The sequence below is a fragment of the Plutella xylostella genome, chromosome 22 (assembly GCF_932276165.1).
Source record: "Plutella xylostella chromosome 22, ilPluXylo3.1, whole genome shotgun sequence".
NCBI classification, from domain to species: domain Eukaryota; kingdom Metazoa; phylum Arthropoda; class Insecta; order Lepidoptera; family Plutellidae; genus Plutella; species Plutella xylostella.
In genome coordinates this window covers 1,076,528-1,198,423 of record NC_064002.1, presented here as the reverse complement: position 1 = coordinate 1,198,423, position 121,896 = coordinate 1,076,528, and the positions used below count along the sequence as shown (strand labels likewise).

At 36.4% G+C, this 121,896-nt stretch overlaps 9 protein-coding genes across 10 annotated transcripts in view; 2 read left to right on the top strand and 7 right to left on the bottom strand.

The window, feature by feature from the left end:
• Nucleotides 1-235: 235 nt before the first annotated feature.
• Nucleotides 236-1,513, bottom strand: LOC105382106 (basic helix-loop-helix neural transcription factor TAP). The gene has a single exon (XM_038105598.2). The coding sequence runs from the start codon at nt 1,511-1,513 to the stop codon at nt 254-256; it is 1,260 nt and encodes a 419-aa protein (XP_037961526.2). The 3' UTR covers nt 236-253.
• An 8,611-nt stretch (nt 1,514-10,124) lies between these two features.
• LOC125490277 (uncharacterized protein K02A2.6-like) lies at nt 10,125-14,141 on the bottom strand. Its single transcript, XM_048629068.1, has one exon. It carries the CDS (start codon nt 14,139-14,141, stop codon nt 10,125-10,127), a length of 4,017 nt encoding a protein of 1,338 aa, XP_048485025.1.
• A 439-nt stretch (nt 14,142-14,580) lies between these two features.
• LOC105382107 (esterase FE4) lies at nt 14,581-18,673 on the top strand. 2 transcript variants are annotated; one of them, XM_011551935.3, is made up of 5 exons: nt 14,581-14,762; nt 15,668-15,763; nt 15,848-15,979; nt 16,200-17,494; nt 17,704-18,673. In XM_011551935.3, exons 1-5 carry the CDS (start codon nt 14,670-14,672, stop codon nt 17,885-17,887), a joined length of 1,800 nt encoding a protein of 599 aa, XP_011550237.3. In that variant the 5' UTR covers nt 14,581-14,669; the 3' UTR covers nt 17,888-18,673. The 2 variants fall into 2 exon arrangements, with proteins under 2 accessions (XP_011550237.3, XP_011550238.3); XM_011551936.3 differs by having other exon boundaries at nt 14,589-14,718.
• Nucleotides 18,674-18,888: 215 nt separating this feature from the next.
• LOC105382108 (cadherin-23) lies at nt 18,889-36,580 on the bottom strand. Its single transcript, XM_011551937.3, has 23 exons — nt 36,022-36,580; nt 31,443-31,653; nt 30,922-31,065; nt 30,418-30,566; nt 30,115-30,243; nt 29,731-29,949; nt 29,371-29,580; nt 26,834-27,658; nt 26,541-26,736; nt 26,143-26,446; nt 25,154-26,036; nt 24,887-25,072; nt 24,623-24,797; nt 24,427-24,546; nt 24,112-24,332; nt 23,903-24,029; nt 23,635-23,810; nt 23,423-23,543; nt 23,171-23,337; nt 22,713-23,081; nt 22,222-22,412; nt 21,802-22,052; nt 18,889-19,944 (listed from the first exon to the last, which is right to left on the bottom strand). The coding sequence occupies exons 2-23, from the start codon at nt 31,651-31,653 to the stop codon at nt 19,826-19,828; spliced, it is 5,493 nt and encodes a 1,830-aa protein (XP_011550239.3). The 5' UTR covers nt 36,022-36,580; the 3' UTR covers nt 18,889-19,825.
• A 956-nt stretch (nt 36,581-37,536) lies between these two features.
• On the bottom strand, nt 37,537-45,045 carry LOC125490349. Its single transcript, XM_048629324.1, has 2 exons — nt 44,721-45,045; nt 37,537-39,729 (listed from the first exon to the last, which is right to left on the bottom strand). Exons 1-2 carry the CDS (start codon nt 44,892-44,894, stop codon nt 37,669-37,671), a joined length of 2,235 nt encoding a protein of 744 aa, XP_048485281.1. The 5' UTR covers nt 44,895-45,045; the 3' UTR covers nt 37,537-37,668.
• Nucleotides 45,046-53,064: 8,019 nt separating this feature from the next.
• Nucleotides 53,065-79,575, bottom strand: LOC105382143 (extensin). The gene is made up of 2 exons (XM_011551981.3): nt 79,424-79,575; nt 53,065-55,961 (listed from the first exon to the last, which is right to left on the bottom strand). The coding sequence occupies exons 1-2, from the start codon at nt 79,424-79,426 to the stop codon at nt 53,481-53,483; spliced, it is 2,484 nt and encodes an 827-aa protein (XP_011550283.3). The 5' UTR covers nt 79,427-79,575; the 3' UTR covers nt 53,065-53,480.
• A 21,220-nt stretch (nt 79,576-100,795) lies between these two features.
• Nucleotides 100,796-102,584, bottom strand: LOC105382109 (shematrin-like protein 2). Its single transcript, XM_038105538.2, has 2 exons — nt 102,471-102,584; nt 100,796-101,386 (listed from the first exon to the last, which is right to left on the bottom strand). Exons 1-2 carry the CDS (start codon nt 102,480-102,482, stop codon nt 101,045-101,047), a joined length of 354 nt encoding a protein of 117 aa, XP_037961466.2. The 5' UTR covers nt 102,483-102,584; the 3' UTR covers nt 100,796-101,044.
• Nucleotides 102,585-110,881: 8,297 nt separating this feature from the next.
• Nucleotides 110,882-114,317, bottom strand: LOC105382110. Its single transcript, XM_011551939.3, has 3 exons — nt 114,187-114,317; nt 111,631-111,727; nt 110,882-111,220 (listed from the first exon to the last, which is right to left on the bottom strand). The coding sequence occupies exons 1-3, from the start codon at nt 114,202-114,204 to the stop codon at nt 111,069-111,071; spliced, it is 267 nt and encodes an 88-aa protein (XP_011550241.3). The 5' UTR covers nt 114,205-114,317; the 3' UTR covers nt 110,882-111,068.
• Nucleotides 114,318-120,761: 6,444 nt separating this feature from the next.
• The window catches only part of LOC105382144 (MATH and LRR domain-containing protein PFE0570w), a 5,956-nt gene continuing 4,821 nt past the window's right edge, over nt 120,762-121,896 (top strand). The window contains exon 1 of the mRNA XM_038105495.2: nt 120,762-121,896. This exon is cut by the window's right edge and continues 4,821 nt beyond it. Coding sequence (XP_037961423.2) covers nt 121,282-121,896 — 615 coding nt within the window. The 5' untranslated portion in view covers nt 120,762-121,281.

Genomic DNA, 121,896 nt, shown 5'->3' with positions numbered 1-121,896 from the left:
CCTACATGTGCAGCATGTTATATCTAAGCCCGAAACTGAAATCAAAATTTGGAAATTCGCGAAAAAAATTTTTTTTTCCATAGTAAAAGTCACGTGACCAACAAAGTTTCTATGAAAAATTAATTGAAAAAAATCGAGATTTTTCAAATTCTGATTTCAGTTTCGGGCTTAGATATAACATGCTGCACATGTAGGTTTCGGCTTAGTATACCCTTTTTGCAAAACCCTGTATAAAATAATTATCTAACATCACTCAAATTTGTGCATTAACTACAGTATTAGACCTATTATAGAAATTCCTGTAACATCTTGGATCATTATAATGATACTGACTTTGAGCATAATTATTACTACCATTCATATAAAATTGTCTTTGACTAGAATTGTAATCATGCATTGAATTATATTCCATACCATAGCTTTGTCCGAAATTTTCAGTCTTAGGATACTTATTATTATTCTTGGCAGTCTCAAAAGCAGACTTAAACAGTTCATAATTTTTGTGGTTAAAGTATTCACCTGTCTCATTCACACAGGTGCTATCATAGTACATGTTTTCTCCATAATTATACTTTTGTTCTTGGGGTCTTTGGTAATAAAAACTTTGTTGGCTTAAATCTTCTCCATAACTGGAAGGATGTGTAAAGAATCCACTGCCAGTTGTAGAAGTGATACAATTACCACCCTTATTGTTGACTGAGACCGTTACATTTCCAACGTTTATAAGAACTCCCTCTGATGTTTGAAGATAGTTTGATCCATTCGGGAAAGGTTTGCTGTATCCTTCAAAGTGTCTATATCCTCCTTCGCTATTGTAACCTTCAGTTTTGTTGGGTTGAAATATTTCACGGAATGCGTCCTTGGCAATTTTCTCACAGTTCAGGTTGAAATTTTCAGGTGGCACTTCTCCATTGTCAATGTTATCCAGAGAATCCAAAGTTTGACTCAAGGCGAAGATGTAATTATGAGCGAACCGAAGAGTTTCTATTTTAGTTAACTTGGTGTCCTCTGGAAACGTCGGCAGTACACATCTGAGCCTATCCAATGCTTCATTCAACATGTGCATCCTGTTTCTCTCTCTATCATTGGCCTTCATTCTTCTGTTCTTTTTGATTTTCATAATCTGTGTTGGACTCTTGGATCTAGTCACTCTGTTTTTCCCGTTCGCATATTTCCTTTTAGGTTTGTTAGGGTCTTTTGGTTTCCTCTCCTTTCCTTTAACTGGCGTCGAAGTGTTTGTGTTAGAAATATCGGTGTTGAAATTTTTAATATCTTCCACTGGATCTTGAAAGGGGAATTCGTATCCATCGTCGCTGAATAGTTTCCTTCTCACTGGTTCAGTCTTGATCGTCGTCAGAGAGATGCCGAGGTCTGAGACATCATGCTTCAAGGGGGTGCTGTGGGCTGAGCCCGGGGTCGCCAGGGAGTCGTTGTAGGTCCGGTCGATGCCCGAGTCATTGCTGCAGATACTGTCGTTGAAGTCACAGTAGTCCTCGAAACTGGTGCTGAACATTTTACCTGAAGGAAAAGAAACGCATGTTAGTATGTCGGTATTAAATGAATAAGGTATGTTTACATTGTGTGTAGGAACAAGAAAAATAAAATCAAATCGGACCATGACAGGTGAGCTACCCCTAGCAAACACGAGGTTTGCGTGTCGAGTATGTTACGGAAAGTCAATTGAACTTTATCACTTCCTACTTCCGGCGTGTGATTTCCGGTTTTTAGGGGTGGCCAATAGTTAACGGTAAAGTATATTATTAAATTATTGTTTTAACTTTATTTACTCCTAATAGGAAACATAACTACAAGTACTACCTACGCCGTGGAAAAGTCTGCCTACTTATTTTGTAATCCTATCCTGTATAAGATAGCACACCTCGGAAACATCCAGATTACTGGGCATTTGAAATACCTAATGAAATAAATTTTATTCGAGTCAATGATTGTTTAGAGCATAACTATAGGTACTATAGGTAGGTATGTATAAATGTATTGTATAAGTAAATGACTGACTCAGTCAACGACATTATTTTTCACTTCACCTGGCCTAGTTGCAGCCTTGTATATGTATATGACTATAATAGTAGGCAGCCTACTAAAACACAAGCGTGTCCACTGTCCACCGTCTAACCCTGCAGCGGCCGCGCGAGCCCGCAACGCCACCTGTGCGGCGGCTGCGGCGGTGGCGGCGGCGTGTGCGCGACACGCGACGCTAGCGCCCTCATTTGTTTGTCATAATGAAGTTTATACGGCGCGCGCCGGAGCGTGGCCGAGTCACCGAGTCAACAGTTGGGGTGGACGATTCAATTGTTTTCTAGTTTCGTTGTGCAGGTATGCCTTGGTTACGATTGGTTAATTAGGGATGTACGTGACTTATAAGTTTGTAATAAAATAGATTGCCTATGACGTATTTATTTTAAATTTAAGGACGAAGAATACTTAACTAGTTTTTTTTATACAAAATGAATTAATTTAAAGCAATTAAATTATTACTCATTATGAATTTAGATAATTATTATTGTTGGGTAGTAATTCTGTCAATTTCATTGTCAATATCAGATATACTCACTTTATGAATGCACAAAATACTGCACTGCAATTAACTGCTGAAACTCAAGCACCACACCGAAAAAATACAAAAAAATAAACACTTTTAATCACAACTAAACACTACGTAGTATTCTAAACCCCCATGACTAGAGTGGTCACAAGCCGACGCATGCGTCGACGCTGCATCGAGACTGTGGCCTGGCGGACCGCGCCACCCTATTTATTGCACAGACAGGTTCCAATGGGACTCCACTGCCTGTGATCAAGACACGCCCCCTATGCACTGGGTGACCGGAAAATTCGCTGTGGTATGTGCGTAATAGTAGTCAAATGTAGTAATGATAGGTCGTTTATTAAACGTTGCTTTTAGGTACCTAAAATCTCTATACTTAATTAATTGTACATAGTTATACATAATAATATGTTAACATTTTTCGTCCTGGAACTTCACGGATTTATTCTACTTTCTAAGAGTATTATAAACAGTCAGTTTAAAACGTTTTAGTTTAATCATAGGGTATAAAAACGTAAAATACAATCCGTTTCTCTATTCTTCTAGATTGACTTTAACTGAATGATTTGGCATATGGGTAACATAATCATAGTTGTTACGCTCCACACCTTACTTCCAAAACTTTTATTACATCTAATATCTTAATAGCGCGTAAAAACTGTACTATTTCTTTATTGCTTTAACCCTTTGTCGGTATTGACATGCCATAAATTACATCAATATTTGATCAGACATGGATGTTGGGGTAATGTTTTGAGTATTTAGCCAGCACAGAGTAGCTTGCAACAGTTGGGTACCGCTTCGCTAATGCAACTGCTTGTATATTACAAGACTCAGCATCTTTGTTAAGCTATTCCATGCTATCTATAAATGTATTTAGTTTTAATATCTTGAACCACTGACGATTTACTTACTTAAATGCCAACTGGTACAGTTTTCATAGAAGTTATAAAAATATTAATCTAAGTACTCACCCAACTATGTTTAAGCCGATGGCTAGGTATAATTATACCTAATACAACTGTTACGAAGATGTGAACAAAAAAAAATACCCTTTATAAGACAAGCATTAGACACACGTAATAATTTCTGCACGATCAGTCAACGCTGCGTCTAACAATGTGTTACATTTTTACGCTAAACGTTACACGATACGGTTCAATGGTGATTCTAGTAAAATATTGAAAAATCGCGTCACGCTGTTAGAAAGGGTTTGATAAAACGTTTGACAAAAATAAATAAGCAATTCCTAAAATAAAATAAGTAATTGATATCAGAAATTTTAAGAATAAAGGTAACTAAAGCTATTTACTTAAACATACATGTAGTTATTCAATTTATTTGGATCTCTTTCATTAGTGGAGTTTCAGGTTTCATTTCAGTAGTAGTAAAAATTTAAGATTTTACCTACCTAGAGTGTTACGAGTACATACCCAACGTAACAAACTAAAAACTAACAGGTGCATACAATACATCACACTAGAAACTGTCTCTTGACCCTCTTGTGCGCAAATCTGAAAATTATGACCCGGCAGTTTAAAATAATAATAAAAAAAAATGGGGCGAAGGGGTTGGTCTCCGTTTAGTTACTTTGCAGTCGCCGCGCTCGAGTGGCCATGAATGTATTAAATGTACTCGTAGGTTCGTGTACGCACCGAAGGGTTAATAAATAGGGTTGGTCTTGGGACAGAGAGACGTAAGTATCGATTATAGTTTCGACAAAGTTATTTCAAAATTAGTGTATTTTTTACAAAAAAATCTAGAATCTTCCCTGCAGGGAAGTGAAGAAGCTCGGTTATTCTGTAAAAAAAATATCGACGAGTTCGCGGCGACTGTCAATCATATCGATGTCAAATTATACTTAACTATTATAAAATTATATATTTTACTTAAGCCTTAAAACAAACAACTGTTAAATAGTCTCATTTCCCCATACCACCTTCCAGGACCTGGCTAAGACGGTGCAAAAGAAGACCCCACGTCGGCGCACAACAATACAAATATAAAATGTTGGGCATATTTTATTACGCACGTTAAAGTTTTCGATATAATATATTTCCCAGCACTATCGTGAACTACCCGCACGCGCGCCCCCCGGCTAGTCAACAGCGGCCGCCACCGAGCATAATTCTGCGGACCTCACACTGCAGTCAACGGGTTAAGACGCGATAATTAATCATGAACGTACTATCCAAACCACCATCATGTAGGTATAACGTTGTAGTTTTATATCGTATGAAAAAAAAGATTTTACGGGTACCTTCTTAGTTCGGTTGATATTCTATTTAATTTTTACTGTGAGTTAAGGATTATTTCCTTATATTTTATCTTCATTGGTATTTTTTGTAAGGTACTATACGTATCTGGTAAGTATTGCAAATTGGAGTTAAAAACAATACTTGTGTAGTTTTATCCGTAATAATATTGAAATACTACTTATGTTATTTTTTTAAAACCTTTTTATAAATTAACTCTCAATAACAACGCCATGCATGGAGTTACAGAGTATGACAGTAGACAGTACGTATACCTAAGAACTAAACCGTAGTCGTACCTAAATATTAATCCAGCTAAAATATTGAAGAGCTAATAAAGTATTCAAAACTTTTCGGCAAATAAAAACATCTCAGTAATACCTTGCTTATTTACAATGCCATGAACATGACGCTAATCTCTTAAACATTAAAACATTTATTCAGCCAAGTTTCTGAGCATAATCCCTGGCTGTTTGTAAAAAATCAATGCATCAACCCATTGTGGGATGGAGTTTTAAAATGTTAAAAAGTATTGTTGTTAAGGGTTTATCCGAAAAGGGGTATAAATAATGACGGTGCAAGTCTTTTTTAAAAACTAAACGGGCGCCCATTGAAGGGTTGAATGGGGAATTTGAGCTTCTAACGAGAGTTTTAAAAGTAGCGACGCACCTGACCTGTATTTTACATTAAATATTTTGGATTGCATATTTTTCAAAAATAAGTTTAATAAAATTTTAATGTAGGTACCTAGTTACCTACTAATGCTGGGCTTAATAATTTTTATTTTAGATACGATACGTTGGGAAATTGGTGAACTCAGCAACGTCGACGAATAAAATGCTTTGGCGTTTTTACGTGGCGCTTAATTCTCGCTAAATATACTTACTGCTCTTTCTTCTTTAACTCTGATAAATGTTTGTATACTTGGTAAATTCGAATTAATAATATTATATTTAATAAGTTTTACAATAAATAATGATAGCGAATTGTTCCCCACAGTTTTAACGCGCGTGTAGAACGCTGAACGGAAAGTTGTTGTTCAATTTTGAGCTCAAAAATCAACTAATACAAAAGCGAAATCTAGTCTACTTGCATTGTTATCTTGGCACCCACTTCACTCACCTTCAGTGCAAACAATGATTAGTCGGATTATCAATTTTATACTGTGGTCAGGTATGAGTTTTAGATCGGCATCAGGCGATATCTGCAAGTGCGAAATTGAACAATTGTGCAAATACTGCTAATGTTTTTTGGTTTTATTTATATTCAGATAATATATTTTAATATTTTCTGTTATTGTATTGCACGTGTGGTTTTGGCAGTGGTTAGTTTCGTAGCAAGGAAGCCGCTGCTACGCGGCGTCGTAGCCCGTAGCGAGGCGCTACGAAACTGCGTAGGCTGCTGTAAGCCGCTTCGCTGAAACGAGTTGTAAGACCTCTATCAAAATTTTCATTGGGAACGCAAAATTGGTGAATTCTGCAATGCAAGTTCACTATGTCAGAATCATATGCACCACATCAAGAGCGCTATCGAGAGGATGAAAATGCCGACAATAATAATTGCGGAAGCATGATTTTGAAAGTGTCTTTCTTACAGTTTCAGGACAAAACGTTCGTGGGCTAAAATATCTTGTGGGCTAACGGTTAAAAATCTATAAACCTTTTATGAACTGAATGAGACTCTTTAAATTTGAACCTCATCCGATGCCATCTTTTACTCTTATCTTCACTTTAGACAAGAGGAGAAATTTTGACTGAATTGTTAAAGTCTGTCGTTTCCAAGGCACGGAACTATGTTAGACGTTACAGACGGTTGTTTGCATATAATTTTTCAGCTACAGGGCATACCTAAACTATCCCTTTGCCTGCATACAGCTTACTGCATACAGAACTAATGACGCCAATAATATAGATCCGGATTCCGGATCTGTGTCTTTCTCTCTATTGGCCTATGTGTATTGTTATTGGACCTGCTACCAATGTTATTATATTACGAATGGGATTCTTCAGTGTGACTCCAAGGACTTCAAGACCATATATTATTGATTGTGACTCTCAGAACTTTTAAAGTATCTCAGTAATAAGCTAGCTTAAATTTTTAAGGAACACGGGACCAGATGATAGGGATAGGGTTAGTCATTGTATCTTTAACAATGAGTAGCCTAGACTTCGTATAATATTGAATAAATACTTTCCGATATTATCATCATTATCAGCTATAAAAGTAATTTAAATTATCTTTTCGGAAGCCGTTAGCTAAATGTATTTCTATTAAGCTGGTTATCTACCAAAATACAAACAAGAAATATGGAGAATATCACTAATAATAACCTAATATTTTGCCTTTCAGTGGCGCTTACGTAAATATAACAAATCAAAGTCCGTTTGCAAACATAATAAGTATTATATTAATCCTGCTATCTGATTCTGTTATTGCACAGGTGATATAATGCATTGTTTTCTCACGGTTTGGTTCAGGTGAATCCTAGAATCGCTAACGATTTCTGAACGGAATAATATACTTCATCATTCATCATCACTTCTTAACCTACCGCCTATCGAGCTTTCCTAGTAATCTAATTTGGGATGAGACATTTAATGAAGACAAACCAGTGTGGGGAGTCTGATGAACCCTATGTGGTAGCACCTCAGATACCTTCCCATTTAAGTAAAATGCCTCCTATAAATTTAAGTTCTCTACACCACGTCTTGTAGCAATGGCATAGCCCCGTGGGTAATGTTTCGAAGTTGTGATTATAAGGGAGCCTTCTAGCCTAACCTACTGAGATACACATACCGATTAAATAAAGGTTTATTACTTAAAAAGTAGGTGACGTAGCCATAGTTAACGACAAGTAGGAAAATTAAATAATAATTACCTACAATATAATTTTAATAAACCTGCCTGATGATTACATCTAGTAATCTAATAGTATTGTAATTTAAATTACAATACTATGTTATGGTTAGGTATATGATCTAGCACAATCTAGGTATAGGGCAATCTAGGACGATAGATGGTGAAGAGCCGCGGTGTGTACTTACTCATTCCAAAACGGCGATACTGTTCGCGACCTATCACGTGAGTGCAAAAGCACAGCGAAAAGTGGGAGACTCGCTTGCGAGTCACCTCTGATTACCCTTACGGAGATTACAGTCGTGAGCATATTTATGTAAGTATGTATATGTTATCTGTATGATTATTAAGTGCTATAAAAATATAAGCTCAAACCCTTTTTTTGCACTTGTACCCATTGCACTTAGGTATTGATTATTAATTAATTTCTAAAATAATAAAAGCACCTACTTACTTAAGTTGTAACTACATAGTAGCACTCTATTCCTGACGCATACACAGGAAGAAAAAGAGACCCTGACCAGCCAAGGGTTTGGAGAAGGAACGGGATCACGCGTCTTAACCATACACGAAGCACAGGGATTGACGTACGAATCCGTCATTATCATAAAAACAAAAGATAAAATAAAGTTGCACGATAGCATACCTCACGCAGTAGTGGCGCTGTCGAGGCACACCTCCGCCTGCACCTACTATGCGGATGACACCGAGGACGCTATCGGCAACCTCGCTAAAACGGCAATAACAGCACCGAAAAAACGGATCCTCGAGTACAACCTAAAGATGGCAATAAAAAATCGGGACAAAGAGGTCGTTGCCCAGCAATCAAGGCTTTTGGCAACGCAAAATGGAGCGGAATAGGAGAATTTTGATTTTAATTTTATATTGACGGCCAAACCGTATTGCATGTATTTTATAGTTTTGTTATGTATAGTATATAGCATGTATTGTATAGTTTTGATATGTAGGTATTGTATAGTATATCATGAATTAATATTATCTGTATAAGAACTAACCAATAAAATTAAGATAGTTTTAAGAACACTGTCACACATTAACACCAGGCAAAACAACAGCGATGACAAAAGGAGTGTGTGGCCACTGACAGGCGTCTGTTAAGTTCTCTGAAGACAGCTGACACTGGCCCTACCCTTCAAATGTTTGTTGCCATTATAATTGTAAGTGTGACTGTGTGAAACAAAGAAAAAAAAAAAAAAAAAAAAAAAAAAACAAGAAATGCACAACTGGGGGTTTTTAGTCGGTTAAAGGCCGACACTACCTGGGTCCCCCTTCCCAGGTGTCTGTGTAGATTTTCCTCCAGGAGTGCAAAAAAAAAAAAAAAATATTAATAATATATAGGTATATATATATAAAAGATAAAATATATATATTATAAGCTTCCACATTGAGTAGTGAGTAGTTAAAAGATGAAGACAAAAAACAACCAAACTCTCACAATATATTGATCTCTCAAAAAGGCACGGACATAAAGTCTGTGGAGTGATAATAAAATCTTAAAAAAAAAAAAAAAAAAAAAAAAAAAACTACATAGTAGCTGCAGTAGTCTATAGATACGAACTATTTTCATCAGGATACGTGCTAGGGATAGATATGTATTAGATTCTTCGGGATAGGTAGTTACTTACTTACTTACGGTCGAATGGCGTAGTGGTTGGCCCTGACTGCTATGCCGAAGGTCCCGGGTTCGATTCCCGGCTGGGGCAGATATTTGTTTAAAGACAGATATTTGTACTCGGGTCTTGGGTGTTGATATTTATAATTAATATCTATCTATCTATGTATTTGTGTTAATATATCAGCTGTCCGATACCCATAACACAGGCTCAGCCTAGCTTGGGGTCGGATGGCCGTGTGTGAGATGTCCCCACATATTATTATTATTATTATTACTTAAGTACGAAAAGTTGGTAGCACTAAGTTAAAGTTGCTGGAGGGATACCCACGCTAGGCTAAGCCTGTGACGTGGGTAGTGATATGTACGTGTCAATGAAACAACGGCTAAACGTGAACTGGTTTATTTACCTACCGCCGCTTAGCGGCCGGTGGTCAAAGATCTTACTATCATACACAATACTTTTCCCTTCCAAAATCAATGCATAGTGATCTATTTACTAACTAATCAAGCAAACACTAAAACTAATTAACCAAAGTCTAAAGTTGATGAACATATTGTTTCTTAATTAACTTTGCAATACATAACTCGGTATACGATATAGGTATACATTATAGTTAAGCATATACAACAAAGTGTAGGTAGGTAATTAACCACAGTACTTTAACATCACTAAACATGTTGTATTTTTCTTAAAGGGTAAGTACAAGTATTATTATTAAATTGTACATGAACAGTAATAGGTAGGCATTTTAGTATATACCTACATAAGTATATTATATACATCTAGTATTATTATTTGTAAGTAGGCATTCTAATATTTAACTTTTCTAAGTTTATCGCGGCATGTGATGGCAGCTTCCCTGTGCGGGCGAGTGTTGTCTACAGTCGCGGGACTGTCGGGGGACGGCGGCGCGGCTCGCGGCGAGGCGGGGTCCGAGCCCCCTTCCGCACTATCAAACGACTCGTCCTTGTCACACCCAAACGTGACATTAGGTGAAGTTACCTTCAAGTTCACGTCATCTGACTGACCAATCGTGACTTGGCTAAGCGAATGACGCGGCTTTCGCGCTAGTATTTGATCAATATGCCTTTTATGCATATGGCCGTCATTAGATTTGACCGAATAGGACACCGGCCCCAGACGCTCCGCGACGACTCCCTCCGCCCACTTGTCTCCGGTGGTGGAGTAGTCCCGCAGCAGCACGGGCTGGCCGCCCTGCACCACGCGCAGCGGCGCGGCGGCGCGCTGCTCCAGCTGCAGCTGGCGCCCCCGCACGCGCTCGGCCGCGTCGGGCCGCAGCAGGTCCAGGCGGCCCCGCAGGCGTCGCCCCAGCAGGGCCACCGCCGGCTCGCGCCCCGTGGTACTCTGCTCGGTATTCCGGTACATAAACAGAAACCTACTCAGCGCTTTATTCGAATCTTCATTTTCTAATTCAGCCTTTTTAAGAACGCGCTTAATCGTTCTCACGGCATTCTCCGCGGCTCCGTTACTCGACGGGTGATAAGGCGGCACCAAAGTGTGTTCTATTCCGTTGCTCTTCAAATATTCCGCAAAGGCAGCGGAAGAGAAGGGTGGTCCATTATCGCTCACCAGACGCTTTGGCAGCCCGAACCTCGCAAAATGACGCCTGAGACAATCACAAACAACAACAGCTGATGTCGTGTTTACTTTCTCTGCCTCTATCCGTTTTGAATGCGCGTCTATTAAAATAAGGTAGTATTGATTACTGAATGGACCGAGGAAGTCGAGGTGTAGCCGGCTCCAGGGCTCGGCGGGCCACGCCCAGGAGTGCAGTGGCGCGGCGGGCGGCGCGGGCCGCAGCTGCCGGCACGCAGCGCACTCGCGCGCCACCTCCTCTATGTCTTGGTCTATGTTGTCCCACCAAACGTAATTACGCGCGATTTGTTTCATCCTAACGATACCCGGGTGACCGTCGTGAATTTCTTTTAAAATCAAATTTCTCAATGAGCCCGGAACCACGATACGATATCCCCATACAATGCAACCCTGATCTATGTGCAAACTGTCCCTTCTACTATAATATTTTTTTTCTATGTCGTCGTAGTCTTTGTTTGTCGGCCAACCGTACATAATAAATCCATAAATTTTACTGAGTGTCGCATCCTTAGAAGTTTCTGTTTTAATGTCTTTAAAGCTTATCGGGAAACATTCTTGTGCAAAATTTAGATAACTGACATGTTGGTCTTCACCTCGTGGTTGCTGTTTAGTCAATTCCAGAGGGAGACGGGACAGAGCGTCAGCAAAACAATTTTTTGCAGATGTCACAAACTCTATATTGAAGTTATAAGCGGCCAATTTAACCGCATAACGCTGAAGTCGACTTGCAGCCGTCACCGGCAAACCTTTATTTTTACCAAAAATGTAACTTAAAGGGCGGTGATCACTACGTAACGTGAAGTTCCTGCCGTACAGGTACTGGTGGTGTTTACTGACCCCGAACACAATCGCAAGCGCCTCCTTGTCTATCTGCGAGTAATTGAGCTCAGCGGCGTTGAGCGTGCGGGACGCGCAGCACAGCGGCCGCTCGGAGCCGTCGCGCGCGCGCTGCGTGAGCACGGCGCCCAGCCCGTACGCGCTGCTGTCCACCGACAGTATCAACTCGAGGCTCGGGTCGTAGTGCGCCAGCACAGGGGAACTGCTTAACACCTTCTTAATTTTATTAAATGCCGTATCACAATCAGATGTCCACTTCCATTTAGAATTCTTTTTTAACAAGTCATACATTGGTTTAAGAATGTCGCTCATATTTACACAAAACTTTGAATAAAAGTTTACTAATCCCATAAAACTCTTCAGCTGAGTGACATTGGTTGGTGGTGGCGCTGCTACAATGGCCTCAATTTTTTTTGCATCCGTGTGTAAACCGAATTTATCTATTTTGTAACCTAAATAAGTAACACTGTCTTTTAAAAATTTACAATTTTTAAAATTTATACGCAATCCATTTTCTTTGAGTCGTTGTAGCACTGCCCTAAGGTTCGTTAAATGGGTTTCCCTGTCCTTTCCTGTGACACAAATATCATCAGCGAATACAGCAGTCGACGGTAACCCGTTTAACGTTTCCTCCATGATTTTCTGAAAATTTTCTGGTATACATTTTATACCAAAGGGAACTCGCTTATAAACGAAGGTACCTACGTGAGTGGTGATGGCCGTCATAGCCTGCGAGTCTTCGTGCAGTAAACATTGTTGAAATGCATTCGAGAGATCTAGTTTAGTGTACTGTTCACCGCCGCCCAGGGTGGCGAACAGGTCCTCGATGCGCGGCAGCGGGTAGTGGTAGTCCTTTAGAAGCGGATTTATCGTGACCTTGTAGTCACCACATATACGTATACTACCGTTGGACTTGATGACCGGCACGATCGGCGTCCCGTAGTCTGAGCGCTCCACTTTGTATATGACATCCTCCCGCTGCAGCCTATCGAGCTCCCTCTCCACTGGTTGGCGCAAGGCCAGAGGCATAGGGCGTGACTTAATAAAAACTGGTGACTCATCTTTAAGATAAAGTTTAAATTCCGACTTAAAAGTACCTAAACCTTCGGCAAATACATCCGGAAACTCATTACGTAACGAGACCGCCATCGAGTCATCTTCGGTTAAACTGTGGCATTCAACAATAGCTAACATTAATTGTTTGATCCAAGTGCGACCCATTAGTGGAGGTCCCCCGTTCTCAATGACAAATAGATTTAATTTGACCTGTTTATCGCCGTAGCAAACATTTACCACAATAAACCTAAGAGTATCGATGATGTCTCCAGTGTAAGACTTTAAACTCAGCTGACGTTTCTCAATCGGAATATTAGAAAAATTGCTATCGTAATATTTTTTTGATATGACAGAGAGTTTACTTCCGGTATCAATTTCGAATTTACATGCTTTATTTTCAACAGTGACCGTCGCATAATAAGGCCCATCACCTTCGCTATTTACTACTAAGTTATAAAAGTTACAACCTTCATCATCCGTGTCCGATCCATCTATAAAGAATTGATTCTTTGATGATTTTATTGCACTGTTATCACTTTTAGCACTTTTACACACTGACTTTATATGACCTCTTTCGCCACACCCATCACAGTTGTAATATTTGAACCGACACTTGCCATCCGTGTGGCCGGATTTGCCACAGCGCGCACATGGGCGCTGCGGGCGCGGCGCGTCGCGGGACGCCCCCCGGGAGCCCCCGCCGCCGGCAGCTCGCGCCCCCAGCCGGTGCAAGCCGTCGTCCTCGTGCGCCTCCCGGGGGTCCCGGGCCCGCCAGGCCGCGCCGGCGCCCGCGCCCGCAGCGCACGCCACGCCCGCGTGCCGCTCCGCCGCCTCCAGCGCCTGCGCCAGCTCCACGGCGCGCTTGTAGTCCACGTTTTTCTCCGCAAATATCCTAGATCTCATGTCTTCATTGTTTAGACCCGAAACAAATTGGTCTCTTAAATTCTCCTCCAATTTATCGACGAAATTGCACGTTTTGGCCAAATGTTTTAAAGATTGCAGGTATTCGCGAATACTTTCGCCCGGTCGCTGCGTTCTTTGGCGAAATATATGCCTTTCAGCAATTTCAGAGCGATCTGGTTCCAGGTGGTCCTTCACAAGAGTAACTAACGCATCAAACGTTTTAGATTCTGGAGTATCCGGCGAACACAAATCACACATTAATTCGTAACATTCCGCGCCTACTACCGTCACTAACGTAGCTACTTGCAACGTGTCGGCGATGTTATTTAACGTGATAAATTGTTTTACACGACGAATATAGGTGTCCCAGTTATTACTCCCGATGGTGTAAGGTTCGATGTGACCGATAGGCATTGTAATTAGATAACGAAGTGCACACGCGTGGTATTTTTTAGAACAGCCTGTCGCCAGTGATATGTACGTGTCAATGAAACAACGGCTAAACGTGAACTGGTTTATTTACCTACCGCCGCTTAGCGGCCGGTGGTCAAAGATCTTACTATAACAGGTAGCATATAGCCAGATTGTGTCAAAAGGTTAATCATAAATTAAGATATACTTACAGCATTATGTGCTCCTAATTAGGGTTGCCCGATCTGAATCGATCTTCTGGAAGATCGATTCAGATCAACAACAAACTAATAAAATAACATAACCAACCATCAAACCTACCAACTCTCAAAATAAAGTAAACTATATTTCCCTTTCTCTATGTATCTATCTGAACTTTTCCAGAACACGACACTAGCAGAAATTGACAAACCCAAAAACGACAGATGACAGACAGATAAAACTTCAAAACTTAATTTAAAAAGTTGAGCGGAGTAACCAAACAAAGTTTAAAAGTGCAATTAAATTACCAATTCTATTACTAGGGTAATTATGCGCGGATATTCACTAGTTCAAACAATAGTGCACATCAATCGACAAGGTATAGGTTCACTGTATTTAGCTGAATCACTTAATTTCATACGTGTAAGTTAATTGCTCACCATGTTATCTTTTTATTCTGCTCTTTATAACTTCATAATTCTTCGCCCAGTTAACTTGGTTTCCATTAGTTACTTACCTTGGTACACAGGTAGTAACAATCGAAAAGTAATTAGGTATTACTTACCCAATAAAATATTGAAAATACCGAGTTTGGTTCAAAGTCCAAATTAAAGTAAGCTCAGTAGTTTGTGCCTAGGTACTAGGGCATGCAATACCGGAACTATTTTCAATACCGGTATTGAGTTCCGGTATTGCAACTCAATACCGGGATCCCGGTATTAATACCGGTATTAGATTTCCTTGTAATAAATGGCATATATTGTGATTAAAGGTCGTATAGGTCAAAATAAAACGAGAAAAAGCAATAAAATTCAGTATTTTGTAATAGATTTTTACGACAATTGAGTATTAGAGTTTAAATTTTACAATAAATTAATATTTTTACATCCAGTGTCCGTTTACGCATGGACAACAGTAGATATCAAACGGCCGAAAACTACATCAAACAGTTGGAAACAAGTGCGCTTTCACAGTACATAGGAATACTATATCTTAATCGCTTCATTATAGCATAAAAAAGTCTGATTCCGGTATTACTTCAATACCGGTATTAACTTTCAATACCGGTATTGAAAAAAGCGTGAATTTTGTCCCTAATACCGGTATTACGAATACCGGTATTGCGGTATTGCATGCCCTACTAGGTACCTATCTGTGTAGGTACAAGAAGAAATAATTTTATCACATTAGTTTATCGCATGTGCAGTGTTATTATCATTAGTTTCAGATGGTTACTACTTTAATAATTGCTTAATCTTGCATTTAAATGTATGGTATGTTTCTGAGTTTATCCTTATTTATCTAACAAAAACTTTCATCCATTTCAGACTTTCAAGACTACATTGAAAAAACATCACTATACATCAAAAAAGATGATGTCTAGAAATATAGTTCCTATCAAAACACAAAGTGTTAATGCAAAGGTATACAAACCTTCACTCTAATCTACTTAACCTAATACAAAACTTACTGTTTTTTTAATATTTTCATTTTTTGTAAATTGACAGGAAAGTCCAGAAATTAGTGTAGCCCAAGGCCGTTTGAGAGGATCTGTAGAGCAGTTATACAATGGAACTCCATACTACAGTTTTAAAGGCATTCCTTACGCTGAGCCTCCAGTCGGGAAACTTAGATTCAAGGTTTATTTTTATAAATTATTAATAAAAAAATAACATAAATTTGATAGGTTAAACCTACTACAGTCAAATATAGTTAAACTACCCCATAGATTGTCTGTACATATTCAGGCAAATTATATTAAGTTTCAGAAATATTTAAATAAAGAAATGCCATAAGTATAACCACAAGAAAGTTTGCTAACAAACCAACTAACCATCTATTGTTTTATTAAATTTCTAGTCACCGCAGCCTCCAAAACCATGGACAGGAGTGCTGGAAGCTGTAGAACACGGCAAGGTTTGTCCTCAAGTGGAGATGTTCAGTGGACGGTTCCTGGAAGGAAGTGAAGACTGCCTCTTCCTCAACATCTACACCAGCTCACTACAAACAAAGAAACCCGTGATGGTATTCATACATGGAGGAGCATTCGTATCAGGATCCGGTGACAGTGAATTATTTGGACCCCACTATTTGCTAGAAAAGGATGTTGTATTAGTCACAATCAACTACAGGTTGGAAGTACTCGGTTTCTTGTGCTTGGATACAGAAGAGGTGCCCGGTAATGCTGGAATGAGAGATCAAGTGGCCGCCTTGAAGTGGGTGCAAGAGAATATATCCCAGTTTGGTGGTGACCCCAACAATGTGACATTGTTTGGAGAGAGTGCTGGGAGTGTTTCGGTTAACCATCATGTACTGTCACCGCTTTCCCGTGGCTTGTTTCATAAAGCAATTATGCAGAGTGGTGTAGCGTTAAATGACTGGGCTATTGGACAAGACGGCAAGGAAAGAGCTATTAGAGCAGCTAAAGTCCTAGGAAAGGACATAACAGATCCAAATGAACTGCTTAGCTTCTTTCAGACTGTACCAGCAAAAGACTTAGTGCTTATGACATTCAAAACAGTCACTATGGATGAAAAGCACCGCTGCCTGCCCATACATTTCTGTCCTGTTGTAGAAAAGACATTTGATAATGTAAAACCATTCTTGAATGATACACCATTAAACATAGTTTTACAAAACAAAGTTGCAAATGTTCCTATGATGATCGGCTACAATACTTCTGAGGGTATAATGTTTATCAGACTGTTTTTGAAGAAACTAGATTTCATACTTAAGAACTTTCAATATAAAGTTCCACGAGAATTAGCCCAAAAAGTTTCTGAATCCGTCCAAAAGGAGTTTGGTGAACGAATAAGGGAGTTCTACTTTGGCGACAAAGATATCAGTAAAGATACACAGGCTATTATATCGCTGGAGTCTGATTTCCACTTCGTGTATGGAGTGCACCGTTTAGCCCATTTTGTGTCTCAACATAACAACTCTACATACTTGTACACATTTAATACGCAAAGCGATTTGAACATTATGAAGAATGTGATTATGGGCGTGCCAGAAGTGGCAGGAGCGAGTCATGTGGATGAGCTGTTCTACTTGTTCAGTACAAATATGACCGCTGATACTTACAGGGGTCAAGAAGATGCGAGGCAGAAAGTGGATGTTATGACTAAGTTGTGGACGGATTTCGCTAAAACTGGGTAAGATATTATTTTTATGTTTGATTTATTATGTCTTCCATAGATAATAATCTAATAAATCAAACATAAAAATAAGTAGGTATATCAGTGCAATTACTGATAGTCTAGCTGAACCTTGAGTACCACATAAATGTTTATGTATAGATTGTATCGTGCCATATTCCATTAAGTAATATGTAATTAATGAATTACTCTACATTTGTTTACAGTAACCCAACTCCAGACGACAGTTTGGGTGTGAAATGGCGGCCCTACTCGCAAAGCGGCGGCGAATATTTGAGCATTGACGACAAGTTGACTGCGGGTAAGTTTGCCAACAGGGAAAGAGTCGAATTCTGGAACAAACTGTATGGAGAGGCTGGCTTGCCTTGTATCACGAAGAGTCATTTGTAACGATGATGATGATGATATCCTCTTCGTCGTATCCGACAACAGCGACTCTTGCTTGTTTTTTATCACAATTAGTTACCTACTGATGTGATGTGTGGGATACCGACATAATTATTTGTACCTACCTGAAGTCTTAGTCAAACTTTGTGCTCAAATATATTGTGCAATATTCATTAGTAAATTTATAATATACTTATAGTATATACCGTAGAAGAACATTGTTATATTATGATTTATTTTGTATACAATACATATTAAGATTTAATAACGTATGTCTAAAGTAAAGTAGACTCTAGAATTATAGTCCCAAGGTACAGTCATCAGCAGGGTAAAATAAAAATGGAAGAATACCTCTTTATAAAATAATATTTTCCCACATGACTTGCTATTGACTGTAAGTGCCTAGTTGTTCTTTCACATCATATAACGGGTAGAGTGGCAGCCATCATACTTAAAAAATATACATATAACTTTTGTCTTGTAACTTTTGACTACTTACATCAAATAATAATAATAGAATCACGATGTAAGGATGCAGATGCTACACTACCCCTTTGTGGAAGCTAGTTTGTAGTGTGTAGTTTTTATCGGTGGAGGAATCTATTGTACCCATTTTTTATAATAAATATATTAGAATAGAACAAGATAAATATACTTACTAAAATAGTATAAGATAATAATTATATTACAATATTGTATGTGTGTTGTCTTGTAGTAGTGGATAGTATTTGTTTTGCTGCGCAACTTAGGTATTTATAAATACACAATTCATTAAAAATACCTACTGATTACCTACCAATAATTTAGATAACAATAATTGTATTTATTTTTTAATAGAATTTATTTATGCGATTTTATTTCTAGTCTGTACATATAACACTTATAATTATCATGTATCCATCCTATATGAAAAGACTGTGACTATATGATAAATATTAGTTAAAGGGTTCTAATCTAAGTAAGTTTAACATTGAAGACTCCATATGGAAACCAAAACAAACGAATAAATATCTAAAATATTTAATACTCTTCTTATATTTACATAATTATGAATCTAATACATTTCACTTACGTACATTGGATTGGTAGTCATAACTTAAAACTATTCTACCTCTAACTCCTACCTAATGTCACTATTATTTAGTTAATTTGTGATGTGGTGATACCATGGAAATATTGAATAAGATAGTTTATGTTGAAGGAGACTATTGTAAAAGCAAAAATGTTATCTAATAATTATCTATTTACAAATAACCTAAATTAGATTACGTAGAATATATTAAATATGACTTAGCATTACAAAATAGATAATTGAAATAAACTTAAATATTTATTTCTTTCAAGCTTGTTTTTATTTGTACATTATTAATTTACTATTAAAATATATTGGACGGATGGCAAATCTAGGTACATATTTTATACACTACGCGACGAATCTAAAAGATTTTTTATTATTATAAATAACTTATGCTTATCTAGGTAATTTCAGATTATAATGTGGGCAAGTAGGTATCTGCCACATAATCATAGTTAGGTACTCATCATAATTTATTTGAAATTATAATTTACTAAAGCAAGTAGGTACTACAGTATTTTTTTGAACTTAGGTACCTAAGTATACATCATGATTACGAATTGGCTGCGCGTTCTATTCCATAAACCAAGCAGACACCATCTCCATTCGCGATAAAACCGGCGCGGTGTTGCTTTTACATTTTAACTTTTATAGTAAACAACTTAAACCCATCTTCTCTCAATAGTTACTCGGTACAATATTCTAAAAGTTTCCTATCATGTCACGTAGGGTACAGCGGCTTTGCGTGAAGTCTTTTGGGCGCTGATGAATTTACTCTTGCGTTTAAACTTTTCTAGTACCTAAACAATTTAAAACCCATACTCTCTCAACCAGTCAGTACATTATTCTAGAAGTTTCCGAGCATGTCACGTGGAGTACAGCGGCTCTGCATACAGTCTGGTCGGGGCTGAGATGTTGCTCGGCGCGACCCCTATCGGTGGCGGCTCGCGGTGGATTAATAGCGCTTGGCGCGCTCGCCTTTTCGCTGGAAATAAAAGTAAATTAGTTGATTTCTCTGTGGGGTTTACGGAAGGTGCCTCATCGAGAGACGCATCCCCTGTACCTTATACTCGTATACTACGGGCCATCAGGGCCACGGCGCACCTTGGGCAGACAGTGGCACAGGCTAATTTGAGTGGCCAATCCATTCACCACGAAAGCGAACCCCAGCCCGAGTTGTAGTTATAAATGTTTTTTTACACATTATCTAGACACGCGAACAGAACTGGCGAGCCGCACCGTGTGTAATATTACACGAACCATTTCGAGACACTTTTGAGGGGTCATAAATCAAAAACTATTTCATATAAACGTATGAAATTTGGCTCATATATTGGGTAGCAATAAAACGAGTGACTGTAAATTACAGTTCTAAGTGTCAAAATTAATTAATTTGGGTTATAGAATTACTAAGTGAGCGACTGACTGCGAGTGACGAGAAATCAACAGAACAGCAACTTACAAACATTAATTTGAGTTACTTAAAATACAAAATGAGCAGCTTCATAATATTTGAGCGACCTAATATTTGTTTGAGTGTCAACGTTACGTCCTGCATTTTTTTCAATATTTGGCAAATGTATTTTTTATACTGAGCGGCATTTTATCTTAAATGAAGTGTTTCGAATACAAAAACCACTTTGAAAAATACACTAATGAGCAGAGTATAAAAAACATACACTCACGCCTTGTACTAATGTACTCCCTTGCGGGGTAGGCAGAGGTGCATTGCTGCACCCACTTTTCACCAGAGCGTTATGTTAGTCCCAATGTAATAGGGGGCGGGCCTATTGCCATTTTACGGGCACATCCAAGACCCGAGAACAAATATCTGTATTTAAACAAATATCTGCCCCAGCCGGGCAATCGAACCCGGGACCATCGGCTCAGTAGTCAGGGTAAGATAAAAAAGATAAAAAATATTTATTCGGTGACCAGCACCACACACCAAAAATACACAAGGAAACAACAAATAAAACAAAAGAACTTATATGACTAAACTTATAGTATAGTTTAAATCTGTAGCATTTTCGTTGCAAAGCAAAGCCAAAAGAAGCGTATCAAAAAAAAAACATAAGCCCTCAAATAGAATATCAGTAACCAATAATCATTAATAAAGCAGCATACAAAACTTTGCTCAAAGTGAACTTTTTAGTAGTTCGCTAAGTATAACCTCACTTAGAAAAATCGAATCTATCTTACTATTGAAGTTGCCCTCTCTGTATTTCCAGTCGCTCACTTAGTAATTAAGTCGCTCGGATAAAATTTTAATATCTGAAATGGATTTATCATAATCCACTTTTTGTAAGCTCGTTTTGGATTTTATTATAAATCAATATTCGTCGTCAGTTTAGTTAATTTTTCGCTTACTAAAATTCATACCGCTCAAGTTATTAAAACAGTATGTCATCATCAGTCGCAAAGTTTTTTTTTGTTCGCTCGTTTTATAATTCCCCTCATATATTGACACTAGCGAGATACATATGTGTTCTAAATTTCATAAGCGTATCTCAAACGGTTATTTAGCCAAATCAGACTTTAGGCTACAATACATTATTTTATGTTATAAGAAGATATGATTATGTAATACTGTTACTTATAAATAAATTTCAGGACTGACCATTGAACTTGGCACCCATTTAGATCTCACTTCTTTTGTCCTTGAAGTCAACATTCGGCATTTAGGTAAGTATAATAATATTGAACTTGGCTCTCATTTCACATTTATGTTTTTGATTATACCTCTTTTGCAACTCATATACTCAGGGAGCCGATTGCCGTTGCACTTTTTTTCTGACATAAGGATTCTCATAAACTAAAAGTAATAAAAAACGTTGCTTACCACTAGAATGCATACAGCACAGCACAAGCGCCGCTATAAACGCAGCCAGCGGCAGTATGGCTGCCAATCCGAGCAACGCGTGTTGAACAGCTGAATGCCTCTGTCTAGATATGCCGCAACTGGACACGTTTCTGACTCCAGAACTTTCCAGAATCTCCTGGAATTCCGTGCCGAGAGAACGGATGGTCGCTTTCATGGCTTTCGGGTTTAGGGCTTCTCCTGAGTCGAGCTTTCGGAATTGGAAGCAGGCACTGTTGGATAAATTTATTATTAGGTACATGACCTGCTTTACAAAGGTAGATGTAAAAAAAAGTATAATAGTAAGATGACTCAGGAATTATAATTCTAGAGACTGTTGTGCTACTAGCTTTCAAAATCCGTGTTTTTTCCGCGGAAATCTATGGTTCTGTCCATTCTTACCCAGTTTTAGTGAAGTCCAAAGTTCTGTCCGATGCGGCCAATGGGGCAGCGTCATGGATTTGCAACTTTAGGCCCAAGGGTGTGAGAACTTTATCAAACTTCCCCATGAGCGCTGGCAGGTTGGAGCGGACGTTGGTTGCGCCGGTGTCCCAAATGAGTTTGAGGAGGTCTCTTTCTCGAACTACCACTACCTAAAAGCCAAAGAAAGGATTTAATGATTTCGGTTAATTTATAGTAAACAAGGTTGTATTCGCGGGTACTTAACATACCAACCAGGATGGCACAAGATAGAAAGGAATCTACAATATCCGCTGCATACAATTCCATCTATATTTATTTTTATAGGTAAGTTATTTCTACCATCAATAAGAACATGAGGCATTCTTCCATATACTTGCTGTTTTCCATACACTTGCTTGCTTGCTGGACTGATCTACCTGCTTTACCTATCTTTACCGCCCTGTGTATAGTATTAATTCTTAGCTGCTTACCTCAACTAAAACATCGCCATATCTATCAGGATCGTCAGAGTTATTTGCTCTAATTACAAGTCTAAATATTCCATCGGCATACTGCATCAAGTTCTTCATTATCCTCAGTTCACCTGTCATGTTATTCAAAACCACAACTTGACTTATATTTTTGTATTCCTTTTGAATTGGCGATACAAATGTTATGTTGACGATTTCATAGTTAATAGGTAGTGCTTCTGGGTCTCTATCTGTGGCTTTGACTTTACCTATAAGAGTGTCTATAGGAACATTCAGTTTTACCCCGATAGTTATGTTTGGACTTTCAAATTCTGGTAAGTGATCGTCGACGTCGTTGATTTTGATAAGGACTTGCATCTCCGAAGTATCCTGGAAATTGTATAGTTTAAATTTAAAGTATTACTGCTATCATATTAGAATACTTTCCAAAGACATGTCAGGATGTTTATAGTTCTTACCAGTCGATTATAAGATTTAGATAGTTTAGGTTTAGATCCGTATTTGTAGCATTTCACGGTAAGCACTTGTCGAGCGACCATTTCTCTGTCCACTGTTGCTGCAACTTTAATGACACCTTTGTTGTCATCTGTGCGCTCCAGTTTGAAGAGTCCCATGTCATTCCCAGCTGCAAAAGTTAATTTAGTTACGAAATAATAACCTTGCATAGTCTTCTTCTTACCTTTATCTATTATTATGATTTCGCAACATACCTTTAATGGCATAATCTATAGCCGCGTTTTCCCCAACGTCTTCGTCAATTGCTTCGAGTGTCCCAACCACCGTATCTATTGGAACTTCTTCTTTAACGTTCATTATGTAAGGGGAGTCATCCTGAAAGTGATTATATATTTCACGTTGTAAAAGTCTGAAGTCATATTTATGTTATAACTCTCAAATTAAGTATAAAGTAAAGTAAACTTACAATACTCCTGATAAATCTTGGTTTATGATCATCTACATCAGTAACATTTACAGTTGCTACTCTAGCGCTGTGCTGTGGAGGTTGTCCTCGGTCCCAAACTTCCAATACTAGTGTGTATGAAGATTTGTATTCTCTGTCTAGTGGTTGTCTTGTAGTTATGATTCCAGTTTGAGCATCTGTAATATAAAGTTGTAAGAGTTTTGTAAATTATATAATTCTAATTTCAAAGCCCTTATTCTTTCATAATAGGGTTTATTTTAACACATACCTATAGCAAAAACTTTAGAGTCAGCATTATTTTGTTGTATCGAATAATAGAGCTGCCCCGAAGGTTGCGTAGGGTCATCAGGGTCACTAGCCACCGCCTGGAATACTGGAGAGCCGATTGTTGCATTCTGTAAAAATTGATGAAGGATATATTTTTATAAATCTATAATTTATTGCTAATTATTAATCAATTGAAATTTCAACTCGTACCTCGCTGATTTGCAAAACCTCCTCCGCCGCAGGTCTTATAAACCTAGGTACCCCGTCGTTAGCACTAACGTCTCCTATGTACAGTTGTAGGGATGTATCACCGGTGTGACCACCACCATCAGTAGCTCCGACCAGCAGCCGGTATGGCTCTATTCGACCACGACCTGTGAGGTCTCGGTTGGTTCTTATTTCACCCGTCGTTTGGTCGATTGTAAAGAATCCTGAAAAATACAAAATTTCATAGTTTTATTGCTAGGTATCTTTTGAATACTGAACTACAATTAAATTACAAACTTTCAATATTGTATTCCTTACCATTAGCTTCACCTTCGTCTAAAAACTCGTACAATATTTCACCACCTATTCCTTCATCTGGATCTACAGCTGTAACTGTAGTAACACTTATTCCTATTGGCACGTTTTCAGGTACAACAGCTGAAAAATTATGGGTGACTTTAATTTATATTACTTTGTTTAGAAGAAATTACAAATGATTTTTAAGATTTCTTACCGGTATACACAGTCTTGTCGAATGCAGGAGTGTTGTCGTCTACATCAAGGACATCAATAAAGATAATTGAAGATGATTTTAAACGATCAGAACCACCTTTAGGAGTGTCCATAGCGATTAGTTCTAATCTCATCACGGATTGTCTTTCTCTATCTAGAGTTTTATTGGGCGCTATCTGTGAATTCAAAATGATTGTAAAGTTATTATTTATACTGTTAAGAGTGTACTATATTTTATAAAAGGTATTAAGCTTCAGTTTTTTACCTGAATTATTCCAGTGACATTATCGATTACAAATAATTCAGAATTTTCTCCTCTTATTGCGTAGCGAATATCAGAAAATCCCTTTTCATTATCAACATCTGTTAATACGGCATCTGCGTCAGTAGCTTTTACTACCAATATTTGTTCTGGATGTTTTATAGATTCCAATACGCTTACTTTGTATAGCTAAAAACAGAATAGTATTATAGATTTTTTTCATAAAAATATAGGTATTCATAACTTCTTTCTATAAAAATATCTATTTACCTCTTTGTCAAACATTGGAGGATTGTCGTTGATGTTCACTACCTCTACTATTATCTTGGCAATACTATGTTTACTTCCATCATTGCTTGCAGCCTTGACTGTTACAGTCAAGTTAGGATTCTTCAATTCTTCATAGTCTAAATGTTTTGTTAAAACAACCTGCCCACTTAATGGATCAACTTGCAATAATCCTGTTTCAGAGTTTATTACTTTAAAATTGGAAATTACATGTCCTGATATCGGGTCTTCTGCAGTTAAAACTAATACCGTGCTTCCAATTGGTTGTTCTTCTCTAACTTTTTGATAAATTATAGGGTTTGCACTTGACCAACCGGTATTAGTAAACTGTGGATTTTTGTCAGCATACGGTTGTATATATATTGTGTGCTCTATAACAGCGAATTGATTTTCCTTATCTACCTCTCCATGTATGTCCACAACCTTCACTGTTAATATTACTATAGAAGCTTGGCTATAGTCCAATGTTCCATTAACGAAAATTTCACCCGTATCTTCATCTATACGAAATAGAGATTTATAATCATAATTGGAATTAGATTGAAGTTGTACCCCGGCCTTTGATAATGCTTTGATAGGCTCTATTATACTATACTTCAACTTTGAATTTATATCGGTATCATAAGCTTGTAATTTAGTTACTGTATTTCCGATTTTTGATTTTTCACTTATATAAGTTGTTGATTCAGACACGTTAAACTTAGGTGGCTTGTTATTGACATCTACTATTGTAACAAAAATTGTCGTTGTTGCAGTTTCAGGGATTGGTACACCACTATCTACAGCTGATACTATGATTTCATATTTATCAGAGTTTATATCCCTATCCAGGTTTGCGTCATTGGAAACTGTTACCAATCCGGTCCTGAAACAATAAAGTGAATGTGTTAATAATACTTCGGTTTAGAAATGGTCTATTTTTGCTCTTTTTAGTACATTCATTACAGTACTCTAGCTTTCCAGTTACTTACTTTTCGTTAATGATAAAGTTGTCCTTCGATCCTGATACAATGTGGTATGTTAGCAAATCATCTAAGCCGTCAGGATCATTTGCTATAACCAGTGTTACATTTTCTCCAGGACCAGCGTCTTCTCTTATGCTTGCCTTGTAGTTCATTGGGTTCAATTCAAAAGTAAAATCTTCTGTGCTGTCGGGTACTCGTTGATGTGTGGTATATTTATAGTTGTGGAAGTTTCCTTTGAAAGTGGGTCTCTGATTGCCAGGGACGCCCACCCTTATGTAAACTCTGGTTTCATTATGGAGCGGTGGATGTCCTGTAAATAATAATATTATTTATGTACGTATGAATTCAAAAATACCTTAAATGATAATAACAGTAAATTAATATATTCATAAAATGTATATTACCATAATCAGTAGCTCTGACAACTAGTTCATATTGCCCACGGGGTGTATCCATTGACTCAGCTTTATTTACAACTTTTAATTCCCCGGTATCTTCATCAATGCTGAATACATTTCCATGATTAGCTATACTGTTGTCTGATTCAATAGAATATTTGATTCTTCCATCTCCCTGATCTATTCCATCAATATCTGCTGCCTGTAAATAAACATATAGCGTTCAGTTTATGGTTGCAATAATAAAAACTATATAATATATTATATATAAATTTACATGTTTTCTTATGAATACTTACTCTAATGATTAATTGCGGTTCAAAAGTCATTGCACCTTCCCTTATGGTCCGTGTATATTCAGCGAGCTCAAAAACTGGTGCATTATCATTAACGTCCAATACATCTACTAAGACACTTGTGGATGACACTTTTCCACCTCCGTCTTTTGCAAATAGTGTCAGACTAAAGCTTTTTTGATTTTCATAATCTAATGTATGTCCAACGTATATACCACCTTTAGATTTATCAGTTCTAAACAGATTAAAACCAAAACCATTTAAAGAATATTCTATCTCTCCGAATATGCCATAATCTTTATCCATGGCTGTGATATCTCCAACTTTCGATCCAATGGTAGCGTTTTCGTGTACACTAAACTTATAACTTGACATATCAAAAACAGGTGCGTTATCGTTGACATCCAGTAATTTAATGTTTACTCTAGCCGAAGATAAGTCCTCTCCATTGACTGATGCAATAATATCAAAGCTAAACAGTCGCATTTTTTCATCATCTACATCGTAATCTAATCTTGACGAATCTTTTACTTTAATGCTTATTGGCGTTCTTCCTTCTCCGTGATCAGTGCTGATATCAAATACTCCTTCTGAATTAAATACATCTTTCAGTCGCAAATCGTATTTACTGTTCTGACCTATATCATCGTCTTGAACATAAATAGAAAGACTAGGTATAGGACTACCATTTTCTATATTTTCAGGTATAGACACATCAAACACTTCTTTGTTGAACTCTGGTATATGATCATCTTCGTCTGTCACTATAATTGTAACTTGACTTACAGTAAAATCTGATGGAATTTCATGGTTAATTAATTCTGTCGCCTGAAATTAAAGTATTAAAATAATAGTTTAGTTTATGCTATTGAAAAATAATTGTTATATACATATGATGGTATTCGATAAATATGTGAATTACGATCGGGGTTTCTATGAAGAGTTGCATTGCATAACAAATATTCGTAAAACATGGTACCTACCTGCGTGTTTTGAAACTATACAAGGCCAGAACGCATCCATAGTGTACTAGCACTGTATAGTTTCAAGTGAAAAAAATAAATATTTTACTTGAAAATATACACGATTTGTGCGTTCTAATCGCGTATACTTTCAAGTTGGGATTTACTGAATCGTTCTTGAAAATATACATTGCTATTACGCACATTGCTTGATTGGCGTACTTGTCGCATATAATTTATACATACATGCTGATTCTGATTAATTTAACTATTTCGGTAAATGTAAATAACTAAACTTTACTTGTTCTGCCTGTCATACCTATAGCCTCCTGACCCCGAGAGGTATAAATGTATGCACTGTTATTAAATTAAAAAAATAAATAATTTACTACTGAACTGTTTTGTCACTTTGTCAAAGAACAAATTGTTTAAGGGATAGGTACTTTATAAAACTTTAAAGGAATAACAGGGATACTCCATAAAACTTTTAATATAGGTATTTTTAAAATATATATTATATTTTTTTTCAATGTCCTACTCATAGCACGCCAGGTGTCAGGAGGATAGAATGTTAATAAATAAAGGTGAACAAGCTCTTCATTGATAAATTGATATTTATAGCAATCATACGTGCAAGTAAGAATACTAATATCTTATTATTTATATGAATTAAGAGTAATACCTACTACACTCACGAGCAATGAAAAAGTTCCAGTGACGATAGCTCCTGAACGGAAAAGTCTAGCTTAATGACGCCTTCGGCAGCGGATCGAATTCAAAATGAAATGTTTTAAAGAATTGGGGTCATTTGGTGTTGACTTTTTGTTACTTGGACTTATTCATTGCTCGTGAGTGTAGTAGGTATTACCGTATAGACCTATTTCAGACCGTAATTGTCTTTTATGAATTGTACTACACCCTCTTCTGCGATAATTTTTACTAAGTATTTACAACAGTTCTACAGTTTAATTTAAATCAATTTACTTTTTAACTGTACGATGTAAACAAAAAACACGTTACGAAAACAATGCCAAGTGCGGAATGATGATGCAATGTTTAGAAACCAATAGACTTATTACTATTTCGCATGAAAGAAAGAGAGAGCAACAATTCAAAAGGGCTACCTGGTAACTAATAACGTATAGTTTCAAGTGCTCGCATTGCCGCTTGGCACTTGAAAATATACACGATTAGTACGCAGTGGTAACTGCTGCAGTATATTTTCAAGCCATAATTTTGGCCCAACTTACTTGAAAATATACGCGATTAGTGCGTTATGGCCTTGTATACTTTCAAGTAAATCATGGCACCATTTTAATTTGAAAATATACGCGAGCAGTCCCAACCTCTGCGTTCTGGCCTTGTATAGTTTCAAAACACGCTACCTACCTACCTACTCGAATAGGAAAAAGTAGGGAGGCGATCTCCGATAGTGTTAGTGTGAGGAAGGCCTATGATAAAGTGTCCTTTAGATATATTTTATGCCTAGCATTGCGCGATGGTGACTCAATTTCTTTAGCTTTATAAAATTAAAAAAAAAAAAAAAAAAAATATTAAATTATTTAATTTAATACTCACTTTTATGAAAAAAGTATATACACCACCGTTTTGCATGACCGTATCGCTTTCTCGGTCGATAGGGATGTCAGTTGTAATCAGCATAGGCTTTCCGTTCTCATCACTCTCTAACGCAAAGTAGTCTTCAGTGTCGCCCTCTAGAGTCAACAAAACTGGTCTGGGATTCACTGTGTCACCGTCTCTTGCTAGAATGTCCATTATAACTGTGCCCTGTCAAAGAATAAGTAGATTAGAAAACAGAAATGTTTAAAAAGTAATTTCAAATTAATAAGAGTTTGCTAATGACCTACACGTAGTTAAAATTCAAACCTGTCAATACCCACCCCTATCCTGGCCGATGACTCGTTAAATCATACATACCTCAGGTGTATTTTCTGGTACAGTAGCCGAGTATGGTCCATTGACAAACACCGGTGGTTGGTCTTGTACATCAGACACGGTCACGGCTACACTGGCCACGGCTCTCAGAGGGTTATCAGATATGTCCTTCGCTTCCAAACTGACAATGTACGCCGTCCGACTCTCGAAGTCTAGGGCGCGTTTAAGAACTAAGCGCACTTGGAATATGCCTGGTGATATCTGAAATTCAAATAAGTTTGTTGTTATTATATTAGCCAATATACTCGTACATCGAACGAGAATATTTCATAGACTTCAGTTCTAAAAGAACATTAAGTATTCGAAAATATTGGTGCCATTCGCCATGGCCGTCAAAACGCTATCGTATAAAAATTTGGTTCGTACCTTGTCAGTCATCACTTTGAATGTGGAGCATGCTTCTACATCGCTTCCTTTTTCGTTTGTGGTGCATTTTACTTGGATCTCCGCATTCACTCCTTCATCTTTATCAGTTACTATAATTGTTGGAGAGACCTGAAAACCAATTTACAGGCATGTAAATACTCGTAGTCGTCTCAGGCTACATTGTTTTCATAGATACTCTTAGCAATTATTTTATATTTAAGTGGTTTTTCTTTCTTATTATATTAGTGACCCCATTATCATTCCGATTAGTCAATTGTTTTTCATAATTGCTTTAGAAGTTACCTCAATATCCGAGCCTACTGGAGTAGCTTCACTAATGTTGACGATATAAGGTCGGTTAATGAATATCGGTGGATTGTCGTTGATATCTTTCACAGCTATAACTCGGCGTAATGATATTGTGTTCGGTTCAGTCTCAGCCACAGGTTCGTCTAGAAGCAAATTTCATAATTATTTTTAGATATCGTTTATTATATAAGCAATTAGTGATATATTAATTATTTCAATGTCTGACTCATTGCCTGCAGCAGTAGCAGTTAACCGGACTTAATATTCACTTATAAGTTAAAGTCATATAGTACTTCTTAGAGCATCACAGGAGGGTTACTCTATACTGACCGAGAGCTGTCGTGTAACCGGCACGTTTAATACAACGAGATAGAGTCTTGGCTCCGCAGCAGGGCTTTGTTTTTCGTCATATAAAGTGACCCCAAAAGGAAACGTTTCAATCCCCAACAGTGGAAGATCATACTACCTTCTTCTTCAAAGGATTTTGCTGTATCTTACCAGTGATGCTGATGATGATCTCGAGCGTGGCCTGCTTCTCCCGGTCGAGGGTCTTGGCGAGCGTCACCACGCCGGTCTGGGGGTCCACCGTGAAGTACTGCCCGGATATCGAGTACGTCAGCTGACCGTTTTCCGGGTCAATTCCTGATAGAATAATTCATGCATTCACATTAGACAAAGATTACTGTTTTTTTTGTTTTTGTTTTTAAGCGTTTTTTCGTTTGTTATTAGTCGATTGAGCGTAATTTAAAGATTGGACGCAAATTTATCATTGCTGTGATATACGCTGAGGCCACGTAACGGAGCAGATACGATACACGGAAACGGCTTACGAAATACCTGGACGTTATTAAAAGTACCGTATCTGGGATTCGATAAATACGTATTTGATTTCCCTTTAAATAAGTAGATACTCGTAACTTCCATCAAACAAATTCATAAAAATATCAATCAGAACGCAATTGCATCAAAAATCCGGCTAGACGACATTTTAAACCACCTCATTACCGATTCCACATTACCTTTAAGTTGATAAACAGGTGTCCCCACTGGAGTGTTCTCTAGTATGGAGAACTGGGACATGTCCCCCACTGCCGGTATGAAGTGTGGTGCTCGGTTGATCACTTGGCTGGCGCAATACTGGCATATTGACAGCAGTAGGAGTATCACCAGAGGGTTCGGATCGCTGAACACTGTCGCCGCTTTGCGCTTCTGGAATATTATCTCGGCCATCTGGAAATTAGGTGTTATAGGTGGGATATAGTGATGATACTTATAATAACAATAATACATCCCTTAAGCATAATTTCAATGTATAAATAAGGCGACAAAACTTCTCTATTTTTAAGTTTCATGATGTACCTACCTACCTACCTAGTTTGTATAAGGTTATTGTTACTATTTTAGTTTTGAGTCAGTGAATATTCATAATCAGAACTTTATTTGTATCATTAGCTATTTGATTGCATTGAACTTTATTATATGGCGTGTCGTATTTTAGAAGTCTTTCTTATCTATAGACCTATAATGTACTTTTAGTTAAAACGCTACTATGGTTGTTAAGATACCATTTTGATTCAATCGTGTCTTATCAATGATATAATATAAAACTGGATATCATTATTTATTACTCGATGTTTCTCAAGTCATTGACTAGGTACCTACTCTTATGAGAGTTATGACAAAAGTACGTGACTATTAAGAATAAATTTAATGCAGCCACAATCGTTAATTTTATCGCGTTTTATTTAAAGTATCTCATTGTGACATATGGTCATACTATGGGATTTTTTATAATATTACTTCTGCATTAATAAATTATGTTCCGCAAAAAAGTCTACCATCTCATGATTATTATAACTATGAGTTATTATATTACTAATATTCTCGCTTTTATAGTTATGCTCTCATTCGTCTTCATACCATGTCTTTGTTGTTAAATCGCAAAAAATTATTGATACTACCTATCTATATTATAAAATATCTCTTCTGTTCCATGCTGGCCCAAAATCAACATCCAAGATGATATTATGGATAGTAGAGCCGGTTATCTAAAGGACTTCTGTTATAGGCTACTTCATAATTTTAGTGGGCACATGATACAAGATACAACACAGACCTCCAGAGGTGTCAGAGTAGAACAATGACATTACGTCACAGTGTGGCACAGATCTTGCCGCTAGATCTCTGACGAAATTACAACAGCTCTCTTAAGCGACTTGAACAAAAATACGCATAGGTAGGTACTATTCTATGCCGGTTGTAACTAAACTGGTTTTGGTATTGTATGTGAATTGTTCTTTTTGAGAATGGACACTTTTAGCGTGTGAGCAAAGGTCACTAGACTTGATAATGTAACAACTCCTTGTTTAAATATTAAATTTGTCGGCTCCGCTGACGTAGCCTACATCGAATTACCCCAACCAGGAATCTAACACACGACCATACATATCTGAGCATAATTATCATATTTCAGATTTGATAATTCTAGATCATACTCTATACTGTATCTAATGGTCCCTAAATATCTAGGTACGTAATGTATATTTTAATAGTAGTTATAAGTTTTCCCCGGCATATTTTTGACATTGTTGTGTTGCTTTCTTTCAGCTACCGGCGATGAATAGGAAATATGCATTGTATACTTTTCTTACGCCACAAGAATAACTTTTCAACGCACGAATAGCTCGAGATGCAATAAAACAAGGTTTTAGAGTTCCTTTGGATAATATACCTAAGACCTGGTCTCAAATATAATTTTCCGTAATATCTCGTTGGAAGAAACTGTCTTCTTCTTAGCATTAAGGTGACAAACACTTAAAGTCCTCATTTCATGCAGAAATTACTTAAAAGAGAAGGAGGAATATGTAAATAATAATTAATTGCCTAACCAATAGTTTTTACCTACGGATTCCCCTTAGCCCGACTTATAATCGACCTTGTCTTTTCCCTAACAGCATAGCGGAACGTTGTCTCATAAAATACTGGTATTATTGGGCTTAATGGCGAGTAAATTATTGGCTGCTTGTTGATACTATAGCACGCAATACCTGAGGCGTGCTTTATTCACACTTCGTTGGTAATCGATAAAAGTGATTAAACACCGCAAACGCACTATCTCAGTAACAGTGATTGATAGAGAGAATGTGAATGATTGCTCAGCGTTTTTGTATTTAAGATATTAACTTTCCATGATCGGCAGAGCGGCTAAGTTTGTAAGAAGGTATGTGCCTCACTAAAGCGATAATGTACTTACTTGTCCTATAGTAAGTATTGTTTCATCACGTTTAATTGAAGGTCACTAGAATGCAATTCACTGGATTATAACGAGTAGAGACTAGAGAACCGGTAGATATTCAGCATATTTTGAACTACACATACATATCGGATAAATATACAGGGTGTCCCAAAAATCAACGTCATCCCTTAAAGGGCTGATAGGTCAGCTCATGAGAGCCCAGAATATCACGATATGACCTTAGTGAAAACTCGATAATTTTCGAGATATTGACACTTTTATAAATTTGATGAAAATCGACACCTTGGATCAGTTTTTTGCGTGCCGCCGGTACAAAAATCCATATTGTAAGAATTTGTTTAGTGTTGCATCACCCTGTATAGCCCTGCTATTGATCGCAGACAAAAAAAATATCGAGTAATGCTGTATCTTTAAAAAAAAAAACCGTTCAAAGTCATAAAAGGTAATCGTATTTTTTTATAAACAACTTTGACTCTACATGGTCATATTGTGATATTCTGGCCTCTCATGAGCTGACCTATCAGCCCTTTAAGGGATGAAGTTGACTTTTGGGACACCCTGTATATCCTACTGTCTTCTCAATGGAAATAGAAAATTCAAAAACAAAATTGACAGTAACCATTCCTTACCTTACATTTGTACTGTTGTATAATAAAGTCTTATAAGTATCTAAACCACAAACATTACTAATATTTGGCAGTGTCTTGTTTAGTAGAGAATATCGTAAGACGTATACATATAACGTTTACTATTTATGTATGTTTGCATGCATGTAGTATATGAGTACCTTCCTATTCATGGTGCATGGTTGTGGGCCGTGGGAACAGCTATTAGTGAACTGATAAATAACTGCTGATGTGTGTTCTCTTGAGTGGAAGCGGTAGTAATAAGTATAAATTACTCAGCGAAGGAAGGAACTTGGAAAGTAGAATTCTTGGTATCAAAGCACTATTACATGATTTACATGTATACATATTATGACTTTTCTGATTGATTATTGTTACGATAGCTATTGCATTAGGAAAACATGAGCCTAACATTTGATTCAGCTGAAAAATGCTGGCATACATATCTAAAATATTCCTCTAGATGCAAAGACAATGACTGTGGCGTAGGTATACATCACATTCTTATCTCAAATTTGGTATTTCCAATGTACCTATTGCATGTTTGTAAATTTTGTCATTGATTCGTCATCAATTCTAACGAAAGAATTTAGACCGCGTGGCAGAGCCTAAATGATAAGTAAACAATCGGTTTGGAAACTTGGGATTCTATTCTATTCTATTCTGAGAGGGGGCGAAGTTCCTGTACGTGGCTCTCTCTAGTGGAACCTTTGTACATATCCCCTTGATTTCAGCTCAGCCAGCCTAGCTCCCGAGTAAACTGGAGCAGCAAGCCTGGGTGTTGCAATAGGTGAGATAGGCGCTCTGTTGGTCCAAGAATAACTTGGGATAAAATAATGTAGAATGTAAAAATTTCCTGGATTCTTCAACTCCCGAATGCCGTCGTCGGGGCGTTGATGGTTGCGGATGCGGATAAGCACTCGGCCTCTTATTCGAGAGACTGGGTTAAAATCCTGGCATGTATCAATAAATTAATTACAAATAAGGAAGGCAACTGGAGCTTGGTAGGTATCACCTATCAGGATTATACATACACCTATTGTTATTTGATTAAGCACATTAATTAGTAATTATATTCTTACGCGGGAGAAAACAGGTTTCATCAATAGACATCCAAATATTTATCTTATTATTATTCACATTGTACATAGGTATGGAAATAAAATTATTTAAGAAATATCTCCGTAACACTTTCTTTCATAAAATGCGTGAAAAATGTCTGCAATTTCACTGCTTGGAATGTGGTTTTATACCAAATGATGTAGGTTTACCATTATAAAAATACTGTTTGATCTGTAAAATCTACTGTTTTTGTAGGATTTACAGGCACAGGGGCACTCTCTTACTTAACAAAAAACTAACAAACTTGAACTGTCATACGATTGGTGCGTTTAAATTATTAATGTAATAAGATAGTACTCCGTTCGTAGGTACCTACACTACCTACGTCAATGATCTTAAGCTAGAGTAACCCTTCTATACATTTTTTATACTTCATACTATCCAGTTATTGAGATAGGTAAAATGTAGAGTAGGTTCCAGCCCACATATTGAATTTTTAAGAGACCAGATTTAATGTCACTAAATGATTTAAAAACACCAAAATGAGTCATTAATTTCCAATGACTCAAAAGCTAATGATACAAAGAAAGTTCGCATGTAAACACAGCCTTAACCACACATACAGTTATGAACAGTTACTTGAAAATATCTTACCTTTATTTATCCCATGGAATGACAATCCTTGTAGAGTTTATACCACAATGCACTTAAAACACTAACACTTCATAATACCCACATTGTAGATCTTAAATCGACTAGTTTTCACTTATTTAACTTCAAAATACCACATTTTCATCTAAACACTGTCTCTGCTTGCCTGCTCCGTAAAGTTTAAAGTTCTGTCAAAATCTTGTAGTACCGGTATAAGGCAGTGGATTGTATTGCATCATTCTTACTCAACTAGCTTGGTGTAAATGTGTAGGTTGAAAAGAGACAAAGATATGTGACTCGAGTCGGCCGTTGAACGACTGTAGATAAAGCCTTTTTGCACAGGTAAAAGTAACGGGTATTTTCTTAAGATGCGAGAGACGAGATAGAAAATGTAAGGTCAGTAGTGAGCAAGAGAGAGGAAAGAATAACTGTAGGTCATGTCGTAAAGGGTGAGCGAAAAGAATAGAGGCATTATATTAAGGTCATTTGAGTGAAAAGGTGAGATATACGTAGAGTGCTCTAAATTTTTAGCCTGAAATAAAGACAAATCAGATCAAAAAGTCTATAAGTATAATAAACCATACCATATGCAATCCATGGGATAATTGTAATTTATATTGGAGAAATTGAGAACATAATGATAATAGTATAAAGATAGGTATGTACATACTACCCTTTTATGAAATGAAATGAAATGAAATCGTTTATTTTTTAGACGTAGAATATTAGAATTACTTGTCAAAAGTCATAATCTACCACCATTTCACAAAGGCCCCGTCATTAAGGAGGAAAGAAATGGCGAAAGAAACTCCTCGAGCATCTTTTCAACTTATTCCTTATATCTGACATAGGTTTTTTTTTGTTTTTTTTTAGACCCTAACGATAACGTAGACTCCGTGTAGGAGAGACGAGAGACACAAGCGATTTTTATTAACATTTGTATTTGAGTTCACGGGTTAATTAAAACAGTTGACGCTTACAAATATTAAACACTCAATACCAAACATTACATAGTATCTATTAATAATAATTATATTTTTATTTATGACCTGTGTACAGATACAAGAATTAGATCAAAAAGTCGTGACAGCGCCATCTTTTGTAAAATTTTAGTACTATTACGCTCTTTATCTGACGTGAGATAAGCTCAATAAGCGCATGCGCGTGCGCACGATTATAAAGTTACGTTATTTAGTACACAGATGCCGCTAGAATCTGCTTTGTTGACTGTTGTGGATAAATAAAGCGTTGAAATGCTGATGGCGTACTTAGACTAGGTAGTTTTTGAGTAGACTCGTATAACAGAGGCATACTGCTGGGTTGTATTATAAATATTATAATACATACGTATACATTACCGGTAGTTATAATACATAGTGTATATTATGTAGTCATAAGAAGGCGAAGTGGCGGAGTTTGAGCGCTCTTTATGGGGGAATGTTTATTTCATAAATATCAGTAAAACTCGATATTAATTAAATCGTTTTTTATTATAAAATTATTTACAAATTACAACTATATTCGTGGAAGTAAAATATTCACAAAAGTATTTAAAAGACAAGAACAAAAAAGCAATAGTCGGTGGGTGACGAAAACAAGATAGAAAACATAAAAATACCTATACAATTAACCTACCTACCTACTAGGTAACTATTCATCATGTTCAGTGTTTTTGTGCCTTTTAATTTCTACGTATTTCAGAGCTGGCTTCTTTTGGGTAGTTACAGATATCACTTCTAATCTAGCTTTATGATCTTCTTCACTGTTTTCGTCAAACCACGTTTTTACTTGCCTTGAATTCTGATTGACACTCCTGTAATGTCCATTTATTTGTGGAACATAAGTATCCAATGTAGTACTTTCAATATTGAGAAATTCTGTAGTTGTTTCATCCATTATATTATCTTCTGTGTCATTTTCGATAGTTTCCTGTGATGTTATATCATTTTTTGCCGTACTAGTAGAAGTACTGTCATCTAAATAATTTCTTAGTTTAACTATAAGCATCCGTCTCTTTGCTTCGTCATCTTGATCAATTCCCTTTCTGTCATCATCATCATTATTGTCATCATCTTCCTCAAAACTTCGGAAGTTTCTTCTATTTGCCTCCGTTTGTAAATCAACACTGTGTTCTGGCTGAGAAGTGGTTTGGTACTGCATGTAATTTTCAGGAACTCTAGCATCTTCCTTGCTAAATTTTAATATTTCTGGTTGTGGTGTGGTCCACTGTCGTAATTCTTCTGTTGTTGACGCACTGTTAAAAACTGACGGAGCATTAGTTACTTGTGGGACATAATTTGTTGGGTATGTCCGCATTTCGATAGGGATTACTCCTGAACTACCAACATGATAATCTTCTACTGAACATATCGGTGAGCAAGTTGAAACATATGCAGGATTATACACAATTTCTGGTGAAGGTGTAAATTTTTCAGTTGAGGTTGTTGGTAAATCAGTGGTAGATTCTACTTTTGGAACAACATCTAAATGGAGTGTCACTTTTGCCTCGTTCGTGCTGCCAGAGACTTCTGAACTGAGGTTTTCAGAAGAATGTGAGCTTGAAATGTTTTCCTCTGAAGAACCGGATAAAATACGAGGTCTTTTATGCCGTCTCACATAAACTCTCCGACGGTTTGGAGAGTATATAGATTTTCTTCGTAGTTGAAATTGAGGTCTTGATGTAGTAATATAGATCTTATCGGGGGTATCTTTTTTAGTATATTGAACTGTAGGAGGAGTAGTCACAGGATAGAGGCTCATTATGACATTAAAAGATTTATGATTACCGGTATCAAATAGTCCTGTTTCTGAGCTTCTTACTTCTGATGATTTTTCTGCTGAATGGAATATTTTCTTCTCTATTATTTGACTGACACACTTCGGCCCCACACATCCTTTTAAGCGCGTGACTGGTCTGAACAAAGGATATCTAAAAGTCGGTTTCGTAGCAAAACTTGGCATATTTGCTAGTGAAAACTTGTAAGGAACATCAGCCAGTAGATTAACGTCACCTGGACTATCTGGTTTGAAATTAAAATATGGATCTGCCTGGTGGTTCTCTCGATGATCTTTCTTTACATTTTGAACATTATTTGAACTCTGCGTTATTAAGTCCGACTCTGGAATTTGTTTGACGTGATAGGAACTGTGATCTGCTGGTTGAAGTACTCCGGTAAATGCAATGCTATGTTTACTAGATGGTAAATTATGTACGTCACCAAATTTAGCATGAATGGTCTTCTCTAAGTAATTAATCACTTGTTCTAAATTTTTCAATCTTTGAGCATTTCGGTAACTTTCTAGCCAACTTCTTGAATTGTAGTTTTTGTGGAATGGAACAGGTGTAGGACTTCGGTATTCAAAAATAAATGGTCTTGGGCTAGTTTTTCCTAATACAGTTGGTTTGTAACCAATTTTCACCACTGGTTCTGTTGTCAAATTATATGATTTCGGATCGCGGGTGTGTTTGATTGATGGTAATAAAGACTCCACTGATGGGTCACTATAACTATTTTCTTGCATTGCGTTGACGAGAAGAGGCATTTGCTCAAAATAATCTTGGTCAAATCCAAGATAGGCTCTATCAAGTCGGTCAGCTACGGGTGTATCATTGAGAACTACACTATCGTTAAGTTGTCTCATCAGATTGCCTCCTATTTGTACTATGTTTGATTCTACTGCGATTGCATATTCATAGATGAGTAGAATTACCTGAAACAACAGGAACAAGGACAGAGTAATAGCTATACTTTAACAAAGTTTTGATTATACGGTTTTCATAAACACTATTTTATTTGTAATATAGGAAAGTTTCATCATGAAATAAAATTGATTGTTATTATTTACAAAGTAATGGCACATTTGACAGGCCGTGGTGGCGGGAACTACACCGACAAGAGAAAGGCTCTTAAATTTAAGAAGAAGGGCATATTTAATAATTCATTAAATTAAACGCACATAATAATTCTCAACTTTATTCGCAAAATCATTTACTTGAAATAAAATATCTACCCAACTTTAAAAATATAGTCTATAAACATAATACTTAACGATAATAATTTAAAAACTTGAAAAATATTAAATATAAACACACATTATTCTATGGTACCTTATGCTTAAAATAGTGATTAATGCTAATTAAAGTCATCTTCGTGTATATTGTCATATTCGTTGTTATCAATCATGGACCAAGTATTTTTGTTATTTGAATCTATAGATGTAGGCCGAACAGAAATATTTGCCTTCAAACTGTCACCTTCATTCATAGAGTTTTGACCATTATTGTTTTTGTTCCGCTTTTTGCTACTGTTTTTACGAGGACACCATCTTGGTTTAGATTTGTTTAGACCTAATTTCTTTTCAGGAGGTTTAATAGTATTTCCAGATTTATTTATATGATCCGAATAAGGTAGATTGACTTGAATTTGGTTTTCTAATTCTGTACTATTGTGTCTTACATTATTATCTATTGGTAAATTTTCCATCTGTGATCCTGTCTGGAAACTGGCGTAAGGTTCTATATCCTTTTTATTTTTTCGTTTAATTTCAGTGTTAATAATGTCAAGCGCATGAAATTCATTAGCAGTAGTTTCTTCTATGTTGTCTAAAATTACCATGTCTGTGGTTGTTGGAACAGGAAATGTTGTTGAAGGAATAAATTCCGTCGTAATAGTAATTGGAATTGTACTAGCGATTGCACTCTTGGTATTTTTGTCATCGGAAGTTGTCATAAATTCTCGATGCTGTGATTGCTGGTTGTTCATAATATTATTATTTAAAAAGTTATCAAAAACATTAACATTATCTGGCACAGTAGTTGCGGCAGTCGAATAAACATCTTGCTCATTTATGGGTGTTGTAGTTTTAATTTTATTTAATTTATGTTTATCACAACAACTGTGAGGCCGAGCGTTTGGTACTCTAGTACTTAACGTTTTTATATCAGACTCAATTTTTTTCACACTGATTACTAAGTTATTAACAATTGAAGCTAAACTTGTTTTGCAACGGCAATGCTTAGTTGTTCTTATAGCATTGGTGGTCATAAAGTATTTTTCTAGATATGTCGAAGCCGAATTTCTTGGAGGCTTGCTGCCTTCGTTCATACTTTGTATAGTTGAAATAAAATTTTCAGACTCTCCACTTACAAAAGGTTGATTGTCATTTGATTTTGTTATTATAGATTCTGATAATGTTGACAGTGTATGCTGTAACGTTGTGCCGTATCCTGTCAGGGGTTCTTCAAAAAGCCCTTGTTTTATACTAATAGTTTTAGTCTTGGCTATTGCTGACCTATCAATCATTTTATTGAGGTAGTCTATCATTGTCTTATGATTTCTATTTCGTATATTTTTTCGTTTGTCTTCTAATTGTGGTTGATACATTTCAGGCACGTTTTTTGGTTCACTTTGGAACTGCTCTGTGATTTTGCTTATTAAATCTGTAGTTTCGTCTAACACATACTTCGTGTTAAATATTGAATCTGATTTCGATTTAGTAACAAGAGATGGTGTGCCACTTGTAGGAGACCTACTTGAACTCTTTGTTTTTTCTTTCTTCAGAGCATCTAATAAACCAGGTAAAAAGTTTATTGCTTGTGAATTCAATATTTTTTCATCAGTAAATTTAGTAGACGTTTCTTTCACTTCATGGTACGGTTTTTGATATTTAAAGTTGTTATTGGATCCACTTGGAATGACACTGTATTCATAGAGTAGTAGGACGACCTGAAAATAAAATATTATCTTTACAATTTCATGTGATATAATCATAATATTACTAATAGAGCGGAAAAAATATGAACAGGAGAGCTAAAATTTTATAAAATGAAATGAGGTTCAATGAATTTAAAACTCTCTTATAGTAAGACAGTTATACTGTAGCTGCTCTAACTATTTTTTGCCTATATATTATAATTACGATTAGTTACAAAAAAATGTTACATATACTTACGAGTTCACTTTTATCACACTACACGACAATATATTAGTCATAATAACTAGACAAGATATCCTTAAGTAGGTAGTTATTAACAATATTATTGCATTTGCATACGAGAGAGAAGTATTCGAACGCATCTCCGAAGTGATGTCATTCGCGATACGCGCGTGCGCTTTCTTTTTATAATTCTTCGTGTCAAACGCCTTCTCGCAACCAGCCACCGTGACTGAAAGACTGAGTGCGAAATGTAAGGATTACGTTACGATTTTTTTGAAGGCGTAGGAATAGACAAGTGTATACAAATGGATTAGGCTAGGCTTGGCACCTATTACATTGCCTAGTCGAAATATGGAAACCCGTTTTTAGATATAGGTACTTAGATATTTTGCTTTGGTTGCGAATGAAACAATTTATCTAACAATTAATTCTAAAGAAAAGTATAGACAAAAAATCTTCTTTTTTGATTTAAAAACTAACCTAGGTTCTATACATATTTTAGCTGTGCATCAGGCAATAATAAAACATGAGGATATTTCCAGTTGTAACAGTTGTTTAGAAAAATGAATCGATTTATGGGAATGTGACCTTTTTATGATTTACGAAAGTGTAAATAACTTAGGTAATGTTACAGAGCCCAAATGTCACTTTATATTATTATGAGATCCTCACTGTACGAGTACCCATACAATTTATAGGAACAAAACATGGAAATAACCTACGGAGTGGGATATACAGGGTTGATTTGTTGCACCAAATAAGTTTGTTATAATTAACGGGCTTTATATTTTTATCTTCGAAGTTCGTGCTCAGATAATCAAACCATTAATCTAGCCCTTATTTAGTCACGCACTCTTAAGTTTTGTTTTTTTGTTTATATTACTGGTATTATCATAACTTTTGTATTCATAATCCACTGTGATGATGCAATGTGATTGTAACTCTCCGCATTTTTATTTACTTATTGTGAATTGTTTACTAGTAATAGTAAATACAGTTATAACATTACCCAGGATGCAGTTTCGGCTCTCGTCATTTAAACAGGACAGTGTAATAATAAACAAAAACATAACGTAATAATTAAACAGTACACAAGCAACAAGAGCATAAGCCATTTTTGTACCTATGTATGAGGTATATAGGTAAGTTATGTAACTTATTTTATTATTGTTGTATAAATAACGAATATACTAACCATGCACGTGTTATTACGGTGAAGGAAAACATCGTGAGGAAACCTGCACATCTCAATTCCAGATGCATAGTACAAAGTACCCCCTAAGTGCATAATATTCCGTCCGAAAAGATGATACGATCCTTGTCCCCTGTGGGGATGTCCAACAGTAGATGAGTGATGATAAGATACCCGGTTTATCTATAGGTAGATAGGTAAGTTTGAATCGATAAGGAAATCACGACAAGCGTTAGCTTATAATAACTAATAAAGTAAGTAATAACCACAAAACTGTCCCGTTTTGAACATAAAATGTGGTTTCCGCAAGCTTTCTTTTACTATTTCATTGATGAAATATAAAATATAATTCACTGTAATACGGTAAATATAAGATAGATATGAGTTGTTTCGCAGCAAACCTTAACTTACCTAAAAATCGATCTTCTATGGCTTTTATATAGGTATACAAAAATAGATCAGAAGATATGAAAAGAAAGATATTTTAAGTAGAATGATGATATGGATTTGAATTATATTTGATACATCCATGCTAATATTTTCGGTTTCAATTCTTTTAATCAGGAATCTTAAAATGTTTGGAAAAAAATCGTCCCTACTTGTAAAAAAAATTATATTTATTTATTTATTTATATTGATAGTTATTATAATACTATTATGTATACTTCATGCTAGATGCAGTGGTAGTATAAGAAATGTTTTTTTTTCTTATCATTGCTTATTTATGTATAAGACCTACCACGGAAATAAGAATAATCTTCAAATGTGGAAAATTTGAAGATTTAATTTAGTTTTAAAACAATTTCAGCACAAAATGATTTCCTATGTAAATATATGGCCATTTGCCCACTCTCGGCATTAGGAAATTTATGATGCGTTGGTTCAAATACTAAGTTAATGAAGACATTGAACTAGTTTAAAAAAAGTTAATAGTAAATGGCTAAATGCTACGTGAGACAGATAAAATAACATGTTAAAAGCGCTTTACGTGCACGATTTGTTTAACGACACTCACTAATTATATCAATACAACGATCTAAACGGACTTTTTACGAATGACAATATAGAGTGAGCGCTTTTTCAGGTTCTTAATTGTAAACATACCAATACCAATTAAAATAGCACTATTTACAATTTTCATTATTTACCTGCATATATTGGTAATTAGTAAAAACCTTTTTAAGTAGCGTGCGATTTCTATGCCGCGTAATGAAATTTAAACCACAGTATAAAATGTATTTTTTTTGGTTGCTTTAATACACTGTTTATGTGTGTTTTATTACACACTGAAGAGTTAGACTTACTGCGGCGTTACATACAGGCTTTTTATAGAAACAAAATACTTGAAGCGTCTCTTATATGCTTTTCACCTGAAACTGTTTTACTGCTTTGAACACTACAGTGATAATTAATTCATTTCAACCTGTATAATCAAAATAAAGTTGATAATATAACTTCTTTTACTAAACCCGAAAAAGCACCAACATAGAAACACTCTTTAGATCGTGTACACTAACCACAATACACAAAACACACATACACACACAAACGTACACAAATTCAAAATACGTACAACGACAACGGTGACGGTGATGGCGGTAGTAACAACTGCGCAAGCGCATCCCTGCCGGATCTGCCGCTTCTTGGACAGCTTCAGGAACTCCTCGGTCCTCGAGTCTATGGTCCGGTACAGTCCGAACTGGCTCACTTTGGAGCTGGAGGAAGACACTGATTCAGACATTGTCATCACTTGTACATTTCGCACTCAACTGTTTTTGTTATCTGTTCTCTCTGTGTTGTGTTCGTCGCGAGCGTTCGGTAAAAGTGGACGGAGGGAAATGGTGGATGCCGGCGCGTGGCGCGGTGATGTGTGTTTTCTTTAAGATTGTTTTAGTGTTGGGGTGCTTGTCGATTGTTTTTAGGTGCAATATGGATTGTTATTTATTGTATTGAAATTGTATACGTTTGTGAGACTAAGCTCCCGATTTAAATCGCGAAAACAAATCTCCGCCGTTGAATCTTACGACTTTATTGTAGAAATACAACAGCAACCGCTTGAACGCGTCTGGGAAGCACGCAATCTCGGTGTGATTATGGATGCTGGTTTAAAATTTGAACATCATGTTAGCGAACTGGCTAAGGTTTCTTTATACAAACTAAAGCTTTTATACAGGATACGAGATTGCTTAAGTAAAGAATTGCGCGTAAAACTGTGTGAGTCTCTGGTCTTATCGAAATTAAATTATTGTGATACACTATTCGGCCCATGTTTGCTTGAGAGTTCCAAACGCATATTACAACGAGTACAGAATGCCTGTGCTAGATTCTGTTTCAGAATTCCACCAAGAAAACATATTACTCCGTTCCTAAACGCTGCCAGTATGCTTAGGATGGAGGCTCGCAGACAGCTTCATTTTGCCGTTCTTTTATTCGGAGTAATTAAACAAGAAACCCCTAAATACCTTTGACAAACTGGGGCGCTCTCGTGAGCCACCCCTTCACTTTACCCGAGGATCCCTTTATATGATAAAAGTACCCAAGCATAAAACTCAGGCATTCCGCGGAAGTTTTCGATATTTATCATCTAAATGCTGGAATAATTTACCTCCACCAATTAGACGAGCTAAAACTAAAAGTTCTTTTAAATATCTTCTTAAAAAATACCTTCTATCCCTTCAAAAACTTTGTAATACGTCACATTCCGCAACATATGCCAAGTCATATTTATTATTTTGAATTTGCTTGTACCCCGTCTAAAACTGTCGTTTAATAATTTGTAAACTGTATGTCTATTTATTTTTATATTGTTGTCATGCATTACTATTCTTTTGGTATGTTACTTAACTGTGTGTGTTTACCTAGTTGTGTTAAGCCATCCTGTTTATTCTAAAATATAAATTAAGTATTATAATATTTTTTTTTACACTGCACCGAGCACGACTCGCGGCCACCTGATGAAAATCAGCGTCACAGGCTTCTGTGACATTATGTTGAGACGGTGACCATTTTGTTTGAGACACTTTGTAACCTAGTGTATTTTTTTTATTTGTTTTATTTATATGTTTTGTGTCTTGGACGAAATAAATGCCTTTTTCTTTCTTTCTTTCAAAATCTGTTATATGCTCATCCAAACGAATTGCTGATTTGGAAATGAATATGATACGCCTGTACCTAAATCTTGGATACTATAGCTATATAATATAGTCTTATGTTAAAGGAAAATCATCTCCTACGCGTGTGTATTCTATGATACTGAATTCTTCTGGTGTGTCGGTGGTAAAAACTAGTGTTAGACTAGGTTTTGTTATCTGGAAACTGGATAGGAAGACTGTATGGTCAGATTAAAGTAAGTCTATGACTGCCCAGAGTTCCCTAGTTGCTTATAAAAAACATGGTAACGTCACTCGAGATGGGACCTTTCAAATTCCATTATCGACATCGACAGACCGAGTCCACTACATCACTATCTGCTCTAGCGCAGGGCATTGGAGCGTTCAGTGTTTACGGGCAGTGCTCGTATTGTGTATTGAAATACTCCTCTGTGACAGGTGAAACTTATTATATCCAGCTCGGAGTAGCGTGATTATCACAGCCTACCGCATCTAGATCCTGAGATACGAGCTGGATTAGTTATTCATCGACGCCTGGGTGCCTGGTTCTTATTAGTTTTATCAGCTACAAGTCGTTATTAATCATGTCCATTAATTTTATGATTGATTTTGTTGGATGTTTGCATCGCTCACCACGATTTTACAAAGGTATTTTTGCATTAAGATACGTATGAGATGACCTACGAGGATCTAGCATTTACGAGTACTTCATTATCAAAATACATAGTTAAATGTATTGCATCCATCGAAAAAACGTATAAACTACGGATTATGGTATCTTTTTCTCAAAAAAAAAAGCTTTGAAAGCCGTAAAGATTGTCATTTCATAATGTGAGATCACTTAAATCGTTTTTAAATTGTGCTTCATACAAATATTTCATCATAAATCACATTTATTGTCCAGAAGCTATCATTACGATTGGGTTATAGTTATTACTTCACTAATAGTTTTTTTTTGAGTGTAACGAATGCTCCATAAACATGTCTGGAGATTAGAAGATAAGTGTCTTGATTCTCATCGGTGTAGTGTACTTGGTCTATTATTGGTTTTCAAATTCATATGCCTGAATGTAACTATATATGTACGATATATGGTTTAAACACAGATATTTGACACGGTTCTTGGATGTGCCCGTAAAATGGCAATAGGCCCGCCAACAATTACATTGGGACTAACATAACACTGGCGAAAAGTGGGTGCAGCAATGCACCTCTGCACATTAGTACAAGGTGTGAGTGTTTGTATTTTTGTTTTTTGATATATGGGTGCATGAAAGGAGCTTCTTCAGTCATGTATCATCTATACGGCGCTCCATGGGCAGTCAGCAACTGACAATAATTTGACTGATCCTTTCACCACGTTCAAGCCCTGGTCCAGCTTTAGTGTTTGTCACCGACACGATATTTTTTGTATTGCACATTTTACAAAAAGTAATTATATACAACCAGGTACATTTTACCATACAATTTTATCTGCAGGAGGTACAGTGAGCACGTTATGAAGATTATGTAAAAAAACGAATCGAATTGATTTAATAAACCTACAGAGATGAACGGTTGTATCGGAAAGGACGAAGACGTCGGAGGCGAATATTCTTGAGTTCTCTAAATTTTCAATTTAAAACATTGGTTTTAAATTGAAAATTTAGAGTGATTGCACTATGAACATGACTATGTGTAGAACAATTTTATTGATTGTATCAAACGGCTCTTCATTTTGATTTATGTAACACTATCACGTAAACGATCTGAGCGGAATAAATTTCGCGTTCACGCATTTTTGTTCTATACATATACTTTCAATGAATTGAGAATTTGCTCTAGTATTTTTAATATTTATTAGGAATGTTCTGCCGTTATACCGAGATACATCAAGAAGGAACATGGAATAATATGAAGTCTGTTAATCATAAAAAATATTAATGAAGGAGCTTTGCCCCTTTAGCACTATTATTGAAATCCAAGGATTTCATTAACCTTAATATTATAGGTAATGCATTATATTGTAAGGTATTATATGGTAATAACAATGCATCGTCGACGGATTGAAATGTAACTGTTTTATTACTCGGCTGCACACTTTAATTGGCGGTCCGTCCCGAGCTGTACATGAGCATTGCTTACGGGTGAACCACACATACCTATCTACATCCGACGTTATTTCAGTACCGCTAATCTATTTAAGACGGCCGAATGGCGTAGTGGTTAGTGACCCTGACTACTGAGCCGATGGTCCCGGGTTCGATTCCCGGCTGGGGCAGATATTTGTTTAAACACAGATATTTGTTCTCGGGTCTTGGATGTGCCCGTTAAATGGAAATAGGCCCGCCCCCTAGTACATTGGGACTAACATAACACTCTGGCGAAAAGTGGGTGCAGCAATGCACCTCTGCATACCCCGCAAGGGAGTACATTAGTACAAGGCGTGAGTGCGTGTTTTTTTTTTAATCTATAGTTATACAGCTTGATGTAAGAAACCCATAACCCCTACCCCTCTTTGATCATAAATATCCTTCCACCCCAAGGTTCAAAAAATCGATTTAAGTGATAAGGCCGCCATTTTTGTACATATGTGATAGTATTTAAGTTATGTAAGTTTATTTTATGTGTGTGTACAAATAAATAATATTATATCTATCTATCTATCTACCTAGCCGATGGTATCTGAAAGTTTCTTATGAGAGTAAGAGCACTTCAGCACTGAAGGAAAAGTTCACTCTAGCTTTACGAAAGCGATAATTCAAAGTGCTGCTGTGCAAACTAATCTATGTCGTTGTATTTATTGTACCCATTGCATGACAGAAACTTTTAAAAACTTCGTATTTCGTGAAAAAATAGTAGTGGGTCTACTATTTTTTCACGAAATACGAAGTAGAGTCTTTCTAAAAACATTTCTGATACTAAAATTATATTTCAGGGCGCTGTTGCGCTATCAACGAACGACAGCTCTCATTCAATAGTTTTTTTAAAACTAAAGTAACCCTCTAGGTACGTCTCTATATCCTATTTAAGTACATACGTTACAGAATTCCGAAGTGCCTCGTCATCGGAGGAAACATGCGGCTGACTCTGAAGCGTCACTCTAGCTTGGCAATAAATTAAAGACGATTAATCGGTTTAATGAAAAGAGATAGAGTCGCGGTTACCGCAGCATCGCATAAAAAATCCTTTTTACATAGAGTAGAGTGACCCCCCAGCTTCATATTTCCCGCTCGACTAGTTTCGTTCAACGCGTTCGTTCAGTGGGCGTGAGTATGTCATACCCCAAGACAAACTAATTACATAGCTATGTATGATTACCTATCGATTGTACTGAAAAAATATCAATTCTCCGACTCAAAGTATCGTGTAATTCACACTCGCTTCATGTTTGACGGACAACACGCGAAACTAAATCAATCCCTTGACAGTATCATTGTCTTTTGAAATCAATTACCGTTTCAGTACATAAATCTTTATGGACACATAAATAATTGTATTTTTATGTACGTAAGTATATGCTGTTAAATATTTATGTAAGTCGATCGGGTGACATGCAGAGAACTTTTGTTTTCATACGGCTGCAGCCAGTCGAAAAACGATTTATTGGTTTCATTGTTTTTGTGCGTGATCCGATTGCAGTCGGGTCCATCTAAATTATAATTAAAATAAAATAAGTCCCTACCTTTCCTGAAAGCACGATAAATAAAATAGCTAATCCATACGAAAGTTCATACATTAAAATTGAACAGCTGTTTTATTCTCGTGATTTTGCAGTTGTTTCCTTAATGGAAGTTATTCTACTGAAGAACATTTGTAGGTAATCCTACAAATAAATGCCTTCGAGAATTAACATACTAAAATGATCACCCTATATACTCTTTGTATGTGATTTCAAATCTGAAACCACAATACCTGTAGTGAAGTGAGGTGCGACGTGGGACCAATACAGAATATTATAATGTATTGATTTATTGCTGTACACCGCTGCTCGCTTCGATGGCTCTTCCTTGCCAGCGAAAGGGAAATCATAGTTTTTATCTGATGGGTCTACCTTCCTCATAAGTTTTTATATGAAGTGACAAATATTAAATTTATATTATGCCAGACCTGTAGATTAGTAAATGGTGAATGTCTATGGACAACCTCAAACCAAAATCCGCTGGACTCTTCATATACCTTTATCTGAATAGGGGATCTATTGGAAACTTCGGAAAACTAATTTTGGTGTGGAGTGCACGCGACCACACAAACTCTATATTTTCCTCCAGCTCGTTGGACTGGGATGGGTGGCTAGCAGTGGATGTATGAGGAAGATTCTGATAATGAAAAATGAAGATAAACATATTTTTAAGACTTTCATAGTTTATTTCCATATGTTAGTTAAGATGGGATGGGAAAACATTATTTGATACACAGCTATGTATTAGAGATGCCACGAATATTCGGCAACTATTCGGTATTCGGCCTATTCGGCCAGTTTTTTCAGTATTCGGTATTCGGCCGAATAGTAAGTACTATTCGGCCGAATACCGAATACTTAAAAAAGTAGTAAAAATCTTACAAAAAGGAATAAATAAACAATTTAATCGAAACATTTAACTATCAAACAATAATTAATTGCGAAAACCTGAATACAACATCGCGCTTGCGACAGTTGTGCTTTTCTTCATAAAATATACAATACCTGCTACTGAAACATAGGTATTTTTTAACAAAATATATAAGGTTTGGCTACTGAATCAAGTTGGTACAACTGGTGGTCAACCAGTTATACGGATCTGCCGTAAGATTAAGAAGAACACTCTTTAAATAAAACTTTAACTTATTGAATTATACTGGATCACCTGCCGAATATTCGGTGGCCGAATATTCGGTATTCGGCTGAGAGCATTGACCGAATATTCGGTATTCGGTATTCGGCCAAATCACTATTCGTGGCAACACTACTATGTATGTAACAGTATCAAAACTACTGTTTTATTCTGGTTCATCTATGTAGATAAGTTAATGCTCAAACTTTTCAAGTCGATATAACCGCACAGCATGATCACATAATATGGTCCATTGCGTATACATATATCCTATTATCATAATGGATGTTATTTTCCTAACAATCGATTATCACGGAAGACTTTCTACGTAGAGCGAGTCACCATGCCATTATGATTGCAAATATTCACACTCTTTCTTATAAATAAGGAAGGTACATAATAGCTAGAGCTATTGAGCTATTGTCGGTGGTAATAAATAAATGATTTCTGATTGATAAATACAATTGGATATAGAATATTGTCCCAGTACACAACTGCATCCCTGCCGTTATCGTTCACAGACGTAATACAATCAGTAGTATACACTCACAAGCAATCAAAAGGTACTCAGAAAAAGCCGACGCCGAACGACCCAAATTTTTAAAATATTTTATTAAAAATTTGAACAAAATATTTTCGTTTTTGGCTGGTGATATTCTGATGCGGTGTTAAATGTACTTCAATATTGCAGACGGCGTCATTAAGCTAGCTTTTTAGGGTTCCGTAGCCAAAATGGCAAAAACGGAACCCTTATAGTTTCGTCATGTCCGTCTGTCCGTCTGTCCGTCTGTCCGTCTGTCACAGCCGATTTACTCGGAAACTATAAGTACTACAGTGATGAAATTTGATGGGAATATGTGTTGTATGAACCGCTACAAAAATATGACACTAAATAGTAAAAAAAAGAATTGGGGGTGGGGCCCCCCATACATGTAACTGAGGGATGAAATTTTTTTTTTCGATGTACATACCCGTGTGGGGTATCAATGGAAAGGTCTTTTAAAATGATATAAAGTTTTCTAAAAAACATTTTTCTTAAAGTGAATGGTTTTTGAGATATCAGCTCTCAAAGTCGTAAAAAGTATGTCCCCCCCCCTCTATTTTTATAACTACGGGGTATAAAATTCTAAAAAAAATAGAGGTGATGCATGCTAATTAACTCTTTCAACGATTTTTGGTTTGATCAAAGTATCTCTTATAGTTTTTGAGATAGGTTGATTTAACTGTAATTGCTGCTACGGAACCCTTTGTGCGCGAGCCCGACTCGCACTTGGCCGGTTTTTATTCCGTTTAGGATTAATTTGGTGCTTTACTTACTGGAACTTTTTCACTGCTCGTGAGTGTACCATCCATTGCATCTATTTTCATATGACTTGTAAAACAATTAGTACATTTTACACCGTACCCCTACTCAATGATCTGAATCTTGATTCTGCTACCGTTTCGACAAATAACTAATTCATAAGTAATGTACTTTAACGTTAGATTCAAAATGCATCGTGATGGACGTTTGATAGTGATATCTCGACACATATCTTTGAAGAAAGCTAACTTACATACCCCATGAGTCGGTCAGTCAGCGTGAAATGGCCGGAGCGTAGAATGTAACTGCTAGGCATTTATTATTAATTAAGTAAGTAATCGAAAATATTTATGTGATTGAATTTTTTTTAACAGCCTCACCGTTTTTAATGTAACGTTGGCTACACCGCTCAGTTGTGATCCCCGTCCAAACGAAAAAACACAGTTATCCAAAAATGTATTTCCAAATCCATCTTTATTTTCTACCCTCATCAGTCCATAATCATACATTTTCCAGTATTTTCCCCTCACAAAATTGATTGAAACATAGTAGATTACATTCTATGTGTCCGTCGTATATCTTTTAATTACTTACCATATGCGCTCGTTAACTTAAAGCAACATTTAATAACTTTAATGTGGTCTAATTTGAATTTGTCTTATAAATACCTATTTAGTACTTCAGTGAGAGGTCAATAAATAACACACACCATAATTTTACTAAAAATATATTTTTTACAAAACTTAGACGTAGAATTAGTTAAGGCAGTGATTTACATCGTTTTTTGAGTATTTACCATTATGCTATCAATAAAAATACATATATCTAATAAAAAAATCACTAGAATCTTGGTAACTTCGACAAGATTATTATCTATAAGTACTTGTACGTAATATTGTCTCTAATTTTCATCTTATAACAAAATATATCGTATGCCAACCACTGTTCATGATTCATTACAGTAAAATATGTAACAAACACTGCGATATATTTTGTTACAGACTAAATCTAAATTAAAACACCTTTTCGATTAGCGGCCGTGTCAATCCGTATTTGCGAAATACGCACCGCACGGTCGATTTGGTATCACACTTATGGCAACTTAAGGAAATTCGAATCAATTATAATTAAAAGTTGAAAGGTACCGACGGCTTATCGTAGTAATACCCCTGGTCAGGTACAAAGGGTGGCCGAGTGGTGGGTGGCGGGATGTATACTGGGGCTCTGGTCGTTGGAGGGGGGATATACACTGGTCGTCTTGTCGTTTGAGGTGGAATGTACACTGGAGCTTGCGTGGGGTAAGTGAACGGAACTGAAGGTTCGGGGTAGTTGTAGCCCGTTGTCACTTTCACTGGGGGGTTAGTCGGAGGAGGCGGCGGAGGGAAAGTCCTTCTAGTAGTCGGGGGAAGGTAAGTAGGTGGAGGAGTGGGTCTGGTTGTAGGCGGCAGGTAAGTTGGCGGGGGTGTAGGCCTTGGTGTCGTGGGGTAAGTGAAAGGAACGTTTGGGACGGGGTAAGTGTAGCCCGTGGTTCGTGTGGCAGGTAGTAAGGTGGAGTAAGTTGGTGGGGGCCTAGTTGTCGGCGGCGGGGTTGGTCTGGGAGTGGTGGTAGTAGTAGTGGTAGTCGTCGTAGGGGGAAGGTAAGTAGGAGGAGGAGTGCGCCTAGTTGTAGGAGGTAGGTAAGTTGGTGGAGGCGTGCGCCTGGTAGTTGGCGGCAATGTGGGGTAAGTGAATGGAACATTTGGCACAGGGTAAGTGTAGCCAGTGGTTCTAGTGGCTGGGAGGAGAGTGGAGTAAGTTGGAGGAGGGCGGGTGGTTGGAGGAGGGGTAGCCCTGGTTGTAGGAGGCAGGGTGGGTCTCGGCGTTGTGGTGGTTCTCCTCGTTGTAGGAGGCAAATAGGTTGGCGGTGGTGTGGGTCTAGTTGTGGGAGGTAAGTAAGTGGGAGGAGGAGTTCGCCTTGTAGTCGGCGGTAAATATGTGGGTGGGGGTGTAGGCCTTGGCGTAGTGGGGTAAGTGAACGGAACGTTTGGCACGGGGTAAGTGTAGCCAGTAGTGCGGGTTGCAGGAAGTAATGTTGAGTAAGTCGGGGCCCTAGTGGTGGGAGGAGGTGTAGGCCTTGGTGTGGTGGTTGTCCTTCTAGTGGTAGGTGGCAAATATGTCGGCGGAGGTGTAGGTCTGGTTGTGGGGGGCAAATAGGTAGGAGGGGGAGTTCGTCTAGTAGTAGGCGGCAACGTAGGCCTCTGAGTAGTTGGGTAAGTGAAAGGAACATTCGGCACAGGGTAAGTGTAGCCAGTGGTTCGGGTGGCTGGGAGGAGTGTGGAGTAAGTTGGAGGAGGACGAGTGGTAGGTGGCGGAGTGGCCCTGGTGGTCGGAGGCAAAGTGGGTCGAGGAGTCGTGGTGGTCCTCCTAGTAGTAGGAGGCAAATAAGTTGGCGGAGGCGTTGGCCGTGCGGTCGGCGGCAGGTAAGTCGGTGGGTTTGTCCTTGGACGCTGCGTTGTGGGGTAAGTGAACGGAACATTTGGAATAGGGTAAGTATAACCAGTGGTTCTAGTAGCTGGGAGGAGAGTTGAGTAAGTTGGAGGAGGACGAGTGGTTGGAGGAGGAGTAGCTCTGGTAGTCGGAGGTAATGTTGGTCGCGGAGTGGTTGTGATCCTTCTAGTTGTAGGAGGTAAATAGGTAGGAGGTGGGGTAGCTCTAGTGGTAGGTGGCAGGTAAGTTGGAGGTGGGGTAGGTCTAGGAGTGGTGGTCGTGGGGTAAGTGAAGGGTACATTTGGCACGGGGTACGTGTAGCCAGTGGTCCTGGTCGCCGGCAGCAGAGTGGAGTAAGTTGGAGGCGGCCGGGTGGTTGGAGGAGGAGTAGCTCTGGTTGTAGGAGGTAAAGTTGGTCGTGGAGTGGTGGTAGTTCTCCTCGTGGTTGGAGGTAAGTAAGTCGGGGGAGGATTGGGCCTAGTGGTAGGTGGCAGGTAAGTCGGCGGCGGTGTTCGCCTAGTGGTCGTCGGGAAAGTGAACGGCACTTGAGGAGTGGGGTAGGTGTAGCCAGTAGTCTGGTAGACGTTTAGGATGGTCGAGTAAGTCGGGGCTGGGCTGGTACGGGGTGGAGGCGGTCTAGTGGTAGGTGGTGGAGGAGGCCTAGTGGTAGGCGGTGGAGGAGGCCTAGTCGTCGGAGGAGGCGGCGGCCTCGTCGACGGCGGCAGGTAAGTTGGAGGAGGCAAAGTGAACGGCACTTTCGGCGTTTCGTACACGTATCCTGTTGTTCGATAGTTGGGCAGGATCGTGGAGAATGTCGGCGGCGGCGGCGGCGGCCTGGTCGGGGGCGGCTGCGTAGGGGGCGGCGGGGGCGGCCTGGTCGGGGGCGGGGGCGGAGGCCTGGTCGGAGCAGGCGGCGGCGGGAAGGGTATCCTCGGCTTCTCGTAAACATAGCCTTCATCGGGCTTCGGCGGCGGCGGGAAGGGTACATTGGGCTTCGGGTAGAAGTAGCCGTCTTCGTCCAGGTCCGCCCGGATGGGGGAGCCGAACACGGCGTAGTTCTGGCTGGGGTAGTTGGCGATGGCGGGCTCGGCCGCGCCGCCGCCGAGCACCGCGAGCACCGCGCATACTTGCAGGGATAGCCTCTGGAATAGAACAGACGAGATATGGTTAGTCTTTTGAGTGCTAATTTTTGTATGGGGGCGGATTTCGTTGGTGTTACAAACAGAAATTATATGTATAAACTGTGCTAAGTCTTAGTCAAATGAACGCTATGTATTTATGTATTATACAATTAGGTAGTGTTCGACCGTTTAAGATCAAAAAAATATGTTCGCTTTTTAGTATAAATGTGAGAAAAATATGCTTTAAAATTAACGTAAACCTACTGTTTTTATCTTTAAATTTATTCATCAAGTTATTTTGAATGTGAAAGTTCACTTGTTAGGTTTTGCGGTCTAAAGTCATCATAAGCACAAGGTAAGTTTTTACACTAATGTAAAAATAGTTGCGTCAACCAATCATCAACTTTAGCAAGACATCATTTGATATTAACACGAAGCCAAGATAAATGAGATTAAATGTTAAATACCAGGTTCTTTTGCGAAACTCTTAACCACATTAAGTATGCATTTGTATTTTGTTAAACATGACCTTTGAATGGCTGTAAAAGTACAACGAAGTTTAAATAAATAGTATATTATAAATATAACATTTAGTCACTTATTCATAACATGTTATTAAAAAATATGATGGAAAATGTATAGGTATACATAAAAAGCTCTCTGATACAAACACAAAACAAAATGTAGTGGTAGGAATAATCTCAGAAGTGCCACAAAATCCCAGAAAGGCAATGAAATGAAGCTACGGTAGGGGTTATGTCACACACCTCTTAGATAATAAATGATAAGAGCTTTATCTAATAAGGTCAAGGTCAGCTATAAATGCTCTGTTTATATGCCATTAGTATGTAGCTATTTTCTGGTAAAATGAACTAAACAAAACTTATTCATCAGTTCACAATGCCTAATAAAAAGTCAATGCCAAAACATTTTGTCAGTTTGTACATATCTTGTTATATAACTTATTGTTTTGAAGAGTAAACTTTGTTTTTGAGTACATAATTGATTGACAGCTACTTGTGAATAACACCTACCAATAACAAATCATAGTGAATGTCATATCATAATGGTATAAATACAATACATTTATTTTATGGTTAAGGTCATTTAACCCAATCCCTAGGTTTTCCTTTGTATAAAGTGTATAAGTACAGCGTTTTATCATCATCAGCCCGTAATAGTTTACTTTTGACATAAGCCTCTATCAACGAGTGCCACAACAGTCTGCTTTCAGTGTTCCTCATCCAGCAACTACCGGATATCTCTTTTAGGAAATACTAAAGTTAATTCATACTCAACAAAAACGAATAACTACATACTGTTTCTTTTTCAAAATTCCAGAGTTAGTCCTATAATAAATAAATATTATGCTTCTTAATAAAGTTAATGTTATACCCCGTACCTACATATATTTTTCCAGTTATTTATATTTTATACAAGAAAATATTTAAAAAAAAACTACGAGTAGGTATAGTGATTTAGCATGCACGTATGCTAGAAGATTATTATATTGTCCGTTCTTTATTAAATTCTAAATAGTATGTTTTCTTTGTGTGAAATACAGCTATGTTGTTGGTGTAGGCACCGGCGCTGGCGTTTAAAGTTTTGCGGCTGATACCATGTTTAACACTTAAATATAAGCCCCCTTATTATAAAACGACCGAATGGCGTAGTGGTTAGTGACCCTGACTACTGAGCCGATGGTCCCGGGTTCGATTCCCGGCTGGGGCAGATATTTGTTTAAACACAGATATTTTTTCTCGGGTCTTGGATGTGCCCGTAAAATGGCAATAGGCCCGCCCCCTACATTGGGATTAACATAACACTCTGGCGAAAAGTGGGTGCAGCAATGCACCTCTGCCTACCCCGCAAGGGAGTACATTAGTACAAGGCGTGAGTGAGTGTTTGTGTGTTGTGTTGTATTATAAAATGTAGACTTAAAATAGTTCTGGTTTAGGACCGGTTATAGCCCAGAGGGTTCAAAAATAGTTCTGGTTTAGAACCTGTTATACCCCAGAGGCGTCCTGATCAATAGTCTAAAGCCGGGTTTAAACAGAAACTATCTTTAGTCTTCGTCATATAATTAGGGGGACGGTGTCTATTTGAATAATAAACATAGAAAAGTATAAGTTGGTTTTACAGTTACTTCAGTTGTGGTAAAAGATGTTGAAGAATTATATTATTATATGCACTACTACTAGTATTATTGGTCTATAGAATACATGCGGGATGCGTCTGAATTCGACCAAGTTGCGAACAAGCCCAAGGCTCGCGTCAAACCGGTCAAGAGTCAAGTACAATCAAGATCTCTGGTGACGCTTCTTTTGAACCGTCCTGTAATAATGACAGTAATCAATATAAAATATTGGCGGCCGGACACTTGTTTTTATTGGGTAATTACCCCCTTTTTGTACGCCGAACTTGACTCGGGTTTGCGTCTGTCTAGGTTTAATATCGGTTTGAGTTATGGCTGGAAGAATGACTTGAGCGCTATTTTTGGATTCATTTTTGCGCTTAGCCGCTGAGTACCTATATGATATATAACAGTGAAACGAAATAAAAAAATATACAAAAAATACACTTTTATACTTGATATTCTGATATATGGCTTATTTATTGGTAGGAACAGATGTTTTAATTAGATGTTCGCCTCGAAAAAAAAATGATACATTCCAAAAAGGTTCTTTGATTTACGAAATGATTGGTAAAAAGATCTTAAGTATTAATCTGTATTGAAGACGACCGATTATTCTTTTTTTATTCAAGTTTTACCAGTTTTCTGTATCCTTGACATTATCTGTAAGTCTTTACTGACTTTTGGGAAGAATCAGGTCATTTATTGCTTTAAAAAACGAAACTAAAACTGAGTTAATCATTGATATAAATTTAGGTTACAATCATTTAAAAATATAAGCACTTTTTATTTTTAATACCACCAATCACAACTTGAATATTATTGTTGTCTATTGAGGAGTATGCTGAAATGCAATGCCATGTTTCATCAATCAATTTTATGGCGATATTTTATGTCTATGTCTAATTGTCTCAGTGTGACATTAATTAAGAACTATAAAGGAATACCATCTGCTAGAGGTAGATCTATCTGATGCATTAATTCAGCACTTATGTATACTCAGGTTGGGATTTATCGAAGGACATTTTGTTTACTGTTCGGGTCACAACTCATCGGTCACCACGCTGATTCTGTAGTAAATACTGTTTTCTAGGGTTAGTAGGTGCCATGACTACGAATATAACTATAGAGAAGTGGACATAATGATCAGTTGCGTGGCTATATAGGGCAAAAGCGGAGCTCGCAGCCAAGGCAGCCAGTGACTAATTTATTCCTATAATATCGATTATTTGACAGAAAAATAAGCAGTTGATTGAATTGAAACATGTTAGTAATGTTTCTTTCTATGAATGTTGGGTGCACATTCCTGTCACCCACACAATTAGTATTAGCTCGGCATTCTCTCGTTGGGCAGGTAATTACATACAGGCTACATTTTAGGCAAGCGTGGGTGATGATTTACATGTCGGGACTACTTTATAATAATAATACTTATCGGCTATTGTTGCAATATCAAAGACGGCTTACACGAATTTATCAGGTAATTACAACTTAAAATATTCCAATGAACATCTTAAATTTAGTAAAATACTATGTACCTAATCTCTCAAACCTAATCAATATACAGGGTATAAATGAAATGACGTTATATACCTAGGTACTGTGGGACTTTGTATAGGAGGTCGAAAAAAAAGTTGTTCAATTTGACCAGTAGATCACGTGGTTTCAGTTTTTGTAAATAAATTACATTACATATTTAACGAGTATGCCAGACCCCGTAAGAATCCGTTATAGGAATTGGTAAATAATTATTTACTTAACAAACTAGAGAACATAATGGTAAAATTTACACAGTGCTAATTGACTTTAAGATGTTAATTGAGTCATGTAATTCTTAAAATAAATAAATGAACCAATCAGGAAGCATTATATTTTCCGTCATATGTATTCAATTATTGAATTTACAAAGGTGCATCGAATTTGGTTTTAAATTATAATGTTATTTTTCTATTTGGGTATTGTAATCGCTACCTGTCGGATAAAATACATGCTGTCACTGTCTAAAAAATAATAACAGAGAGTGACAGCATGTATTTTATCCGTCAGGTAGCCACTAACCAGACATTGTGAAACAGACCCTTATAATAATGTACCAATAATTTTGACTTGACTTTTACAACGGATACAACCGAAATATAATACAATAAAGAAAATATAAACTCGTATTTCGAAACGCCAACTAACTGCTCCGTTTAAATGGTAATCAAAATTCCCAGTTTTTCGCGCATATTTTCTATACAATGTCACACAAAACACACAGCATTACGTAGTCGAATACAATGCGGTCTCTGCCGGTTGCGAACGTGTGGCTTATTTGCTTACACTCGTTAAGTAAGATTACTTGTTAAAACATTTCTAAATACAGACCTTGGATAATTTCTTGTTTGAGTTCAACATAGGTCTAGGTTGTCCCCGTATTATTGTCTATGGCATAAGAATATTTACCTATTTATTTATTTGCCAGTTAGTCAAGCTCGGATGAATATACTCTAACTGTATTTAAAACCGCTATAATTATTGTAAGAATTGTTTTGTACTATACATATTACGTTGTGTCTTTCATAAATACAATTTATTGCACAAATATTGAAATTACCGTGCTAAGGGTCAACTTTATTATTATAAATTTGGAGAAAAGATAGTACAAAACTATTTTTTCCATACAAAAGAATTCAACGGGTAGCGTAAGTTGGCTTATTATTACATTACATGATATTAAATATTATAATTTTTTCCTCTAACCTTATCCACCACTCGATTGTATCAATAATATTTGCTGTTCATAGATTAACCAATTAAACGTATGATGTAGGATGCAATTGACACAAATGTCCCTGCCAGTTACTTCATAACAAGAAGATTCTCCTTACGGGCCTTATGACTGCAAATCTAAATAACTTCAAACATCAGAGATACCTAGATATATAAAGTATATTTAAAAGTGCTTCAGATCTATGTTGGTCTTTGTACCAATTATGTAAAAGTGCACATTTACCGACCCGCAACAATTTCATTTTTCATTTCATTTATTTATTCAACAACAATCCATTCATTGTATTTGAATTTAAAACTTAAAATTATATAAAACTAAATACTATAAATAGACAACATGCAAAATCAAATTTTACAAGTACATACATAATATTTACACAGTTTATATATTCATTATACATCGTTATTATCAGCTTTGTCATTTATAAATTCATCAAATGAGTAGTAACACTTCTTCAATAGGTATAGTTTCAGCTTGTTGTTGAATACTCTATGAGCAGTTAATTCTTTAAACTCTGTAGGCAAGTTATTATATAAATAAAGAGCTTGAAACCTTGGTGAGTGCTTGGCTATATCAATATTAGGGCAGAAATCCGATTTTAGGTCCTTTCTTCTAGTTTGTAACCTAGTGTTCCTCTCTAACTCAGATTCTAGTGTAGGTAAGTACTTTACTAAATGGGAAGTGACAACCAAAATGTAAAGGCATGGCAGGGTGAGAATACCCAATTTAATAAAAACCTCCCTGCAAGACTGCCGCTGGGATATTCGTACCATGGTCCTAATTGCACGTTTTTGGAGAACAAATGCCCTGTTGAAGTTGTAATCGTAACTTCTTCCCCAAAAACGAATACTATATCTTAGTTTGGACTCAACTAAGGCATAGTACACCTGTTTAAGGTGAATAATGCCTAATTCATCTCTCAGACTCCGAATAGCATAACACGCAGAACTTATTGTGCTAGAGACAGATTCTAACTCTACTTTCCAATTTAGCTTAGAGTCAATGTGAATGCCCAAGAATTTTACTGAATTTACTTGATTAATTTTATTGTTATTTATATAAATGTCAAGTGCATCATTATTTCTACTTGTAGTTTTAAACAGCATTGCATTAGTCTTATCAGCATTTAATGTCAAATTATTAATCCTAAACCAATTGTCAAATGTCATTATTAAAGCATTAGTCTTAATACTAAGTGATTCTATGTTGTTAGAGTTAACTATCGCGTTAGTGTCATCTGCAAACACTACAACACTAGTGTCTGGGAAGGTCTGTTCGATGAAGCCTATTAAATCGTTTGTGAACACAATAAATAATAGTGGACCTAGAATTGATCCCTGTGGAACTCCTCTTTCGACTTTAACCAGCTTTGATTTATATGTATTTTCACGCTCTTCATCTCTGCTGACTATCTCTACGAACTGTTTTCTATTTTTAAGGTATGATGTTAAAAGTTCTAGAAAATCTCCTCGAATTCCATAATATTCCAGTTTTTTTAGCAAAATAGCGTGATCAACCGTATCAAAAGCAGCGCTAAGGTCAAGGAATATACCTGCAACTTTTAGTTTTTTATTTAACTTAGTAATTACGTCATCAACTAACAGGTCAACCGCGTCGATTGTACCAATATTTCTTTGATAACCAAATTGCCTTTTATGTATAACATTATTATTGTAAAGATGTACACTGAGCTGTTTTTTAATAAGTTTTTCGAATATTTTTGACAATGTTGGTAGCAAAGAGATTGGTCTGTATTTTTTTGAATCAGTACGAGATCCTGATTTATGGATGGGCACGACTCTTGCTATTTTTAGTTGTTCGGGGAAAATTTTATTTAAGAGGCAGTTATTATAGAAGATACTTAGGGGTTCAGCCAGTATGTCGACGTGTTCTTTTATAATGGTGATAGGAATTTCATCGTGCCCGTAGGAATGTTTAACTTCGAATTCTTGGACAGTTTTCATGACTTCTCTTGGTGATGTTAATCTAATCTTTAAACTATTCTCTACTCTATTACTTCCTTGTTCTAGAAGAGAGACTGCAGAGTCTATGTTATGATTATTACATATATTTTTCTTATAAAATTCTTCGGAGAAAGCGTCAGCTACTTCACCTGGTTTGTTTTTTAATTTCCCTTCTACTTTTAAAATTATGTTATTATGTACGTTTCCATTAAATTTATTTCTTTGTTTATTAACCACTTTCCATATAGCTTTAGATGAGTTTGTAGCTTTATTAATTTCGCTCACAATTGCTAAGCGTTTAGCCTGTCTTATAACTCTGTTATAAATATTCATATATAAGCAGCGATATTTAGAATTTTCATTATTTTTCCACTTTAGCATAGAAAGATGTCTTTTCATTTTGCTCGACACTCGGATGCCCTTGGTTACCCATCTCAACCTATTTAATGATTCAGTGTGAGTTTTAATCCTACTTTTAGTTTTTTTGAAACTGTTTTTAAAAATGTAGGTAAATCTAGAGATAAATTGGTTTATGCCCATATTACTCCAATCTTGCTGCATTATTTGATATCTAAAGTTCAATTTGGATTTCTGGTTAAAAAGTCTACGTTCCACCGTTAAATATTGGCATTTTCTGGTGGAACAAACTTTATCAACCTCAAGTGTGCAAAAAATACCTGCATGGCCATCTCCAAGACCGTTGTGATCTATGCGAACCCCAGATATTTTATGTTCAGAAATATTTGTTATAAAATTATCAAGGCAGGATTCAGAATTGTTTCTAACAAACGTAACGTCCGAGATTAAATGTTTAAAATTATAGCACTCAAGCAAGGTCAAGAAGTCTCTTTTCTGCCTATTATCCTCTAGAAAGTTCACATTAAAGTCACCACAAATTATACACTTTTTATTGAAGAAATGTTCTAACACTATCTCTAACTTATTCATAAATTCATCAAAATTACTTTCCTTGGGATTTCTGTAACATGACAAAATGTTTATAGAAGTTTGCTTGTCTCTAACCCCACAAATTTCGAAGCATTCTATCTTATAAAGCTTTTTACAAATAGGTAGCTCCTCATATTCTCTACCGTTTATACCTAACAATAGAGCACCACCTCTCTTATTCTTTGGCCTAGTATTGTAGGATATAATTTTATAGTTATCAAGAATGAAGTGTGATATAGAGTCTTTATAGAGGAAATGTTCACTGACAGCACAATAATGCGGTTTTGAATCTTGTTCGCTCAGGTATAATTCTAAAGGTGCTTTTTTATTGGAAATTCCACATAAATTTTGATGAAACAAGTTTAACTTAGTACTCTTAATAGGGTTCACAGAGCTTAATTCATTAGTTATTTTACTAATGCTGTGCTTATCTTTACTAATGGAGTTTTTATTATATCCTGAATTATCACAATACAATTCTTTATCATCTATCTTAATCATTGCACCACAAATAGTTTGAGGAAATGTTCCTAGGTTACGTTTTTTTATTTCATTTATGCACTGTTCCTTATCTTTATTCTTCACGAAAAAATGATTTTTTATTTATAACTGGGAAGTAGTGGGGTATTGTACCTTTTTTAGGTGTTGTGAGTAGTGATTCAGGGTCATTTGTAGAGTCTTTTTGTAGGCTCTGGTTTGAGCTTCGAGCAAAGTAGTATGGAATAGTACCTTTCTCATATATTTTTCCTTCACATTGGTCTGACTTGGGTGTTGTTGGCTTACTACACTTTAAAAGTACTTTTAATTGCTTGACATTTAAATATTTGTAATCGTAATCAATACAATCTATTTTATAGTTGATTGTTTTACACATGATTGAGATATTATTATATTTAGAGAATTCGCACTTCAGAAAATGGCAGTTTTTATATTCTTGGCATACGTTCATAATACAGCTGTTTAGGTCTGCCGCATTCAAATACCTGTTGCCGAAAATATTCAGTACAAATATATCATTTCCCTTAAATCTAACAATGAAATTGCGTAATTGTAACGATAAAACATTTAAATCATAGTCATTTTCGCCAATACAGATAACAAGTTTATCATTTGGTTCCAGTTTTAAATTGAGACTAGGCTTTAACACGTCCGCCGTTAGTGCACCTGGTTTGGTTTGTGATATGACTTCATATTTTTCGTATTAACAACTACTATAATTCATACTAACATAGAAAATCACGTATCACCGCAGAGTTAAATTGAAAAGCCGATAAAATAATTTTGTCTATAGAACAAATAACACACATTCACACACTCACGCCTCGTATATAGTAATGTACTCCCTTGCGGAGTAGGCAGAGGTGCATTGATGCACCCACTTTTCGCCAGAGTGCTATGTTAGTCCCAATGTAATAGGGGGCGGGCCTATTGCCATTTTACGGGCACATCCAAGACCCGAGAACAAATATCTGTGTTTAAACAAATATCTGCCCCAGCCGGGAATCGAACCCGGGACCTTCGGCTCAGTAGTCAGGGTCACTAACCACTACGCCATTCGGTCGTCTAACAAATATTCATTTAGCTAAAATTCAATGCCAGTCGCCACCTTAACAGTTGTCAACTTTTAATAAAATGCAAAATAAACTGAATAGGATTATCGTAGCGTCGACGCCTTCTAATCAATACGAAATGTTTATACTCGTAATGTTACATGTATATGACCGCATCCCTTTTCAAGATTTTCCAATATCAATTGAAATTATATTAATAAATCGAGTCAAATAGAGCTGCTAGCATAATTATGGATCTTACTTCAATTATGGCAGGTTTGATCATAACCTATACAGGATGTCCGTGAAACATACTTTCATCCATCGAAAGGGGATTTAAAGTTGAAATATTTTAATTATGCAGATATGTCAAGGAACACCAAGCGATACTAAAAATTTATTACATACATTTACGAGCAATGAAAAAGTTCTAAAGACGTATAGAACGTCAATGACATGTATTATACCTGCCCCGGCAGGGTATCGAACCTCAGACATAACAGTGGATGATCACTGACCATTCTTTAATCATATATTTACTGTTTCCGCTAACATTATGCATAGTTTTGTTAAAATTATATTTTAAAAACATTCCTTAAATCTGTGGGCAGCTACGAATATTTTACGTCACAACAAAACAAAGTGTCGATTGTTTAATGCATTGTTTCATAACCACCTCAAGGAGTCAAGAGTATAAGATCATTGACATTTGTCGAGACTATTCTGACCAGCGATCGTCATATATGATAGGTTGTTTACCTGAAGAATCCAGGTTTAATTGTGTAGAAAGTCTGAATTATTTTGGTGGTGATTAAAATAACTAGGTATAACGTATAATAAAGCTTATTAAATGGTATCATCGGGGATTTCATGGGATAACTATTTTATGAACAATTTCATACAATAGGTGGATACAAACATAAACCATGTCTGTTTGGAATACAACATTCACAGGAACATATTTAATTACTTTTGTCCTATTGAATCCTCATGGGTGTGAATTTATTTCATAATTTCCTCAGACTATATATATTATGATCATTCGCTACACTCTATTTATTACATTACCATATTTAAACCAATTTATGGAGCTTCAATACTATCTATTGAGGTCATCGACACATTTTTGACTCTATTTCGACTCTTACAATAAATTTACAAAGATGTAACCTTCATGTTTTTATATTTTGCTGTAAAATATTGTGTATGATGTAGTTATATTTTTTATTATTATATGCTATAAAGTATCTAGCTATATACCGAAGTTAAATTATGCCAGGTAGTTGTTAATTTATTTAACTACAGAACGTTTGCAAACATCTTAGGCCACAGCGTGACATTTGATGAACTCCCTGATTCCTTTCAGGAGAACACTTTTGTTTTAAGTTTATTCGTAGAATCTATACACTAATGCTTCAGAGTAAACTGCTTGTCTTTAATATTTCTATTATCGTTTTGAATACTGAGGTATATTCTGAATAGGTTACCAGCTGCCGTATTCACGTCTTCTAAGCGTTATCGAGACGATATTGAATTTGCAATACAATTTTGCTATTAAACTAGTTTCTTCATTCAATTGTGACGTTTGATCATTGATGTACTATACATTCAATGGCTTAGCATGAATAAAGTACCAAGTACCAGGTATTTTGTGTATTCTTGACCTGAGCTACGAAACACGATGACAAACATGGACGTCACTCAGTCAAGTAACAACTACAGTTGCACAATACAAGACTCGGACCGGAGCACAGAGATATATGACACTAGATTCCTCAAGTGTACATGTACGTACTGCGAGTGTCAAAATATTGATCATATGTTAAACTTTTGGTTATACATTTAGTTCTGTCCAGCTGTCATTATCAGTGTCAAAAATAATAATTCCTATAAAAATCGGCACGCCCGGTTCTCAAAAAAATGAGTGCATTTGTGGCATCTAATCATATATGTCTGTGGCATAGACTAATCCGGTGCAAGGTCAACCGTTGATGAGTCTTTAATCCAATAAGTCAAGGTTAAAATAAAACAGCAGCCGCGTGTCCTGTTGACGTTATTTCATGCATCTTTGTCGTTTCATGCATCGGTTTGCATCGGTATTTCCGACTGCGTTACTATTATTATTTTATGCTACTCGTTTAAATAAGGATTTCCGATACTTCTAAACATTTTTTTTTCAAATAAAAAATACGTATTCATCACATGTTGCTAAAATATGATGCAACTTTTTCAATTTCACAACTAGCATTTAATAGCAAATTGACATTTAAAATATTTTGTGTATTCAATATTAGAATTTAAACTTTATTCAACCGTTTCGATGGTTAATGATAGTAATTGTCACATCTGTGGCATTTGGAAGTTATGTGCAAAAGTTTACACTTTGTAGATTTCGTAGCTAATATTGAATTTTAGATTTTGTGATTTTGCAGTATTTTTTCTTATACAAGCGTTTGCCACCGTAGTGTAAGCGTTATAATTATTGAAAAAATATTTATTCCATGATTATAAATGTGAAACAATAATGATAATGGCTTTAATGAATTATTCCAAGTAGTGTATTTCTATACGTTTCATTAATGATTTTTCAATGAATACCAAATTATCATGGAACAAATATTTGTGTTGAATAATTATAATGCTGACCAGATAATTTTGATTGACAAACTTTACCTACTTAGACACGCACTACTGTGTCGGCAAATTCAAAGAGTTGATTATTTCTATTAAGTTTTATCTGATGGCTAAAGTGTAACCTCAGATAATAATTAATGGATTAAGTGCCGGTGTCTAAAGTATTCATTAACGCTCTATTCATTTGTGCAAACATTAAAAAAAACACGTGTTTAGTGCATGTTTATAGAAAAGTGACGATATAGAAAGAACACAGCTATCTTCTATAATATTTTCTTGACTTTTATTTTAAATGCAATTGCGCGCATTTAGCTATACATAAAGCATAACAAAGCTCGTTTTTTGTCGTTTGGAGAACCTTAAAGAAAATACCAATATAAGCAAAAAGGTGATAAATTAACCTTTCATTCAAACACATGAATTATTTATTTTGTAGGAAAAAAACCTAATAAGTTTGTTAACCCGTTAAAGGTATACGACCGTTAAAAAACGCTAAAATTCAAACCTTACAATCCAATGTGGTTTATTATGTATAATTTTCAATACTAGTACATTTTGTATTTAAATAGATTTACCTTATTTATGTAGTTTCATTAGTAAAACATAAATTACCTAAAGTGGCTAAAAAATTTATCTACTAATAGCTTCTCGTCTCGGATAACACTCTAGTCAGAGGTGACTTAAAAAACCTACACAAATTTATTTATAGATCCTCAATTAAAAAACACGTATACGGAATCGTTAGAAATACACCAAATATTTTTAATTTGTTGGTCAAAATATTACATCATCTATATTAGTATGCAAAAATGTCACTTGAGTTGCTCTCAAAAAGTAATGAAGATCCTTGTTCTGAGTTCCGCGACGCCTGGCCACGTCACCTTTGACATTTGAGTCTGTGGAGTGTCAGTTTAGTGTATCTGTGGCATTGGTATGTCGTTGACATTGAACGATAATCTTGTATGCGCCACTACTTAAGTATTAGATAAGTTATGCTACGAATGTGACTTAATAGGGGGACAGAATTAAGAGTTCATTGTGATTAAGCTTAACACTTAAAATACACTCACGAGCAATAAAAAAAATAAAATATGTGGGAACATCTCACACACGGCCATCCGACCCCAAGCTAGGCAGAACCTGTGTTATGGGTGTCGGACAGCTGATATATCTACACAAATACATAGATAGATAGATACTAAATATAAATATCAACACCCAAGACCCGAGTACAAATATTTGCCTTTAAACAAATATCTGCCCCAGCCGGGAATCGAACCCGGGACCAAATCGTCGTCCATTGCCGTTCCATATGTCACTGGAACTTTTTCTTTGCTCGTGAGTGTAGTAATACAAATATGTTAATAAAATGAAATGTCTTTATTGCTGTCAGTAAGTTACAACTTTTTTACTAGATGTTAGACTTATATATATTAAAAGGTATAAATATTTGATATTCTTAATATATACATATAATTAAAAGCAAATGTTAATAGCTAAGTCAAGATTTTACCTTTTTATAAAATTTGCTATACAAAAGAGTTCAACGCGGTGCGCAAGTTCATTTACCATATTCAATAGTTTTTTTTTACGTAGCCATATTAGTGTCCCACTGCTGGGCAAAGGCATGCTTATTCCTCTATTTCTATAGAAATCATATAGATTATTGTTTAAATTTATACTTCCTTTTAAACTAAGCAAACAGAACAACTTAATATAATGAGCTCTACAAACTTTAATTCGAACTGACCGTGAGGAGCAGGTAGCTTTTGCTAATTAATTAGTTATTTCCAAATAAAGTAACAATTTAACAACTCGACGACTTAATTTATAGAATTGATTGGATGACACCGTGTTGAGAATCGAACTTGTGACCTTACCTGTGGCCTACTGTTGACCGCTGCTGTCAAATAAAATTGGGCCTTGGCGTAACTGAATAAGTTATTTAGTAGTTCAATGTTTATGATGAGTAGGCGCCGTGTTGGAATCCTCCATTAGAAACAAGGCTGGAGAAAATGTTTTATGCATAGATATTGATATGTAAAAACCTGTGACCTAGGTATGTAGGTACCTAAAGTAACGTCCTACAAGGTTCGTGTGTGTATGGACTTGTATTGACGCATTGAAAATTCGGAGAAGAAACAAAAATACTACCAAGATGTGCTGTATTTCAGCAAACATTAATAATATCAAACTTTTATAAAGGTGAAGAAGTCATTTTTATAAGGCAAGAGGATCTTGCATTTAATATGATTGACATAATTTGTGATTTCTAAAATATACTTATATCTATCATTATATTTCAAAGGAAATGAATATATGTAGCCTTAAAAATATAAATAAAAGCATAACGATTACGCATTCCAAGTAAGCGTGTTAAAACATCAAATAAATTGTATAATATTATTGCACTTACGAAAGTACCGACGAATGTCAAAGTCACGGGCACTCGTGTACTCAGAATAATGTAAAAATAAGGCTAAATTTGAAGTTATATGAACAATATGCAAATAAAAGTTAATTATAAAACATCTTATACAAAAATGTAGCCATACAAGTATGCTCTCTGGTTTTGCCCGAATATGGTATGTAGAATCATTAAAACATGTCAGATGTGTCATGACAACTTTAATTATAACATGATTTTTACGGATATTACCTACCTGTAATTATATTATTCTTCCTATTATTACGTATGTTTTTAAGAAGAACATTTCTGTTCAAGTTTTAGTTCTCAATAATAATTCTATGAGTTCATATCAATTTTGAAATATAATAGTCAAAGTTATTACCAGGAAAAATACAAGTTGTAACTATCGAAATACAAAATATTCCTTTGTTTGTCTAAAATTTGTAATCCATTACGAAAATATTTGTATAATATCAATCAAATAATCTTACAATATGCAATTTGCAACAAAATAAACCAACGTTGAACCAACAAACGTGTTTCAATATTTTTTTAAACAATAATTTTTGGAATCTATTTACGTTTTATTTCAATACAAAAATACCAACCCTTAGACAGGAAGGTCGGAGAAATGAGGTCACACATGTCTGTGTCTCAATTTCAATATGGCGTCCAATAGCCGGGTCCTTTGACAAAAAAGTAATCCTCAAGTATTCAATACAGGTTTCTGTAATCACCTGATGTATCATTACTTGTGAAACCTCTTATTACTGGGTTGTGAAACCGATGACGATTTTAACGTACGACCTTCAGTTCATCTGTAAGTTCCATTTGTCATTTCGGCCGGTCGGGCTGGTTCGGTATGAGTGGGTCCCTTAACTTGACCTCAGTAGAGTAAGTGCATCCAGAATCATTTCGGCACTTCTCGATAGGTTATTCGATCGGTGGTTCACCGGAATTTGTAAGAAGTCTAGATAAGCGCCTCGGTCGATAACGTTTGAAACTAATAAAAAGAATACAAATCCTATCGGTAAATGTCTAAATTATTATAAAAATAAACGAAAATATACCTCCTACTTCCTAATTTATAAAGTAAACAATGTTTTTCGAACTATAGGAAGTTGCATAATTTAAACACATTTTACAACAAGCTACGTAAGAGTTCAAGCGTGCACGGACAAAACGAATATTTGGTGTCAAAACCCTTCGTAATCTTTTGTTATCAGAATGGCTGGCAATAAAATTATCGTTTTTAAACGTAAGTGTAAATAAAATTATTTTATTATTAAGTATTAAATTGATTTCACACCATCTTAAAACGTAGTCACAAGTATTCAGTTATTAATTATGTGTGCTTATTGTCTCTGAGAACCTTCAAAAGAGGGCTACCTCTAGGTCTCGATACATCAAATCATACCTATATACATTCCTACATCAAATAAAAAAGGAAAATTAAGCTTTGTACAGCTAGAAAATTATCTCGGATACGTCAACAAAAACCCAACTCTTAAAACACTAGGCGTGTTTTAACTCATTACAATTAACTTGAGTGTATAATTAGCTTCACACAGAAGTACAAAACGAAACGAAGATACGAGTGCACTTTGTGACAAGAAACAAAAGACTGAGTTTATCGAATTTGAACCAGACTACGACTGTACGAGAAGAAGTGAATAGAATGCACAGGTTGTCTAAAAAGTGACACGTTTTACCGACCGATGTTATCGTGTAACAGCCCATTGTCTAATACCAGTAGGGTCATCAGCGTTAGCTAGCTTTAATCTTCCACCCATACTATTCTAAAAAGCTCCAATATACAGAACATAATGTCGTTCAAAGTTTTTTTTCTAGTACAGAACTAAAATTCTTAGCATTCGTTATCATATTATAGTTATACAAAATTAGAATAGATATTAAATAAACTAGTAAGAAATATTTCGATTCGATTTAAGATTTCGTTAAACCAACCAAAATAATTTTTTTCCATTACCCAGAACTATAAAATCGAAATAATTGACAACCCTAGATTCGATGTGTGTTTCTTAAGTTTGGTTACCTTATATGGTGAAATAGGGCGCTATCCTATGTACTTGTACATGACGTTCAGTTGTTTAGTTACTTATGCGTTTTGGAATTATTGTTATTATAAAATATAATGTACTTCTTACGACGCGGCCCTGTTAGGCAAAATATTTTTCAGTTTAATTGTCTTAAATCAATAATATAGCAAAATAATAATAAAAGCTATATTAAGCTTAATCCATTGATCTTTTATACGATCTATTAACTTTTATATCAGAGTCAGAAAAGATTAGAAAACATCCAATGCAAAGTTCAAAATCCATGGCTGGTCTAATTATTCCCTTATCTGTTTTAATTATACCTCAGCTCTTTTTTCTCTCCATTTCACGTAAAACCCCCAAACACTATTCAGTAGTAATAGTATAGTCTAAAATCATAAAATTTACTAGCATTTCGCTACCGTAAGCAATGTTATGGCAAGAGTGAAGCAACTGTTAGTACGGTAAACGAAACACAGGCATATCTGCGCTGCATCGCGTATGGTGGATGTGAGACCGCCACTGACTGTGTGGGACAAGTAGAGAACTTAAAGCATAAATAAGTCTGTAAATGAATATAAGTTCACAAAAATTAATACATAATGTCCGGTGACACTTAATGTATACCTAATGCTATTTATCACCTAAAATTCTGATGCCTGTGGATGCCAATAGTGGGTATCGGGCCCTAGTGGACAAAGTGTTCTTAATTGTTATTTATAGGAGTTCACAATGAGTAAAGAATATTTGACTTGAATACGTAATGTATAAAATTATATTAAGTCGCTTAGCGTTTCATATTAAGGGTCGGCAATAGGCAATCGAGGGTTGGCATTGTCATAGAATTATGTAGTAAATGATGCTCTACAGCCTTGAAAAAAATCACACCGGTAGTCGAAGAGTCTAGCTAGGTGCTGAATCATTCGAATTTAAGTAAAAGCTTATGGATAACTGTAAATTAAATTCAGAATATGACGAAAAACCAGTCCCGTATTGTAACAACTGTGTCGTAATCATCAAGAATTTTCATATGATTTTTATCATATTATAAAGTTAAAGGCTTGGACTAGGCGCTAAATACCTTGTTTTTTAATAAACACACACTTATTTTGTGTAAATTAATCCCAAACTTGAGCAATTTTTTTCCCTCAAATCTTCATACAAATATCTATGGCGGTTTTCTGTGTTATAAAATCATAAACACAAGTGACGTTTGACTCAGTTGGCCGCTGGCCTCCAAAGAAGGGTCACGTCGGTTTAGGCAGCACTGACAGCTCGCGATCTTATCGTGTACAGATACAAAATCACTGCACATTGGTTGTCATTGCACTTTTTCAACTTTAATGACACCAACATAATTTGATTTGAAATTGAGGAAGCATAATTCTTCCAGTATATTCAATACATTAAATTAAATTAGATAGTGTGCAATATTCTCGTGACATTACAGTCTCGTAAAGGTCTGATGAGGAGCAGGAATATAGCGAATGGATCTAAGTGATGACAATACGCACGACATTAGGTTAGGGATCAAAAATACAGTCTCTTGGTGCTGGTTGAGGTATGGTCTCGTGAGGATCTGATGAGGGCAGTAACACGGTGGTGGCTCAATTTTATTTCAAAGATGTTAATAGCTAAAAGCATCGAGTTTGGGCTATTAAGTATGTTTTTCAGAGAGAGAGAAAGAGATTTTATTTTTCCTCTGGATGTGTTAGGTTTACTGGGTTTACTAAGTTCATTCTGTTAATGGCATCAAGTTGCTATGTGTTCATAAGTAATAATTATTTATTAACAAAATGCTGTTGGTTCTCCACGAAAATGTAAAAATAAAAATAAAATAAATAAAAATAAATTCGTAACGTAAAATTGCCAATGACGGAATTTCTTCTATAGACAGTAGACACAAAAAAAAACAAACGATAGATGGCGTGATTTGAAGATAAAGATACATTTATTCGACACATAGACAGCAACAAAAAAAAATACAGATTTAAAGAAAACAAACACATACTTATACAAAACATCAAAGAAAAAAAAGGATACACATCAAAATAACTGGAAAAAATATAAGCCCCAATTTACTTGTGTGGGACAGGGAGTACCATAATATTTTTTTTGGGTTACTCCCCATCTATGCGAAATATCAGCTTGATATCTTTACCCGTTTCTGAGAAAAAGGGCGGTGACAGACGGACAACAAAGAGATCCTATAACGGTTGCTTTTTTTCTTTTGACGTTCGAAACCCTAAAATTAAGTAAAAATATTATGCTGCTACCAAAAAATGTACTGTAGGTATTGAAAAAGCGGTATATAGTACTAAACAAATTATAAACAAACAAAAAACCCGACTGCACGCTAAAAATATGAAAAGAAGTCCCAATGTTAATGGAAAGTATCGTAGGCGGGGACCAGCAGAGGGTTCACCATTTAGCTGAATGTTACTTAGAAAACGGCCTTGAGTGGCGGTCAAATTGGTCCCCGCCTGCGATACTTTCCATTAACATTGGGACTTGTTTTCATGTTTTTAGCGTACAGTCGGGTTTTTCGTTTGTTTATAATTGTATTTTTTTATTTGTAACTTTTTAGTTGTTTTTATTTTATGAAATTTTACGTCAGTAGTTCATGATCATTTTTTTATTTCAATAATTTTGGTGTTGTTATTTAAATACCTTAAATATGCATATTTTTATAATGTGAAAATCAAGCCCTTTCATTTGATACCTTACACGGCAAAGTTGAATTATTATTTTTTCGATCATCACGTTATGTCCTCTAGAGGGCGCTATGTTCATTTTAATGGAACGTCACATAACCTATAACCATCGCGCCATCAATACGCTTCTAACAATACCTCATACATCAAAATCTATCAAGCCGTTTAGGCTACAGGAGGGAACAAAGAAACAGACAAACATACATACATACAATCAAAAAACATTACCCTCCTCTTTCGGCAGTCCGGTAAAAAGGAGTAAGACAGGGGGTCATTCTGAACTTTTGCTCTACGAGTTTTGGAAATTAACTTTGTTGGACATGTGACTTTTTACCATGGAAAACGAATATTTTTTTTCGCGAATTTGCAAATCTCGTAGAACAAAAGTTGTTCAGAATGACCCCTTGAGTCATCCCCTTTTGGCTTAGTATAGCCCTTTTGCGACACTATGTATTTACTTTGCTTTGTCGTCGGGGTTCAGTTGGCTGGAGAATGCCCGAAACTTATTATCTACACTTTAATACTTGTAGTTACCTTTCTACAAGTAAATACCACTTTTGTTTGAGAAAGCTAATCGGGTTCCGAGTATAGAGTAAAGTGGCACCCCTATTAATTTCTACTCTTTCCTGGTGCCTACCAGTGTAAGTAAGAATTATACTTACTTACCCTAAAATCACCCAAAATGTACTTGAACATAATTGTCAATAAAGTTGGCGAGTAAAAGTTTATCGACCCACTGTGCAAACTTACATGTGTGCGTGTCACTGCGTGTGCTGTGTGAAGAGCATTGAAAACCCAAAATTGGCGCGGCACGTCACCCTGTAAGGGCCCTTAAGCCAAGAAATAATCGAGATTTACAACATTCCTGTTCACCATTGTTAAACATTTCTTTTCTAAGGGAAATACTATTATTGTACACATTTAACAAATCAAGCGCACTGCTGTTAACTACAAAAAGTTTGTCTTGGAAAAGAAAGTACTTATCTTTATTTTAGTGAATAATAACCTATGTTATTTTGTATTGTGAATTGGCAAGTGCACATATTAACTTAAATAAATTAAATATATGTATTTGTATTTTTACAGCTTCTCTTCAAAAACGATCTGTGTAGCGACTTCATCGGGAAAACCCACCTTGATGATTCGAGTTAGTTAGAATCGAAGATATATTAGACTAAATCAGGTTTTGCTTTCTTTGTAAATTAGTGGAATAGCTAATCTTGTTGCTATTATAGTTTAAAAATCTGAATTTATCTTAATTTTAGATTAAAAATATTAGTTTTATATGGTTATTTTATAATATTAATTCACATATAATTATTTGTATTTGTATACATTCTATTCTATTCTATTCTATTTGTATACAATAAACATAGTGATTTATAAAATACGAAAAACCAAGTAAATAGTTAACTGGTACTCGTAAGTGTTCGTTTATATTTTCTAGAACCTAACCAGCTGAAGCATATATTTAATATAAGGCAGTTATCCTAGTTATTATATAGTCCCTAAAGATCTTGGTCAATAATATACGTTTAGTCCCTCTCGAAGTCCGCATAGTGTCTGATATCCCGTGACCAATCAGCCATAAAGCTGCAGTGTCCATTAATAGCTTATTTCAATTAACATAGGAATTCTATTGCACAGGCTGCGTCGGTCACTGGTCAGGAATCCTACATCAGATGGACGTGCTATGATTGTATCCTTCACTATGTAAATTATCACCTGAGCTCCGTAGTTTTTTTTTACTACAACATGTGTAATGTGTATGCGTTAATGAGGTTATGTTAGTCACGAATATAATGTAGCTATTAATAAAAGGTAAGTTGAATTAGTTTTACAGCCGTTTCATTGTTCGTTCAGCTGAAACCGATACAACTTTATGGAAGCTCAGTTGTTATGCCAATTAAGTTATTTTTATAAGATAAATATGTAAGTTTATGCAATGTAGAACCAAAATAAAGGTAGGTATAGAAAGTTTTAGCTTAATGTAATTTTATTTATTTTCGCGTTGGTAAAAACTGAAATGTGGGTCGCCCTCGAACCAGCTGTATGACCTTATCCAGATAGCGGCTAGGGGCTAGATGGGAGCTAGCAAAAGACTATTGCGGGCGGGAGAGGCCTAAGGACATCCAAAACTGGCGGATGGTGAACGATAAGTAAAATTACCTCGAATGTTGACAGAAGAAGAAGGAAAATCATTAACATGATGATGAATTGGGTGTTAAACTAACCGTTGAAGTTCGCATTAGTAAAACAAATTCCGAAGACAACCTTGCAGTTCAACATTTGTATTACAAAATCGCTCCTGCACAGTTCAAATTCGTCGTAATTTTGTTATAGAATTATTAAACAAATCAATTATTAATAAATGGAAATCGTATGCCGAATGGTTTCGAATTACAGAATTTAGAAGGCAAATCATTTTAGGGTGAAATAACGTATATTTTCTTGACTTGTTTGACCTACGCATCGATTTAATCTTGTTAATTGACACGTGTACGATCCGTTATTAATTGGTTTACATACGCGTATATAGCTTTAATTATTAATAAATAATATACGAGTATGTAGGTACTGTGTAGAGTGGCTACCCTCTATTTCACAATATTTGGATAATAGCTATATGCAGGAAAATAATGCTGATACTTTGACAATTATGTTTGAGGAGCTAACACTATGTCGTTTATCACTCGGATGCATTTTAACCAATCATCATAAAGCAGGTTCTGAGATCATTATTTTGTATGTCAAATGGTATTGCAGTGTACGTATCATTTTTCGTACACAATCGCAGGCAACGTGTTACCTAAAAATTATCTATCTAGATTCATCACGACCCATTACGTCCCCACTGCTGGGGCACGGGTCTCCTTCCAATGAAGGAAGGGTTTAGGCCTAGTCCACCACGCTGGCCAAGTGCAGGTTGGTGGACCCCAACACAAGCAAGCTTGTGCTGAGAGAGTTGTCGGGTAAGTGGGCAACCCGACTGTCAGATGTTTTCAAGCCGCCCGAAGGCCTCTGACTAGGCTTAACGACTGCTGCCGAAGCAGCAACCGGGACCCACGGCTTAACGTGCCGTCCGAAGCACGGAAGCGTCCAGAAAAGCACCACTTGAAATTGGTCACCCATCCAATGGCTGACCGTGCCAGTTGTTGCTTAACCTCAGCGATCAGTTACGATCACTGAGGCCCGCTCGACTACGGACGCTGCTATCTAGATTCTTAGTGTTCAATTATCATTCAAATCTTTTAAGTTACGTAGTCATTCAGGACATGGTAGATACCTAAAGATTCCTCTTCTTAGCATTGTACAAAAAAATACAAGTATCGAATCACAACACAAAATTATCAAAGCAGCAGTATACCAAACTTAGTAAAATTTTAAAAAATATATCACAACCAGAATTAATTAACAATTAAGGCGGTTAAAATTGTCATTTTGCGTCCAGCCGTGGTCGGTGGCGTCCCCAGCTGTGACCTTTGCGTATATAGCCGTGGCGCTTGCGTCACGGCGCTGGCCCACTCGTGTAAGATATTCCGCTTGTAGCTTAAATATATTATATTTGTCGTTCGTAAATTGCCAGCTTATACCTACTTAGGAGTAAGAGGAAATTCGTAGAGGGATCTTTGACTAGTTTATTAATAAAAAATACAGTATAGAATTAAAGGTAGTGGTACGAAAATTTACTGGCTTAGTTGGTTAACCGGTGTTTTTGGACGACCGTAGGTTTAGTTTTGTAAAGTTTTGTGTAGTTATTTGTATTTAGTTATGTAGGTATACCTAAAATTCCTGTGGGTTGAGAAGTATGAAAGGATTATAGCGTTATGACCTACCTAAATAATTAGGATATGAATTATAAAACAACTGTTTTATGCCGAGAAACTGAACTAAAGGAAATGTAATTTAGATGCATTTATAACTATTTGTAATAACTATTAAAATAAAAATCAAATCATAACAAAAACGTAAAGGCCATTTGCTTTGCAAGTGCACAACAAATTATAAAACTGCTAATTAAACATGTGAATTAGTAATTATCATACTTTGTTAAAGTTTTTCACAGATCCATTCATTGTGACTTTTTATTCATTTATCACCTCAGCCGTGTGCCGCCTTTACAGCTCGTGTCTTATCAATTAAAATTTCTTATACAAAAATGTTTTGAATAAAAAATATTTTCCCTTTTTACCTCAATTTATAACTTCAAACGCCACAAATGGAACACCAATTTTCAACCTTATTCCTTTCCTCAACAAAACCTCATCGTAAAAAATGCATCTCAAAATAGCTCACCATAATTAGATCGGCTCGTCAACAAATCCACTGCATAATATATAGTGTATGTGGTGCGCGATCACCCGCACAAGTTCACTGTCACACGCGCGTGCCGCCCGCGCTCACACACTCGTTTGAAGGCGCGCGGGACGCCACACTACTATATAGCTTCGCTTTTCGGTGCATCGGTTTTCCTTCAGGGATTTTTGATTGAAGGATACTGGGTTTTCTTTTTGTTTTGCATGTGTGACGGATACGTTTTCTTATAGCTACCTTGGTCGGTTAGTGGAGTAATGAACTTCATCCATATTATTATTACCAACTTTATTTAAGATTTTATGTATTCTTTTACAAGGGTTGTTTTTCATCGAAAGTAAAGATAGATATTATAACAAGTACTTACTAGGACAACTGCACTGCTGGACATTATGCTTGCGTTTTCGTAGTCAAAATGTAATGACATTCCACGCCCCAATGCGTGGAACGGGGTAACCCATACACCAACGAAAGTTATTTTCTGTTTCTAAATCCATCCCATTCCTCTAGCTGTTTTTTGCCAGTAAAAATAGGAATATAGTTAGTTGGTGTAATGTAATTTAGTAATCTGCAAAACAAAATAAACATATTATGTTGGTATATTGAACACGTAAAGAAGCTGTAAGCCATTAGATGTAAAAATAAAAACAAATTACTTACTCACATATTTATAAAATTGGTAAATCAAGTATATGTAACCTTTCAAAAAAAACACGTTAAACTTGCTTGATCACTGCAGGAATCTGTGTGCTATACTTTTCTTAGCATCTTCAAACACTCCAAATTAATTCAAAATACTGGTCTCTAGGATGTTAATACATAATATTATCTAATGAAGTCAACGATCATCAGCCAAAAATAGTATAAAAAGACAGTTTTTTTTTCTCTATCCTGTTTTCTAAGTCGTTCTGTCGTTCTGTGCTTGGTTCGTTCTCTACATCCGGGCTTAGTTTTTCGACACTGAAACACATTGAGTCATTTAATGGGGTGCATAAGCCTCCCCGATTGTCGTATCGTCTGTATTTATCATACCACCGGACGTATCGCAGAAATTTCTACAGCAATATACATATTTTAAAGGCCATATACGTTTGTGTGCCTATGTAATGTTCTTTCTACGTTCGTTCTTTCATGGCAATCCATGACGCATTTAGGCATCGTTCAATGTTTCACAAGCAAAACATAAAATATCCATGTCTTCATTTAATTCTTGAATATTTATCGTAATTATATACGTAGAAAGGTGGTAGGGTACAGTGGTTGTAGTACAATAACTAAGCTCGTATGTAAATAGGGTGGACCGGCTACATAGATTCATAAGTGAACGTAGTATTAAGTTAGAATTAAACATGGCTGGTGCAAAGTGCATCTTGATGAACCCATGAAACAGACATGTGGAACTTTATTTGCAAAATATTTGTGAAACTAAGTAAGACAGAAACACAGCTATACCTTACCACCTAACTTCTAGTTTGTAAATAAAAACTCATATAGGGTATTATGCTTTCCAAATTCCTGTAAAGAGAGAAACTGTATACTTGTTGAATGCTATCTTAAAACTAAACTCTCATAGCTACCACCAATTTTATAAAGCTGCTCCAAGAATGTCCTGAAAGAAAAAAACCGTCAAACAAAAATAAAAAAGCAAGAAGCTAAAGCAGTGTCAAACCAAGATTTTACAAAAAGCTTCGAACGATATTTATAAAATATCAACGGAGCTTCTGAACTTGCGCCACCACAGCACATGGTGTTGGTGTGAGAGCGTTTTGAAGTCCTGTTTGATAAAAAAGGATATCCTTTCATATTATTTTTAAGATAGTGAAATTTACAATCGTCTCTCCGAGTTTTTTTTTATCATCAGCTCGTTCAAAATTTCAGACGAGAACATGATGTTTAAATGTAAAATACCGTTCAGAAACTACCGCTACATACCTACATACCAATAACATAAATATGCACAGATCGAATGCATCACAATACGAAAAAGCAATAAACTAATTTATTACAGTTAAATCTTAGTTCAGGTCAAGGATCATTACTAAGATGATGATTTAAAAGATAAAAATGTGCGATAAAATTGCATAGAAATGATTTATATTTAAATACATTATGGATACGAAGCCATTTATGATTTTCCTAATTCAGTTTTAAAAATCATAATGGGTGTATAATAATATCAATTTCGTGTTTTATGACTATAATTACAAATATAAAAAAATATCTATATTTTTTATTCAAAGGGTGCGTAACGAATGCAAGAACAAAATGACTGCTTGTACCCTTGTCAGGGATGTCACTCTCTTATCGACAGTCGATTTAGAGAGTGACCCTCCAGGTACTTTTAGTCGGTACTTTGTCAAATATGCAGTGGACACAAATGGACAGTCCGTCATTTCTTATACACTTTTGAATTAAGTATATGAATGATTTAAGGATGATACCATTTGTTAAGTAGGTACCATCTACTATATATTTACCTCCTAAAATATGTAAGTAAAATTCGTTAATTATAATGATTAAAATCGTACTTTCTGTGCGTAGTTAATTAAATACGACATCCATACAAATTACCAGCTGCCAAAAACTAATGGCATATGAGTATAGATATTCCTAGAAATATTGACATGGCATATTGAAAAAAGCGTTCCCATGGATTAATAGAAGAATGGTTAGTTTGTTTATTTTCCGGCGATTAGCGCTATATGAAGTTTTCCTTTGTTTACTCTTGCCACCATTACTGGCAAGATAATAGAAATTATGATGTGTGTGAAGAAGTAATGTTATCTTTATAGTTATCGTAATTATTTTACAATATTAAGAGTACCTGTATATGTTTCGTATGTCGAAGCCCAATATTTGAAGAGTACGCAAATGTAGGTGCAAGCGTTATCATCTGTCATCTGCATTCTTATTCTGTCTCTTGTTTTATAACATTGGCCGCTAGAGACTCTCGTTTCTGTGCAAAAAAACTTTTTTTTCGTCAATGTAAACATTCAAAGTCACACAAAAAACACGTGTATAAATTCTATTAAGACTTTCGGCAGCTTGTTATGGCATTTATAACTCTGTGTTTTAGAATTTCTAAATGCATAGTTGCCATAGTCGCACTGCCTGGAGTTAGCCAATTAAAAGGTCAAAAATTGCACGGTATTTTTTACGTAACTTATCCTGATTTATGTCAATATTATGTAGGTACTCGTATGTTACTTCAGTTATAGCGCTAGATATTGTATTTTTTATTATAGTTCAACTGCTGTCATTTCCATAATTTAGAAAAACTCCTTTCTGTTTTATTCGTAAGAAATTTATAGATATACATCACATAGGTACTATTATTTTTGTCAAACTCTACTTATTTTAATAAGTAGGCACGTATGATTCATTGCTTATTTTTACCTCAGAAGGTAAAAACGGCACCATTACTGGATCACTCTGTTGCCGTCCATCTTTAAACACTGGCATAGGCACTGCCTTGCCTTAAACTACCTATTATAAATTGTAATAAGTCGGAAATATATGCTCAAAACTATAAATTTATGTAGTTCTGAAGCAATGACAGTTCCAACTACACAAAGAAATTAAAGAATTATAAAATTCTTCATAAAGTAAAATTTTAATTGTAATTGCTACTCAAACTTAAGGTCTTCCACGGCAACCTTTATAAAAAGTTCAAAATAAAAGGCGACTTCTTCTGATAATAAAATCGATGAAGCAGTAGTGTAAAAAATATCATCTTCAATTGTAGTATACAGAGTGTGACATTAAGAACGATGAATCAAAGAAGCCTCCCCGATTGACGTATGTTCCGTACCTTAGGAAGTCTAGGACTAAGAACAAATGTGACTAGCCGAACTTTTCAGCACGATGAGGAAAAGATAAACAACGGACAGTATGGGAAAGCCTGCACCAGATATTTTCAGACCCGCTTTGTTATGAGTTCTGTGCAGCGAGCACCGGATTCGATACTATTTTCGAATCTACACGAATGGTCACTTTTACCAAACGCTAAACGTATTTAAATCAAATTTTAAATATATTTTGTACTAACTGACAGACGTATGACAGGCTACTAAATACGTTTAGCGTTTGGTGAAATTCCACCTAACATATGGAAAAAACAAATGTCACTTTTGGAACCAACTTTGCCTTACATTTTGACAGTGACAGTTGACGATACGCAACGTTAACGGAGGATCGAAACTTGTGCTCGTGACTCTGATTGAAGACAGTTGAACGTTTATCGTTCGGTGAGCTATAGGTACGTTAAAGATTCCCACACCTGTTGAGAGGTCAGCGTCCGTCGATCGCTATTCAATATTCTGCAGTATTCCTGATAAATGGAAATAGGCCACTGCTTTATTGATGGTTTATTCAGCATTTTCGCGCGAGATTTCACTGACAATCACAACACAAAAACCTGGCCAAACCCAGGGATAATGTAGCTTTATAATAGTAAAATAATAATTGCGGAAATAGGTTCAGTACTTTTTAGTCGTTGCAGTTACTCTGCCTACTATATTGAACTACAATTGTAAGTTATATGAAACGGGTCTCTGACGCCTGGCTCACGGAGAACTTGTGTCCACTGATACCCATCTTCTTTATTGCACGATTGTTAAATCATATTTGGAAACAGATATCCTTACTGCTCGTAAAATTACCACTTGTGATCTGCCTTGAAATTCTTGGGACAAGAAATATTATTATGTATTTCAATCTAGCTTGACACGAGCTTCGCGTTTTTAAGGTTATACCTTGGTAGTTTCGGTAGATGAGTAGCCTGTAAGTCTCAGGGGAATAATATATACAATTAATTACACAAAATTTTACAATAATCATGGGAAAGTAAATCTATGTTTTATACAATATTATTTCATCATCACGATTCACGACCCATCACGTCCCCTCTGCTGGGGCACGGATCTCCTTCCACTTCCAATGAAGAAAGGGTTTTAGGCCTAGTCCTCCACGCTGGCCTAGTGCGAGTTACAATATTATTTATCTAACCCACATTCTCATTGCAACACAGTAAAAAACAAAAAGGCGGTCGTTCAAAATATCTGAAGTAGAAACCAAATTGTTATTACAGCATTTTTTACTACTAGTACTTTAAAATGCAAAGTTATCTAACAGGTCAGTTATAAAATAACACTTATTACAATGTAATGACCAGTATTTATTAGAATCTTAGATCATTATGACTTTTATTACAAAAACAAGCAAGGATACTCCGTATGCATATTAATGGCCAGTCAAGTACAAGTTTAACTATTTTACAATCAAACAAAATGAACTGAAGATTACTACCTATTGATTTAATTTTGAAACCTTGACTTTCCAATGGGTACTTTGTGATAACTTGTAGCATTCATATATCTCGCCATTCCGTAGTCTTGAGTGATTGAATTATAATAGATATTTCTCTTTGCTGTGGAACAGCCATCTTGTTTGCGCGGTAAAAATCTACAATTTTGTAACAGCGAAAGTTATTTATAGTAATCACTGATCAGCCGATGGGACGTTATAATACATTAATATAATCACTGATACAACATGGACTCGCAAGCGAGTCACCCGCTTTTTGCTATACATTTGTACTCAAGTGATAGGTTGCAAGTCGTATCTATCGCCGTTTTTTGAATGATTACAATGCACTCAGGGTACACATCTAGAATCTAGATGTGCAGGTTTCCTCTTGATGTTCTCGATGGTATACGAGTACATAATATATGTATATTGTACTTAAATTCAAAGAACTCATTGGTATATTTCAGCGTCGGGATTCGAGCCCGCATCTCTGGCGTGAGAAGCGGGCGCTTACGCGACTGCGCTACCACCGCGCACCGCTCTATCTAATCACTGACACAATTTCACCCTATATTATGAAGGTATATTGATGTTACTGTACCAAACCATTTTTAAGTACCTTAGTATATTAAGTTACTACTTCTCACGGTTTGTGCGTTTACTAAAATCAAAGTGGAGTATTAATGAATCCCCTTTCAGTTGTCATTTATAGGAGTTGACAGAAACATTTTCAACCTCGTTGCCGAAGTCCAATGGCGGGAAATTTGTTGTTCCTTTGTTTTGTTGTGTTAAATGAATTGTATCGTTGCTTTATCGAATGAATAGGTTCTTTTCTCATAATTCTTGAGAAAGAGGTGGTTTCAGGAACTGTAGAAAGAGTAATTTGCTTTAGGACCTCTTATTCACTTTGTACATATTTAGAGCAATAAAACTCATGTTGAATTTTAGTAAAGAGTGTTAAATGTTATTTAGATTCTCGTGAATAAGTAAAGAATCTATAATGTAGAGCTAGAACCTCCCGTTATTTTCCATTATTATGGTGCAGTTGCAAACCCTAAATATGTACCTATAGTCCTAATTTGTTGGTTTACGTTAAATTGTATTTATCAAAAACTTAAAATTATTTACAGTTACACTCGAATGACCAATTTAATTTAAATACACAGTTATATTTTTATTAAAAACAAAGAAAACTTTCCGATATTTTTGTGTCCATATAAAGGCTACTCACCCCGATATAATATTTTGAGGCTAACTGTAAAAATACAAATTAATTAAATCTTGTCTTTTTACCATATAAATTGCATTTGACCAAACGCTTAACAGCCAGTTAGGGTTTAGCAATCAGCTTTAGCTTGGTAAAGATAAATGGCTAATATTTGTACTAAAAAACTATTTGCCAATTAGGAAAACAATAGTTCATTATTTAACGCCTCGACACCAGATTTCGAAAGTAGATAACAAGTCTATCTATGTATGTATTTACTAAGAAGGAAGGCCTGTTAGTACTAAAATGTTTGTTTGTAAAGTTGCAAAAACTTTTTATTTATTTATTGACATAAATTTGCATTATTTGTTGTCAAATATTTCATGTTTAAGGCATTTCTGCAGTATTTTTGTCAAATACCTACCTGCGAAACAGGTGTGTCAGTGACTAATTTTCAAGGTAAAGTGAAATGTACCTACATATGTCCGCAATGTTTATCTTCTTTCATGTAAAAGTAAAAAAGCCTCGACTGACCACTCGATCACATAAGGCATCGTGCTAATAGAATGCAACTACTGTAATTTTCAGTAAAATCTTTAGTACTCGTATTTAAGGTACTTCGCTTTCATGTGGCATCGTCGTAGTATTAGTATGAATGGTAAGAGACCTTATCAATCCAAGATTTCATTTTTAAAAAGTTAAGAATATTTATGACGAAAGTTATGAACTTTGATATTTTCCCTCGTCATGGAAAAGTCGTGGTCGACCAATGAGCGATAAGATTATTATAAGATACGATTTATATTGAATCATCAACCGATACCTATCAGCATTGGGCAGTTGGGTTTACAAAAGGTCAATAGTGACAGGTTCGTAGTACCGAGACGATTTCATTGCAAGAATAACTTATTACCTTTTCCTTTTACTACAACTACAGATACTCATAAATACGGTGTGAAATTTTATGATTGAACTTATATTCGGTAGGATATGTACCGGACATACTGGTCAACTTTCATTGATGGACAAAGTCAATAATAAAATTCCACCCTGTTTTTATGATATTACCTATATATGATATACATTTATACATAATAATGCTCACGACTGTAATCCCCGAAGTGATGGTCAGATGTGACTCGTAAGCAAGTCCCCGGTTTTCGCTGTATATATGCAATGATGATTTTGTTCACAAAAAATATACACCTTAGTAAAATAGTATACATTATTTTATATTATTATATTTTACAACATCATTTAATCATTCTTGTAAAATTTATGAAAATTGCTACAAAATTGATGCAAAATGAAAGAATGGCTATAACAATTTTCAATATAAGGTGAAGGTGTTAAAATAACCATTTATTTTTATCGGTTATTAAAACGATACATTGAATTCTTTACTGATGATTTCGTAGTATCTCAAGTACATGAATGTTTTATTTTTATTGGTAATATACTGAAGCAGTTTTCGTGGTATTTGCAGATTCCGGAAACGTTCATACATTTTACCATCGAGGATGCACAATTGGTAGTAAAAAGTGAGGTGACAACCCACACCTAATGTGTTTACGAATCTTCGAATGGCCGTGCTATCCGTTCGATTCACACTAAATATCAAACATCTAGTATTCTGTATAATTTCAGGGTCGCCCACAAGCTTCTGTCATAAACTCGGAATCATAATTAGGATCGGACACCGAATCGAGCTTCGATTAACTGGAATACTAAATTATTCGGAATGTTCTTTTCGGATTGAAATGACGAGTCCTATCGACCTTGACCTGGCGTGACCTTAGATTAATTTAATGAGCTTTTGGTCACTAAGAAATTACCACTGAACAACAGTGTACACACTATCCAAAATCTCTTAGTCCATCTATTAGCCAGGAAAAAAGTTGTGAGCGTATGTTTTAGCATAACGATATTTACTAGCTGGGCTAGGCGTAGGCTATACCTACGATGTACAATATTGTAGTTATTGCCAATAAAATGACTGGACTTCCAATCCACGAATTCATATTATGAGTTAGACATGTACAGTTCCCCAAAATTGATAATGCGCATAGAAATCTTCGCCATTGTTCGGCAACGGCCGTATTTCCCGAGCGCCAGAAAACGATATGTATTTAGAGTGGTTAAGTGCATTTTCTTCATGCATTTTTTTTAGATTTATAGTGGTGATAAAAGAGATATTGATTTATCAGTAACGAAATTTGAGTCGATAATTCATAATATTGTCATAATATTAAAATTTACTTCGAAAATGTTACAGTACCTACTTTTCAAATGTCTTACTTAAGCTGGTGTTAATATGGATGAAATAAGGTTTGAATAACACAAGGTTTATATTAGAAGAAGAAATATGGATTTCAAACACAGGTTTACATTAAAATCTCAGTTCAAAAGTATTTACAGCGCTGATAATTCACAATAATATTACAATTACAAACTTTGGGTGTGGCTTTATTGGCAAAGTGAAGTCTATCAATGTGACGTATATTTTATTCTTAAATGTGCCTCATAATATGGCGTCGTCAAAAATAATTTAAGTTGAAATTAAATTCACATTTGAAAAAAATAACAAGAACGATGTGTAATTGCAGCTCTTTATAATTACACAAAAGTAATACTGATCTTGACCTTGAGAACTTTGACTGATCGGTGACAGCCACCGACCGCCCAAATTGTTTTCGATTATGTGTCACATGATATTGACTACTATTTCTTTCGAACAAGGATCAAAATGCAAGTGCTTTGTTTAAAACTCTTACGATTCAATGATTCGGGTGTTTCCGGGAATACGACAGTTTGCGAAGATTTGCATGCGCTTTATTAATATGGGGGAACTGTACTTATATATTTTTTTAATATTCAAGATAGTTACATAAACAGGGTTAGCTACTCGTACTCAAAGGATCATTCTTAACTCCTTCATGCTCAATCAAGACTTTTGCAAATTTATAAAATAAATCTATCTCTATAATTAGTAGGTAAGGTATAAATATTATTTACGATTGTATAATATTTTCATCACCCGTACTCGTATCAATCATTCTGACCTCTGGACATCCTTATACAGGGACCACCAAATACATGTCTTACTCTGTTTAAAAATATACATAGATTCACATTTACAATTTTGCGAATGGAAAGGTAGGTATGCAGAGTCCAACTTAGGTGATGTTCAAGATCATAATAATTTGTTTTGATCAAATATATTATTGATTATAAGTGCAGCAACTGTTTGAGTGGCATGTTACTCTGTAAATTACTTGCTACATAATGTAAGTGTTTGTCCTTGCTAGACGGTTTTGGCTAAGTATTATTAATCTTGCGTATTCCTGACTTTATACGGAGTGTGGTAAATTATTAAATTTATTTGATATGAGAGATGTGTTTTAAACTTTAGTAAGATGTGTTAAGCAATTTATGTCAAAGAATCCTCCTGTCCAGCTAATTGCTGTATCTGTTTGTATTTTTTTGGGTTTATTGGAAATAAAATAATGACTAACATTTTAGGTGTGTCTGCGTTATCATATCCGCTCTAACTGAACTGTCTAATACGGAATACCTTGCCCACTTATTCATATTAAAACTTAAAGGTCTTCTGGCCATTAATACTGTCCACATAATTACGGACGATATCTTTAGTTTTATTACTCAGTAACAAATTGCGACTGCGTTGAGTAATCCTGCCCACATAGCAGCAGGCCCAGGGGGTCACTTTACCTTACGGAAAACAAAAATTCAGAGCGCTCCTGTACAAACGAGTAAACATACAAATTGCATGACACTTCGTGTACGTAGCTAGAGTAACCCTCCAGCATCTCGCACAGTCCTGCTACAACTCGTAAATTACTTATAAGGTGACAGTTTATTAGATGAGAACGAAGGACTAAGGTGATACTTCAAATGACGGCGTATTCGTATCCTTAAAACAGGGCCTTACTTTATATCCGTCCATGATCCAAATTATACGGGGTGGTGCTCCGTGTGGTATGTGCTTATTTATACATTCACCAGCCAACTGGTAGTTCACTGATAAATTTCATCCCTTTTGTATTATTTTAATAAAACACAAACTTCACGAATTGTTGTTAGTTTATTGTGGAATTGTTCACCAATGTCGGGATATGATTGTTTCATAACGTTAATAAATAACCTAAACAATTTACTTCTACGTTATAAAGAAACTCACACGCAAGTCATACAATCCCTTATCGGATTATGTGAATCGGCAAAATTATAGTGCGCTCCTAGTGCGATAAAAATAAAACCCATCAGAGCCACATCGAAATAACCCAAGAAGTTTCGACACCTTCACACAATACAATGCAGGTCGTTAAGTTTACTATAACGACCCTTATAAACATGATTTTCTTTGTTAAAAACACTTGGAATATGTTAATGCGATTGCTCCATAATCGACGATTTTGTTGTTAATAAAACTATTCACATCATAGTAATCGTAAATTAATTAAGAAATAACTCTACAATGTACGGGGCATGTTAATTGTTCTAATCTTGTTTCTCGAGATCCGTATAGCCATTCCTAGCGTGGTTTACTACTCAATAAGGAGATCGGATGCGACTTACATGCGTATACGATGTTATGTTTGTTGTAGCTTGTTTCTTGCACAAATATTGCAACCCGTAAAAACCGACCACGATCGATACATAATACAATACAATAAAATACTCTTTATTTACACCTAAATAGAGCAACATAGAAAATAAAACTTAAAAATAAAAACAGTACAAAAAGGCGGCCTTATTACTTATAGCACTTTCATTCGGTTTATAGGTAGTAATTGGAAATTAATAATATAAGAAAACACTGTTCATGAATGCATCCAAAATGTGAAAATACACATAATGAGCCTCCTGTACTGTACCATAACCTGTATGGTACAGTTGATACTTTACTGGAGCCTTCACTTTTAATGAAAACATTCGTAATACACACTACTACTTCTTATTTTTTGGTGGGGTCAACAAATTTTTATACCACAAATTTTAAGTCCGACAAAGCATTACTTTGACATTTACTATAGCTAAAAAGGTCGTTAATTTTTATCAGATAACAATTTGTCGAAATTAAGTCTTAGCCCCTCTTTGCTGATGTGATGACATGAGTAATTGATCAAACCGTTTTATTATTTCATATTTGTCTCTTCTTAACGGAAATAAGCCATATTAGGTGTGACGTACTTGACATATTCACTATATTTTTATTAACGTTGTGTTATCAATCAAATTAACACTTCGGCGCTGCCATTGATTAAGTGTTTACTCAAGTTTAAGTAAATAAAATAATCAATTGACATGCAATTTGGCAGGACGTGCAAATAAACAGACACAAGCTCCAGAAGTCAACCATTCAATAATGTACACTTCCGTTTTTTTATACTTACGAGTACCTATAATATGTATTTTCAGTATCAAAGTAAAATTAATAATTAAACAAAAGACGACCTTAGTAGCTAAAATTTTCAGTTACAATGCTAATGCTGCTTGCAAGTGGGGAAGCTCGATCATACAAACACAGATCCGTTTTATTTCAAAACAACTACTTGAAAAGTGAAGCATAGTAAAATATAGCATACAAGCAGCAAAAAGGGTCAATGAAACAGCTTCTGTATATTGTACTGTTTCTTTTCAGTTAGTAAGTTAATCTAGGGGTTTTCATGGACAGCGCTATGACTTGGAAGAATCAGCTCGACGAGGTGAGCCGGAAGGTGTTCGCTTCTGTAGGCTCACTCCGGAGATTGCGGAATTTCCTACCCACGGCCACCAAAATTGTTCTTTCTCAATCCTTACTTCTTCCTATTCTAGATTATGCCGACTCTTGTTACACCGATCTTACCGAGGAGCAACTTAACAAACTTGAGCGCCTCCAAAATGTCTGTATAAGGTTCATATTTGGTCTACGCAAATATGACCATGTTTCTGAATTTCGCTCCAAGCTCAAGTGGCTCCCTATTCGCCTCCGCCGGAATACCCACATCCTTTCACTATTGCATTCAATACTGTTTAACCCAGCATACCCTGCGTACCTTAAAGAGCGCTTTAACTTTCGGTATGAATCTCATACTCGGACACTTCGCTCATCACATAATCTTCGCCTCAATATCCCTCCCCATTCAACAAAATTTTACGGTGATTCCTTTACCATACAAGCCATCACCTTATGGAATGATCTCCCACTACACATACGTAAAGCGCCGTCATTGGCTTCTTTTAAAAGAATGGTAAAGGGTCATTTTCTTAGTGTTTAGGTAGTTTTTTTTTTCCGTTGGCTTATTATCGGAGCTCAGACAAGAATTAATATAATCCTATAAAATCTGATAATTATATTTATGTAGGTATATGTAGTTTATTATATGATATATATGATTGTTATGGGTATATAAGTATAATTTCACGTAAGTATATTGTTTAGTTTGTAGGTATTTATAGTTAATTAATAAATTCTTTAGTACACTTGACCCTATCTGAACATAAATATTCTTCCACCTAAAGGTTGTCTTGAAAAAATCGCTTTTAGTGATAAGACCGCCTTTTTTGTACCTATGTGTTTATATTTAAGCTTTGTGTAATGTATTATCTTGTACAAATAAAGAATATTCTATCTATCTATCTATCTAAGTTAAATCAACAACTGACTTATTGCTAAATTCGTTATGCATTCAAAAACGAAATCTACTATGTTTACATCCATTGAAAATAATATTCTTCTTTAAGTGATATTAATTAACAAAAACAAAGGATGGCACTATTTAATTAATGAATTAACATAATCCTCGAATTGCTTAGAAAATATGTTGCCATCGTAAACAGCCTTAACAAGTTAAATGTTATTCAATAACATTATAAATATTAATTACTTATCTAAAAAATATATAAATGTTAACTATGTATATTTTTTCAAAGTCACATAAAATTACTTTAGGGCTGTACTTAGCGATTGCTAAAAGTATATTGTATGTATAGCTAATAAGTAGATAAATGCAAATGAAAATAGGTTTATTGAATAGATTTTTATCAAATGTAGAGACTAATTACATTATTATTTAAACCTTTTTTTGTGAATTCAGAACTTTTTACTTTCAACAAATTAATAAAACTTCTTTTGGTCTTGGTGACAAACACTGCATCGGGATTACGGTTTGTAATATGAGTAGAGGTTTAGTATGTACGGTTTATCTCCAATTCTCCTTATATTAAATTCATAATACTTAATACAATAATTCCACTATTCCTTCAACAAGCCTAATGACGCCCACGCAACCTCAACTTGGACTCAAGAGCGACAAAGATGACACAGTGTTCTCAATAAACAGTCAACTAACTAGCGTAACGCACCGCAACCTTACGACCTACAGAATACAGCCTATATTCCACATGATTCTCATTATGTTGACTATTTGAGATCAATCTGAAGGTCGAACCGCGACCTTTCCGGAAGGTCGCATAAGTTTGACATTATATTTAGATTATTAGACTTTGCCAAATCATCTGTATGATTGCTCGATTCATTAAGCATAACTATATTTTTGCGCTTACCTTTACAATGCAACTTTGATCAATGCATACGTGATGTATTAGAAGGTACACGGACTAAGAGATATTCAATGCAAGGAATATGTGCATTTGATTAAATGTGATAAATATATTAAATGATATTAACTTAATGTTCTCCAAAACTCTTGAACTCGGGTACATTTTCACGTTACCAAACATTGAATGACATAGCCATACATAGATGTTAGAGAGCTCTTCTCAACAGATTTTTCTCTGTGCCCTGGTCGTGAAAGGTAATGGTTTGTTTTACTTTTTTCTTTGTACCTTTGTACCTTCAGACTTACCTTCGTTTAGCTAGAGAGTCAATACTCAATAGGTGCTGTCTCTGGCATGAAAAATAATTTGTGAGTACTATAAGTAAGAAATAGCACAAAAGATGAGGGACTGAAAATTCGACTACGGTTACCGTTCTTGAGCATTCCTGGTACGGAGGAGGAGGGAGAACTCTTGCAGATCAGAGGGACAATGTCAGAATCCTGGTATTGTAGGATTTTATCACAATTCACAATTGTCACAAATCTCTTAGCGGGGGTTGACAATTGTTTGGTTTGTTTTGAATCACGAGACTGCTTTTGTCATAATGTTCTATCAGTGTTGCAAATTCTGGACCCCAGATATCCTTTTTTCAATCTGGTTTTCGATGACCATGAAGTTAATACATTTTTATATTTCTGAAGATGTTACATGTAAACTTATCCAATGCCAAAGTTAAATTAGATCATTTATTACATACATTGACAGTTTTATAACGGACAAATATTTTAATGGCAGAGTTCCGTATAATCCAATTATCAAACTGATTTCGATACATTTAAATGCAATTTAATACCTAATAAAATAATGAAGACAAACTGAATTTATTTTATAGCATCTTTATTATCTGGTTCGAGCTATTGGGTTTTGAGATACCTAATTTAATAATAATAACGTAATATTAATAAGTAGACCTGTTAAATCATGCAAAATGTCCGAATTTTAGTTATTGCAAAAAATGTTTTTATTACCACCTAATAAATGAACAAGGAAACTAGGGTTAACCGCTAAGTTACAAATACAAATACAAATATATATTATATATTATTATTATATATATATATATTAAATTACTTGAATCAAATGAGACTTCATAAAATCGCAAGTTTTATGACATAATTTTTCACGTCCATTAGTTTAATACAATCTGTATTACAGTGTGTTACATGAATAAGCAAATATTCTGTATGGATTTAAGTAGCTAGAATATTTGTGTTTTGTATTTATATTTATATTTATAGGGATAGCTATGAAGGATGTATCATAGATATCCCTACGCTGACTAGAAAGTCACCAGTGTTGACAACCGTAGTACAGCTCAAATGTTTGTTACCAAGACGCTATAATATTCTATGATCTGTAAGTACAAACTCCTGGCACCAACTAATGGAAAGATTTAGGGTCAATTTATACTAGTACAGAGTCGAAGCTCATCGAAGCGTCTATTCAATACTGAACATTACAAATACAACATTAACTCCACAGCATAACGCACACATTGCTACTGAGATTTTAAAAAGTCGCGCGCATTCTTCGCGATTCGCGCGTCTACGCGTGACCAACGCAACCAACCATTCGTGCGGCTTTGCTTTAGTTGTGAAGAATTTGACGCTTCGCTGCGCTTCGACTCTGCCCCAATATAAATTGACCCTTAAATTAGACATAGATTTAAAAAAATATATATCATGAAGAAACGTGTCAGTTTGACTAAAAATGCTTTTAAACGGAACCATTTTTTTTCAATTGGCGTCGTTAGTGGGCTTGGCTTGAATCTTAACATCTAAACTACTTAAGTGCCAATTTCCATAGTCGGTTATCTAACCGAAAGGGATTGATTTATAAATTAAACGTCATCTCCATATAACTGGAACTCCCATCCTGGGCAATTATTTTGTGAAGAGATGTTAGCTTTTTGCTCTGAACAGAAGTGGTTATGTGCTGACATGGCGATACTACCGCCTGACACGTATACCTACATAAGCGATGTTCACAATTGCATGCGGTGGCTTGACCATTGCGTAGTAACCGGGGCGGCGTGGCAGTCGGTAGTAAGCGCTAAGGTACAGTATGACGTATTTTGGTCGGATCATTTTCCCTTGGAACTTCTGTGTGACATTACAATTATCAAAGCAAAAATAAATGTGTTGCAACCGACTCGCAATAAAGCAGTTTGGGGTGAAAGAGATATTGCAGAAATTAACCAATATACGGAATACTGTCACTGTGAACTTAGGGAAATAGATATCCCGCTAGAATTGATAGGTTGTTGCGATGGCATGTGTTGTAATGTGGAGCATCACGGGGTTATAGACAAACTATACTCACGTATTGTATCGGTGCTTAGTGATGCTGCTGTAACTAGCTCCCTTGCTAGGGAGACACGAAGGGGTCGTCCAATTGTTGGTTGGAATAGGCACGTACGGGAGGCTCACAGTCAGGCCCGACTCTATTTTAAAATCTGGACCATGAATGGCAAACCCACCACGGGTCGAATACACGATGAGATGTCTCTTTCCAGGAAAATTTTTAAAGCAAAACTGAAATGGTGTCAAAATAATCAGGACCAAATTAAAATGGATATTATAGCCGAACACCATCAAACTAAAAATTTTGGTAAATTCTGGAAGGAGACAAATAAATTGAACCCTAGAGCGAGCCTGCCTGTGAGTGTCGACGGGGTAAGCGAGCCGAGGGATATTGCGAATGCGTTTCGCGAATACTTTAAGGTGAAGTCTCCGTTGGGTCCAGAGGCGACGCCGCGGGTGCTCGGGCCTGGGGCCCGGTGTTCCGGGGACGCGCCTGTGCGAGTCGAAGCTAAACAAGTCGCTAAAATCATTCAGCAGATGAGCAGGGGCAAATCACCGGGACACGACGGTCTCAGTATCGAGCATTTGCAATATGCGGGCGTACACTTACCTAGAGTATTAGCGCTGTTTTACACTCTGTGTATAAGGCATGCGTATCTTCCTGAGATGCTTATGAAAACTGTTGTGGTCCCAGTGATTAAGGACAAAACTGGGGATGCCTCGGATAAGGCGAATTACAGACCAATATCACTGGCGACCATATTAGCAAAAGTGTTAGACAGTGTGCTTGACTCATATCTGGAGAAACACGTTCAACTGATGGGCAGATGATGGGCAGTTTGGCTTTCGTGCTGGATTGTCCACGGAGTCAGCCATATTATGTCTCAAGCACACTGTACGATACTACACTGATAGGAGTACGCCTGTATATGCATGCTTTCTGGACCTTTCGAAGGCATTTGATCTCGTGTCTTATGACATACTGTGGGAGAAGCTTTACAGCGAGACTGACCTGCCTGTAGAGATAACGGAAACATTCCGATTTTGGTACCAAAACCAAAACAATTGTGTGCGTTGGGCAGGTTCTGTGTCGGACATGTATAGGCTGGAGTGTGGGGTGAGGCAGGGGGGGTTGAGTTCACCAAAACTCTTTAGCCTATACATGAACCGACTGATTGAGAGGCTCAGCAGTGCCACAGTCGGCTGTTCTATTGACGGTCAGATGATCAACAATATTAGCTACGCCGATGATATGGTGCTGTTGACGCCTTCAGCCCGTGGACTTGAAATACTCCTAAGTATATGTGAAAACTACGCCACTGCCCATGGACTCAGGTACAACAGCAAAAAGAGTGAGATCCTAATATTTAAGGCGGGTAGAAAGACTTCTACTATTCCGCGACCCTTAACACTAGATGGATCTCCTCTGGCTCAAGTCCAAAAATTTAAGTACCTGGGTCACTGGGTAAATGAGGACCTCACAGACGACACCGACATGGAGCGGGAGCGCAGGGCATTGTCAGTGAGGTGCAATATGTTGGCCCGCAGGTTCTCGCGTTGCACGAAGGAGGTTAAAATAACCTTGTTTAAAGCCTACTGTACCTCGCTGTATACGTGTAGCCTGTGGATTAACTACACACAGAAATCCTATAATGCCCTGCGCATCCAGTATAACAATGCCTTCAGGATTCTGTTGCGGCTACCGCGATTCTGTAGCGCATCTGGGATGTTTGCTGAAGCGCGGACAGACGGGTTCCAGGCGATCATGCGAAAAAGGGCAGCATCACTGCTGCGCAGGACTCGCGGTGGTGGCAACAGCCTCCTGAAGATTGTATCTGATAGGTTTGATGGTCCCTTTTTGCGACATTGGTCGGGTCTGCACGTTCCATCCATGCCATCGCAACGGTCCTATTAACCCTAAAATGATTTTTTGTATATTTTGAATTTCCTTTTTATTTTTATTATGTATGCACTTAAATTTTGTTGACATTTAAATTTAAAATTCTTTTGTTATTGTTTTTATTAATTCACCTAATTGCTTGCTGATTATGATTGTAATATTAACTATTTGACATCTGAAATTATTTATTTATTTATCTTTTATAATATCATGCATGTTTATGAATATAATTTACTAACATAGACTAAGGATACATTGTTACTAACACATTATATGGATTGTTATATCTGAAATAAATAAAATTATTATTATTATTATTATATAAAATTAATGACTGATGTGTCTATGTCAAAAGTCAACCACTACTCCCTGGCTATGCTCTAACCGACTATGGAGAAATTGGCACAAAATCTACTGCAAATTAGTGAAATCAAAACACTTGTTAATACGGTGAGGGTTGGTAAAACCATTCATATGTTGCAATTTCAGACAGCCAACGCCGTCTGTTGTATTAATAGCAATGTGTAGTTATTGAAAATATAATGTGAAGTTTTGAACAGGGTAGTTACACTGTATTTTTTCATTCTCGACAAAAAAGGTAAACAATCTTAGTGTGTCTCCCTACATATGTGTGTAGAATATACATACATCTATAATTTGTATGAATAGTAAAGCTTAGCTTCAATTTATCCATAGTCGTTTAGATCGTAACCAGGGATCGGTTCATCAATTATATATCATTTCCATATTAAATTCTTGACAGATGTATCAAAAGTCAACCCGTAATCCCTGGTTATGCACTATGGCGAATTTGGCACTTAACGAGCAAACTAACGGTGGGTTGCACCATTTAACTTTAACTATTACAAACGTCAAATCTCTTGACGAGAGAGATCAATCTTCAAGAGATTTGAAGTTTGTAATAGTTAAAGTTAAATGGTGCAACCCACCCTAATAGTAAGAAAAGAAATGTTGAAAATCCTACTTTCTATTTCTATTCACCACGGTGACAAACCCCACCAATATAAGATATAGCTAGTGCTTGTCACCAACTCGCTAAAAGGAAGCTTTTGTAGTTTTTGCACCTACATACCACTTTTATAGTAAACTCGAAAAGGTGGGTCTGTCAAAACGGACGTTCGACGTCTTAAAACAATATAAAAAATGTACTCATGCCTATTATCTATACTAAACATTCGACTACAGTATACTTAGCAAAGTTTCACTTGTGGAACTGCGATTCTTTCATAAAACGGCACTAAATTTTGCCATTAAATCCTAGACACATTTTGCTTATAAAAGAATTCAACGGGGGCACTGAACTTATTAATTTTGGCAACTGAAATTGTGGATTTAAATTGAACATTTTAGCGGTTTTTTTTTTACTTTTACACAATACTATACTATACAATCCTCTTTATTTGCACCAAATACAGAAAAAATACAAAAAAGCTTAAAAATAAAAACAGTACAAAAAGGCGGCCTTATTGCTTATAGCAATCTCTACCAGACAACCTTTGGATGGAAGAGAGTTTAAAATAAAAAAATAAATAGATTAGAGAGTCTTATACGGATTAGTGAGTGGTAGAATATACCACTAAAGCCCATGCTTAGGGTTTCGTAGTAAAAAACTAACCATTATACAAACGAGCAATTAAAAAGTTCCAGTCACATAGCACATGGCAGTGGCTGGTGGAACTTTTACATAGCTCCAGAGTGTGTATGTAGTTTTTCCGTGTATGTCACACACCTTCCGGATTTAGGTGCCATATTGCCTACCTGTCCAAGAGTAAATTTCACATAAAGTGCCTACTTATCAAACAATCAATTTCGCTGCGAACCTACTTAGCAATGGCTCCACTTGTCAACTTGCTATACACTAATCTGACTCCCAAGTTGGAAGTGCAACCACTAAGTAAACATTGGACTGAATGTATGTATTTTACTACATACGTTTACGAACTTGGATTATACCTACTAAGTAGTACAGGTTGGGAACTACGGATAGATACTGATATTTAGCTATGAAGGAAAACTCACAGAAAAATTACCTACATGGAAAAATACTAAAACTATGTAATTGAAATTGCGGTCTTATCGGTAAGAGCGATCTCTTCCAGACAATCTTTGGATAGACGGAGAGAAGACATTGGATAGGGTATTCTGGTAATTCGGAATTATTATGAACTGAAAAATGCTTGCTATTAATATTCGAAAAAAATTACGACAATCATGTATCATAATAAAAATTATATGACCTCGTTGAATTCTTTTACTTAAAAATCCCTTGTGGTTGTGGTCTTGATTCGTTCTTTTAATGTGAATAGTTCTAAGTTCGTTTCATTTAAATGATCTCAAGTAAGTACCCACTGTCTATTTTAATCCGAATTAGTATCAACTTATTCGGATCTTTAAAATTATTAAGATTACTAATTTACTTCAAAATAATATTGCTTGCTAATCTTCAGCCTAATTTATAAGGGAATGCGTGACGAGTATGTGTGTATAACAGGTTATTACACTATTAAATTATCATATTTTAATGAAGGTACACACTTCTGTAGTCTGCACAGGGAAAATCGTCGGTTGGTGTCACATTTCTTAAATCTTTATTATCTTCAGCCTATGTCAACCCACTGCAGGCTTCCTCTATGTTGCGCCAAGTTCCACGGCCCGTTCACACTCACTTACATCTTACAAAGATATGTCCAGCAAAAAAACCTGCTCAATTATTAAGGTGTCCGAAATGTCATGAGCAAAATCTATAGCTATTTAATTTACTCCTAGATTTCTATACTGTATTTTAAAAGTCTGTTTCATTCACAATGTCAGGATAAAGCTTATCTGTGGTCTTAAATTTGTCAATTTATAATCCGGCAATTTGTAGTTGGTCTGAGCGGCACATGGATAATTTGTAAGTAAAAGGTCTCTTTTGCCTGCCAGGATATATTACCTACTCTGTGGTCCGGATTACTACTGTAATTAAACTTAGGTTGTGTAATAAAACAAATATAACCAGGTCTTTAAGTACATGATATGTTGTTTATTATTCTTACAATTTCCCCAACGGCAGTAGGTAATATGAAATCATTTGAACTCTTACACTAACTTAGATTATGCTATATATTACAAAATATACATAAAAATACAAACGGCAAGCACTTTCAGACAAATACTAGAAGTTACTAAAATACATATTCCGAAAAACACTCTTTTTAAAACAATCCTCATATATAATTTCAAAATTCCTTCACAATCTTTTCCTACCACCAGTAGCCATGGCCGCCATAGTATCCGCCATACGGCCAGCCATAGCCATACCCGTAGCCTCCGTACCCGCCGTAAAGGCCATATCCATACCCGTAGCCTGGGTAACCGTAGCCGTAGCCGCCATAGTAGGGTGAATAACCGCCCCAGTGTCCGTAACCTCCGTAGCCGCCCCAGTGGCCGCCCCAGTGTGAAGCTGCTGGCTTGAGGTCATCCTGTTCTGCCTCCACGGCCTGGTCGTTCGGCTGGGGCTTGGGTTCTAACCGCTGGGTCTTTTCGGCTGGAGCGGCGAGCGCTAGAGCCGCGAGCAGCAGTAGGGCTGATGCAAGGAGGGTGAACTGGAAAGAAGGGAACGTTTTAGAGTTTGGAGAGAATAGTCAAGGGAAGGTTCTTGTAAACGTAACGGCTGCTATTTTGGTTGCGGATCAAATATTTTTTTTATTATGTGGTATCGTGTAAAAAAAAAATATATTTCATTGGGAAAAAAACAATTCGGGCCGCAAAGAGCGCTTGTACAAAAAAGTTTATAGTAATGGCGGTAAAATCAAAAAGTAACAATACCACTATTGATTGGATTAGTAAAATACTACAAGTTTCTAAGGTTCTAAACACACCCAACAATAATTACGCGACCTAATAAAAACATTGTAAGAATAGTTGTAATTGTACCTATATATTGTTGTATCTACACACAATAAAGTTTTTTTATTGCCGTTTTAATGTGCGTATTGGGTTACCGTGGGTGTAATTAACATTCTATTATCCCAATTTGCCATTATTAAAAGCAGTATGTGATCTTGATGTCAAATATCATAGATTCCATGAATTTTGTGATGTTTTTTGTGAAACGCGTTAGTTGTTAATTCAATTCTGTAATAAAATTGTAAAGACTCGTTTATTAGGTATTCAGATAAACGTATCTCTACTTCTAGATAAACTTAATATTGATAGATCATATGTATACGTATATTCTCCAAGCTGTCACGACATATTTTAAGAGATTTTTGCTTTTCTTCTACTTACAGCCACCGTACACCGTGACGCATTTTGAATCGTAAATATACAGGCATAAAATTTCGGCTAACTTAACAACTGTAGATTAGTGGTCGTAGTATCGTATTATCATAAGATCGTGATATTCATAACAGTACTCAATGAATTTCACTGCATTATCATAGCCATATTTTTTTACGTTGGATAAACTTTTACCAATACGGTACCTAAAATGTAGATTTAATTTGTATAATTCTCTGCTATCTAAAAATAAATTAGGTAATACTAGGGTAGGTTAGGTTCTTTCCATTAATTTTCATCATAATATTTTTTAATAAAGGGTCTGTAGACCTAAACTCTAAACATTACAAAACAACACATTGCCAATTTCCCAATCACAATCAAATTCCACTGATTTCCTCCACTCACCTGGCTTGCCATGTCTCGCGTCCGGTAATGCACTTGTCACCAAGAACCGTGTAACTTCACTGATATTGAGTAACGTGGGGCGGCTGCTTTATATGTGGCGTGCGTCCTAGAGAGGCACGGATGAGTGGCTTCTATCCAGGTATTGTTTGAGAGGTTAAGGCTGACTATGGGTACGGTACGGGGTTGGGTGAACTACCTGTAGATACAGCTTTTCTTAGTTACGATAGAATTGAGATGTGTCGTTTGATGTTGGATGGACGAGATTGCGTTTTATTAAGACCAAATGTGAGTTTTGTTGGAGAAATTTCAGGCTGCGATTATTGAAATCAGTAGTTTTTCGTAGCTATATTAAACGACCTATCGCAGTGATGTCTGCACATATCAATCGGCTGGAATGGTCCACTTTCTTGAAGTCGCTATCTGGCCGTTAGGTTGGGTTTCTCTGAAAGATCAAATCAGAAATGAGGTCATTTGTAAGAGAACTCACGAAAAAGATGGGTGACCAATTTCAAGTGGTTGTTTTCTGGACGCTTCCGTGCTTCGCACAGTACGTTAAGCCGTGGGTCTCACTTGCTGTTTCGTCAGCAGTCAGAAGCCTAGTCGGAGGTCTTCTGGCAGCTTGAAAACATCTGACAGTCGGCTTGCCTAATCCGGCAACTCTCTCAGCACAAGCTTGCTTGTGTTTGGGTCCACCAACCCGCAGTGAGCCTGCGTGGTGGACTAAAGCCTGAAACCCTTCCTTGATTATAAGGAGACCCATGCCACAGCAGTGGGCACGTGATGGGTCGTAAATAGTAAGAGAACTCAATCAGTGCCGGCCTTACTGATGACCGCTGGAGTAAACAAGTTCTCGAGTGAATACTACGAAACGTAGCGTGGTGTTGTGTCGCTTCTTGGGAGTGGCCTACGTCCAGCAGTGGCTGATGATGATGATGATGATGATGATGAAGATATTTCGACCAAGTCTACGTACTTACCTATAAATTTGGATATGAACCTTAGCGTAGCTTAGGTAAGGGTAAGGGAAGGGTATTATAGGGAATGTTGACAATTTACATGAACTGTCATAATATCACTAATGATAAAAACATAATTAACTACAAACAGCAGAGATGACTGACTCAAAGGAAATTAAATTAGTCGCTAATTTTGTGTAAAAACGTCATCGTAAGAACGTTACATCCCGTCATGATGACGAACACATAATATACACGTCAAACTCTTTCTATTCACACCCCTGTTTTTCTCGAGAATAGTAGGTCTCTAACCATCTCGTTAGAGAGTCTGACTCCCTATCGCAAATTTGTTTTGACAACGATTTTTTTATTCAAATTGTATTGAATTTGACTCTAATTACCTCGTTATTGGCGATAGCCCCCCTGTACCAATGCATGAATTTGGCTTACAGCTCTATGCAAACAACTTTTTTTTCATTGAAATTTGTTAAAAAGCAAATTTACCTACTTAACTTTCCATAAACATTCTACCGTGTACTTGTAAAGAACGCATGCTCATCCCACCAACACATTAGTGTGTCATCAACATAAATTGCCATTTACTCAGTAGATTAGGGACCTTTTTAGATAAACACTAGATTTACATAAGCCTGAGACACGAGTACTCAACCCCGTAACCTGCAATTATTACTTTTTTCCCGGCCCAAGGCGCAGTGAATCTAACTATATTCCTTTTGCAAGGACTTCCTTGGTCAAATAAAACAATAATCTGCAGCCCCATTGTATTTTTTTATATCTATCGCTATCACTTTGGATCCGAAATTACACGAAAACTCAAGTTGCCGGTAGAGGTATTTACCAGTAGAATATAATAGTCTTCTACTTTAAATATGAAAGGGATTTTATTTCCATAATACTTAGGGCTAATTAGCCTGCATACAATGTTTTATTAAATGTATATCTCATAATTTTAACATGGCGATAATATTGCTGTAAGGTTAGTTACACACAGGAACAATTAAATAAAAAATACTCATTTCTAAACGGCCCATCTCAACACAATCCAAGGAAATCACAACAGATGATCGCGATACAAAGTAGATATATTATTCGAGAATAAGGTCCCCGTTGTCGTGTAGTAGTAATGAGTAATGAGTGGTGAGTATAAGTGAGGCAATTAGCCTACGGCTGCCATGCGACACTGTTGCGACACGCGTCCGGTAGGGGGCGTACGTGGTGGCAGCGTGAGCGGAGGCGACAGCTATTTGGCACCCCAGAGGTGCAGAGGGATACTAACGCCTGCCACTGCTGTATTTTTGCCCTCGCTCCAGCTAAGACCAGCGGCGGCTCGTACTCTTCTACTCTTTTCGTACATCAGGTGACTTTCATGTCTACTAGACTATAATGAAAATATACATAGGTGTCTACAGTACATTGAACACTCATTAATAAGTACGAGTGTACTATAACTCAACGTTTATACTTTACTATACTTTTGCATCACCATAAGGCCAATTTCATATCTTATTCATACGCATTCGAGAACAACAAGCCTTATTCAAACCGAAATCGCCACCGCTCATGACCATACCCACAACCGATGGTAACCCGAAAGTGACAATAAAATTGTGTGTTCTTCTGTCGAACTTGTCCTGTCCTTCCTTCCTTCCTGAGGCCACGTGATTAGTCGGACTGTGTCATTGACGCGGCCAATTTACCCAAATTCACCTTATTTATACGACTAACTGCCGGCGGATTATCTGATTGTCGTTTAAGAGCGTTTTATAGCTGACGTGCCGTTTGTAAAATGTAGTACTATCTTGATTCAAGTGTTTTGTTTTATTCGCCATCTAAGAAATTGGGTTGTTATAATACTTATAATGTTTCTTTTCAGTTAAATCACTTTTTTTTCAGTTAAATTACATTATAAGACACTTTTTTGTGTAAGCACCTGGCTCTCTCGAGTGGAACCTTTGTGCATATCCCCAAGGTCTGAACTGCCTTCCTAAGCTTGGACCATTTCCCACCACGCTGGTCCACTGCGGGTTGGTGGGTTCACTTATATAAATCTAGATATGCTGGTTTCCTCACGATGTTTTCCTTCACCGTAAGAGCGATGGTATACATTATACTTAAATTTAAAAAACTCATTGGTACATGTCAGCGCCGGGATTCGAACCCGCATCTCTTGCGTGAGAAGCGGGCGCTTATCTGACTGAGCTACCACCGCTTTTAAAATATGAGACACTTTTTACATTTAGTCTAGTCTATGAAAATGACATCGGTACACTAGGTATAGGACCTTGGAGTTTCGGCAATATTTGGGACCAGGGCCCAAAGTCTGCTAAATTTTATATGATTATGACAATTGGATGGAAGCACCAGTAAATTTCGCAGACTTCGTGTCGCTACCGCCCCTTTGACATTGCCTATCAGTTGAAACATTTCAAAACTAACCCTGAGTTAACCACACACTTGATGTAGAGTACCTATGTAATTTAGGTTTGTCGGTGTAGTCGACTATTGCCCTACCTGTCGATCAATTTTGCATAAGTATGATATTGTCGTGGAGCATCCATGGCATAAGTAACTGCAGCGAATATGTTAAAAATCATTCCAGGCTAATGTCAACGTTAAAACATTATTATTTATTTATTTTTACATTTATATTTATGAGAGTCAACGATGAGCCTGCCATGAATTTCGTTTTAAGTCACCTAATCAGCCTCTGCTAGGGGCTGTTACAGTTTTAAATACGCGTCTTTATTGTTTTGTATAATTTCCCTAAACTTGCTAACTAGATACCCATGAAAAAAAAAACATTTAGCATACAAAAGGAGCCGCATAGACTGAGGAATGTTTACAAACGCAACTATTAAGTAACATTATTACTTGAACTTGAAATATAGTCCACTTAGAAACCATCACATCACACCATGACCGTTTAAACGTCAAGCTGGCAGAATCAATGGTGGGAGAGTTTTAAATGACTACGTCACTACGTCATCATCATCATCGTAAATATTTCGTATTCACCCAGTCAAAATACGAAGCATTGCGGTGCTACCATTGTCTAGTTATGGAACTTTTTGTTGGTTGATGGTGATAGGGATTAATGGCTAATGATTACCGGAGAGGGCTATAGTACCATAGATCATATACACACGCTTCGGCAGGTTATACAGAAGACCGAGGAGTATAATCTACCTTTATGTCTAGCGTTTGTGGACTATGAGAAAGCCTTTGATTCTATTGAGCTCTGGGCGATGCTTCAATCCCTTCAGCGGTGCCATATAGACTATCGCTATATCGAGGTGTTGAGATGTATGTACAATGCTGCCACAATGTCAGTTCGATTACACGAACATAGCACAAAACCGATCCAGTTGCAAAGGGGCGTGAGACAGGGAGATGTTATTTCTCCGAAACTGTTCACCTGTGCACTGGAAGATGTTTTTAAGCTTGTAGAGTGAAAAAGACTGGGCATTAACGTCAATGGCGAATATATCTCTCATCTACGATTTGCTGATGACATAGTTATTATGGCGGAAACGCTGGAGGAGTTAGGCGAAATGCTCACAGACCTCAATGATGCCTCTAAACAAGTTGGGCTGAAAATGAACATGGACAAGACAAAGGTCATGTCGAACGAACATGTTTCATCATCGCCCGTAACTGTAGGAGGTGTCACCATCGAAGTTGTCGATCAGTATCCCTACCTAGGACAAGTGATCCGATTAGGTAAATACAACTTCGATAAAGAGGTAGCTCGTAGAATCCAACTCGGATGGGCAGCGTTCGGGAAATTACGACACATCTTCACTGAAAACATACCTCAATGTCTGAAAACAAAAGTTTTCAATCAGTGCGTGTTGCCAGTGATGACTTACGGAGCCGAGACGTGGTGCTTCACCAAAGGGCTTATCCACAAGCTCAGAGTTGCTCAGCGTGCTATGGAAAGGGCTATGTTAGGCGTGTCCCTGCGAGATAGGATTCGTAATGAAGAAATCCGCAGGAGAACTAAAGTTACCGACATAGCCAAAAGGATTAGCACGCTGAAGTGGCAATGGGCTGGCCACGTAGCCCGCAGAGCCGACGACCGCTGGAGTAGAAAGGTTCTGGAGTGGAGACCCCGTGTCGGCAAACGGCGTGTCGGTCGCCCCCCAACCCGTTGGTCTGATGATCTGCGGAAGGTAGCGGGAAGCCGCTGGATGCAGATGGCGGGTGACCGTTTGGTGGCGATCGTTAGGAGAGGCCTATGTCCAACAGTGGACTACAGAAGGCTGAGAGAGAGAGATTACCGGAGCATAGATCCACAAATAAAGTAACTATTATTTAATGGGTGACAGAAAAATCTTTCAGGGAATAGATGTTTACTGGACTGCTCTATTCCACTAAAATTTATTCTTCAATTTCTTGTTAACGGTAAATAATCTGTCTACAATAATAAGAATAAAGTACCTGTAAAAACCGTAAATAATGAAAATTAAATTACTGACTTTTAAAAATACTACAAAAAATATATATTTGACAAGTTTAAACTATTATTGCTCGATAAGATTGTTTTTAAATCGCTATAACAAGTCACGGTAGCACTTCAGTCCATTGTATAAACTATGGTGATACATTCGCGAGTCCCACCGGGACGAGACGAAATACCAAATAGGCGCGGCGGAATGAATATCAAGTGACTTTTTTTTATAACTGTCTCTTTAGCCTTCTGATAATTTCGGAAAAGATGATGTAGAGACGAAATCAAATATCACGCATGTTAGAATAATATAATTCTACATTAATATGTGTGTACCATTACATACATTGTACATAGGTAGTATAATAGCTTTTCTCGTGAGCTTCCCTTCGGATTTAAAAGTTATCTCGTAGGAATTAACTGGTACAAAAAGTTACCTATGTATGTGTATGACGTATAAGTATTTTTTGGTTCAATCCGTTCAGTGATTTATACGTGAAAGACGTGATAATCATCTTGCCAAGAAGTACACAGCTATGATGTATCTTCAAACTGTATTCGAAGAGATGCCTAAATAAATAACTAACTTTGGTAAAGGTCTTCAACACCATGTCCAAAGAACAAAGTGTTTGAAACGGAAGCTCTGCCATCTGATTGTTTTATAATTAGATTTTCACGACCATGGCTGCTCGTTATGTCATTCAATTGAGTATTTTGTTTCTTTACATCTTACATTGTTCTTATAACATCTTTGTCGTCATAGTATTGTAAGTTGATGGTTTACGTTGCCTTTAATTTTATGACCTGACCGTAGTAGTGTCAAAGTCAAAGTCAATTTTTTTTATTCATCGTAAAAATGTAAAATTTTGTGATGAACGTAAATTTTTACAAACTACTCTGTCATCTGACGGCTGGTGATGATATAGGCTCAGCTATCCGATAGAGGTTTGGGGAGGTAAGCTCAGGATATTGAATTACTTACCGAATCCCTATCATTAACTAATCTAATAATTAATACTTTAGTGTGTCTAGTGTGATGTGATGTGATAAAAAAACCGGCCAAGTGCGAGTCGGGCTCGCGCACAAAGGGTTCCGTAGCAGCAAATATAATATTACAGTTAAATCAACCTATCTCAAAAACTATAAGAGATACTTTGATCAAACCAAAAATCGTTGAAAGAGTTAATTAGCATGCATCACCTCTATTTTTTTAGAATTTTATACCCCGTAGTTATAAAAATAGAGGGGGGGGGACATACTTTTTACGACTTTGAGAGCTGATATCTCAAAAACCGTTCACTTTAAGAAAAATGTTTTTTAGAAAACTTTATATCATTTTAAAAGACCTTTCCATTGATACCCCACACGGGTATGTACATCGAAAAAAAAAATTTCATCCCTCAGTTACATGTATGGGGGGCCCCACCCCCAATTCTTTTTTTTACTATTTAGTGTCATATTTTTGTAGCGGTTCATACAACACATATTCCCATCAAATTTCATCACTGTAGTACTTATAGTTTCCGAGTAAATCGGCTGTGACAGACGGACAGACGGACATGACGAAACTATAAGGGTTCCGTTTTTGCCATTTTGGCTACGGAACCCTAAAAACATTCAGCTCAAAATCCATTTTCCACAAATCTAATATTCAGCAACGAATTAACCGAATGATGAGTGCAGTGGGTCATTCCACTTAGCTTCTGCAATAGCAAAAGAACACGATAGCACGCTGCGCTGTATAAGTAGATACTATGTGTAGGTACTACCTCTAGTACTAGGTATAATACCATGGCGTTGACACACCATCCGTGACAGCCACTGACAGGCATTTGTTTTATAATGTCATTATTATTCATTTGTTGACATAATTTTGAACAGAAACAAACGAATGTCGACTTTAAGAGCTGTCTTAGTTCATAAAGGTTTGCTGCCGGTACTGTGTTTAATTTCTAATTGATAAGAAACCCCATATTATTGTTCGCTCAATAGTTATTGTAGCTAAAGGCGTGCTCATGTAATCTTTGCCAAGTTAATTTGAACTTCAGTAAAAAGTCCGGCTACTTATCATTATGATTGAACGTAACAACACTCAATATATAGCATTTGCAACTTCTAAATGCGCGTGTTACTTTGAATTATAACATCGATCTACAAGTATTATACAGGTGATTTCTAAAGTGCTGTAGTAAGCTGAAGAGGCTCAACTCGACATTCTAAATACATTTTTAGAAACGAACTAGGTATATACAGGGTGTTGCAAAAAGGGTATACTACGCCGAAAGGCGGTATATTTTTTTTTTGCGAATTTCCGAAACTCGTAGAACAAAAGTTGTTTAGAATGATCCCCTGAGTCACCCCCTTTCGGCTTAGTATACCCTATTTGCAACACTCGGTATACTAAAGCATCACGTAACCAACAAAGTCCCTATGGTCCCGGTGTCCCACAGGGTGACTAATGAAGGAGAAATGTCGCAAATAGACTATGACTTGTGCCCAGTACTCCTAGTAGAGTGACAGGTGTCAATTATATAGACAATCTTTAAAAGTCACATCTTTAAAACGCACAATAGTAATAGATTCGTACTCTCGGTACACGACAACCGAATAAACGGCTCCAAGGAACAATATCGTAGCCCTTCCCACGGCGACTACTCGTCTAACAAGACGCCATTGTTGTTCGGAAATGACGGGCTATTAGCAGGACCTACTGTTTGGCGAGACCTAAATTTGTGAACAATGAGACTTTTATTGAAATATGATTGGGGTAGGTGTAGCCTTGATTGAATTTCCAACATACTTACTTACTTACGATTATACGTAGAATATAAGGGACAGGTATTAGATAAAAAAAATAATCAGTTATAGAAATACTCGTACGTACAACCCGCCTGTTATTTTATGTCGCTGCTGAAATATGTCGCATGGGTTTTGAACCATCTAAAGATCTAAACGATTATAATATTCACCATTAAGTTCATTTGATTCAAAGGCTCTTAATTTAGGTTTTAACTTATTTAATTTACTCAAACTAACAAAAGAGAGATGATTAATCTATGGCACTTGGCAAATTGGTTTTCATTAACAACTAGCTTTCCTTGTTATTTAATATCAATAAAATAACTAAAATCAAAATCACTTTTTTCTAGAGAGAAACTAACGCCATCTACATTATAAATACTGCTCTATTGGCGCGTAACCGTGCTCCAATGAGTTGCCAGCGCCGTTGAAGTGGGCGTAGTTCCCGCTGCGCCCGCTAGGTTGCGCCTGTTGTCTGAAAAACTCTGCGACGTTGCCGCTCATACTGCCGTATGGAATACCACCTGAAAATAAAGGGAGGTGATATTTAGAGCTAGATCTTAGAAAATAACTTCACTGAATATAATCTTTCAATTAACACATTATTTTGGATTTCCAATGAATATTGTTCAGAATGCAAGCTGAGCCACCCTCTTTTGGCTTACAATACCATTTTTGCCGGTTTCCATTACCATTTTCCTATTGTGTCTCACTTCTGATCAAAGATCTTTCCTTGAGTCTTCTACCTATCCCTGCCATATACACTTTGCCACAATTATCATCATCATCACAACCTATCATGCCCCCACTACTGCTGGGGCACGGGTCTTCTTCCAATTAAGGAAGGGTTGCGGCCTAGTCCACCACGCGGGCCCAACACTCTCAGCACAAGCTTACTTGGCCATCATTACCATATAAATTTTAAAGAACTTACCATAGACAAGTCCGGGTCCGGGCAGCGGCACGTCGCCCGCGCTATCCGGCGCTGACAGGACTGCTGACAGCGAGCTGACGCAGAGCAGGAATACTAGCTGGAAACATACAGGGGGATGTTTTATTACTACTATAGAGCTTCCACTATGTTATTTTATTTTAGACGTTTCCTTATGTAAGTAAAGTTGGTTTTATTTTGCAGTCATCAAATATGTATGGGATTTCGAATGTCAAAAAACCAATAATATAATGGACAGAGTAAAGGGTATGTTAAAAAATTTGAAGCTATATAATGGCACCCAGTGGCGTGCTTTGGGGGAGGCTGCTATGGGCTGATAAAGAAGATGCTAAAAAAGCAACAGCTGTAACCAAGTTTGTCAACTCTTAAGATAGAGATATAGAGATATATTATGTATATATTTGTACTCAAAAATATGTAAAAAAATATGCAAACTGCTTTTATTGAAAGCAATTTCTTCCAGACAACCTTCATGTGGAAGGTTTTGGGTTGAAAAGTCTACCATCTCGCGATAATGATAATTTTTTGCGATGTTTTTATTACGTACTTGTTTTTTAACTAATTTGAATGATTTATCTAATTAAGCTCTACTTCCTAAGCTCACATAACTAGCTGGTCATGAATAGGAACCAGTTCGGAAGAACCTTGAGTAATCGGAAGTGTCCCTGCTCCTCAAACGATCATACTGAACTTGCGCGACCTTGCCCGCCAAAACAACGCACGACTATTCGAAATCGATTATGATGTATGATGTATGAGACACATGTTCCTACTAGTAGTTGACTTGTTTTTTTTCCCGTAGAAATTCCGGTATCAAAAGAATCCTATTTCTAGGGGTCCAGCTACTTAAAGTGATAGATAAACAGCAAATATCACAATTTAAGGCGATGGGATATGCTCCCAGCCAATGTCAGCACTCTATGCAGTTGCGGAAGCCTCCAGACTACGTCACATCTTTTAGAGTGTCCTAATGCCCCAAAGTGCAGTCAAGGAGACCTGATGAAGGCCAATGATCTCGCAATAAGAGTAGCAAAACACTGGAGGAAGTTAGCTTAGTGCATTCACAAGATCGAAGAAGAAGCAAATATCACCAAAATTAGCCCAGCCGTTTTCCCGTGATAGAATACCTAGCAAACACACATCCATCACATAATTTTTTATACTGATTTCCTGTGTATGATTTAAATTAAATCTTATGAACCCCAACCCTAAACTCACAATTCATTAAATAGAATACATTCCTTATGACATTTAATAGTCTTGATTAAAATGTAGATTTCCTAAAACTTACGAAAGTACAAATGAATTCGCTCAAACCATATGGTGCTTTGCCTCTATACCGGCCCTACAAAAGGGCAGGACTATATATATACGGATGCAAGGTCACCCGTCGGCTAAATGTCAGTCAACGATCTAGATCAATGTTATATTATTGTTAGAACAACCTTAGTTGGTCTCGTGTGTGATGTAATGCAGACTCGCTTGTGTGATGTCACTTGATAACGGCCTAGGCACCTTAGACAGGGGACGAGATAAGAAAACTTTACGTTACCCTCTGTGATATACATGAAGATGAAGAGCTTTCTATCTATTAATTGATGATTTTGAATGTGCCTATATAATTTAATATGCTCGAACACCTTGCCCTTTGTCTGGATTTCATTATTATTGAAAAGATAGGTGTGTGACGTGACGTGTTTATTAACAACTAGCTTTTCCGTCGGAGCTTTTCGTATGGAATCCCTAGAGGGTTTCCTATGCGGATAAAATTTAGCTTCAGGCATTGTATATAAATCTATGCAGTATTTATTTATTTAATTCATGTTTATTAGTAGGATGAACAAAAATATTTCCTCTTTAATATGATCTTGTCCTAAACTGGTCCAGTTTCTTGAACTTGACTTGCCTTCAAGATTGTATTTCTCTTTCATTACAATTAGGTCTTATAGTTAGCCTCACATCTTGCTACAAACAAGTTTAGTTAGGTACCTACAGGTTGATGTTTTTTGACATCTTATATATGATATCATGATATCACATACAAAATATACCAGGTACTGTAAGAATTCTGGAAAAATCCAGAATCTACATGCTATAGGTTATTTGCTTAATACCATTACGATAAATAAAGTTCTCTTTATATGTATGATTTCTGCACCCTCGCGTATGCACCTTAGATTGGGTCACCTGTACAAGGTACCAATCTGGGCAAAATTTGACCCGTTCAACATGTAACATCACAAATTCACAACACAGCACAAAATATTCACAGTTACTTATTTTTCATAATTTACATAGATAACATCAGTAAATGTTAACTGTAGCAATAAATTTAATATATATGTAGTTATGTTAACAAACATAAACTAGTAACTTTCAAACTTGTAACATTACGCGAATTTTGAACGACAAAAGCTCTTAAAAGGACGTCAAAGCGGATATGATACACAGTGCGTTCAAAGCCAGATTTTCTCCAACTTTCATCGTCCATAAAAAAGGCACATAACACACAATAATTGTAAAAATTAAGCAACTAACCTGTTTTGTGGAGATCATGTCGTTTATTTGAAGTACTGTCGGTAAATGAGTGCGGGCGGATCGAGAGCTGTGTTTATATCGCGGCGGTGGCCCTCAGAACATGTATCTCTGTTCTTTGTTCTCTAGCGTAAGGATCACTTACTGCACCATTGATCCTTGCCGATAGTTTTGGTCTATGAACCAGGGCCCGAAGTTTGCAAAATTGTATAGATGTCAATAGCATGGCACGGGATTTGAACACGAGGAATACATACATATTTTGCCTACCAAATAACTTGGAAATATGAAATACCTGGTGTTTACATCCACTTGATATGTAGGTATAAGATTTAGCAGACTTTGGGACCAGGTGGGTGATTAGTTTCAAAGAGTAATCAAAGAGATTCGGTCTATGATTAAATTGATAAATTTATGAAGATTGAAATCAAGCTTGCATCTAATGCTTTATAATAGAGAAGTAAAGTGAAAACTGCATACGATGTTAAATGATTTACCGATTGCGAACTTGGTAATTAAATGTATTCATTCTTAATTGAATTATCTATATTTCTTACTTCTACATAGATGAAATCTTTACGAATGATTTGGTTTTAAAATTATTTTACAGCTTTACCTTTAATAATAATAATAATAAATTCATTTATTTCCTTTAGTAGTTTACTTACCTTGTTTAGTATTGATGTAATTCGCCTGCCATGGTACTGCCACAAGTGCACCAGCAGTGTAACTACACGCCGTAGAAACGATGCAACACCTATACGGTCCTCATTCGGAAACCAGTCCCCCATATCAACGGAAGCACCCTCGACTTCTAAATCAGGGCAGGACTCTATTACCATTGATAAATTTAGCGCACTATTAGAGACGAAGCTAGACCAAAAGCTTGACAGTATTAGGAATGCAATTACTCGCGATATAACGGCAGCAGTGGTCCGTGAGATGAACTCCGCTATTGAAAAACTTAAAATAGAATTTACGCATACAACGGACTTCCTGGCCCAAGAGCAAGCAGACCTTAAAAAGGATATAACTCAGGCAAACGCCCGAATAAAATCGATAGAAACTGAGAATAACATTCTGAAATCGGATCTACTGTCTACTAATCGCCGTCTAGCTACATTGGAGAGAGCCTCGCGGAGTCACAACTTAGAAATACATTGTGTGCCAGAGAAACGTACAGAAAACTTATTCTTGCAGATGAAAAGCCTGTGTGAAAATTTGAACCTATCAGTTGCTGATCATGAAATTTGCTCAGTAAGGAGAGTGGCTAAATTAAACCCTGCAAGTACTCGCCCTCGCAACATTCTTCTGACGCTATCTTCCGAACGACAGAGAGAAAATTTTATTTCAGCCTACAAAAGATTTAATAGATCCAATAGTTCAAACCCACTCAACTCATCACATCTCGGAATTCAAGGTGAAAGCACACAGATATACCTGGCTGAACATGTGTCTCCGGAATGCAAGGAACTGCATGCCGCGGCAAGGAAAATGGCCAAAAATCTATCCTACAAATATGTGTGGGTTAAATATAATCGTGTTTATGTGCGTAAGGACGACATATCTCCCCCTTTGTATGTGAAAGACTTGGACTTCCTAAATAGTTTAGCTTAATTTTATTAAGTATAGTCATAAGTTATCATTATTTTCTGTAGTTATAATGCATATATTCTGTCCATATTACTTTCTATAATGTACAACATATATTATCAAAATGTCAATAGAATAAGAAGTAAAACCACAGATGTTTACCTTAATATATTAAATAGCAATTTTGATATTATTTGCCTTACTGAAACTAATTTGAATAGTAGTGTATTTGATGGTGAAGTCCTTGACAACAGATACAATGTGTTTAGAAGAGATCGTTTTACATCAAGTAGCAGTAAATCTGATGGCGGAGGCGTCTTAATTGCTGTTCAAAAACATTTAAACGTATTACAACATCACAGTATGAGTAGCGATGTTGAAGATATCTGGATATCCATCCTACCCAACTCCCCCTCCAGCCCAAAAATCAATCTATGTGTATGTTACCTCCCCCCTGACTTGCCCAATGATAAATCAACTTCTTTTTATAATAAATTACAAAATAATTTACTCGAGAACCATACCTCAGATATTAATTTAATAATTGGCGATTTTAATATCCCAACTCTATCCTGGCATAGTATGTCTAATGATCCAAACATACTGAAACCCTCAAGTCCGTCTGATTTCAGGTCTACTCTTCTTGTTAGTACTCTAGCACTTTGCAACTTGTCCCAATTTAATAACGTGCCTAACAAAAATGGCCGATGGCTTGACCTTGTGCTATCTAATAAGCAATCCATTGCAGTGACTGAAACAGATCCAATTTCTAGAGTTGATAGACACCATCCCCCACTTTTAATTGAACTAGATAATTCCTCGTTGTCCTCAAAGGGGATTAAAACAAAAAAACGCCTTCGTTTAAACTTCGAAAAGGCCGACTATGTAAAAATACGTCATGAACTTACGGCTGTAGATTGGAGCGTAGTACTTTCCGATGATGACATAGATCTGGCGGTAGAGTCTTTTTATGAAGAATTGCACAACATTATTATTAAACACGTTCCGCTTAGTAAAGATGACTCGCACATTTACCCAGTTTGGTTTAGTCCTCCTCTTAAACACTGTTTAAACGAAAAGCTGAAGTACCACAAGCGATTCAAAAAGTTTGGCAATCCGAGGGACTATGATACCTACGCTATGCTCCGTACTAGATCAAAAACCCTGATGAAATCCTGCTATAAATCATTTATTAGTTCTACTGAAGCCTCTCTAGAAGGAAACACTAAATCGTTTTGGAGATTTATAAATAACAGAAAGGGTAAAAAAACCATTCCATCTAGCATGTCACTTGGTGGTAAAACTGCATCGGATAGCCAAGGTATAACCGAACTATTATCAGAATACTTTGCCTCAGTTTTTGAGAAACCGTCTTCACCCACTCAGCAATTTCAGCTTGATAACATGGTTAATGACTCTCTATCAAAAATTATATTATCAGAGGATGAAGTAATTAGAAAAATTAAAAGTCTTGACACTAATAAGGGTGCTGGGCCCGACAAAATACCGGCTAAGTTCATAAAGAATTGTTGCGACCAACTATCATATCCCTTAACATTATTATTTAATCGTTCTCTAGAAACGGGTGTTTTTCCATCTTGCTGGAAGTTGGCGCATGTGGTACCAATACATAAGGCCGGTGATAATACTAACTGCGAAAACTATAGACCTATAAGTATCCTATCGTGCATCGCCAAATTATTTGAATCGTTGGTGTACAACTTCTTTTTCAGCCATATTAAGCCACTCTTGTCTGAACACCAACATGGGTTCGTTAAGGGAAAATCCATCTCCAGTAACCTCCTGGAATACAAAAACTACCTTTGCACAGCTTTTTCTAGAAGAGGACAAGTCGACTCTATATACACTGACTTTAAAAAGGCCTTCGATAAAGTTAACCACTCCTTGCTTTGTATGAAATTGTCGTGTTATGGAGTCCATGGTAGTCTTCTGCGTTGGGTAGAGTCTTATCTACATAAAAGGAGCCAGTTAGTTGCTATTGGTGGTTACCAGTCCTCTCCTGTTTTAATTGATTCTGGGGTCCCACAAGGCTCTCACCTGGGTCCTTTGTTCTTCATTGTTTTTATCAATGATCTCATTCATAGATTGTCATGTAGGTGTCTTCTATACGCGGATGACCTAAAAGAATTCCATAGTATTGAGACTGACAATGACTGTGCTCTGCTGCAAAGAGATGCTGACGCAATTTCTGAATGGTGTCATGCAAACAATATGTATCTCAATGTGAGTAAATGTTTTATTATTACATTTACAAACAAAAAAGCTTATATAAAAAACAAATATAAACCTTAAGGCCAGGTGTTAGAACGCAAAACAGTGGCGAAGGATCTTGGAATCCTATTTGACCAAAAACTAACGTTTAGAGACCACTACGATCACATTATAAACAAAGCTTATGGTATGCTAGGGTTCGTAGTGAGATCTACAAAAGGCTTCAAAAACCCAAATAGTTTTATTTATTTGTATAACGCCCTGATTCGGAGTGTTCTGGAATATGGCTCTATAATTTGGTCACCACATTACGCGGTGCACTCTGAACGGATTGAAGGAGTCCAGAAAAAAATGCTCCGAATTTTGAGCTTCAAATCAGGTTACGGTCGAAGTTTGATTTCATACACTCAGCGACTAGGTCAATTTAATGTAACACCTCTTTATGTTCGTCGCATGCATCAGGACTTATTATATCTCCATAAAATTATCCATTCCGTTATAGACTCCCCCACATTGCTGTCATTGATTAATTTCAACACTAAACCAAACCCCCGACATCCCAAACCATTCCACCTTCAATCTTATAAAAATAATATTTCATTTTTTAACCCTATTGCAAGAATGTGTCGTCTATATAATGATTATGCCAGCACAAAAGATTCTGTTGTTGATGTTTTCGATCCAAAAGTCATCAGATTTAAAAGGCAAGTACGAATGTTAAAATTTGATACAGAGTAACTATAACTATATTATTATCATCACTTTTAAGTTTGCATGAAAGTTTATATTTTTAATAACTTTATATTTATATAGTACCTAAATTAATTCACCTGCTACTAATGTATAATTAAATATGTATATTTAGATTGTAAATTAGTGCTTTTGTTTACATACGCTTTCCAGGATGTGTATACATACCTCGGTAGTTGATCTAGATTGTATCTTAGAAACTTAAAACTGTGTACCATGTTTTGATTAACTGCTGTTTTGTGTACCATATTGATAAATAAATAAATAAATAAATAATTAAGTAGATCGTAGATAAACCCTTCAACCAACGTTTATTATGGTCCCAAGTGTTTCCATATTTAATTTGTTTTACAAGAAATATTCCAAGTTTTTTTTTTTATACCCTTTGCTCCGCACATTGAGACTTACGAACACCGGTAGGTACTCATTGGGGTAACAGCCGTGAGTGCCGGTTTTGTATAAGTACAAGGCTTTTGTAGAAATCGATTTGCGGAACCCTAATTACGGGAAAATTAAAGCAAAAACTTGCAACAACAGCAGTAATACGTGACTAATAGCAGTAAATTGTTTATTTAAGAATAAATTACTTACCTTTTGCTGGAAACTTCTGTATTGGTGTAATGCATATTATTGGCCCATAATAGTTACATAGCTAGTACGACAACTAAGCCAACTTGGAAGCTGTGCAGCCTGCTACAATACGACATACATAGAATGTTCTACCAAAAATTCTTCAACAACTACAAAATTAGTTTCAGTTTAGTTTTGGTTCCGCCCAAGTGGTTTTGGTTTCAGCCTGTTAACGATTTAATCTCTAACTTTTCACGCCCTTTTCAGTAAGCTCACGAACTCTTGCTTAGGTCTTACGTGGCTTGGCCTAAGTCATATAGGTATATTGTGACTAAGATGTAGAGTTGCAGAGTAAGAGTGTTTAGAACTACAAAGCTTGGTTCTAAATGAAATCATATATATTTATAAAATGTTTGTTGTGGCTTTATTATGGTTTGATGGGATATTACTTAACATTTCTATTAAGAAATCTTTGATCGAGACCTAGACCCCATGGGTCAATGGTACAAAAACGATAAAAAGTTTGGCTTTGTTTTAACATGATTGCGTAAATCGCTCGTCAATATTCGGTGTCAAATAGTTTGCGCAACTGAATACTGCGAATGACTAAACTTTAATTATTTGATTAATTGTTAAGGAAATAATTTGACGCGTTTTCAATGTTCGTACAACAAAAGTTGTTTAGAGCAACCCAGATCACCCCCTTTCCTTTTTGCAAGAGCCTGTCATATTTATTATATGAATCAAGAGGGCTCTTTTTGTCGAATTGTATGCACAGCACAAAATGTTACGTTATGTTCAGGTGCTAAACCGCAGCTTCTACCTACTGTGTATACTAAAAATATTGAGGGGAAAAAGAGCTTCTGGGCATGCCATTATTATTTACTTTGTGACCTATGTATGTTAAATAAAAAAATCATCACATCAAAAGAAATGCAGATACCTTTTTCAGACAATCTAAATTACATCAGCTCCAACAATTGATCTAATTTCAAGCGTTGTAACTTAAAACTTACATAAAGAAATACCTCCTCGTGCTCTTGCTTGTTGTTCAACAACATTACATTCTTTATTTAAATTGCATCAGTCAACATGACTAAGTTGCATTTCCACCATAGAGATAATCGATATTATTTTAGTTTTTAATTCAACTGTTGTGCAATGGGCCAGTGGGTCAGCGGCGTGCCTTACAAAATCAATTAACAATACAATAATGCGGCGAAAAATTATCCTAAGCAACTGTTTTATTATATTGTTTATTGACAAAATAATATTAAATGGACATAAGATAAACCCATCCTAATTTATAAAAGCTTTAACATTTACACATAATTTCAAAGATGAAAGATGCACACAAAAGTGTGTATTGTATGTATTCATACGCATGAAAACTTTAAATAGGCTCTCCATTACATGTTTCTTTCACGGTCTTCAATAGGTTGCTAATGACCATTCAAAAATAGCTGAAAACAATCTTTCACTCTTAAACAATAGTCTCGACATATTTTTTTTGTTTTTCAACCGTTAGCTTATCGCTTACGTTAATCACGATCGCTCCTCATACTTTTTTTCTCAATTTCTCTGCCGCAGCGCTCAGTTCAAGCCACAAATCCATCGAGAAAACTGTTTTAACTGGAAAACAATCGTTTAATGTTTTCGTTGACGAAGAAATTGTTGTTAACTTGAAATTTTCTGATAACATTACCTTCTTAACTTGCTTTCCTTCAGTTTGAACGTAAAAAACATGTGTACGAGCTGCCCGAAATGTTGTGTTGTATTCGATCTTTGCCGATCTCTTGTGTCTTAGACCGATCTTTTTCAACAAAGCGAATGGCCCCAGCAATTGGACTGCAACGCTCAACCGAGGAGATAAATAGAGTCTCCTATCTACCGAGACGGTTCAGTAGCCTCAACGCCGCCGGTCGCCCGTGATGTCCCCGTGATGTCCGCACCATGTTCACCACCGCAGTGACCTCTGTGCTCCTCTACTGGATGTGTTGTGAACTGTGCGCAGCCGTTAAGGTTCCCGTTGTGTGGAATGACCAAAGTTTTAACAGTGATGTGAGTTCTAGTGCGGATGACTTCACAGTCGAACAGTTCAAACCCGAAAATGCCAACTTCAGAGCCGAGATCTCCACGCAACCTGTTCCGGTAGAATACTTCCAGTACACAGCGAAAAAACCTCAGTTCGCAGTTGATGTGGCAGCTTTCCATGGAGTGCAGTCGCCTGAACAGCATTACCGTGCACACGCTGTCCTGCCGCACACAGGTATTCAGAAACATAACCTAGGGACTCATCATCTGTATGACAAAAATAATGCTCTTCATCGACCACTACAAGAATATAAGAAGCAAGAAATAGAAAACCAAGCTGTACCGTTTGAAAGTAGTTATGAAGTATTTCATCCATATAAATCTGAAGAACAAGCCCTTATCGATATCTATAAAGATCCTGTACTGGATAAAATAAGAAGTGACCTAAAAAATAGTAAAGACAGGCTACAAAATTATGAAAAAAATACTGGTGACCCATCAATTTCAAAAGATGAGTATTTAGAAAGCCCTGAA

Bases quoted from the DNA above. Each gene is read 5' to 3' on its own strand.
- LOC105382106 (XM_038105598.2), bottom strand. From the start codon at position 1,513: ATGTTCAGCACCAGTTTCGAGGACTACTGTGACTTCAACGACAGTATC.
- LOC105382110 (XM_011551939.3), bottom strand. The intron at 111,221-111,630 runs GTAAGTTCTTTA...CTTTATTTTCAG, and splicing joins CGGACCCGGACTTGTCTATG to GTGGTATTCCATACGGCAGT.
- LOC125490349 (XM_048629324.1), bottom strand. From the start codon at position 44,894: ATGACAATGTCTGAATCAGTGTCTTCCTCCAGCTCCAAAGTGAGCCAG. The intron at 39,730-44,720 runs GTACGTATTTTG...CTGTTGTTTCAG, and splicing joins TCACCGTCACCGTTGTCGTT to GTAATTCTACTCATCTATGA.
- LOC105382107 (XM_011551935.3), top strand. From the start codon at position 14,670: ATGCGCGGATATTCACTAGTTCAAACAATAGTGCACATCAATCGACAA. The intron at 15,764-15,847 runs GTATACAAACCT...GTAAATTGACAG, and splicing joins CACAAAGTGTTAATGCAAAG to GAAAGTCCAGAAATTAGTGT. The intron at 15,980-16,199 runs GTTTATTTTTAT...TTAAATTTCTAG, and splicing joins TCGGGAAACTTAGATTCAAG to TCACCGCAGCCTCCAAAACC.
- LOC125490277 (XM_048629068.1), bottom strand. From the start codon at position 14,141: ATGCCTATCGGTCACATCGAACCTTACACCATCGGGAGTAATAACTGG.
- LOC105382108 (XM_011551937.3), bottom strand. From the start codon at position 31,653: ATGGCCGAGATAATATTCCAGAAGCGCAAAGCGGCGACAGTGTTCAGC. The intron at 31,066-31,442 runs GTAATGTGGAAT...TTATTCTATCAG, and splicing joins ACCTGTTTATCAACTTAAAG to GAATTGACCCGGAAAACGGT. The intron at 24,798-24,886 runs GTAAAAAACTGA...TTGAATTCACAG, and splicing joins ATGTCACTGGAATAATTCAG to ATAGCGCCCAATAAAACTCT.